The sequence below is a fragment of the Protomyctophum parallelum genome (genome assembly GCF_964188405.1).
Source record: "Protomyctophum parallelum genome assembly, chromosome: 2".
NCBI classification, from domain to species: Eukaryota; Metazoa; Chordata; class Actinopteri; order Myctophiformes; family Myctophidae; genus Protomyctophum; species Protomyctophum parallelum.
The window spans coordinates 40,437,832-40,570,355 of NC_139699.1; the positions used below are offsets into that span (position 1 = coordinate 40,437,832).

Below are 132,524 nucleotides of genomic sequence, written 5' to 3' on the forward strand. Positions count from 1 at the left end.
TCACAGCCTGAAAAGGTTGAGAACAACTGCTCTCAAGATGTATCTTCCAAATACAGGGGTCGTTGCCATACTGGACATTTTTGTCAATTCTATTTTTGTACCATGGACATACAAAATGAGTAGACAAAACATCGAGCTAGCCCTAAATGACCATTAGGTCTATAACTCTGAGAGTGTACAGAATGGAACCATTGTCTTTTCTGAAGAAAACCTGGGGAATGACATTCAGTAATTGGATCTTATAATCAAAATAAGAACGTTATAATGGTGTGAAAGGAAAATCGATTTTTGGGATATAGCATTGGGGAAGGGGCGTTCTCCCACTAAAGTGGCTATTTTGGCCACCTGCCTAACTCCCTAAAACACTAGTTACATTATGCATAGGTGTGGTTTGGGCGTTACAATAATGAAACAAATCACCGTGCCACATGCCATTGCCATTAAGAGATCCAGTATCCGTTGCCCGTTATGCCCAGTGCTATATTGCTTCATAGCCCATGGAAGAGTGACGTGTTACTGCCTTGAAGTCTCACTTGTGCTGCTGCAATGGAATCACGCATAATGCATGGCACAAGTCAAATAACTTATTTGACTAGACAATTATATAAACACAATGGACACAATGAATTGACAGGCACTCACTTCTGCTGATTATAGGAAAATTACAATCACATGAGATGCGTAGGAGAATAAGGAGAGATGAAGCAGCCTGACTCTGCAGACATCTGCGCCGCTCTATACCAAACTAATTTGGTATTATGGCTTATGGGTGCTTTTAAATTCCACTATGCGCCTTCCCAAATGTGTGTATACCAAAATAGCAATTTAGGGGAAAGCGTGCCAACACGCCCATGACCACACCTCTAGGCGCAAATATTGGTGTCGGCATAATGGATAGTGGGTGACACTGGACCAAAATACCATCTAGGGACAGAGCAAGCTCCTATACTCGTAATTTTCGGGCAGCGTCGCGGGTAATGGCAGGGACGAAAATAGAGCCCCTCCAAGTCTGATGTCAGTGTATGGACATATTGATGACCCCTGGTACTAAAGTATAGACCCTTCCTGCCATAAATGCCTCAGTGACTTCATGAGGTTACTGAAGATCTGCTAGCATACAGTATATAATTTAGTGAATGTTCAGATTAATTGTTCAATAACATTTCAAGTGGAAATTCAAAGTTATGTTAACAAGCGATCATTCCAAATTAAGTACGCAGTTGTTCAGGTCCTGTTCATTGCCCGTCAAATTGGCAATAATACAAATGAGCTGTTATCTCAATGACTCATCCAGTCATAACAAATTAGAAACAATGCCAGTCGGGGAGTGACATTCAAAACAAATAACAAGCTGTTTCAAAAATAATATTGTTAATAAATCTTCGTATTCCGTCACGTCTGCTCGAGGCAGCATGCAGCTATTATTAATCATGACCTTTTTTCCCCACACAAATGGCTTTCTTGACTGAAGAGTCGTTAGCTATGACTCACCGTTGGAGTTGACACAAAGTTTATACGTCTTTGACTAGCGAGCGTTCTGTGTGACGAGTAAACAAAAAGAAAAAAATCACACCTGTGTGAACCGAGTGGTGCAACTCCCCTCTCTCTCCCCCCCCCCCCCCCCCCCTTCCTCTCTCTCTCTCTCTCTCTCTCTCATTAGCAGGCAGAAGGCACAGCACTACCCCTCTCTCTGTTTTTGGCGCCCCCTACTGGTATTAATAAGTGACATACATGTATTTTTAATTTTTAATTTAGTTTTTCCTGTTTTAATGTGAATTTTTACTTGTACAACTGTATTGTATTTGTGTGATTCAGGACCCCAGGAAGACTAGAGGCTCTTTCATGTGTCTCTAATGGGGATCCTTTAATAAACATAAACATAAACATACTCGTGCTCATGACCACTGATACATACAGTACATACATACATACATAGGTGTACACGGACATTGCTGGATGTAGGAGTGGTTGCACCACTCAAAAAGACAGAAAGAGACCAGCTGTTTGCATTGATTCTTTTGTTTTTTTTATCTTCCACCATTCTTTACCTTTCGCCCTCAGTTTCCATAGAAGGACTTTTATGGGAGATGTAAACTCTTTGCTGTGACAAGCTAAGGCAGCAGCGAATAATGCTGGGGATAGCTCTTTTACATTTGAAATGTACTTAATTACTCTGTTCATGTCTTGTTGTTCTCGTCTTGTCTTCTGTACTCTGCACCTACAATCTGGTATCCCCCAAATGTAGCACAAACAATGGGGAAATGACATCACCCATCAAAGGACGTAAATATCTGTCTTCTTTCAAAACTGGCCTGAAAAACCACCAACCACTACCCAAACTGAGAGGAAATAGCTGCAACGTCTTGTCAAAACAGCAGAGAGAATTATTGGATCAGATCTCCCTGCCATAGACACAGATCTACACACAGCGCTGTAGGAGCAGTAGGAGAGCACAGAGCATCCTTAAGGATCTACAACATCCTGCTCACCCTCTGTTGGTGTGGAGGGACTGTCTCAGGTTGTGTCCATGGCAACCCTGCAGCATCAGAGTTGGGTGTAACTAGTAACGAAGTAACTAGTTACTGTAACTACACTACTTTGGTCGGTAATGAGCAATATAACCACACTACTCCTCCAAATTGATTAATCACATTACAGTTACTGGTCTGGTCTCTTTGGAAGTTACTACTTGTGTCCTGCTGCTGCTATCACCAGTGTTGTGTTGGAGAATAATGCACACAACTAAGGAGGTGAGTTGAACAGGTATGCGACTTTGCTGTGAGCTTAAAAGGTACACCGGCAACGCACTACACACATTACAAACCGGTGTCAGCAGCAGCAGCACCAACAACACACAAGACAACACAGCCTTACGGCCGCAGGCACACTTTTCGTTACTGTCGTAACAACATGGGAAATATTTGGCTAGAACCTGTGGTACATGTACTTGATTGATTTATTGATTGGTTGATTGATTGAAGTTTTGTTTCATGACAGTACAGTTTGCTGGTACAAAGTCAAGAGAACCACTGCACTAGACTGTTTTGTTCCTTCACTTGTTCAACAACCTGGTATTAAAGAGCATAAAGAAATATCTTGTGCATGTCCTCCTTATTAGGATAGGATTTGTTAAGTGGCAAATTGTGTGACAATGCATCTCAGGGGATTCTATGGCGTAACGCAAAAGTGTAAAAGAGTGTAACTAGTTACTTTCTCCAGGGAGTAATCAAGTAATGTAAAGCATTACTTTTCTCAAAAGTAATGTGTAATATGTAGTGTATTACTTTTTTGAGTAACGGACCAACTCTGCCCAGCATACACCTATGACCTGCCGAATTCCCCACACCTGTCATTTGATTATACAGCCCACTTTTCACAGTCAGTTTGCACCCTTCAGATATTCTCTGAATGGATTTTGGGTTAAAACGGGTATTGCATATATGGTGAGGTATTCCTGATTTTCATTGTTCCCAACTTGCATCGTTCCCAAGTAGGCCGGTGCCCGACAGGCACAGGTGAAGTGGAAAACAAAGCCTTGCGTCCAAGTGTAGACAACATGCACCGAAATCTTAAAGGACAACTTTAGTTTTTTTCAACCAAGGTTCATGTTTTAGGTTGTTATTAGAGAAAGTAAAGATGAGTCTTAATTTTTGGACCAGGAATGTCCGTGTGTATCATGTATCAGTCAAGAGCACGAGTGGTGTGCGCATGCGTGAAATTGGAACACGGGGTAATGCTGCGTGCGTGCATTTATTAATACCAGCAGGGGGTGCCAGAAACAGAGAGAGGGGTAGTGCTGAGAGAGAGAGAGAGAGAGAGAGAGAGGGGAATTGCAACACTCGGTTCACACAGGTGTGATTTTTTTTCCATTTGCTGCTTTCTTTCGTTTTACGGATTTTAGCTCTTTTTGACAGGGGGGCGGGGGCATTCGAGCATGGGGCCAAATATGTATTTTTTTACAACATTTTATGGTGATTTATTCTTGTATTGTTATTATTATTATTTTTTGCGGCTTACGCCTTTTATTGATTTTTGAAGGGACAGACAGACAGTAGGCTGACAGGAAACGGGAGAGAGATGGGGGGATGACATGCAGTAAAGGCCGTGTCGGGTCCGGGAGTCGAACCCGCGGCACACTGCGACTGGATTACCAGTCCGGTGCCCAGACCGTTACGCTACGGCCTGGGCCTATTTTTTTATTATTTACTATAGTCCTAATAAACCCCAGGAAATTACATCTGGCCACAGAAGATCACAGGATCTACTGAATGTGAAGGTAGCCTACTGGGGGAAGGCTTATACTGTGTGTATAGGCTCAATATGTCAGTTTGTCACATTCAGTAGATCCTGTGATCTTTTGTGGCCAGATGTAATTTCTTGGGGTTTATTAGGACTATAGTAAATAATAAAAAACTTAATCGCCATAATATTTTGTAAAGAAATACATATTTAGCCCCATGCTCGAATGCCCCCGCCCCCCTGTCAAAAACTGCTAAAATCCCTAAAACAAAAGAAAGCAGCAAATGAAAGAAAATGAACACTCACCTTTTAGTTTCTCTAATAACAACCTAAAACATGAACCTTGGTTGAAAAAAACTAAAGTTGTCCTTTAAGCAGGAAACAGATCTAACTTACCAGGTGCGTGGTTAAACGTTGTAGGAACAAATTGGAAACAAGGCAACCTTGAGGAGTGCAGTTGTGTTGTGTGGCCCATCGCTTTTCATTTGCAGTGTCTGGTAGTTGGAGCACAGCAGGGAGACAATCGAGCTTTGCTTGGTGTGGGCGGATGCAGGGTGATCAAAGTAGTCAGAGCTGAAAGCCGCAGACAAGAAGAAAAAAATGAGTTGAGGCATAAACTTGTCAGTTTCTTCATAGCAGGTATACTGAATACTGATGTCTCTACATGGAGTTGTTACAGGTGAGAAGATTATCATATCTTCTCACTTATTATTGTGCTGGGTCATAGGTTGGTGGTACATTAGGAATGCAGAAGAGATGGTTGGGGGGATTTAAATACTGGTGTGACAAAGGGACACACACAGATGAGACTTCAACAGTAGAAAATAGTTGATTCTGTTATCTGTAATCTGTTATTGACTATGGCGATGTAATTTACATGCATTCTGCCCCGTCCTCCCTTAAACCACTGGATGCAATCTATCACTCTGCCCTCCGGTTTATAACCGGAGATGGGTTTCTCACTCATCACCGGCGGGCACATTACTTTACTCTTACCGGCTTATCCCTCTGCCTTCATATGCCAGCGGTGAGGGGAGTGATACAAGGAACACAACAGTGATAAACTTGTATTGTTTTGTGTGTATATATATATACACAGCAGCTGACCAATAAGTAGGCCTACAAACTATATTCACAACTCATAATGTCAAACATGGATGAAATGCAGCCACCAAACATGCACAGCTGAGTCACTGGAGTTTATCCAAGTGTAAAAGAAAGTACTGTGGAAAACAGCAACCACTGATGGTTGATCCATGGGGGACATTTTGCATGGTATAGTGTCATCCTTGGCCTTCTTCCCAGCATGCACTGTTGCACAGAAACTTAGGTACTTTTTTATTTGATTTGCACTGATATGCAATTTGCAAGATAATCTCTCAGACAGACAGACAGACAGACAGACAGACAGACAGAGACTTTGAATGGTTGTTGCAAATAAATGTAAAAATTGTGAGTTCAAGTCATTAAAATTTGAAGACAGAGAAATGAGTCACACTGTCTTCAGTCCCTGCTGGTAGAACGTAGAACAGAAGCAGCCAGGCAACCAGTAAACGTCTGGGTTTCCGAGGCTAGGCAACCAGTGGTGGAAAGTAACTACCGGTAAGTACATTTACTTAAGTACAACTTTGAGGTATTTGTACTTTACTTGAGTATGTCAAATGTTCAGTACTTTTACTTACCCCACTACATCTCAGAGGCTAATATTGTACTTTTACTCGACTACAATTATTTGACAACTTTAGTTACTATAGTTACTTTGTCGATTTTCATTATTATTACAAAAGATCAATTAAGCACTTCAGCCCTACACATTTCGGCTATTTTGAAAATAGCGGATCTACAAGCTTACAATGCTTCTCATCGCAACACATTGTGAGCTTGTAGATCTGCTATTTTATAAATATTTTGTGTAAACATGAAATGGGACATTCTGCATAAGACTACTTTCTACTTTTGACATTTTAATGCCAATATTTCTGTACTTTTACTCAAGTACATTTTTAATATCAGACTCTTACTTATAACAGTATTAGTACTAGTACTTTTACTTATAAGTAAAACTGTGAGTACCTACTTTTTCCATGCACCACTGAAGGCAACAGACAACAGTAAGATAATTGAGCATTGGCCCATGGTCTCAGCCGGCAGGATCACTAGAGAGGCAACTGTCTCAAACACATGATTAAAGGATACAATATACATTGTTTATTTAGAATTGCCTTTAATGCCTCATGATTTATCACCTGGCTTTGGGCAGTGGAAGAAGTCATGGTTGCTTCAAATCATGTAGAATCACATTAGCTCGTGGTTGGAGGTGCATGCAGATGAGATGAGGCTGTCTGTGTGCCTGTTATTTCAAATTTAAAAGACAAAAATATTGTTAGGTGTAAACTGTAAACACACTATAGGCATACCATCCATGGTCCAGCATGATTAGCAATAGATTAGTCTATGTCGGCTGCTAAACTATATAGGCTATACTTCAGTGCAGTATTCCTATTTCAACCCATATCCTTAGTTTTCAATTACAACAGGATGATGATGATGATATTATTATTATTATTATTACAAAACATATAGGCTATACAGAAAACGAATTGCCTGTGTTCAGCCATAGTCATCTCTACAATGGCCACATACATTCATTTTCATCCTCAAATAGTTTATCTTCATTAAAAGTCGTTTATGAATTTGGGTTTAGGCCTAAATGTATTCACAGTTTAGGGTAAACCTTTATCTCTAAAAGTAGGAAACAGCAGCTGCATTTGGAAACAATCAAAGCATCTAATCAAAACAATTAACTCAACTGTTTGGTCATACCTGACCATCCCACAGCAACTTATGAATGTATAGGTCAGTTAGGTCTATAAGCATTACGGGAGTAAAAGTATTTTAAAAATACAAATAATAATAACATTCCATTTACTTTTGTAAAACATCGTGATTTTGTCACTACTGCACTGAAAATGTCGCCTTGTTGCAGCCTATATTTCAGTGCCAACAAGTTTTGGCAAATTTGCCCAGCAACTTCAGAATGACTCACCCACGACATCTGTTACGCAGGACAACAATCAATGGATAAGGTGGAGCAAGTAGTCAACGAGTAGCGAAGAGCAGTGAACAGTGAATCACATAAATAGGTGTTTGGAGAGTGTACTCCGAACATTTCTCAGACAGCGGGACTGCAGGAAGGAAGGCGAGGTGCGTCAGAACCATGGACAGCTCCAGAATGTGGGCGACAGTGGTTGTGTGCGCGGTGCTTCTGTCCGTCGTGCTTGGATCAGAGCTTTACGACTCCGAATCAGAACTAGATGTCGACTCCAGAGCCTTGCGAGACTTTTACCCCAAGGATCCAAATCTGACCAATGAAAAGGAGCTGGTAAGATCGTTTTTTCCAGGCATGGTAGGCTTACATCTGTGATTAACGCGACATAGTCCTATTTTTCTGATTATTACTGAGCAAAAATAACTTTTGTTGTTAGTTCATGCCTGCTACACATATTTGCGAATCAATTCTTTATATGTCTCGTTTATCTTTTCAACAGCTTGGAGCTCTCCAAGAAGTTCTTGAAAAGCTGCAGAAAAAACGACTACCACTATGGGAAAAGAAATTCGGGCAAGTTCCTACGGTAAATATTATAGCACTATTAACTATATGAGTCGATGTTATGTTACATTTACAGTAGGCTAACAGCTTTCAAGTTTTTATACCGGGGGAAATGTATTCATTCAATAATAGGCTACTCACTAAAAAGTATAACTAAATGCATGAATGCATAGGCTACTGTCGTTTTTAACTTTACTGGAGTATTTACAGTTTTCAGTATACTTCTACTCCACTAAAACAACTTTATTTACTATAGGCTACATTGTAGATTTTATGTGAGCTTGTAGATCTGCTATTTTCAAAAGATTGATTGACGGACTGATTGTTTGAAATCAAGTCAGTAAGTCAGCTACGAGGATAAAACCAGAAAAACTTGTTTACATGAAATTTCAATTCATCATAACAAGATGAAAAAATGTTTTGTAAATTTGAAAACTTCTGAAATGGGACATTCCTAATATGTACTTATAGTGCCAATACTGTTGTATAATTTTACGCAAGTACATTTTGAATTTGGGAATGTATAGCCTAAATAAATTGGAAAAAATAATCCACTGTTTAACAAATGTAGCATGTGTTGTCATCCTTCTATCAGTGTGACATCGGAGAGCAGTGCGCGATACGGAAGGGCTCGAGGATCGGAAAGAAGTGTGACTGTCCCCGGAGAGCATTCTGTAACTTCTTCCTGCTTAAATGCTTATGAGCTCAACATTATTAACAAGATCTGAATGTGTGGGAGCTGCATGGTTCGAAGGGAAGCGGTGGATACATTAGACAACGGTCATATATTATGTAATATTTATTATATTAATATTTTTTATTATACAACGATAATGCTTTATTGAGAAGCAACAGCTGTGGGGTGGCGCACTTTGAATGACTTTGTCTATGACTTTGTTGATTTGTGTTTTAACTGAATGTTTATGTATAATGACTTTAGTCACAATAAACACTATCACATCTTGTTTCGTAAAGCATTGGAGTGGCTGTGGTAGTTCCTATTAGTCCAAATGTTCCTCTTTAGTTGAAGTTCATTGACATGGTCTCCACTCTGGGTGGAACCCATCGGCCAAATAAAGGGGGGAACGGGTGGACAGCGCCCTCTGCTGTTTGTTTCCTTTGAACGTGTTGGTCTGATTCTAGCCTGACCCAGAGCGAGACATTTCTCGTCTAGAGGGGCGGGTCGCGCCTCAGAAATGCGCGCACCCTGATTGGATCTCATCGATCTGTCCGTCACCCCCGGCCCCTCCTCTCCCCCCTAGTGCAGCGCTACGTCACATCATTTAGAGCGACGCCCACCCGGAAGGGTTGACTCCCACTTTTAGACTTGTTCAGCCCACGGCTTTTTCCAGGCTTTCATCTTTCGCGCAGACGAAATGAAAGCCTGGCTATCGAGGCTAGTCTGATTCTAATTCACCCTTTGTCAAGTCATATGTTTGTTTTGAGTTTTTTTCAAAAATATATGTTTTAGCAAATTCAATAAAGGTGGAGCAGAATATAGTTAATTGGCTATAGCAGTGGTTTTCAACATTTTTCATGTCAAGGTCCATTATTGTCTCCACCAGGCCGAAGGCATGGGGAGAGAGTATGTTTTGCACTCCGTCCGTGTATGTGTGTGTGTGAGCCTGTGTGTCCGTCCGTCCCTGTACAGCTAATCTCCGGCACCATTAACCCGGTCGATGCCACATTTTGCACACACACTCCCTGGATGCCAACGATGAACCTCTGTCCCAAATTTTCCAGAACGGCCTGTTATAGTATTGGAGTTTGGAAGCGCTTGTTGATTAATCACTCAACAGCCCTGCCGTACCACCTGTTTTGAATTTGCACATAATGCAGGAGGAAGCAGGATGTTGTGTTACTTAAAGGGAGCGCGTCCAAACTTCAACACTTTGACACAGGAATTTCTTGACATAAAGTAGCACATAACATGTCTATGGTGGATTTTTATGAAACAAACACTTTGCCGATAGAAAGAGCATCATTCAATCTTTTCGTACAGCTGCAATTTTAGTGAGTTTGACATCATTTGATACAATTAGATAGGACTTTGTCTGTTTAGATGTATGGGCAGTCATTGGCAAATTGAGGCTATTCAAACATGAGTATTCTGAACATTTTGAGCATCTCAGGAAATCTGTCGCACACAGTTTAGAAGATAGAGCCATGTTTGAAGTAGCTGTCTGGTGTGGTCATTTCCGGGTATTTCGCTACGGATAGAGAATGTTTCAGTTCCCACGTTGTTCGCAGCTGTCATATTAGCCAAGAACAGTTGAGATATTCTCCGCTAAATGAAGCGCATGCATATCTTAGCCAGGTCATAGAGTAGAAATCTTTCACAGACTTTCCTACTAGGCTAAGGAATATATCCCACCCTTTTCACATTGTCCTGTTATAGCACCACCAACAGGTGGATTTTTGCAAACACATTTTAGGTATAAATAAAATGCCTCATCAAATTGCCATGAAGAAATGGCACCCTTTTCACATTGGCCTATAGCGCCACCAGGAGGCCACAACCTGACCTGCCATGGTGGAGACCTGTGCCCCGAGGGGCACTTGTTCTTGTTTATTCTGCATTTAAGTTAAATTTGAATGACACCTCTCAGACCAAAAACTTCTTACAAGTCCAAACTCATTTTTCGCTCTCAATTAAGAGTTAAAGATCTACCAACTCTCCAAGTCTCCATCATTTAACTTTAACTATTGGAAGGACGACCTGGAACCCCCTCAAGGACCACTGGTGGTCCCGGGACCAAACACTTGGCTAGCATTATAAATCAGTTTAACCACCTTAACCCTATACATTGGCTTAAAAATAGCCGATCTACAAGTTCACAACGTGTTGCGATGCAAAGTGCTGTGAGCTTGTATATCTGCTGTTTTTTTATTTATTTAATCTGGCACACACTTATTCAGATGGGGGTCCCCAGGGGTACCTGAAAAAGAAGAGTATAGTCAACACAAACTTGACTATACAACAGGTGTCAAAATCATGGATAATTATGTGCTTTGGATCTAATCATTTAAAATGCAGGTTGACTCTCTCTCTGTGTATGTGTGTGTGGAGAGAGAGAGAGAGAGAGAGAGAGAGAGAGAGAGAGAGAGAGAGGGAGACTGGATGGTAAGACTATTATTTGCAATAATAAAAACGTTTGTTAAACACAATAGTTGTATTGTTGTTGTATAATGTATCCAGTCTGCATGGTCTCCATTTAGATTTAATCTCTGCTCCATCGTGTCCCTAATCTTTGATTAATGCAGACACACACAAAAACAAGCTCAAAACAAACGCCAGCAACCCACTTTCCTTTCTGATGTATTACACCAAGGAATACTAATACCAATCCAATGCATAGCTGGAAGGGCACGTGCAACAACATGTAATGTAACACAAAATGTAGCCTACTTAAGGTACAAAGATGTTTACAAATCTTTTGATAATAGCAGATCTACAAGCTCACAATGTGTTACATCGCAACGCATTGTGAGCTTGTAGATCAGCTGAAATGTATATAGGGCTGAAGTGGTTGTAACAATAATCAAAATCTACAAAGTAATTATTAATTAAAGGTTTTTAAATAAATGTAGTGGAAATACTCAAGTAAAGTACAAATACCTCAAAGTACAGTACTTAAGTAAATGTACTTAGTTACTTTCCACCACTGACTGTAAGTGACTTGTGCACTGCAGTGAGTCACTCCACACTCGCTCACTGCTCTTATTACAGCAGTTCAACTCTAATTGTGTTTTGGGTCAAGCAAAGTAGTTTTCAAAGTATCAAATCAATAAAGCAGCAATTACAATTCTCTAAAAGACTTTTAGTGCATGATCTGTCACCAATGCCCTTGAGTTATTATTTGGAGTCTATCCATATCAAGTGAGCCAGAGACTGGAACCCCACTACATATTGTATATAGATAGAGAGAGAGAGAGAGAGAGAGAGAGAGAGAGAGAGAGAGAAAGATGAAGCAGGGACCCCCTATTGTAAACACACAATCCACGTTATGTCTTGCAAAAACCTGCAGGCTAGGATTGTACTACTGTGCATATCTTTTGTGTTTGGTGTTCATGTGGGTGTCACTGTCTGCATATGGGCATGTGCATGAGTGCTCAAGTGCACGCGCGCGTGTGTGTGTGCAATTAGTGTCTGTATGATTAAGAGACATGGACTATAGGGGCATGGAGATAGAATAGAACAAATGAAAACAAATGGAGATCATGTGAAATAAATGAAGATAAAACACTGTCTGGGAGACAAGTGACACCTCGGGTGTCTGAGGATCAAAAGAGTGTGAGACAGAAAGTGAGACAGATGAGACAGAGAAAGTTCTACATTGTCCATTTGTACACTCAATGCCCAACTGAAATGTGATCGAACTTCCTCACTCTGGAGGCCTCAGGGCCGAAACGTCCAATGTTTGTTGCTGCTGGTGGAAAACTTGAAATAATAAAACAGGAATCCTATTGGATATAAAGTGAGTGCTGGTATTCTTTTCTGACTTTTAATAATTAAGTGACAACCCCTTGCATAATGTTTAATTACGAAATGTGCGGTCCAGAGGCGAGGCGAAAAGGTTAAAAGAAAGTAAAAACATTATGCAATTAGCTGATTTACAAGCTCATAACAAGCCGTGATGCAAAGCCATGTGAGCTTGTAGATCTACCGTTTTTTTCACGACGCTGTTGTATGACCAAGTAGCAGTATGTTATCTGCTATGGTGTTGATCCACTGACAACTGGAGAGTACATTGTGCTTCAATATGTTGACAAGCTTCATGGAGATGCTAATTTTCCTTTCCAGCTCAATTTGGCACCTGCCCTTCAGAGCCAAAACTACTAGTAACTGGTGTACCGACCATGGTATTACTGTGCTTAACTGACCAGCCAACTGGCCTGACCTGAACCCCACAGAGAATCTAGGTTGTATTGTGAAGAGGAAGGTGTGAGACATAAGACTGAACAATACAAATTAATTTACGGCTGTTATCAAAGCAAACCTGGGCTTCCATAACACCTCAACAGTGCCACAGACTGATCACCTCCATGCCACACCCCATTTATGAAATAATTTGTTTAAAAGTATCCCAGACCAAGTATTAACTGCATACATTAATATACTTTTCAGATTGTCGACATTTCTCGTTTAAAGATTTTTTTTTGTGGTTTCGTAAAATATTCTAATTCATTGATAGGATTTTTTGATTTTCATGAGCTGTACAACTATACACAACTAATTGAGAATATATGAAAGTTTCACTTTTTGAATTATATTACGGAAGAAAATGAACTTTTACTAAATATTCTAATTCATTGAGATGGACCTGTATATTCAAAGATTTGAGGCACATTCTCCCGATTTATAAAAAATTGCAGATCTACAAGCTTGTAGCGCAGAATTCGGTGCAGCGCTATGAGCTTGTAGATCTGCTATTTTTCAATAGCTAAAGTATAACATGACGCTTAAAAGACCAAAAGGGGTTCCCATCCAGAATGGGTTAACTGCACAAAACCACAAAACAAAACATATTTTCCGTACACTACATTTCGTACTGTAACTCTAATTGTACCAACAATTGCTAATGAGATGCAATGTTGACCTGCTAATGCCCCATCAACGGTTGATGGTTGTGTGGAATAGGGGGAAAGGTGCCCTTTTTCCCACTGAATTGGCCATATTTCCAAAAGGAATTTCCAGTGTCCCAGATATGCAGACATTGGCGAAATAATTCTCCAAAGACTATTACTTGAGAAGAACAAAAAGTACTCCTTAGTTATACAGTACATACTCCTTACAGTTTATATCATGAGCTTGTCATGAATTTGATTTATTTAAGCAAATTATTAAAACATCCACTACTTTAAATTATCTTTATTTACGAAAATATATAGAAACAGGACCAAGAATGCAAACATACAATATCAGGATCAGTGTGGCTTTCTTCAATGCAATAGCTCACTTCACAATCATTCACTTTAGTCATCCCTGAATAACAATAGTCATACACACACACAAAACACGTCGCCTATGAACTGTGTTGAAGGGAACAATCTAAATTAGGATAACCCTACATCTTTGACATTCTATGGAACCAAGCGGTTTTTATTCAAAGACGATCTTTAAAACAAAAGACAGAGGTTGCAGTACTTCTTACTATGTCTAAGGAATTACAAAAAAGGGCATATCTGTGAAGTACACCTCCATGTCACTCTGCAAAGCATATGCTGAATTTAAACACGCAGCTGGGACTTTCAAACTCACTAGAAGATTCCACTGAATTTGAAAGGATGAATTAATACTTTAACACTTTTGATGGAGGACATAAACACCCTCAGTGTGTCATCAATTTATTATGATGTATAGGATGATACAGCAGCCCATTTGTCACGAGAACAGGACTTTAATTTAATTTCATATTAATTAAATTACCTGTTGTTAGACTCAAGCTCTAAATGAAATCAGTTGAGAATGGTCTGACGAAAGTAGATAAGATTGAATCCTACAAAATTACCCTTAACATGGCCTAATGGCCAAATCAGAACATTGCACAGCAGAGATTTAAATGAAGCAATAACAGATTTGATGTTACGAATTCATGACGCTCAAAGCAAAGCCATCAGCATGTGGCTCCATCATCTGTGATCACACGGCTAAGAGCCCATTCTGTATCGTTGTCCTAACAAACACACCACCTCTACATGTTGCAATGGGCTAGGGATGAGACGATATGCAAATTACAGGTAATTTACGAGTGGCAAAATTAGTTGCGATTAAGGATATTTTCATGATAATCAAAATGGCACGTTTGTTTACTACTTGAACACCCAGCATCCTATTCTGGGGAGGAACGTTCGCCAAGCTTATAGATGTGATATTTTTGGCGAATCGATTTGTGTGAAGTGAAATAAGAGCGTACCAAATGTTTAAGTGGTACCAAATTCGCAGCTCAACAAAAGCAAATTCCTAGTGTGTGACGGGGGATAATTTCACTTTAAATTAAAATCTCCACGATACGATTTTTTGTGGGTGATTTTTTAATAATGATAAACAATAATAACGATTATCGTCCCATCCCTACTGAGGTTTCCTTTCCGGGTCCTTGTTGCTACAACGACGCGCCTACCGGATGCTCAACCTGGAACGGGTAACTGAGAGCCGGGGGAAAGCCCTGAGTCCTTGGCTGCTCGTCCAGTAACATCACGTCCTCCACGTCTTTCCCTTTGAACCGCCGCCTGCAGATCTTTACGATCACCTTCCGCCCCTGGAAAGCCTTCAAGGCTTCCTTGGAGGCCATGGCTCTGGCAGCTGGCTCGTCGCGCCCGTACCCCGTACCCAGGTAGACAGTCTGACAGCGCAGCTCACACACCTGGCCCTCCTTCTGCGTGCGGCCCGCGGGTAAGTCCGGAATGTCCTTCAGCGGCACGATCACACAGCTGAGACTCTGCTTGAAGGACTCCACGCAGCTGCGGAGGATCTCAAAATGGTCCAGGTTGGGCCCGAAGCCACCGGCCGACACCAGCTTCCAGGCCACGGCCTTGTATAGGCGGTTGAAGAACGGCTGATGCTCGGCCGCGGCCTGCGGGGGCGGTCCTGATTTCAGAATGACTGTCCCGGTAGTCTTTTTTACACAGTGGTCAGTGTCAGCCCCTGTAAATGGCAATGCAATAGCCGGTAAAGTGGGTGTTTCTGCTTTACAGCAAACCATTTAAAGGGAAAGCACATCGAAAATAAATGATGGGTTGTGTTTTTCAACCCTTTTCATATCAAGGTCCATTATTTCTTCAGCATTTGAGCCACGGACCACCGGTTCATGAGACATATCCTCTCAGACCCAAGACTTATTAGAAGATAATTAGAATATTTTGTTATCATTGGATACGATTTTGTCCACAATTCCATGCTATATTGATGTGGTACCATTAGGATACGATTTTGTCCACAATACCATGCTATATTGATGTGGTACCATTAGGAGAGTCAGAGTGCCTCATTAATGCCAGTGTATTTCTTTTTTTTACCGGTAAATTAATCACTGTGGAGCAGAGCTATGTGCGGACTTCTATCTTTTAAATTGTATCTACCTATTGTCCAGCACCAGTGAGGATGTGCACAACCCACCTGTTTTTAAACCAGCTGGCGGTTCAATCTGTGGCCCTGGACAACCGGGTCTACATATATGCCTATATGGGCACGGGCTGCACACGCAGGTCCGACACACCAAAGGTCCGACATGCGGAAACAGCAGTCGGAATAGTGGTTGAACAATTGCTGTTGATTTCCGGTTTCGTCATCATAACGTGACGGCCTCGTCATCAGGTCCGCGACAAAGCCGCAGTTTCTTTTTAACTATTAAAATACGGCGTATTAAACACATAAAACAAATAGCGGGTTTAGCGTATTAAGCAGAGTTGATCGTTTGATTAAACACTTTAAAGCCCTCAAAGTGTTAATATATTAGCGCTCCTCACTTCACACGGGTGTGATTTTTAACTCTATGGTGTGCATTCAGCACTTTCAGTGACTTTTGTGTCATAGCTCCTTTGGAGTGCACTACAAACCTGTAATTGATATTTACAGAAGTGACCTTTTGTCTATTCTACATATATCTATATACCTGTATAATTATTATCTGCTTAGGCCTAAGGTTTCATGTGGACATACATTTGATTAGGGGGAAGCACTCCAGCGTTGTAGTCATCCGTAATACGGTATTTATTTGTTGTTAAAATTGAAAATCCATTACCAGCCGCAGCACCCCTCTTTCCTTTGGCGATGATTTCATCTCTTGTTGTTCGAACTGGAACATCACAGATAACTATTCCTTCACCCATCTCCTTGATCTTGTCCATTACTGGCATTGGGTATCTGAGGAATTAAGAAAACACCAAACCGCTATAACTACTGTACATCCGTCCATACCTGTAATTGGTTTTACACTACACCAGTGGTTTTCAATTTCAACCCTTTTCATATCACAGTTCATTATATGAGATTTATTCTCTCAGACCCAAGATTTAAGAATATTTTGTTATCACTCGATAAGATTTTGTCCAGAATTCTATGCTGTATTGATGTGGTACCATAGGAGAGATAACAGGCAAACGATCAAAACGACAATTTTTCATTCTCTAATTGTGTAGTCTCTACACAATTAGAGAATGAAGAATTGTCATTTTCTACACTGTAGACGTCTTACAGACGTTTTAACTCTTGAGTGTAAAATGAAACTGGTGGAGCCTTACGGGACCATTTGGTTTCATTTTACCCTCTCAAGAGTTAAATCTGTATCTCTATCTAGTAAGGGTCCATTTGGTTACCAACTTTCCATAATTTAGCTGGGGACCACCAGGAAGTGACCTCCTCAAGGACCACTGGGTTGAGAACCACTGTACTACATGATTTATTGCATGTTCCGCCAATAAACTGTACCTGCAGCCGAGGAAAATGTGATTGGCCCAAACCATGGACAGAGACAACAATCTGTCAAGATCCGGACTGGGGACACCTCTCTCCAAGGTGGGGAAAGCTTCCATGTTTCGCAGGATGAACTCTCTCCTGGCACACCACTGCTTGTTGGTTTCACAGATACCCCGGAAAGAGTCCACCCATGGGACCAGTTCAGGGTTCTGACGCAGGAACTCTGTAACGATGTTCTCAACAGCACCGCTCTCCTCCGCCATCACTATAGTCAACACACAAGTGGTGGAAAATGTGTTGGATTAAGTAGTAGAAGTAAAAGTATCATTACTGTAATGTAGATCCACTGTTACAATTAAGTAGCAGTAGTACAAAAGGTATTGATACAAACATGTACTTGAAGTACCAACATTAGGAAGTAGCCTACTCATTGTGCAGAATGTCCCATTTCACAACTTGTTTTTTTCAAATGTATAAAAATATTTTGTGGCCGAAATGTAAATATGGCTTAAGTAAGTTGTTTGGTAACGACCAAAATCAAAATAAAGTTTTCAAATAATTTTAGTGGAGTAAAAGTACAACATTTGCCTCTGAGATCATGTGAGATGTACTGGAGTAGAAGTAAAAGACTACAGTAAAGTAAAAAAGAAAATACCTCACGGTACCACTGCAGTCAACACACGATGATATGAATTATTACAACACTGTATATTATAGCTCTATATAATATGGTATATGTAATCTAGAAATAAAGTTTTGTCTGACATGCGGCCTTCCGTTAGTCTAATAAGTCTATCAACCACTAAAGCTCAACTCACATTTATATTAAAAAGGGAGATGCGCATATGTTGCGCTATGCTCCAAATGGTTAGTTAAACGTGGTATAAAAGTTTTCGCTTTGAACTTTGTTTACACGTTTCAGACGCGATACAAGGTTCAAGGTAGACGTTAAAGAGATTTATTGTTTATTTTCAACGCTGTTAGCAAGCATATGGTTTTACCCAGAGAGCCGAACCTTGACAACAAACCAGCACACTTTTAACAAGTTGTCGCCGCTAGCTACACAAACACACTTTGTAACAGCGAAATTAAGTCATAAAAGTATATTATGATTTAGTTCACGATACAAAACACACACATATTGTTATCAATGGTTATGTAGACATAGTTTAGCGTCTGACACACTAACCTTTGCAAGGTATTTCCGTTGCAAACTGTAGCTAGCTAGTAGCTAACGTTAGCTACATGACCCAATGACTGGAGGCTGCCTAGTTGGAACTACACTTCCCAAACACACACACGCTAAATGTGGCTAATGGCTATAGCTTCTTCTTCTAGTCCGTACATATAAATCGGTTCTCAAAATGTAATAAACGACTTTAAATAGAGAATATAACTCTGTTATGTTTATGGTTATATCATTGTTGTTATGTCAGCGACAATAACAACATTCTCTCAACTGATATAGTGAGAGTGAGTCTGACACTCTGAGTGACCCGGCCCCGCCCGCCCCTCAATGCTTTCATTCAGTGTTGCCAGGTTTAATATTTTGCGAGAGAAACAAGCAATCAGGGGCCCGTTTCACGAAACGGCACTTTGAACGGGCATAACTCTTGTCTCGTCTGTCTGTATGTGGGGTACGAACTATGGGTACGAACAGCTGCAATACCAATGGGTGACCCAAAGTGGCACTGTTGAGCAGTAACTGCAGCCAGGTGTTGTTGAGCACTTTACAGGAAAAACATGCCCAACGTTACTTGTAATAAACCGACATGGCAACACTTCTGCTTCGATTGCAGCAGACGTCATCACACTGCGACGATACGCGCGGTTTGTTGTTCTGATTATACAGTTATATATAAGGTTCTGAACTGATCTGATCTATGTATCTGATGGATGAATGAATGTCCAAACCAGATCTATAGCAGTTTGTTGTTGTTCTGATCTGATGTATGAATGAATGTCCAAACCAGTTCAGTTTGTTGTGGTTCTGAGTGATCTGATGGGTGAATGAATGTCCAAACCAGATCTATAGCAGTTTCAGCATAACGGCAATCAACGATGATTCATGAGCTTTTGTTGGCATTAAGCGGATACCCTGGGACTATATTCACATGGAACAAGCGAACAGGCTTACAGGTGACGCACGCACTCTCTCTCTCTCTCACTCTCACACTGTCTCTCACACACACACACACACACACACACACACACACACACACACACACACACACAGTTTTATTTTGCTGGGGGGGGGGGGGGGGGCAAACATCTGGGAAACATCTGGGAACCTCCAGTACTAGTTGGACTCCTAATGTGCCATTCATAGTGTCATAGACAGTAAATCAGTGTCAGATATACAGAGAACCTAGCCTAAGATTTAGACTCTCGTAGAGGTATTTTTGAGTGGTGCAACCACTCTCTTACGGAGCTATGTGTGTGGGTGGCTGGGTATGAGCATGAAAACAGCATGGCCGTTTTTCACCTGTGCGCAACCTAACAAACACACATGCACATATTAACTGTATATACTGTACAGGAAGCGGGGCGGCACGCCGGAACCGGGCCGGCACCCTGGGTGCGTTCCTGTGGGTCTGGAACTTCCGTCCCCCCGTCCCCCCCCCCCCCACACACACACACACACACAGAGTTGCACCACTCACTTCACACGGGTGTGAGAACCTGGAGACTTGACAGTCAGTAATTGGACCGTCTTAATGATCAAAATATAAGATAGTGACTATGGTGTGTAAAAGAAAATCTCAAATGTACATACATTTCATATCTGGAATACATTCAATGTGTGTAATGTCACAGCCATTCTAGGGCTAACTTAATAGTATCCCTAACCACATGGGTTTATTGCAATTATTATAACTGACACATATCCCTTCTTCTTCCACAGGTATCAATATTACTGACACGTAGCCCTTCTTCTTCCACAGGTATCAACATTACTGACACGTAGCCCTTCTTCCACAGGTATCATTATTACTGACACGTAGCCCTTCTTCTTCCACAGGTATCAATATAACTGACACATATCCCTTCTTCTTCCACAGGTATCAATATTACTGACACGTAGCCCTTCCACAGGTATCAATATTACTGACACATAGCCCTTCTTCCACAGGTATCCCAAGAACTGCCCTTTCTTCACCCCAGTGAGACCAATGTACTGAACCGCCTCTGTAAACTGGGAAGCGATTACCTTCGCTTTACAGAGTTCATAGAGCAACACACAGGCCATGTCCACCAGCAAGTAAGTAACCCCAGAGTTGGGAGGGGAAAAAAAGTATGACTGTATTTATTTTAAATGTTCCTTTTTTGTTTGAGTGTATAAGCAGTGGCTAATTCACAGAATGAGTACTCTTCTGCAGGCTTTGCATTTCACTGAGTGGATTTTTCTGTGTCTAGATGATGGCCATGAACTGGGAAAAGGGAAATGAAAGAAGTTGACAATTTGCAGTACAGTCAAAAAATAAACAAAAAACAATAACAAGATTGAGAATTAAGATGGATTTAGGTGTTTTTGATAGGGAATGCAAATAAATGAAATGAAAAGGTGTATTTGCCCCTCAAATTAACTTAACTTTTTTTCTAGGAGCATCACACAAACCAGTCTAGTCAGGCTGGACTTAATGGGATTTACCTGCGAGCTTTCTGCACTGGTCTGGATTCCATGCTCCAGCCATACCGACAAGCTCTGCTGGACCTTGAACAGGAGGTAAGATATTTATGACATGGTAACTTGGTGTTTATGGCAGTGGTTTACGAATATTTCCATGTCAAGGAAGGTTCCCCCAAATTGATATGTATTTAGCAGCAGACCCTCATCTTGAAGATATTTTGTGCCAGGGACCTCCATAAGATGAGATTTCTGTCAAATGTTTTGGAAATTATTCAAAATCTTTCAAAAATGAAAAAGTTTAAAGGCTCATCTACAAGCACACTGTGATGCGTTGTGAGGATTGTAGAGTGGCTATTTTTGAATATTTCTTTTGGCTATTTTTGAATATTTTTTAATAGTAATCAAATTGAAATTGTAATGCCTATTACATAACATACGATAATCTTACAACAAAACATTGCCTTTTTTCAGTTCCTCTGCGACCCACACCTGACAATATCCCACGTGAATTATGTACTGGATCAGGTAACAAATCTTTTAATTAATTACTAGTGTTAACTAGTGTTAATTACAAGTGGATACAAAAAAATCGGTTGGAAAAACCTCCACTGGGATCTAAAAAGATTTATTGAATTTGAAACCGATCAATTTGACTAAAACACATTTTATTCTTTGAAGTTCCAGCTGCTCTTTCCCTCTGTGATGGTGGTCGTAGAGACAATCAAATCCCAGAAGGTAAGCATTGTTGAGATGGACTCTTCCCCCGAATCCCCGTTCTACACATTTCACTGTTCATTGGTGGGATAAATATTACCGGGTATGTATTTTGAGGGAAAAGTGCATCTGCTCTTTGTCATGTCTGTCGTAATCAGATCCATGGCTGTCAGATCCTGGAGACGGTGTACAAACACAGTTGTGGAGGCCTTCCCCCTGTGCGCATGGCTTTGGAGAAGTAAGTCACCTTACCGTGGCGGGGGTCTACTTAGCATTAGTTAGTTTAACATTAGAGGTGAAACGATGAATCTATTGACAATCATTAAAGTAATTGAATAATCGGTTTAGTGATGTATCATGCTGGAATGTCCAATGCACTTGTCCAATGCTGATAGCACTTTTTATTTTTATTTTTTACTTTATTGAGTAAATCACATGTACAATTCTTTGTAGCAAATACATTTTCTTTTCATATTTGTATATTCATATACATGTTTCATGTCACTGTTGTTAGCTGACTTTGACCCATTTTTTCCCCTTTTTGCCGATAGCACTTGCCCTAGCCTCGACGACCTTACAGGCATATGCAACGGCTCAACTTATGCAACTTAAATAGCATTTTATGTAGACATCGATATTCCACTGTTAGGTTCTTGATTCTTGATGACTATGCAACTTAAATAGCATTTTATGTAGACATCGATATTCCACTGTTAGGTTCTTGATTCTTGATGACTATGCAACTTAAATAGCATTTTATGTAGACATAGTTTAATTATCAATATTCCACTGTTAGGTTCTTAGCTTAAGTATGATTTTTTGTATTGTATTTGATGTATTACCAACCATGATTTAGTTCTTAAAGTTTCAATGTGTCTTTGTGTTCAGATGACGTGATGGGCATTTACCATCATTTTGTGTTTTAATCCCTTAGTTTACCTTTATTTTAAATCGCGCACACTCAAATCTGTGCACAATCATGATAACATATGAATCTGTTGGCACAATCAATAGATGCACAGATTTGAGTGGGCGGTGCTTCCCTTAATGTTTTCTTCATTATACTTTTGTGACTCCAGCACCTCACTTAACTTTACATTTAGATCACATAGATAAACATATGACAGGTTAACCTTTTTAGGACGGTCGGGAACCCCTTTTGGTGTTTTAACCTTTCAATCCAGTTTTTGCTATGTACAGTTGAGTATATAGCAACATATAATAGGCCTACATGTTTTCTTTTGTAATGTTGAATATATATTTTTCAGAAAAAAGGTCAGGATTTAGAAGGCATTTAAAGAATCTGCCTCAGGTCTAAAAAATGGGTTAAATAATCATTACTTACAGGTAGGCCTACTTTCTATGTATTGTTTGTCCACTGCAGAGTCCTGGCCGTCTGCCATGGTGTGATGTACAAGCAGCTAGCTGCGTGGATGCTGCACGGCCTGCTTCTGGACCAGAGTGAGGAGTTCTTCATCAAGCAGGGTCCCAGTGCAGGAGGCACTGCTAACAACCCAGAGGAGGAGGAGGAGGACCTGGGGATAGGAGGGCTGAGCGGGAAACAGCTCAGGGAACTGCAGGACCTGGTGAGAGAGATCACTGTTGATGTTGTTGACTAAAACCGTGACGAAAAATGGCCGTCGAGTTCGACAACCTTTTTCTTTCCGCAGACAAACTAAATAAAAACCAGGTGGTCCCCAGCTAAATGATGTAGAGTTAGATATTTAACTCTTGGGAGTTTAAGAAGAAATCTCAAAAGAAAATCTCATCAAATGGTGGTCCACTATATTATGACTTTTGTGCAGAGGCTGATTGAGGAGGAGAACATGCTGGCTCCCTCCCTGCAGCAGTTCTCCCTGCGAACAGAGATGCTGCCGTCATACATCCCCGTCCGCGTAGCAGAGAAGATCCTTTTTGTGGGAGAGTCCGTCCAGATGTTTGAGAACCACAACCACAGTCCGTCCAGAGCTGGTAGGGTCCAAGGCGTTTATTGTCCTGTGATTGCAATACAGCGCTACACCACTTGTCACTTCAGGAAAAAAGTACATGTTAAATATGTAAATGAATGTTTAGAAAATTTGTTTAACTACAATAATATAATGTATACGCATACACACACACATTTCTTTTTTAAACCTATCGCATTCCACGGGGGGAACTTCAGTTTTCAGCTTCACCAAGCTGAATGCTGCCCACAGAGGAGCAGTTATGGGTTTAAGCGTCTTGCTCAGCGGCATTTCGACACAATATTTAGAGCTGGAATCGAGTAATAGGCGGGCTCACTAACCATTCAGCTATGGCTGGCTGATATACTGTATGTAGGTACATGCAAATAAATACATCAGTCCCAATAAGTGGTCACAGTAATGCACATCATGTGCCAGATATTTGCTATGATCCGTATTACTTTGAGTCAATGTAACAATGCATCTTTCTGTGGTTAACACTACCCAAGGCTCCATACTGAAGCACCAGGAGGACTTGTTTGCTGCCGAGCTGCACAGACTGAAACAGCAGCCCTTATTCAGCCTGGTGGACTTTGAGAATCTGATCGATGGCATCAGGAGCACCGTGGCAGAGGTGAGAGCATAAAGCAGTGTTTCCCAACCTGTGTGTCGCGGAGCTTTGGTGCTCCGTTTGATGTGTCCAAGTGCTCCGCGTAATTTGACCGAAATTAAGTTATAGTGTTACTTTCTGTCAAATCAGGCGGAACACTAACTCTCCCCCGAAGGCTTCTTATAGTTGCGTCGTTGTTGTCACACGTCCATTAGACGTGCGATAACATCAACACGGAACAATAGACTAACGACCCTCGGCCATTGAAATGTTAATGCTTAGATGCATGCAGAAGAGGCTACATATCGCTCCCTCCAGAAAGACTGGAGCGCGCAGAGCGCAGCCACATGCATGTAGACAGCAAACACATACAGAGTCCTACATGTCCCGACCTAGCCCAAACATTTAGATTCTCGTAGTCCCGACCCAAACACGTAAAGTAAACGTGACGTTGTTGTGATTAAACATAATGTGCCACGAAAAATAGCTGTCCATAGATGTCCAAACATGATCGCCTCGTTCGGCCAACAAAATATATCTCCCTCCCTCCACAGAAGCGCAGTGATTTATTCTTCGTCGTACACGTGTTATGCTTGCATGCTGAATCTGCTGATCTAGAAGCTCACAACGCGTTGCGGACGCAACGCGTTGTGAGCTTGTCGATCAGCTATTTTCAGCACGTGAAAATAAGCAGGCTGTGAGAACTGAGACCCTGCACAATAAAAGCATGCAGCTTTCACAAGTTGGCCCATAATAAAGACAAGGAAAAGGATTAGGTGGCATTTCACATTGCATATGAGCAATTTTTTTAAACTGAGGCACTGTCTCTGTCCTTTTCATTCTCGTTATTTGATGAGTGCTGTCATGTGTGTTTTTATTTTATTATATTACTTTTACGTATATATTTACTTTTACTATAATATATATATTTTAATATATATGTATATTATATACACCCCCCCCCCCCCTAGGTGTTCCCCGAGATTTTTAGGCTATGAAAAGTGTTCCCTGGGACAAAAAAGGTTGGGAAACACTGGCATAAAGGACTAGTTCTGTTCATTGTCTCCATGTTGGTATGCTCAAACCTAAGCTGTAATAATGCTGTAATCCATTAATTTGCAGCATCTGTGGACATTGATGGTGGAGGAGTCAGATCTATTGGGACAGCTAAAGGTTTGAACCAGAGTTCTTATACTGTAGATTTACTTTGGCACTTGATTTCAGTTTAGTTAGTTTGTTTTACAAGTAGTTTTAGGAATTGACTAGTTTTGGGTTAATTTAAGTTTTAAAAGAATTATGAGACATAAATAGCAGGCAGCCCCTGTTCAGTCTGGTGGACTTTGAGAATGTTTTTGTGAAAAAGGTTGGATGAAACGATGCATTTCTTTCTCCCCTTTTTAGTTTTAGTGTTGGTTTGTACTGGAAATAAAGTATTGGGATTGTACCATTTTGTATTTTATGAATAATTTGTTTAGATTGAACCTCCTTCTTTCTTGCAGATAATTAAGGACTTTTACTTACTGGGTCGTGGCGAACTCTACCAGGTGTTTATTGACCATGCTCAGCACATGCTGAAGACCCCACCGACAGCTGTCACAGAACACGGTAGCCTACATTTAGTCATGCTTTTCCTCATTGGTTCCCACAGAAGATTTGGGTTTGCTTGGGATAAATCAAGCAAATACGTTTTTTTTAGCAAACAGATGCCTATAATATTCACACGTTTTGTTCAACAAGATTTTCTCCACAATGGCACAAAGGAAGGAACACAATTATTTCAACCACATGCTAAAATGTGAGCTTTAATGAGCCACACAGATAAAAATTCTATGGGGTAAAAAAAACACTGGCTATCTGATGAGGGAAGATATGGCCCTAACTCATTTCTAGGTTTCAGGACTGAAACCGAATACATTATCACTGTATTCGTTCACCGGTAACGATGACATTTTGTATGAGAAATGCCTTCACTGCGTTTTGTTTTCTACAGATGTAAACGTGGCGTTTCAGCAGGCTGCTCATAAGGTGTTACTGGACGATGACAACCTGCTGCCTCTGCTGCACCTGACTATAGACTACCAAGGCAAAGAGAGTAAAGGTTGGTTAACCGGACTATAGACTCACCAATGCAACTCCTTACAACTGCCATTGGGAATAATGGTTGCAAGTAGTTGCATGTTGCAAGGAGTTGCATGGCGACCCTCTGGTGTGGTTAGGGCTTAAAGTTGATGTGTTCAGTTCGGTTCTTCCAGGAGCTAAATTGACAATATTTAACCATGAGCCTAAATTATACTTCTTTGCTTGGACGTATGTTAATTTTGGCGACAGACTAGTTGTGGTCACAGTGGTTATGCATGTATTCTCAGAGTCAACGGGCACCAGAGATGGAGCCACGCCTCCACAGGACACGTCCCCCCGTGAGGTCCCTCCTACGGGCTGGGCTGCTCTAGGCTTGGCCTACAAGGTCCAATGGCCTCTCCACATCCTCTTCACTCCTGCTGTTCTGGAGAAGTTAGCATTCACATTCTATTTCATCTCTTTGGAAATTGATTTTATATATTTATTTTTGATATTGATTTAGTTTTAAAGTCATAGTACTTGTCATGACTGTTTTTACACTTTGTTGCATGCTGAAAATATCTACAAGCTCAACACGTTGCAGCACAACGCATCGTGAGCTTGTAGATCTATTTTCAGAGCGCTGAATCTGAGCGTAATCAAACATAAAATGACATGTCTTTTAGTTCTACTGGATCTCTTCTCTACTAGTCCCTCCCTAACATTTTAGTCTAGTTTTTATTTGTCGACGCTATTGTCAATTTATCTAGTCTTAGTTATAGTCATGGTTTGTCAGTGAAATAAAAGGTAGTCGAACATTTATCGCCATAGCGTTAGTCAAATAAATGAACACCGCTCTGTTCCATTTGCTTACCTCCTGCTCTCCTGCTCAGGTACAACGTGGTGTTCAGGTATCTGGTCAGTGTGCGGAGGGTGCAGTCAGAGCTGCAGCACTGCTGGGCGCTGCAAATGCAGAGGAAACATCTCAAGTCCAACCAGACGGATGCTGTTAAATGGAGACTGCGCAACCACATGGCTTTCCTGGTGGACAACCTGCAGTACTACTTACAGGTAACCATAGGAGCACACACCGGATATACATACTTGGCGTTGTGAGTGCTGGTGACTTAACAGCCTACATTAGTATCATCAGTAACACAATGTATGTGCAAAGAGATTCTAGATTAGAACAATTCTGTGATTCTTTTAGGATCACCACTAGATGGCGCATCACTCCAAGATGGTGGCAGTGCTTTCTATGTAACACCTCAAGTAAACATGCATGTCCCGCACACAGATGCACACTGACATTCAGAATGAACATAATTATTAATTTCTGCTTTGATCAGTTCATACATGAGTAAATCAATACATGAATCTCAGAATCTCTTTGGTATGTGCATAGACCCCATTATGGGTAGTCCTGGGCCGTGGAGACCACTTCCTTCTGGTCTGTTTTGCATCCAGTCACCCCTCAAACTCAAAGTCACCAGAGCTTCCCCGTATTCCCGTAAGCGTAAGGAGATAATCTTTTGCTGTATCGTCATTTTTTATGTTTGCTGTTCAATCTGTGGAGAAGTGGGGTCGGGGAAACCCCTTTAACAAAAAAAATGTACAAGAGAACAAAAGTGAACAGGTCCTACACCTGTTCACTTTTGGTGTAGTTAAGTGCCTGAATTTCTGAAGTGGACCCTTTGAGACTGAAGCACTAACCAGCCCAATATATATTATTTTGTGTGCCCCAGGTGGATGTGCTGGAATCTCAGTTTTCTCAACTGCTTCAGCAGATCAATTCCACCAGAGACTTTGAGAGCATCAGACTCGCTCACGATCATTTCCTGAGCAACCTGCTAGCCCAGTCCTTCATTCTGCTGAAGCCGGTTAGCATCACAATCCCATTTCAGATTTAGACAGATCTGATATAGTTTTGCCTCCAAGTAATGCATTCAAAATCCTCCCGTCCCCACCCAGGTATTCCATTGTCTAAATGAGATCCTAGAGCTGTGCCACAACTTCTGCTCGCTGGTCAGTCTAAACGTGGCTCCATTAGATGAGAGGGGTACAGCACAACTGGATATCCTGGTGAAGGTGAGGTTGCATTGCTGGTTCACTGGCTATCTTATCCTGATGAAGGCAACACTCTGGTTCTCAAAATCGTCATGTGAACGTCAGGAGGACTAAGTAAAATCCAATTAAGATATGGTTTACTGCACAATTTCATTTGCCATGAAAAAGATTAGTCAAATGTGTGTGCATGTGTGGAAATGTAAATCGATTTAACACAGTCACCGGATAGTTACTGACTCATAATGTAAACCTGTTATTATTGCTGTAATCTCACCAATGCTCTGAAATTATGAATGTGCAATCTTTAATCACATCTCACAATTTAGCACGTCACACCTGACGATTCCACAAATACTTTCTCGAATGCCAACCGTGTATGATGTGTTCACCATTCAGGGTTTCAGCCGCCAGTCCTTCCTGCTCTTCAAAATCCTGTCTGGTGTTCGCAACCACCAGATCAACTCTGACCTGGCCCAGCTGCTGCTCAGGCTGGACTACAACAAGTACTACACCCAGTCAGGAGGTACTCTGGGCAGGTAGGTGGTACTGCAACAAGTATTACACACATTCAGGAGGTACTCTGGGCAGGTAGGTGGTACTGCAACAAGTATTACACACATTCAGGAGGTACTCTGGGCAGGTAGGTGGTACTGCAACAAGTATTACACACATTCAGGAGGTACTCTGGGCAGGTAGGTGGTACTGCAACAAGTATTACACACATTCAGGAGGTACTCTGGGCAGGTAGGTGGTACTGCAACAAGTATTACACACATTCAGGAGGTACTCTGGGCAGGTAGGTGGTACTGCAACAAGTATTACACACATTCAGGTGGTGGAATCCACACACCCCGTAGCCAAAAGGAAAGCTCTCTGTATGTTTTAAATGTGCCCAACTGACAAACATAATCTACCTTTGCTTCATTTCAGCTTTTAAACACCAGTGGATGAAGAGCTCAAACATGCTGTAATTCTGTCAGTGGACGTCATCCTATGATTTTGTCATCAAGATTTCCTGTAACAGTATAAGAATGTCATTCCTAAATCAATTCTCATGTATAAAGTGTATATATTCAAGCCTTGCTCTGTGTGTGCCCTTTTCTACAAGACTAAAATAAACATTGAAATGAGGACAACTGTCACAGTTTTATTCCATAAAAACAAACATGATAAATTATATACAACAGAAGCATGCAGTAGAACTAATACTGGACATCTAACATAATCTGAAGGCCTTTAGGACGGTGTCAAGATTTATGACAAATGGTCATGGCTATACTGTGGTTTACTTTGATAGCCCTGACGTTCCCCGCAGATCAGACTCTGGATCAGCCACTCTGCAGACAGCAGCGGAAGTTTCTGGGACATCACACTCTTCTGGATGGACGGTGGACAGGCACGATCTGTGATCACCAGGTCAAACTTGCCCGTAGGAATATCTGAAGAAACATTTTTTACCAATAAATATATATTCTCATGCAGTGGTTCTCAACATTTTATGGATCAGAACCCACAACCCACCCAATCTGACCGCTTAACACAGCAGGCAGCTTTTGCCTGCTATTCTATTCTGCTAGTCTATTGCGGCTTGGATCAATAAAACAAACATAGTATACTTTTGTATGTATCTGTATTACAATGAGAACTCATTTATCAAGGTTAAGCCATTTAGACCTGAGATCGAATCTAAAAACGCCTTATAATTCCTGTTTGAAAAACTCAAACTCATTAAAAGAAAAAGTATGTTGCAGTGCTATATACTGTGCATTGCAACAACAATCCCCAAAAGGAGTTTCTGTATTTGAAAGCTATAGTTACGTAGTGTATTGTGTTTCCTACCAGGAGCATCCTTGTCTGCTTGGTAATGTTTCACAGAGGACGCTCCACTCAGGGTAAGCAACTGCGACCATAGCTCCGCTGGCTCCTCGAACACCAACAGGACCCGCAGGGCCTTGAATGGGGTTGCACGGGGATGCCTGTTTAAAAAAGAAAAGTTGCACACAGTACCAAGAACTTTATAACATTGATAAAGGGTTTAAGTAAGCAGCCATGCCAGCTGATGTATCGTCTCAGTGAACACAAATATAGTCAATCAAGCAATAGAACATTATAGTAGATGACATCACAGCTTTGATCACAGGTACGAGGTTCAAAGCTATGATATTTAAGTTAATTATATAGGTTATGCTGTACTTCAAGGTTCATCGCAAAATACATATTTTGGGGATCCTTTGCACGAAAAGCTTTTGAGAACCACTGACTTAGAAGGCATTTGTATTATCGGCCTCGGGTCTCAAAGGGTTAAGTGGTTGATAATTTTAACGATGTGACATTCAATATGACAGTCACACAGGCAGGCAATGCAAGGTGTTTCTCTGTTTGCTTTCAAATCCGCAGTGCGCCAATAGCAAATGATTTGCACCGAGCCAATCGTACTGCTCAAACCGACTGCTGTAAAGATCTTAAAAAAGATGATTTGAGGCCTGGGCCGTGGCTCAGCGGTCCAGGCACCTTGGCCGGTAGTCAAAGTCTGTCAGTGTGATCCCGACGGCCTTTACTGCATGTCACCCCCCATCTCTCGCCCCATTTCCTGTCAGCCTACTGTCTGTCCCTCTATAAAAAATATAAAATAAAGGTGAAAGCCACAAAAAAAAACATGTATATATATATATAAATATATATATAAAAGATGATTGGAGGAGCATTGCACCATTCTATTATGAAGATGATTGGAGGATCATCGTACCATTCTACTATGCTGTCGTCGGGGCCAACGCCAGCGGGCAGCAGGTAGTTCCTGTAGTTGAGCAGCTTGTTGTCCTTGCAGCAGTCTCGCACCCACATGTGGGACACACAGGGCACGCCGCTGGCCACACACTGCAAGTACTTACTGGTACGACAGTGCTGGTCGGCGATGAGCAGGCTCTGATATGCTGCCTTGCACTGGAAGGGAACGGCGTTGACAGAGGGATCAGTTCAGTGTCAGAAAAACAATACACATTTTACACCTGAATTTACTTGTCCTCAAACTTGAGCTGATGTAGCAATCATGCCATAGAACCTTACAAAGATGTCAACAGAGTGAAGCCTCATTTTATACTACTCAAAATTAAAAAAAATGTAGTGTCGGATAAATTAATCATGCTAATACACCTGATTTGCATGCCTTGCTTAGATAGAACGTAGTCCGGTTCCACACGGCAGCACCTACCTGCTCTTCGTTGAAGTCCGACAGGATGAATCCTCCTCCAGCCTGCAGCTGGGACTCTGTGTAGCCTCTGTGGTATGGAGCGGTCTCCACGTATTCTAGTGAACGATATACAATGTCAGAAGATCAGTGGTATGGAGCCGTGTCCACATTCTAGTGAACGATATACAATGTCAGAAGATCAGTGGTATGGAGCCATCTCCACGTATTCTAGTGAGCTGCACCAGGTGAATGCTAAATGGAGCACCGCAGTCCGACGTAGTTTACGCATCCTGCCTGGGTCGCGTCCTCCCAATTCTCCCTGAATTTCCATAAACCTTTAGTTTTTTTTTATATCGACAGTGTTCCAAAAATAAATTATCCCGGTGGTTTGACTCGTATGGATTAAGAATCAGCTGACGGCAAGAAATCAGAACTTGGGTACTCTGTATCAAAGAAGCCCCCAGCCTTCAAAACCGCCCTCTTAAATATTGCTTTTCCCAGCCAACTGCACACCCCCATTTTACTATTCCAATGTTTTTATTGATTTTAATCTGTAGACATAAGCTTTTGTTTCGTTTTCTCCTCACCTCACATAAAGCATCTTTGGGTGGGGTGAGGTGGGGCTATATATATATTATAATCACATCAACCCTTCAAGCCAAAGTGTTTCCTTCTTACCTTCGTCATCATCGCTAGTCAGCTTGTTGGACAGCCGGTCACACTCGGAAGACGCGGTCAGCATGAAGGCAAACCCCATGAAAAGAGATGCATTTTGTGGCAGCGGACCGTGGGTCTGTGCCAGCAGGTCAGTGGACTGTCCAGGGATCTCTGGGGCACTATCAGACGTGTTAACCACACCCACACGTTGAGCTGAGGACAGGGAACACACGCGTAAGCTAAAGCAGAAAACCTCAAACAGTAAGAAATCTGGTGGGGATTGAGGGCATTGAGTGAGTCATTTAACATAGTGAGTGGTTCAAAGCCAAGTACACCAGTGTAGAAAAACACATCCATCATCTTGGCACACGTGGACCAACACCAGAAGAATACTAGTAACTGATTAGTAGTTACCAGGTCAGTAGAAAACGGAACCAGCAGCACAGGATGGACACACGCATATATATGGAGGTCAAATGTAATGTCAAAATTACATATATAAAAAAATGTAGTAGTATACCAGTTCATCACACACAAATAAAATGATCAAATCTGGTTACAAACACCTGAATTAAAACGACAAAATGCAAGGTTGGAATATTGTTATATAATAATTTTTAATATAAATAAACTGATTTGAAGACCTGTTAAAATGTATAATGGAGTTCATGGTAGACCTGTTAAAATGTATGGTGGAATTCATGGTTAAAACAAGTCCATTCACAATGTTGCATAATAATGGCATGCATCACTTTTAGCCAAGTACCGTTTTAAAAGGAGCTTAACATTTAAGATGTAGCAAAATGCACTCATTTGGGGCTGCAGGGCTGCAGGCATGTGTTCCTAAATACCAAAGAGCCGCAATGCATGTCGGGAGCAACGGGTCATTTGCGCATGTCAGACTTTTGGTATGTCGGATAAACGTCTGCACCCCCCCATTTGTCAAACATGGCTAGCATGGGAAAACTTTAAAACAGCTGATGTTTTTTAAAGAAAATATACACACTGGAAAATATTTTTAAGATAGAATAAAATAATAAAATCTCATACATCTAAAATCAAGTACATAATTAAAATGCAGCCTTCATTCGAACCAGGCTGGGGTAAACAGTTCAGCTCAGTGTGAAATTAAAAATACAAATAGTGAACTATGCAGGGTACGCCGGTAGCCGACTGGATAGTGCATCGATATTCGATAATATATTTGCACCGTCCCAGGTTGTATACTGGCTGGACAGCTGCAGTTATCTCTCCAGCTGACAGGGTAAGCCAAATTCCAATACCCCAAATCTCGGCCACTCGCTCACTCACACTCAGTCACTCCAGCATGGCGGTCTTACGGTGAAATTGGTGACCTGCTGAAATATGTGACAATTGTGTAGACAATCACATGTGGTATTTAGGCCCACATGTAACATGATGTCAGTTATGTGAAGTCCACAAGATCGTCACCAATTTCACTGTGACACCGCCATGCTGGAGTGACCAGGAGTTTGGGTATTGAATTTGGCTTCAGTCTACTCTTCGGTCTCTATCCTATCTAAATATAGCAAAAAAAGATCACAGTTTAGGTGAGTCAGTCGGAAGGGAAGGCATACCGGCTCTAGAGCCCGGCCCCTTGCGGCCTCTCTTGGCCGGTGTGGTCCTCCTCCCGTCGTCCTCAGAGCTCATGAGCTTCCTCTTCCCAGAAGGCCCCGGGGTACGGGGGCTGCCCAACGAGTTGGAGCTATGGTTGGGAGTGGACTGGCCTCCTGGGGTTCCTGTACGCCTCCTCTTCCCCTCCACCAGGTTGTCTGGAGAAAAAACAAAAATCACAGCATTATAAGCTGGCACGTTCTTAGTCCATTTATACATTTTCTGTTTATTATGGTCTTGAGTGATTTGTAAATATGGTGATAACAATATGCTTTTCATTTGATTAAACAGTGTCTATGGATGTGACCAACTAAAGCAATGGGCAACTAGAGGTTGCTGTTCACCATATATTTTACAATGGCTGAGAGACTAGTGAGGCACAACAAAGGAGTGCCAATCTTGTGAAGTGTCCATGACAAAGAAAATATATGAAGTGGAGAAATCATATAAAAGACTTGAAGGATTGAAGGTGGTAACAGTCCATTTGATCAGTACAATATTTCAGGGGCATATTTAGAATGTGTGCAGGGTTGAATAATGAGTATGTTGAATCTAGTTTGCATCAATATGATCTCTAATGGAGGATTTAGTTGACACAATTAAATAAAATGGCAATAGTATTCATTGTGGGGCAGACAGCCTGTCACAGCCAGATTTGGGAGACCAGCAGCTTTGTTGATGCAAGGAAAGCGGTAAAATTAGACTTTAGTGGTTGTTTTAGACTCAGACTTTGTCCGACGGAGGGACACAGTATAACTCTATGGGGACACAAAAGCGACACAAACAGTAGGACCCGGAAGTATCTCTGGAGGGGGCGCTTACGTCACGGCTAAAATACTCAATACCGCTTGTGCAAGGACACGCTGTGATTGGCCAGTGCACTTTCCTTTTATTTGTTGACGAAATTGTCATTACATTAATTTAGTCATAGTTTTAGTCATCATAGCTTAGTTTTTAATTAGTCTTCTTACCCAGGCTGATGTCAGAAGCCTTGGCCAGTGGAGTGGAGGGCTCGTACTTACCCAGGCTGATGTCAGAAGCCTTGGCCAGGGGAGTGCAGGGCTCTTACTTACCCAGGCTGATGTCAGAAGCCTTGGCCAGGGGAGTGGAGGGCTCTTACTTACCCAGGCTGATGTCAGAAGCCTTGGCCAGGGGAGTGGAGGGCTCTTACTTACCCAGGCTGATGTCAGAAGCCTTGGCCAGGGGAGTGGAGGGCTCTTACTTACCCAGGCTGATGTCAGAAGCCTTGGCCAGGGGAGTGGAGGGCTCGTACGGCCCCAGACTGTGCTGCTCCCTCAGCTTGTTCCCCTGCTCCAAAGACAGGATGATGGTGCTTCTGTTGTGCCACTGTTTGTTCCCCTCCCTCTCCACACAGTAGAACAGCTCGTGGTCCTCAGTCTTGTGGCCCTTCACGGTGCCTACACAGAAACACACAAATCACCAACAATATCCAAGATACACTCAGTGATTCAGTATCTTGGAACGTAAATGACCAACATAACCTTTCATCCTACTCCTCCCGCCCAACACTCCCCGCTGACAGGTGCCGCCCCAGCCCGTAGGAGTACATGCAGAGACTTTACCACTACGCCACCCAAACCAATTTTAAACCAGACACTAGCCACAAACTCGCCAAATTAATATTGTGTTGCTCCTCACCTATGCTGAAGTACTCGCCCTCCAGCAACGCGGTGACCTCCGTCTCCAGGGGAATGGGGTCACACAGGAGGATGTCCTTGCCCAGCACCTCGCACTCGTAGCCATCGTCAAAGCGCAGGCGGAACCTGCCCTCGCCCACGTCTCTGGTGATGCGGCCGGAGTAGAAGTAGTGGTTGGATGACCACTTGGCCACCACACGCAGCCCCACCAGGCTGCTGCGGCCAGCCGAGCCCCCCTCCTCCGGAGAGGAGCGGAGGGAGTCGGACTGGCTGGGGAGCTGGGCGTCCATGGGGCTGTCCGGGAGCCCCGGGGGACTCACCAGGCGGGTGTAGGGCTCGTCCTCGGACGAGGACTGGGGCAGGCCAGGGGTACCGACCCCCCGCATTCCGCTAGTCCCACCTCCCCTTATTTACAGACAACAGAATGGGATGAAAGTTTAACTTCACACTGAAAGCTTTCAAAAAAAGATGTAGACATTAAATGCAGATGGAAATGTAATAGTTTTACTACTACTCAAGAAGAGATGATTAGTGAAAAGAGGGAAAACCCTGAAAGTGTTTTGCAGGGATAGTGTTTTGTCTAAAAAACGAAAAAAGGAATAGTATTGTTTACAAATAGGCCGGTCACAATTAGAGATAATTGTAATAATTCTTTGTATAATCGTCATTATCGTTTCCATGTTAGAAATGTAAATAAAATAAATACATATCAATCAAAAATAGTGGAAATAGCAGTTACCGGTATACAAGTTCAAAACGCATCGTGACGAGTTTTAAACTTGTAGATCTGCCATTTCCACAATTCATGTTTATTTTTTATAAACAACAGTTGACATTAAATATGTCATTTGAATTCATAAATGTTCCAATAAATGTTTATTAAATCGCCAATTGCAATTGTTTGAGCGACACTCAATGGTCTAGTAGTGAAATGTCCTAATGGTGACAGGCCTAGTAAGTACAAAGTGAGGCCCCAGAAAGGACTCACCTGGACGGGGAGGATCGGGACGGAGGTCTACCCCTCCTGGCCCTTCCTCTGCCGGTCTGAGGGACGAGAGCCCCCCGGGACGGCGGGCTTCCAAAACCCCTGTCCTTAGTGACCGCTGACCTTGCCCTTTGCCCCCTGTGACCCCTCTGTTGATGCCCACCCCCCCTCCTGGGGATGCAGACACACAGAGGGCACAAATGGAGCCAGTCAGGTTGCCCAGAGACACTGATCTAGGGTCACGTACACATTCAAAGCCCCCCCACACAGCCCAGACGAGCTATGAGGGGTGCCCTTTTGACCCTAGACGTGTGCCTGGGGGCAACGTGTAACCGAGGCAGGCAGCATTCAGTTAATCAGAGACTATGTATTAAGGAACTGAGATATTAGTAGGGATGGGTATCGTGAGAATCTTTATAATAATCAGAACGACGAGTGGCCCAGGAAATGAAATGCAATGCATTTCTCCCATAGGACTTTCTTTAAGTATTTATTTAACGCATTCTGACTGGGCACCCATTTTGGTGTCAGCATCATGTTATGCTTTAGCTATTTAAAAATAGCAGATCTGAGCTTGTAGGTCTGCTATTTTTGAAAAATCGAATCTGATCTCGGGTCAGAATGGGTTCATCAGGACCAGTGTGTGTCCGGTGGAAACCTCGTATGAATCTGATCTCAGGTCAGAATGGGTTAAAGACGGTTACGCCGCGGACAAAGCCAACTCGGATCGTGACAAATCATGACAATGAACACAATATTTTGGGCCGATCAAATCATTAGAAAGAAGAAAATAAAGGTAGGAGACAACACTATTCGTTTTGTTTTTCTTATTATTATTTGATCGGCCCAAAACATTGTGTTCATTGTCATGATTTGTCACGATCCGAGTTGGCTTTGTCCGCAGCGTAACCGTCTTTATATAAATACTTAAAGAAAATCCTATGGGAGAAATGCATTGCATTTCATTTCCTGGGCCACTCGTCGTTCTGAAAGGGGGAGGGACTGTGACGCTCTATACCGCTCATCGATACTATTACAAGCTCTCCGTTTGGGATAAGGGATCTCTACACCAGTCGTGCTCAAACGTTTTTATGTCAAGGAACCTTACATTTATATGCATTTTTTTTTTAAATTAAATACCAATTGAAGCACCATTTGTCCAGGAGCTAATCTGTATATCAGCTCTGACTAATCAGGAAACGGTACCCATCTCTAGAAGTTAGAAAGTTGTAAAAGAGTGTTCTACGTATCAGCATGCAACCAGTGGACAGAGACCAAGCAGAATAGCAAGAGTGAAAGTTTACCACACACACTATCCTATCATTCAGTAGTTTTCAACCCTTTTCATATAAAAGGTCCATTATTGATTCTGCATTTGAGCCACAGACCACTATTTGATGAGATGTGGCCTCTCAGACCCAAAACGTACGAGTCGTTGGAGAAGATCTTGTCCACAATTCCATGCTGTATTGATGTGGTATCATTATGAGAGATAACAGGCAAATGTTGAGCAAAATAACAATTCTTCAATGGTAATTCTGGTAAATTAAGTAATGCAGATGTTTAACAATCTTAAAATGAACCCCTTCAATGACCACTGGTTGAGAACCACTGCTATAAACGAATCATATAGAGCAGGGGTAACCAACCAGGGGCTCGCGAGCTACCAGTAGCTCGCGGGAACCTTTCAAGTCGATCCCAAAGTGTCAGACTGACGGGCAGAAATACACAGCAGAATGTCGTTCGCAAAAAAAGAGCAGATCTACAAGCTAACAACGTGTAGAGGCTCGATGCTTTTCAGCTTGAAGATCTGTTCCCCTTGCTTCCACCGCACCGCCCTCGGCCCTCCCCCTTTTAGCACTCTGTGCTCATGTGCTGTGACTGTGTCTGTTGTTCCCCTCGCAGGCAGCACACAGAGCAATGAGAGCATCAGAGTGAACGCAGCATGATAGCGTCCCCGACACGTTGAATATTATTATTTGTAAAGTTCGAACGCCAACTTTTAACACTGCACGGCTGCACGCACAAATAAAGAGTGCACTCGGCACTCGCACATGATGGATTATTATCGATCAAAACAATCCTTAGCGTGTTGCACAGCATGAATGATAAGTAATCACCGACCTGGCTGGATAATATCACTATGACAAATTGTCAAAATGTTTAGTGCCGCTGTCAAAACATGACACAGTGAGAGCTGAAGATTCTAACTATTGAACAAGAAAGCCACAGTTTTGAAGGAAGTGGGTCCTAGACAGGGCTTACGTATAGCTCATGCATGGATGCATGGATGATAGACAGACTATCCTGCTGTTCTATCATGTGATATTCGATGCAGGGCAAGATGCTCGATAGTGAATTAAATTGTAACATTCTCCTTGGCTTTGACTGCTTCAGACAGAACATCTGACACACAGCTACGGTAGACTATTAATTTACTAAGCTGTTAACTTACTCGGCTGCCTACCGTTGCTCGTTAATCAGGTCACACAATGGATGGACCACTGATATTTATCCATCCAGGTCGGTGATTTTGTAACACATGCTTTTGTAAGCGACGCTAAGGATTGTTTTGATCGATAATAATCCGTCATGTGCGTGCGCGAGTGCACTCTTTATTTGTGCGTGCAGCCGTGCACAGTGTTTCTCCCACGTTTGGTTAAAAGTTGGCGTTCAAACTTTACAAATATGTGAATATTCATTGAAATGAGAAACAAAATATTGTGCTGTAAAAGCAATTCATGTCCTTTGCATTTTGTTTTATTAAAAAAAAAACTCAAAGAAGTTTATTTGTATTTTTGTCCTAATATTTTTTATTTCTAATACATTTGTCTTAAAGCGCAAATAACATACTTTCTAAAATGGCTTTTAATATTTAATATCATATTGTCTATGTCCCTCAAAGTTATTTCTAATGGTTTTGAGCCTCAATCACCACTGATATAAGTATAACCAGGCCTTGTCATTTCTTTCTGGACTTTGAAAGCAGTTTTAGCTGCAGTACCACAATGTCCTGGGGTGGTGGGGGTGCAGATGCAGATTATTTAATATTTGAGTCATTATAATACTGATGCTAGATAAAACCAGGTTGTTTCCATTCCATGCCAGCTTGGAAAATCGACAATGGTGGACATTGTAAACAAAGTGGAAATGCAAATTTGGAACTGAATACTTAAGAAGAGGAGGAATTATACAAAGTAGGGTGACATTGATGACATCACGATGAGGCCAAAATCAGTTGAGCCGTTCCTGAGAGCAATTTCTATTAAAGCACCTGATATGATATGAAAGCCTGATTGTTCAAAATTGGTTATTTGTGGGGATAGAAAACACATATGGGAGCTCCAAAAACAGAAAAGAAATGGAAAAAGTTGAATTCTATGTTATAGGTCCTTTTTACATTGATAATATAACTTACTATAAGTTTTTATTCTTATTTAAGCTTTAGTCTTTGTGTGGATGTGTGCACATGCATTGAGCCTGTCAGAAATAGCAAAAAACAAGTGTTTTTTCTAACACGTTTTAGTGGTAGATCTTGGCTTACAATTGGGAATAAAATGGGCTCTTGGGCTTGAAAAGGTTGGTTACCACTGATATAGAGCATAGCGGTGGCGGCCATTTTCTGGTTCCATCGTTCCAGACCCCATTCATTTTCCCCATAGACATTTCCAAAAATATTCATAGCAATTATTTTAAGCCTAGAATCAAGCCAACCAGGATCCTGGTGAATCATGCACCAATGGCACCAGAAAATGTCCGCCACTGCTATGCCCTATGCGTGTCAGAGGGCGGTCCTAGGGCGAGGTAGAACCAGGTGGTACAGTACCTGGTCCCTCGGCTGGCCCCTCGGCTGGTGGATGGCATGGCGAAGTCGGCTCTAAGATGGCCGCCGGTGGTGCTGCTGGTGCAAAGTTATTGTAGTTAACGAAATAACGAAAACTAAAATGGAACATTTTCGTTAACGGAACTAAAAACAAACGATAACTAACTCAAACTGTATTGTGCGTTTACAAAACTTACAAACACCAACTGAAATTATAGAGATAATGTCGTTTTTTGGATGGTTCATCTGTAACCGAATACATTTTTAAATGCTATCTTTTGCTAGTTAATACCTACCTTTTTAATCCTGCACCTAACAAACTAAAACCATTAGCATTTTCAAAAATAAAACTAATAATATCCAGCAAATCCACTCTCAAAACTAACTGAATTAGACAAAAATATATTCAAAACGAACAAAAACTGAACTCAAATGAAAACTCCCAAAGTGTTCTAACCTGGTGCTGGTGCCACTGGAGCTGCGCTGCAGACTGGACGTCTTGGATGACGACAGAGAACTGACGTCTGCCAGGTCACCAGAGGTCAGCGAGCTGACCGTACGGCATGGAGACACGTCACTGTCCATCACATGGCAGTCCACCACGGGCTCCTCGCTTTCCTGGACGTCCCACACACCATTTATTTACTTAGTTTCAGTCAGTTGCAATCTTTAGAATTAATTTTAATTTCAGTCGGATAACTCACAAATAGATTTAACCAATATTTATTATAGAATGAATACAAGTGTGCATATAATATTTTATCTTGGCGTTCGGCTCTGCTACATTTTTCTCCCTGCTCGGCACATCATTAAACATTCAAAACAGAGATAGATATACAATATCCCCATGGGGAACAGGAATAGCAGAGCCCACTGGTGGTGCTGGGGTGGCAGTGGGAGCAAATAACACCAGGAACGCATATGCAGAGCAAGGAACACCGGTAGAATTCAGTCTTAGGTTAACTAAATATACTATACTATAATATACTAAATATCACAGTTGATTTTGTCGACAAAGGTTTATTTTGGCAGGCCTTGATGGCGTTGTAATGGTTGATTTTACACTTGGTCGTGAGCTTGTCAATCTGCTATTTTCAGAGCACAACACCTGAGTGCAACCAAACATAAAATGACTTGTCTTTTAGTTCAATATATTCTGTTTAGTTTTAGTCACCATAGCTTAGGTTTTATCTAGTTTTCATAGGTGACAAAGGTTGTCGAACATTTTTCGTTATAGTTTTAGTCGACGAAACCAACATGTCCCACCGTCGCTCCCAAGTGGATTACTCTCCAACATTGGGGTGCACTGTGTGTGTGTGTGTGTGTGTGTGTGTGTGTGTGTGTGTGTGTGTGTGTGTGTCATTACCTCAGTGACCTTACGGTCCACCTCTTTACCGTCCTCGTAGTACACGTCCGTTATGATTCGTGTAACGGTGGTCCGCACTTCCTGGATGGTGCGCACGTGCCTGCGGTGGGCGGGGCCACTTCCTGTTCTTCTGAAGGAAGGCGTCTCTGCTTCACCCTGTCAGTCAAACAGTGTTTAAACGATGCAAAATAAAGCTCCCATATATAATCCTATAGTAAAATTGGCCAATGGGAGGACAGGTCGGCCGGATGGCAGACGAATGACATAGTCGCGCTCATGTCACTATGACTCGGCCGTAACCATATGGAGGAGTTCACAATGCAGGTATGCCCAAATATGGAGTGTGTTGTCTAACAGTCAATGTATCGTCATGGCAGCAAGCACAAATACAATCAGCCTGCTCCATATATGGAGCTTGGCAAGGGCCGTAAAGTGGCCCAAAGTCTAGACAAAAGTCTAGATGAGAGTGCCGCGTAGCAACCCGAACCTCTAGTGTGAAATATCTGCACAAAGTTCTCCATACCCTGCTGCTTGGGGATCGGAAGCCTTGGGCATCAAGGCCAGGCGGCTGTGAGGCTGCCTTCTGACAGCGCTGGAAGAGAGACCCACATAGACCACAGAGGAATCAAAAACACGTGTCATATTTTTGCCAATAGCTTAAAGAAATCGACCTAATCTCGATGTATCCACGTGAACATCAAAAACAACAGCCTTTCTCCTCTCTGCCACTAGGGGAATTCTCAAGGATAACCGCTGGCTGGGTCAGATCAGACGGCAAGTGCCACATCCAGAATGGGACAGACAAGAATTGAGTTTTTGAAACTTGAAGTAAGTTGACTAAAGATCCACAAATATGACAGTCAACTGTTATTCCTTAAAATAATATACACACACACATACACACACACACACACACCGTGTCCGTGCTACAATACCATAGATGTAATATTATTTGTGATGTGTATCACCTGAACGTCATAACGTAGCATCTCTTATTTACCTTGCTGGGTGGACTGAGGATGATGGTGTCGTTGCTGTTATCAAAGCTGGTCTGATGGGACTCTGACCTCTGTCCAACATCCGCCCTGGTCGGAGTGGACTGTTCGAGGCTTCTCACCCCAGCGGCAGCGGCCTGGGGACCAGGTGTTCTGGTCGGAGTGGACTGTTCGAGGCTTCTCACCCCAGCGGCAGCGGCCTGGGGACCAGGTGTTCTGGTCGGAGTGGACTGTTCGAGGCTTCTCACCCCAGCGGCAGCGGCCTGGGGACCAGGTGTTCTGGTCGGAGTGAGGGACTGTTCGAGGCTTCTCACCCCAGCGGCAGCGGCCTGGGGACCAGGTGTTCTGGTCGGAGTGAGGGACGGTTCGAGGCTTCCACACACCTCTCTCCCACCAGCGGCAGCAGCCTGTGAACCCGACGTGGACGGCTCCCTTCGTGGCGCCGGTGACGGCTCCCGATGTGGGCTGGCGAGGACATCCTTCTGGCTGCCGGGAAGGCTGTTGCATCCCAGTGAAGATCTCTGAGAACTGTGGGGGTGAAACCATTCATCCATTATTAAAGGTATATTCAGTGATTTCACTTAATTCAAATATCACTTATTTTTTTGTTTTGTTGTGATAATCCTCTCTACTATAGAGTGTGCTGACCATATAAGGAGTTCCCCCCTGTCCCCAGTTAACCCCTGGGGGTCAAAAAACCTTAGGTTTCGTTTTTGGCTCTCTATCCTGATTGGATGAAAGGCTTAGGTCCCAGCCAAAAACGAAACCTAAGGTTTTTTGAGTGAAATCACTGAATATACCTTTAAGATTGATGGAAAGATTGTGGTTGGTTTATTTTTTTATGTTTATTTATTAGGGAACATTGATTTACAGTATAAACACACATGTGCTTGTCATCCTTACATTGTAGCGTCCCTTTGCTTTTGTTTTTTTAAGACAGACAAGTTATAAATCACCTACATTCAATTCAACAATAAAGCAAGTACAAAACAGGCTAGCAAAAACAGACAAACAATAGACAGACAAATAAAATTTGTATATAAAGTAAACTTAAATAAAATGAACTAAATAAGAAAAGAAAATTTGGTTATTATTAGTTCATCAGAACAGTTCATCGGCTATAGCAAGACACATCAAGCATTCCCTTGTGTTTGTTCGAGGCACTTAACCAGCTATACAGAGACATATGCAGCATTCCCTTGCATTGGTTCAGATTAATAAGCAGCTTTACATAGACCCGTCATGCCTTCCCTTGCAATGGTTCAAAACATCTATATAGAGACACATTAGTTACTTCTCTCCATGGGTAAAATGTTATATATGTCCCGGTGCCTCTGTGCAACTGTTGGTGGTTTGTCCATAATCCAATTGAAAAGGATACATTTTCTAGCGAGAACTAGTAGTGTTCTGGTTTTTGGATTTTCGAGATCCAGTAAATTTCTGTAAGCTAAGCAGTATGAAAATAAACTTTTAAACTTTTGAATATTCTGAAGAAATGGCAGATCTGGTTTAGAGATCAGAGCAAAATAATATCGCAAGACCACATTGGAAACAAGCGTTTGATGTGTTCTCCTTTTTAAGGTTTGAGTTGTATTGTGATTTTGTTCACATTAATAACAAGAACATTGTACCCAGTCTCAGTGTCAATGTGGATGACCCAGTGAGTAATGATTTGCATACTTTTGGCATTGTTGCCCTGATAGCCACAGCAGAAGGATTACTGGAGCCGAGTAAGAGGATCTCTGGGGGGACGTTTGGAGGAGAGCAGGCCGTGGCCACCGCCCTGTTCAGACAGGGCGGTGGCGGTGGCCTGCTCTCCAAGGTCAGCAGAGCAGATGTACAGTGTGAGGCCGGTTGGAGGATGTGAGGTGCCGTGGATGTGGCAGTGTGGGTGTTGGTAGAGGACGGCACAATTACAGTAGATGCTTTATGCCTCATGGCCAAGGATATCAGCAGGTTGGAGAAGCAAGGCCTCTTGGTACTGTCTTTTGGTACTGTCAAAGGAGTAAGGACCAGTGTCATACAGGCTAGAGCAGAGGTGTCGAACTCAACTTGGGGCGAGGGCCGCATTGGTCAAAAGGTCACTTGATGGGGGCCACAACCAGTTGTGCACGCACGCTCGATGTCTCAGTCAGTCACTGCTATAATATCTATCTATCTATCTATCTATCTATCTATCGATCTATCTATATCTATCTATCTATGTATGCTCAGACCCAGCCAGCCAGCAAGCCATACACATAGTGCTCAGACCCAGCCAGCCAGCCAGCCACACACATAGTGGTCAGACCCAGCCAGCCAGCAAGCCACACACATAGTGCTCAGACCCAGCCAGCCACACACATAGCTCCGTAAGGGAGTGGTTGCACCACTCAAAAAATCTTCAAAAAACTGAAGAGGCTACTGGAGATTCGAGAACCTGATTTGGACATGATCTTATGCAGGACAATGTCACTATGACAGAAAGAGAAGATGGGTCTGGCCACATTCATTCACCCCATAATCTCAGTGGAAATTGGGGAATATGTTGACAATAGTCGACAGCTCTGCCGATTAATAATCGATTCATTGAACCCACCCCCCATATTAATCAATATCAGATAAAACTTATAAGATTTTATATTATGCACATGCCATGGTCACATAACCATTATATGTTGAGTGCATGCTTTGATGGTTACAGTTTTATAATCAGTTTTGATGAGTAAACCTTTGTGGAGATCTTCTCAGTTCTCATTGTATGCTAGTTACTGCCATTCAGGATGGAAAATGAAATCCATTTGGATTTGGGGAGAAGTAGTTTCATAAGGGGCTGGTATGAAGTACTTGATATAAAGAGAACATGTTCAGTTCACTAGTCTACAATCTACTCTACACCTGCCTTCATTTCATCTGATTGTCTGTCTGGCAGGCACTTAACAAGCGATCGTTAACTGTGTCTGTTAGAGAGGGGCAGAGAAGAGACGCACAAGACAACGTCACCAGCGGATCACCAGTTTGACACCCCTGGGCTAGAGAGATGGAGTCCACGCAGGAAAGCGTACTCATGCCGCTATTAACAAATGGAAAACTTAAATGCTGTGGAACCGACACAAGATGGTGCTGAAGGAACAGGAGTAGTAGGAAAGGCCTGGTAGATAGGGGGGAGGCCACGAGTACCCATACATGAAACAGAGAGGCGGAAGGCCCATACCTAAAAGAGCTGCACAACGTCATGAAGGAGCTGGAGACACCCTGGTCTTTGCCCGAAGTCCTCATACCCTCACCCTTGGCCCCAGAAGAAGGGAGTCCCTGGGAAGGTCTCCTGGAGAAGGGGGGGGGGGGGTCGCAAAATAATAGTTCAATGAATGAGTATCACAAATTATGAAATACTAAGGTGCATTGGTTTGATTAATCTTCAATTTGTTTTGATAATCACATGTTTTGCATTGATGATTTAGTTATTTTGGGGAGGGTCAAACAATGAGTGAAGATGTGTGGAACATAATTAAGTAGTGTGCACCAGTGGCGGTTGGAAGGTCCCACGGGCCCCAAGGCGAGATTGACAGCCCGCGCCCTACTACTACACAGAGGACCCAAAATGGGAATTATGTGTTGGATAACAGAGAAACAATTAAATCAAAGATATGTTCATACTATTTGACCAAAGATATTACACCGAGATTCCGAGAAGCACAATGAGCAAAAGGTGTTTTATAACATCGGCAAGTTGTGATGAATAATTGTGATTACAATATTCATCAAATGGCCTGCTCCGAACGACCATGGCCCGAATGGGCACTGTGCTAGTCTTGTGAGCATTTAGTTACATCATTTGCATCAGGTTGACACCAAGGTTATTATAGTTAACTATAACTAACGAAAAAACGAAAACTAGAATTAAAAAAACATTTTAGTTAACTGAAACTAAACTGAAACTAAAATAAATTAAAAAACGATAACTAAACTAAAACTGTATTGTGTGTTCACAAAACTAACTAAAACGAACTGAAATGATAGACAAAATGGCATTCGTTATCGTTTTTTTATCAATATTTATATGCCTTACGGACATTTAGAATATAAACCTTTTAAATGAATTCGGTTCTTTTCCTTATTTCCCGAGCCGTTTTTACGGCACTTTTCAGCACCGTAAGGCAGCATGTCACAACGCTTTACGACCCGTGTTTACATTCTGCAGTGCAGCCCCGTGGTCGCTTCAAGTTTTAATGCTGCTGCTTGCATCTCGCAAAAATGGCAAAAGTTGGCAGAAAGAGTGGCCAGACGTCCGGTTTCACGCCGGACAGTCCGGTTTCAGAACCACCTGTCCTCCTCCCAACTCAACCTCTGGCCGGACACATAATTGTCCGGTTTTGTGTGATATACAGTGCTTGTGTCATAAGTTATGACACAAGCACTGTATATCACACAAAACCGGACAATTATGTGATTTTAATACAGAGACAACGTAAATGACAGTTATGACTCATAACTGTCATTTACGTTGTCTCTGTATTAAAATCTCCGCAGAGCTGCTCAGCTCCGCAGCGAGCCAGCCACACTCCCTCTGTCAAAGAAGAGAGAGGAGACGTTGCCATGTCCGCTTAATTATAAGCGACTTTGGCCTTGTTTTATAAAATAGCCTACTAAGCCTAGTCAGGCTTCTTTTGGGCTTGTTTTCATAGACATGGTTGCTTGTTTCTCTTCCAAAACCTGTCAACACTGCCAGTGGGATGGTCTGTTTGTTTTTTGTGGAATGTGTGTTCTCACAATCACTTTAGTATAGTTAATGCAGGGATAAATAAACCAAAAATGCAAAATGAAAAACTACATTTAATGAGCAATATGGCTCGACATCATAAAGAAAGGGAGGCTAAAGCACTGTGAACATAGGCTACTGGCTTCATTCTATGTCCCACATCGATGACCATAAGACTGTATAAAAAACCCCACAAGAAAGAGATTCAACATAAAACATATCTAAACATGAAATAAAATAAATTGATTATAAAAGGAATGACCTTTGTGGTACCCCATCATTTAAAAAGGTTAATTGAATTAGCAAATATATGTTCTCTGTGGACATACTGCTGGAGATGATGGTGGTGAAAATCAGGTGTGTGCAATAGTATAGTAATAATAATAATATCTGGAATTTTATAGCGCTTTTCTAAACACTGTGTGTGTCTGTTTGGGGGGGGGGGGGGGGGGGGGGGGGCTGGGGAGAGAGCCCCGCAAAAGTGTCCTCCTTTCTGAGGTCTTGCAGGTGGCCACCACAGCCCAATATGGGATTTCTTCGAATATGACTGTGTGGGAGATGCAAGCAAGTGCCTTGTGGATGAGGATGGGAAAATATGCGAAGTATGTCATGGTTGATTGTCCAACAGAGACTGAATATATATACTTTTAAATGGTATCTTTTGTTGAGTTTTTATTACACAATACTTGCTCTGATCTTTTTTAATCATATACTTCGTTACAAATAAACCAAAGTACGAAAAAACTAAAACTAAACTAAAACTAAACTAAAACTAAACTAAAACTAAACTAAAACTAAGCATTTTCACAAAATAAAAACTAAACTAAAACTAGCAAACCCGCTCTAAAAACTAACTAAAACTAACTGAATTAGAAAAAAATATGTCAAAACTAACTAAAACTAAACTATAATGAAAAAACCAAAACTATTATAACCTTGGTTGACACCAGAATAAAACAAAGCATTTGCCCTAAAACTAATATATTTACCGACATGTAAGCAGTCTTCCTTCTCATAGCAAAGCTCTAGGGGAAGAAAATAAAAATGTAGTCCTACTTTTATCAAATGACCCAATAACTAATGGTCTCCATGTGAACATTAAAATAAAATGGTATTCGTGTCTCTAATTAAGGTCACCATTAGCAATACAGCAGTGTAGCTCTAATGAGCAGAGAGAGAGAGAGAGAGCTGGGCAGTCTTCAACGCCAATGCACACACCTGGTATGCACGACCTTGTCATATTATAATGGGAGGGGGCGAATAATGTAGTTTCTCATATCTCAAGGGTTTACAAGATTCCAAAAATAACTCCCCAACCCAACCACAGAATGAAAAGTAGGTCACACACACACACACACACACACACACACACACACACACACACACACACACACACACACACACACACACACACACACACACACACACACACACACACACACACACACACACACACACACACACACACACACACACACACACACACACACACACACACACACACACACACACTTTAGTTGAACACAACACTGGTTCCAGTAACATCTATATCAGAAGTTGGCTGCATGTGACAGTAACAGCAAAGCAGTATGAGCCCATCTGGTGCCGGTAGACAGTGTTGTACCCGAACTTGTTCAAAGAACGATCGTTCACAAACTCGTTCATATTTAGGGTGAACGTGAATTGAACGTACTGTATTTCTGTTTGATGAACGTCATTGTGAACGCGTTCATTTCTGGCGTGTGTGAACGTCACTTTTTCACGTTCAACTTCGTTCAAGAGTGAGTGTTTCAATAGAGCACTAAAACACACCCTAAACATGCCTTAATATCTAGCGGAAAACCCACCAATAAGTCCCTATCCGACACAAATTAACTAATCTTTCCCAGCCGTCACTGGAGCACGCTTCTAGCTATTGCATGATGATCATGCACGCTGACAGACAGCAGACACTGTCCCAACTCCTAACACAAACACTGAGGAAACTTGTTGTTGTTTGATTAAACATAATGTGCCACGAAAAATAGCTTCCAATAGCTTAGTTGGTTATTATCGCGTCAAGGAGGTACGTGTCCATAATATCGGCCAACAAAAGACATCTCTCTTCCACAGTGAATGAAGCGCAGTGATGCCTGATTTATTCTTCGTCGTACAATCATGTGTTCCGTGCTGAAAATAGCTGATATACAAGCTCACAACACGTCGCGTCCGGACTCGTGAGCTTGTAGATCAGCTATTTTCAGCATGCGGAGATGCAGGCTCTGAGAACATTCAGAAACTTTTGCCTTCACAATAAAAGCATGCAAAAGCATGCAGCTTTCACAAGTGTGCCCATATAGAGAAGGAAAATAATTAAGAATTCAGTGGCATTTCACATTGCAAAAGAGCAATTTTTTGCAAAATGTAAAAAATATATAAAAACCATAAGGAATTAATTTGGATAATGGTAATGGAGATATTGTAAACGTTGTCACTTTATTAATCCCAAAGTACTTCATTTGGAATAAAGTCTGCGGTTTTATATGGCTATGGGCTGTGGAAATAATAATAATAAAAATTAAAAAAAAGAACGAAAAATAACTATAATAGTAATAGTATTTCATTTTTAAAATTTTGAACTGTGAACTGAACTAGTTCCTAAAAAAAATAACTTTCCCAACACTGCCGGTAGACACAGAGAGCTCCAGACAAAAGCTTTGCAAAAAAAAGAAAAGCCCACAGAAAACACTGCTGCTCTACAACTCCATCCCAGGGGAAACACTGGCTACATTATGCTGGCGAGTGGAAACTAATAATAAGGCACAACAACGAGGTGTGGAAATCACCCGACTCAATCGTGAGTATAAACGCAGCCCTAGTGTGTGTGTGTGTGTGTGTGTGTGTGTGTGTGCATTTACCCCACAGGCGAAGGTGTGACATCATGCTGGTTCTCCTCCTCCACCTCCAGCTGTCTGTGGACCTGTCTCACACGACTGAACACAGACGGACTGCCAAGGACACACAAGAGTACTGCATCAGCATCTCCCTACCTATAATAACTGTGTACAGGCTTAGTTGATGCAACCTTCATAATATCAAGTCAGTGCCGCCAGCTCAGAATACAAGGTTCACTTCATAAATAATGTGTCGTATAGCTGCTTTGTGCAGAGGGATCATAATGAACACGGAAATACCTACACTGTACATGGGCAGACAGGATTCACATGACAATGGACTGTACATGGGCAGACAGGATTCACATGACAATGGACTGTACATGGGCAGACAGGATTCACATGACAATGGACTGTACATGGGCAGACAGGATTCACATGACAATGGACTGTACATGGGCAGACAGGATTCACATGACAATGGACTGTACATGGGCAGACAGGATTCACATGACAATGGACTGTACATGGGCAGACAGGATTCACATGACAATGGACTACTAGACAACACACCGTTATCCCATTTAGAGTTTTAGACCCGAAGCCGATTCCAAAACTACCTTCTAAACCTACAGTATTCAAACATTACAAAATAAATATATGATATAGCAACAACTACTCCGAAAGGGGTTCCCGTCTTGAAAGGTAAAAAACAAAACAAAACAAAAGGAGTTCACATCCTAAATGTTTTTTTTAATTTGACTTGCTTTTGGCTAGAAGCACACTTATCCTTGAAAAACAAGCCAAATCTCCAAATCAATTTGCATTTAGTGAAGCACTTATGTAGAAATGCAAAATACTCCAATATGAAACAACTCCATCTTGAATGCTGCGAGGGCAAAATAAACTCAAAGCCTGATATTCAACATCCATTTTGGAAATGGCAGGAGGAAGGGTAAAAAAAACAAAACAGGCAGTTGTGCATATAGAAATAGCTGCAGGTTACCTGGTTACAGCCTTGGCAACAGCGGTAACCTTGACAACAGATCCTTCCTCGTCTGACAGCGTTGGCTCTGGGAGGAAGATGTTATATTAGTGGAACACTGATCTGATTCTGAAATATTTTAATCGCTCTCGACTCGCTCTCTTTTTCCTACATTAATGACCAATTTTATATTTCGCTTTGGCGTTACAGAAAATAATTTGGAAAATCGAGTAAGAACTAGAAGCTCACAACATGTCACAATGAAACGCATTGTGAACTTTTTTGAGTCAGATATACTGAAGGACATATTTTATTTCGAAACTGCTGTGTAATCAATCACTCTCCTGTCCATTAAATACAATAAAATATATAAATGGTACAGGCTATAATCGCTTATGGCTAATCACGAAGCATTGCTGAATCTATTATTTTTGACACTACTAATTGGAACACACCTTTTGTCCATTTCACTGAAATGGAAAGGTTTTGGACATACAAGGTTTCCACCTGACAACAGACAAATAGGTAAATGATAAACTACTAGAGGTTGCAATGGATGCCATTGTGACACTTTTCAAAGAACATGAAAGCTGGTCATGATCAGGGGTCATCAATGTGTCTGTAAAGCCCAAAATCTCGGCCACTCACTTTTGATCATAAGACCCAATTCATGCGAAGTCTTTTTTTTGTATGTTTGTGGTGTTATTGCGAGTACTGTATGTTTTCTTCTGTCTTTCTGTCCTGAAAAATCAATACGAATTTAAGTTTAAAAAAAAAAAGTGTGGTGAGGTGGTCTTTAAAGGCTCTTTCTGGAAATATTATTGTCCACTCATTTTGTATGCACCCTGGTCATGATGAGCATTTAGTGAAAGGTCCCTACTTTGCAGGCAAAAATGCTCCGAGCTGCCCTCCTCCACCGGAGTCACCAGTTTCATCCGTAGGCTCAGTTTTCCCTTCTCTGCTGTGTCCTCCCCGGAGCTCTCTGCAGTCACCATGTCGCAGGTCACCACTGTAGTCGCCGCTGACACATCACCCACAGCTGCTGGCTTGTCTGGGATATTTAATCAAACAATGAAATGACAAATGAAACATGGGTTTAACACATTGAAACGTTGGCTATTCAAATTGAAACGTTGGCTATTCAAATGAAACATGGGTTTAACACATTGAAACGTTGGCTATTCAAATTGAAACGTTGGCTATTCAAATGAAACATGGGTTTAACACATTGAAACGTTGGCTATCCAAATTAAATATGGGTTTAACACATTGAAACATTGGCTAGGCAAATGAAACATGGGTTTAACACATTGAAACGTTGGCTATTCAAATTGAAACGTTGGCTATTCAAATGAAACATGGGTTTAACACATTGAAACGTTGGCTATCCAAATTAAATATGGGTTTAACACATTGAAACATTGGCTAGGCAAATGAAACATGGGTTTAACACATTGAAACGTTGGCTATTCAAACGTATCAGATGTACTCGCACAGCGAGCTTGTAAATCTGTTATTTTGGGAAAATCTTATGTGAATAATATACACAATCTTCTCTTCTGGGGGTCTCTCCCTGACACAAAACGTTCTCAGATGAGGGTCCGCGGCCGAATATATCAATTTAGGGGTGCTTGGCACTAAATAGAACTACTGATTTAGAAGGCATTTGGCGAATCAGCCTCAGGACTCAATGGGTTAAGGTTTTAGTATTTACAAGGCAAGGCAGACAGAACCGCTGTGGCTATACAAGCGATGAGGATGCCATGAGGCAGAGAGTAGGACTGAGACTTGGAGCCAGAGTCAGAGTGAAGGGAGATGGTAGAATTCCAGCACAGTGTGATACTCCACATCAGGTGACCAGGTTTGTTGCGGTCTACAGGGGAAGGACAACAGAAATTACCAATCTGTGCTGCTGTGTGCTGTAAAACAGAACTCACCAATGGGAGTGCTGCTGTGTCTTGGTGTCTGCTTTAACTGGTTGATCAGAGGGGGCGTGGCATTCACAGCTGGCCCAATCAGCTCCCCTTCTTTAGGAAGGGTGAAGTGGAAGGGGACTTCTGCACAAGGCAATTACGGGACAGTGTCAGTGTCTCAGCAAACTGAAAGTAGCTTTATTATTCTGTTGTGAACCACAACATTGTCATTAACCACCCCATCTTTAAAAAAAAGTAATCAATAGAAGAATCACCAAGATTGATAGTTGCAGCCCTAGTGCTGACCTAACACCTAACCTCACACAAACTCCTCTGGCTTTAAACATTTCTAAATGAGTCTCTATACTGCTATAGTAGTACTTGACCCACTCTCCTCACCTCAGAATGCATCACACTAATCTCCCCTTATGGGGGAAAAAAACCAACTGCAGTGACTGTGAGCACGACAATCTTACCTCCAGAGCTGTCACTGAGGCTCTTGTCTTTGACTCCCTTTGTTTCAGGCCCCTTCCTCTCAGCCTGGGAGAGGCTATTGGGAGCCACCCGTACCCCTTTAGACTGAGCCTGGGAACCGTGGCCGTTGGTGGACACAGACACTTTGCTTCCTGCTGCCTGAGAAGAACCGCTCCTCCTCTGCTGGCTCGATGACAACGCGTCCCCTTTCTCAAGCAGCCCGTGGCTCCTCTCACTCTCCGACACCTCCTCCCTCCCTTCCATCTCCTCCTCCATGGGCTCAGGGGACAGCGCCTGGCTCTGGGAGAGAGCCAGGCCCAGAGCCGAGCTTTCTGGCCCCAGCGTGCTCTCTCCTTCCGCCATCATCCCCTCCTCCTCCTCCTCTTCTTCTTCCTCTTCTCCAGCCTCGTCTCCCAGTCCCTCATCCATCACGTCTCGGTCTAGTGACAGCAGCTGACTGGGAGCAGAAGAGGATGGTCCACGCTTCAGTAGCGACTGAGTGTTTAACGCGCTCCCTGTGACGTTAACAGAAGCCCTGCCTGACGTCTGAGAGAACACAGGCTGGGACATCGAGGTGAGACTGCCGCGCACTGCGGTTGGGGGGGTCCGCTGCACACGGCTGCTGGCCAGAGCGTCTACTTTGTCCGCACGGCTGCCCATCGGGCTCCCGCCACTGGCGCGCTGACTTACATTCACATTTGTTACATTCCTAGCCGTCGGCGTAGATTCCTGCACTTGGGACCTCTGTGACGGAGCACGGCCCTCCATCCCGGCACCTTCGCCACTGTGTTTTAACAAGTCTGAAGCGGAGACGGCTTTGGACGCAGTTTTCGGGGAGGAGGAGACGCCGTTGTGCTCGCTCCTCTGACTGCAGCGCGACATCATCACAGAGTCACTGGTGTCGATGCCGAGTGCTTCGTCCAGACCCTCTATCTGCGTGGCCTGGCTGTCGTCCTGGGACTGCTCCGAGGCCAGCAGGGCCACGGCGCTGCTCTCCGTGTTCACAGTCAACCGCAAGGACAGAGCGGACGGACTCGACTCAACGGAGGACCTCGGCTTCTCGTCACGCAACAATGCCGTCACCGGCTTCCTTTGTGCGTCTCGTGTAGCAACACTGCTGCTCGCAGCTTCCTGGCTCTGTGTTGCGACAAACACATCCTGACACACACACACACACACACACACACACACACACACACACACACACACACACACACACACACACACACACACACACACACACACACACACACACACACACACACACACACACACACACACACACACACACACACACACACACACACACACACACACAAACTTAACGACTAAATCGAGTAAAATTACAGTATTACAAAAACAATGCTGACTACCTTTTTTTCACTGACAAACTATAAAAAACTAAGCTATGATGAGGGATGACTAAAAGTAAGACAATTCATTTGTTGTTTGGTTGTGTGTGCAGGTGTCACGCTCTGAAAATAGCTAATCTACAAGATTTAAAAGAAATCAACCCTGCAGAGCAGATATTAATGAAGCCAAACAAATCTATGATGAGGGTTCTTGCTGTGGCATTAATGGGAAACGTAGTGTATTCTTTAACCACTTAAAACCAGTGGTGTCAAACTCATGTTACGTAATGCAGCAGACTGCGCAAAATGTGACTTAATGAAGCCCACACCAGTTGTTTCATGTCTCAGTCTCTGCTGTAACTAAACAATGTTTCACTAAATCCCTCAACAAATTTTGTTTTAAGATTACATAGTTAACAAGCAATTACTCCCTCTCTCACACACTGTATTTCATAAAAGGCTATTTCCATGCTATCAGCACAGAAAAACTAAATGAAACACAACCACAATTTGCATTATGACCACCAGCTGCATTTAGAACGATAGGATATATTAAAGTTGCCCTTTAACAATCCTAGGGTATGAAGTAATGTTCATACATGAGAGAACTCAGGCTGGGAGGGCAGAGAGAGCGTCTTCTCCAAAACAAAACCGGGCGAATTCTGGGACACCGGAGTGGATGCGGTGGGGCGGGGTTTGGATACAGCAGCGGTTTCCATTGGCCCTTCTGCTTTTGACCCCGATTTGTTGCCTGTGGGCAGTGACGTGTCCATTGGTTCATCAGGACCTGATGAATAATACAAAATTAAAATATTCAACTCTATTCTCCAAATAATCACATCCAGCACTGTCAAAGTCCGCAGTTATTGAAGCTTAAGGTAGAAGGTGAACAGGTTGTTACATACCTCCTTCAGTGGGTGAATTGGGGACAATAAAAGGTGTTTGGCTCAAGAAGTCCTGGGTAGGGGCCACATAGTCAGTAGAACACCTGTGGGGAGGTGGCATCAATGATTAGGATTACTCTAGTCTACTCTAATAATAATAATAACACAACTTTATTTGTATAGCACCTTTCATGACATGAAATGCAGCTCAAAGTGCTTTACAGAGCAATGGAGAAAAAAGGAAAAAAAAGCAAGGCAACGACATTAAAAAACAAGCAGTAATGCAATACAGTGAGGACATGAATAACAAAAAATAAAAGATCAATTAAAAGCAATGTTGTAGAAGTGGGTCTTGAGCTGCATGTGCTTTAAAAATGTCTACAGAGGCTGCCTGACGAAGGTACAGTGGGAGCTTGTTCCATGCTGACGGCCCGTAGAAGCAAAAAGCTGCTTCCCCGTATTTTTTAGTTGCCATTCTTTTAGGCAAAGCGAGCAGGCCAGCAGTGGAAGACCTTAGGGGGCGGTTTGGGACATATTTAGGCAGTCAGTCATGTAAGTAGGAAGGTGCGAGACCATTGAGAGCTTTATACACAAGTAAAATAATTTTAAAATCAATCCTAAAAACAACCGGAAGCCAGTGCAGTGAAGCCAAAACTGTAATACTGTAGTAATATGTTCTCTCATCTTAGTTCTAGTTAAAACTCTGGCTGCTAAATTTTGGACAAGTTGTAATCTGTCAGTTGTTTTCTTAGGCAGTCCTGAAAAAAAGTGCATTGCAGTAATCAAGCCGAGAAAAAGCAAAGGATTAGCGTTTTTGCATCGTCCAAAGACAAATAGGCTCTGATTCGTGCAATATTTCTAAGGTGAAAAAAGGCAATCTTGGTAACATGATTAATGTGTGAATTAAAATTCAATTCAGAATCAATAATGACCCCCAGGTTCTTTACTGTACTGTTACTTTCTACAGTCAGGTTGCCAAGTCTGCTTATTATTGATTATTTCTGCTCACTAGAACCGATTATGAGAACTTCTGTCTTATCCTCATTTAGCTTGAGAAAGTTCTCACTCATCCAACATTTGATGCTAGACAGACAGGTCAACAGCGGGTCTAAAGCACAGGGATCATCTGGAGCCACAGGTGGGTCAAGGGTTGTGGTGGTTTCAAAGAAGGAAACCGGTATAACATGATGTGCAGTGCTTCTCAAACAATGGTCCTTGAGAGGGTTCCAGGTGACCCCCAGCTAAATCTGTGTGTGTGTGTGTGTGTGTGTGTGTGTGTGTGTGTGTGTGTGTGTGTGTGTGTAATCCACGTAGGTCTAGAACTGTTCGCTCCACAGACAAATTCGACACGCGCGTTCCACACCACCGCAGGGGGTGCAGTGCAGTGGCCGGTGTCGAGTCGGTTGGACCCACAGTTGTCCAGAACCACCCCAAAAAGGCCTTTGCCTGGGCTCTGGAAAGGGGCCTGTTCTGACATCATTCCGACGTCTGCATAGTCTCCATATTTGGGCATGCCTGACAAAGAACTCCATATATGGGCATAAAAGGGACACAGACATAATATCTGGGTGGGGCATGAATTTACAACTTGCATCGTTCCAAGTAGGCCAGTGCCCAACAGGCACCGCTGTAGAGGCTCCAATGCATAATATCTGGGTGGAGCATGCATTTCCAAATTGCAACGTTCCAAGTAGGCCAGTGCCCAACAGGCACCGCTGTAGAGGCTCCAACGCATAATATCTGGGTGGAGCATGCATTTCCAAATTGCAACATTCCAAGTAGGCCAGTGCCCAACGGGCACCGCTGTAGAGGCCCTACGGGCACCGCTCTAGTTATGTAAAGTTGGTAACCAACCTTATTAGATCATGTTTAACTCTTGAGTGTAAATAAACCAAATGGACCTGCAAGGGTCTATTTGGTTTAATTTTACACTCTCAAGAGTACAATTATTGCATTACTTAATTTACTACTATTGTCTGCACAATGAGATAATGTAGAATAATTGCCTGTTATCTCAGGTACAGTACAAACATCATTACAGCATGGAATTGTGGAGAAAGTCTTATTATTATAAATAATGGACCTCAATATGAAAATGGTTGAAAGAAAACCATTGTAATAGTGCTCCTGTGGCTTACTGGGAAAGACTCTGCTGCACCAGAGTGCCCTGTCCAGACAGATGCAACAGACTGAGGGTGTGGGCCGGGGTCAGTGGGTGCAGCTCTGACACGGTGCTGTCCACACCAGCACCTGAGAAAGACCAGAGTTAAAGATTAGGAAACCACTGGCCTTCAGTCAACAGAGTTAGTATTAGGAAACCACTGGCCTTCAGTCAACAGAGTTAGTATTGATTAGGAACCCACTGGCCTTCAGTCAACAGAGTTAGTATTAGGAAACCACTGGCCTTCAGTCAACAGAGTTAGTATTGATTAGGAACCCACTGGCCTTCAGTCAACAGAGTTAGTATTGATTAGGAACCCACTGGCCTTCAGTCAACAGAGTTAGTATTGATTAGGAACCCACTGGCCTTCAGTCAACAGAGTTAGTATTGAGGAAACCACTGGCCTTCAGTCAACAGGGTTAGTATTGAGGAAACCACTGGCCTTCAGTCAACAGTTAGTATTGATTAGGAAACCACTGGCCTTCAGTCAACAGAGTTAGTATTGAGGAAACCACTGGCCTTCAGTCAACAGTTAGTATTGATTAGGAAACCACTGGCCTTCAGTCAACAGAGTTAGTATTGCGCTCTTCGCCAACGCTCTAGGTTGCTATGAGACCAATAAAGCCGGAAGTGAAAACTCGTCTCTGTCGTCCTTAATGTAAAACAGATATACAAAAATGCATTTATCTCCGATTAATTTCCCAGATTGCGTATTCAACGGCCCATAACAAAAGATGGTCGCGGTTAAAAAATGTATTTTCCGGGTGAAAGAACAGACCGTTCTCATCCGTCACTCTCTTAAGAGTATATATGAATAGAGACGGCACCGGATTCCTCCTCCCATCCACTTGCATTAAGTTGCTCAAAAGCGCATGAGTCGATTTCACTCCTCCTTCCGGGCAGGAACAGAGTGCATTCTGGGATGGATTGCCCCAATAACATGAATGCGCTTGTCGTTGACTATCATTGTGCCGTTTGCGCACGTTCACGTATGAAACATTCGTTCACGTGTCATGGGCCCAGTAACATGAACGTGCGCAATGATAGTCAACGGGCTCGAGCTGCAATGACAAATTCGGCCACTATGTCCATTTCGCCTCAGGGTTTCCTCCGGGTGCCGTCTCTATTCATATATAGACGAATCCAGGAACGGGTCTCATGGTCGCAGCTTACGTATTTCCTGTAGGCGGACTTGACGTAGCTGCGGGGTTTAAACCCTCACCAGGCGCACCTCTTCTACTATAGTGAACGGCAGAGTGACTGATGTTAGTCTGCCTCAAACATTACTCTTTTACCTGCTTTTTACCAACACTAACATTACAAAGATGCCCAGAACATCAAGATGAACCTGTGTAGTTTATGGCTGCTCCAACAGTAGTGGCAACATAAAAAAATGTCAAAATATCCACCGCGGTGGCTGAGACCAGAGCCATTGAGTAACGGTTGAGACGAAGCAGTGAAAGGTTCTGAAAGATACATAACGTCAGTCTTACCCAATACCCAATCTTTCTGTTTTATGAACACAAGGCTGCTGTATTTTATACCTCATACTAAGCATTTAAAGTATGAGGTATAAAGTACAGCAGCCTTGTGTTCATAAAACAGAAAGATTGGGTATTGGGTAAGACTGACGTTCTGTATCTTTCACTGCTTTGTCTCAACCATTACTCTATGGCTCTGGTCTCAGCCACTGTGGTGGATATTTTGACATTAAGTTTTTTTGTTTTTTTTGTTGCCACCACTGTTGGAGCAGCCATAAACTACACAGGTTCATCCCGATGTTCTGGGCATCTTTGTAATGTTAGCGTTAGTAAAAAGCAGGTAAAGAGTAACGTTTGAGGCAGACTAACATCAGTCACTCTGCCGTTCACTATAGTAGAAGAGGTGCGCCTGGTGAGGGTTTAAACCCCGCAGCAGCTACGTCGAGTCCGCCTACAGGAAATACGTAAGCTGTGACCATGAGACCCGTTCCTGGATTCGTCTATATTCTAAGGTCACTCTACATGGCATTTGTTTACTTCCGGGTCACATCTCGGGACCTGTGGGCCTTCAAAATAAGATTCTTTACTGAAATAACAGTGGCAGAATAATTAATTAATTAATACCTGGCAGTAAATGTGTTAATTAATGTTCATCAGGAGGAGAACACAATTGTTAAGCACATTTTCTCAAACAACACACGAGTAAGAGTATAAAGAACTGAATCAAGATAGATAAGTATAAGAATTAAAGATAAAATATAAGATAATGAGCTGCAGGCCCATCTGCGCTGCGGCTTTCCTCATTATAGAATATAGACTCAAACGATGAGAAGGGATAACTTTTTAAAGCTGCCAAGCAAAAAGAACAACTGGCAAAGCAGCACTGATTAGCTGTGCACAAGGCGCTGCTGCTGTGCTACACCAATGACCCACCTGTCTTATCGGCAGCATCAAACAGGTCCTCCTGTGAAGACAGAACCTCAGAATCCTGATGGTCCTCAGTGGTGTGACGACCCTGGGAGTGAAGCAGAGCCTGGACCCTCATTTCTCTGACCGACTGGAGCAGAGGCTCAGAGGAACTACTGGACGTCACCTCGGATCTGGAGTAAACGCATGTTTTTAAATATTTGTATGCAACTTCAGCTCGTAAAATATGTTTTCCATCCTCACTGAGGAAGCTCTTAGTACTATAGAGCGTCGCAGTCCCGCCCCCTTTCATGACAACGCCAGGCCCAGGAAATGAATCCCAATGCATTTTTCCCATAGACATTTCAAAACGTATTTATTTAAAGACCTTTTAATTAAGCATCGTACGAAGCCAACTCTTGTCGTGACAAATCATGACAACACACACAATATTTTGGAACAAACAAATAATTACAAAGAAGAAAAACAACAAAAAAGTGTTGTAACCTGCCGTTTTTTCTACTTTCTAATTATTTGTTTGGCTCGAAATTTTTTGTTTGTTGTCATGATTTGTCACGACAAGAGTTGGCTTTGTCCGCGGCGTAAACGTCTTTAAATAAATACTTTCTGAAAATCTATGTGGAAAATGAACAGGGATTTCTTTTCTGGGTCTCTCAAGGGGGGCGGGACTGCGACGCTCTATAGCTTTGCTGTATGAAATGTTGCTACAGCTGTGTACATTAGTAAGTGTACATGAAAATATAATGCACTGAAACACACAGAGCACAAAACGACTAACAAAGTTCTGTGTAGTGTACCTTGTTGATTTGTTATCTCGTCTCCCTGAAGCATCGATGCCGACCCTTTGCTCAACTGTTTAGGTACAAAACAGGTGTAAATCACATAGTCTGTGTGCAATCCGTGAACATTGACAAAAACATCTGTACGCTCTCAAGAGTTATGGCGGTCTTAAAATTAATCTAGTCTAGATCATCTCAAAGCTAACTCATGGTCACCTGGCTTGCTGTGCCTCTCACTGTCTGTCTGAGGAACTATAACGTCTCCTTTCACTTCTGGGACGTCCTCCACCTCACCACCGAGACCCTGGCTCTCCGAAAGCTCAAGGAAACCAAACTGAGACGTTCCCTCTGAAAAGCATGGATACAATTTTCAGTGGAATTAAGAAAACAGAAATACCAAGCACACACAGAACACCATCCATTACATTCTGGAAAAAGTAGATCAACTGGAAAAAATGTCTCTCACTGCACATAAAGAATGGATTTTTACCTTCAGACTGAACACAATGCGTTGTGGAATCTGCTCTAGAATCCATACTGCTGTACTCTGCTGCGCCGCTAAGAGCAAAACAGAATCAGAGAACTTCAGTATTTAACCAAATCCTCGCCATCAGGCAGTTTATCTGCTATTAACAAATATGAAAATGGTCACATATAATGTCATGGCTAAAATAGGGACGACAGATTTTTGCAAGTGGTTAGCTCTGTCTGTGGGGTTATCTATATATATATTTAATTAATACAGAGCTTGAAAGTAAATAACAGTAGCTACATTTAACCAATTTTGGAACACTGGGTATTTTGCCAATTTCCTGAGAAATAGCGGTTTTGAACTTTTTTGGACATACATTTCCATCGACAGCGATGAAATGCATCATTCATCACCACTAGCTATCAGAAAACAACTGGAAGCGACATACCTTTTCTTCTTTGGAAGTGGGCAGATGCTTATCACTTGACTTTCCTCCTCGTGTGCTGGACCGACATTAGTTGGCCCTGCAACGGTATGTTGTTTTTTAGTATGTTGGATTGAGATACGATTCAAACAGAAACTCGTACAGGGAAATTAAAAGTGCAGACCTGGTCCAGACTGGCTGCAGCTCTGGGACCTCTCCAGTTGGCTGTCTATCTGAGAGGATCTACTTCCAGCTGGTGATGATATCAGTTCCTAAGAGACAAAAAGGTTAACACAACAACAAATATTGTTCAACAAAATGGAAAAATGCTGTGAATGATAACCTTAATACACATTCCACCTCGTTATGTTTATGAGAGCTGCCTGCTGCCCAATTGTCAGATCAGATGATAGCATAGCATTAGCATGACATGGACGGATGCGAAATATATTTTTGTATTGAAATGCCTTAAAGCTGTACTTGCCAAACTTCATGTAATATGACTGCATAAACTATACAGGATCTCCTCACTGGTCAACAAAAACACCTTGAAGACTTTAACAGGAGCCCTCGTACAAAGTTTCTTCGACTACACTTGCACCTCCTGGTACCAGAGTACCTCTTTAAGGCCCTTAAAACAAGGCTCCATAGTTCCCAAAACAAACTGGTCAGGCTCCTACTTGGCCTCACCCCCCGAACCCACCTCACCCCTGCCCACTTTGACAGGCTGGGATGGCTTAGGGTTGACGACAGAGTACAGCACCTTGCAATGGGTCTGGTCCACAAGATTCGCTACACCACCAAGATACCCATGTACCTGTCTAAATACTTCCTTAATGTCAACGAAGTCCACACCCACAACACCAGAGGGAGTTCAACAAACCATGTGCAACCCAGATTCAGCACAAACAAGGGACTAAATTAATTTCGCTCCTATGCCACCAAATGTGGAACGCCCTACCAACAGTCATTAAGACATGCAAATCACTTGACTCCTTCAAAACTGCTCTCAATGGGCAAAGGTCTACAGACGGCTGCAATTCGAAACTGGCCCGCGTAAAATCTGAATCCCCCACCCACCCCTGTTTCCCCTCACTGTTTATGTTTCTTTTCCCTTTTTACCTCCTATGATGATTTATTTTTGACTATATAGTTGTGTATATTCGTAAATGTTTTGATGAATTGAAAATGGTGTGCCCTATTGTAAACAAGTGTAATGCTTTATGGTGTCGTCCACTAACTGTTAACACTTTTTGTGAGTTGTACTTGAAATGTACTGTAATTCTGCAAACTGTTAATAAATCAATCAATCAAACCATGAATAATTTAAATAAAGTATATGTAAAAAGGAAAAACACAGGACAAGCGGACAAACACACAAGCTCGTTTAGCCCTCCATACACAACAAGCAGAGGAGGAACAGACAACAGAACAGACTATAGAGGCCTAGAAAGAGTACTACTGTACTACACACACTCTTTGATGTCGCCGCGACGCGATCACGTGGTGCATGGGCGTGCTTCATCAACACAACAACGGATTCAACATTGGAAGTGGAACTACAGCAGCATGGAACTAGTTAACACAACAGAAGGAAGGAGTTCTCTCCTCCTATTACCCTAAACCAGGGGTAACCAACCAGGGGTTCGCGAGCTACCAGTAGCTCGCGGGAACCTTTCAAGTCGATCCCGAAGTGTCAGACTGACGGGCAGCCAGCCATCACTGCCAATACACAGCAGATTGAGCAGAATGTCGTTCGCAAAAAAGAGCAGATCTACAAGCTAACAACAATTTACAATTTAGGCATTTAGCAGACGCTCTTAATCCAGAGCGACTTACATTTAAGCAAGAACAAAAGCATGGGAATACATCACATAAAAGCATTTATCATGAAACATGCGTAAGCTAAGAAAGTAACAGTGGAATATCTATATAATGAAACATACACTATACATATAAACTATACATATTTACTACTATGCTATACATGTACTATGGCGTGCTATGACTATATACAATACAATTATAGTGCTGTCTACATAACATGCTATAAGTCTGTGTCAAATGCTATCTAAGCCAACAGAAGTGCTATCTAAGGGGTTAGGGTAAGTGCTATGGGCCATGATGGAGTCTGAAAAGGTGGGTTTTCAGGCTACGGCGGAAGATTGGGAGTGATGCTGCAGTTCTGACTGCAATGGGAAGTGCATTCCACAGTTTTGGAGCCAGAAGGGAGAAGAGTTTGGGACGTGTGGAGCGTTGTCCCGGCGTTTTTAGTGAGGGTACTTCCAGTTTCCCTGCGTTGGCTGATCTGAGTGCGCGGGAGGGTTTACTTTGTAGGGTTCAATCATACTTGCAAGATATGGGGGAGCCATACCTTTGGTTGCTTTGAATGCCAGCATCAGAGTTTTGTATTCTGTGCGGGCAGCGACCCGGGAGCCAGTGGAGGGAGCGGAGCAGGGGGGAGACATGTGAGAATTTTGGCTGGTTGAAGACCAAGCGAGCTGCTGCATTTTGGATCACCTGGAGAGGCTTAAGTGCACATGCTGGTAGGCCAGTAAGGAGGGAGTTACAATAGTCGAGTTTTGACAAGACTGTTGTCTGGATTAGGAGCTGGGCTGATTCCTGGGTGAGGAACGGTCTAATTCGTCGTATGTTATACAACGTGTATACAACGTGTAGAGGCTCGATGCATTTTAGCTTGAAGATCTGTTCCCCTTCCCCTTTTAGCACTCTGTGCTCATGTGCTGTGTCCTGTGTGTCTGTTGAGGCTCGCAGGCAGCACTGAGCGTCAGAGTGAACGCAGCATAGCGTCCCGACACGTTGAATACTAAACGTATTCGTAAAGTTCGAACACCAACTTTTAACCAAACGTGGGAGAAACACTGTGCACGGCTGCACGCACAAATAAAGAGTGCACTCGGCACTCGCGCACGCACATGACGGATTATTATCGATCAAAACAATCCTTAGCGTCGCTTACAAAAGCATGTGTTGCACAGCATGAATGATAAGTAATCACCGACCTGGCTGGATAAATATCACTATGACAAAGTGTCAAAATGTTTAGTGCCGCTGTCAAAACATGACACAGTGAGAGTTGAAGATTCTAACTATTGGAACAAGAAAGCCACAGTTTTGAAGGAAGTGGGTCCTAGACAGGGCTTGACGCTTAGCTCATGGATGCATGGATGATAGACAGACTATCTGTTTTTATCCTGCTGTTCTATCATGGGATATTCGATGCAGGGCAAGATGCTCGATTGTGAATTAAATTGTAACATTCTCCTTGGCTTTGACTACTTCAGACAGAACATCTGACACACAGCTACAGTAGACTATTAATTTACTAAGCTGTTAACTTACTCGGCTGCCTACCGTTGCTCGTTAAGCAGGTCACACAATGGATATGGACCACTGATATTTATCCAGCCAGGTCGGTGATTACTTATCATTCATGCTGTGCAACACATGCTTTTGTAAGCGACGCTAAGGATTGTTTTGATCGATAATAATCCGTCATGTGCGTGCGCGAGTGCACTCTTTATTCGTGCGTGCAGCCGTGCAGTGTTTCTCCGAACACGTTTTAGTGGTAGATCTTGGCTTACAATTGAGAATAAAATGGGCTCTTGGGCTTGAAAAGGTTGGTTACCACTGAACGCTATGAACAGAGCTAGAATGGTGTGGGACTATTGGTCGCCCGAGGGCAAACATTACTTCACTTTCGCATTGTTGTTGTGCTCTGAGCACACAGTAACAAATTGCACATAAATTGATGATTGAATTGAATATTGAATGAATATTCATCGTAAGGAAGACATGCCTGTCCAACGGACAATTCATCTAAAGCCAGATAAATGTGCCTTTTTGCGAAGTTGTGCAATCGATAGCCTACAATTTAGTAGCCCTGGAACATGACTGCCATGATGATTCATGAATCATGGCTAACAATTTAGCAACAGCGAAAACAACATTCCAGATAGTTCTCTTGCAGAAGTTACAACGCCGTAATGACCACACTACTCACCAACACGGGGCTGTGGGATGTGGGCTGCAGGCTGGACAGGCGTCTGGACAGCAGCGCGCGGTAGCTGCTCTCCGGGTCGTCCTGGTCCATGAGGGCGACCACACTATCCGGCTGGGAGTCCTCCACGATCAGACACGGGTTGTCCGGCTGGGGCAGGCTGGAGTCCAGCTCACTTCCGCCGGGATGATCCATGAGGTCTGGTCAGCAGGCAGGGCCACATGAGAACCAAACGGAGCGTGCAGATGAGATAACGGTTGTATTAACGGTCGATGGGGATCGATATCAGTCTGCACGATCAACATGCATTTATCCCCAACCACAACACATCAACTGCCATTGCTTTGCACTTGTGTGCTGTTTAAAGGCTAGTCGGAGCTAGCATGTTAGCTCAACAATGTTGCCCACTTTTCTTTCACACAATGCACTGCATGCTCCGCCCTCCAGATCAACCCGTTTCCAATCGGTTTGTGTACAGAATGTATACGTCTATTAGCATGGTATGTACTCCGTGCATGCAGTACACACTGACTGCAGTGATATGACTGAACTAATCGACTCCTCTCCACTGCATTCTCTCCATCGAACCAACCAGGAATGTTTATCATTATCTTAATATCATAATATCTACTTGTTCACACAGGCCCCAGCCCAAACAAATGGGTGGATGGATCCGCCCACCCGTTTATCATCGCACAAACAGTTTAACATATTGCGCGGCAAAACTGTCTGGAAGGGATTTGATTGGTCTAACAGCAACAAGACGTCACACGTCAGTCAACATGAAACATGACCACGCTGTCTTCTTTTTGGCCCATGACAGTGGAAAGCACATTAAGGGATAATAACAATATATGCCCTGCCCACCGTACAGATTCATCTTAAAATGAATCCCAACTAATCATTTCTGCAGTAGTGCAGCTAAAGAAACATATATAGACTTTAGGAAAATAGGAAATGTTTGTTTTGTGTCTACTTTTATTTAAGATTTTTGGTTGCAAATGCATTCTAATGTTCTCATATTTTAAAAGAAAACCCACACACCACCAGTGTAATAAAAAGCAGCAATATGTTTCAGTGACTGTTTTAGGACCATTGAGTCATGGGCCAATTATCCCAGCCTCCATCCATCTCTATGGAGACAGTGTCTATTTCACATGGTAGTCTAACTACAAAGGCAGTGGTTCTCAAACCTTTTTGGCTCAGGGAACACCTGGCCTGTAAATAGATTTTTCATCCATGGCACTCTTGAATTAGGCCTATAGCACCTACATCTATATAATAGCCTATGGTATGTAAATATGTAAATCTTTCCCCATAAGATACAGCATGTCAGGAAGAAAACTTGAGACAATATCCGTTTCCATTATAGGCCAGATAGAAATTAACATTATACTTGAAGTAGGGCCAACCACTTGAAATCCATGCAGCATCCCTATTCTGGGGGAACTTTCACCAAAAACAACAGATTGAAAAAGAATGCAGCTCAGGTCTGAGGAATTCCACATATTATATTAAGTATTCTGTGGCACGCACCCCTGGAACTTGCGTCACTACATGACACCCTAGGCGTTTTCAAATAATTGTAGTAAATAATATTTTGAATATATTTGCCTCTGAGTGGAGTATAAGTAAAAGTATTGAAATTGGAAAAACTCACTTAAATAAAAATGCCTCAAAATTGTATACTTAAGTAGGCTACTTGAGCAAATCTATTTAGTTAGGCTACTTTACAGCACTGGGCATCAGTGCTGCAACAACTAATAGGACATTTAGAGGACTTTATATTCTTGTATAGCCTAATGTAACATGGAAATCACATATTTTAACAAACAAATTGACAATATGCCCTTAGATCAGGGTTTGTCAAAGTGGGTGCTGTGGCACCCTAGATTTTTTATACATTTGAAATATTTGAAAATAAATGAGACATTCTGCATAAAGGCTCATACATAGTCTGGATTTTCGGTGGTGGGGTGACCACCGAACTACAACATGACGTCACGAGCCGCGGTGAAGAGCAAACCACCGCCACCGCTCCAGCCCTTCTCTCTGTTTTTACTCACCACCGCTCAACGTTATTTCAGCTCCGGTGGTCAGCTCACCACCGGAGCGGTGGTCACCTCACCACCGAAAATCCAGACTATGAATAGGCCTTTACGAGTAGCCTACTTTTACTATACTATACTATAATATAAGTATATTGCCATTAATACCATTAAATACTTTTGTATTCCAGGCTTTTACTTAACAAAGTACAGTATTTCTACATAGCAGTATTGATACTTTTACTTAAAGGACAACTTTAGTTATTTTCAACCAAGGTTCAGGTTGTAGATTGTTATTAGACAAAGTAAAAGGTGAGTGTAAATTTTTCCCCCATTTGCTATGCTTTCTTTCGTTTTAGCGATTTTAGCTATTTTTGACAGGGGGGCATTCGAACACGGGGCTAAATACACAGCAATTTCTTTATTATTATTTACTATAGTCCTACTAGACCCCAGAAAATTACATCTGGCCACAAAAGATCACAGGATCTACTGAATGTGAAGGTAGAGGTGCTAGGGGGATCCCATATACTGTGTGTCGTATTGTAGGCTCAATATGTCAGTTTGTCACATTCAATAGATCCCGTGATCTTTCTTTGCCAGATATAATTTATTGGGGTCTAGTAGGACTATAGTAAATAATAAAATAATAAATCACCATATGTTTTTTTTTTAAAGTACATATTCAGGACCATGTTCGAATGCCTCCACCCCCCTGTTAAAAATAGCTAAAATCGTTTAGTTTTGTTTATTTCAATCAAGTCAACAGTGTAACATAAATCATACATTAAATATTCACACTCTCTTATAGTTGATCGAAAAGGCATAAGCCGAAGCTCAAAGCTTATTAATGCCTATCCTTTGTACATGACATTTTTTCTCTAACATATTTTAAACTCACATAATGAATGATCCCACTATATAATTCTACAATTTTTACATTCGCATTCCTTCCATTGTTCATTAAAACGAACACTCTTTCTTATACCTCCAATCACAGTATTTCTTTCCTACATATATTATCACACATACATGCATGCATGCATATATGTATATATACCGGTATACACCATACACATATATGTGTATTTATACACAGATAAATCCATCACTTATCATATCTGTATTTCTCCAAAAGCCACATCTTGTAGGCTACTTTTCTTATAGAATTAAATTATTGCACTGCTGGACATTAGCTAAAATCGTTAAAACTAACGAAAGCTCAAATGAAAAACAATTAACAAACACTCATCTTTTACGTTCTGTAATAACAACCTAAAACATGAACCTTGGTTGAAAAATAATGCTTTTTCCACCACTGTGATACCTGTGAACAATTCAAAAGTAGTAGGCCTATATCCAAGGTTATAAGCTTTCAACTTCTCAGAAGAGGTGGTGCTTGACCAAAGATTATATGGGTTAAACAAGGCAGGCATGCAAGTGTCCCATGTTTCAGAATGATTAGAGATCTGGAGTCAATTTAAACTAATATTCGTATTGGATAAATTACTTGCGCAAGCAGAGCGAGCAAGTAGGGCTGCGTATGTATGATATGTAGGCCTGCCCTCGGTGGTCGCTGATTGTCTGTTGATGGTGAAGTAATTAAGATATGTTTGGGTGCACCGTGCATGGGTAAAAGGTACTGCGCGATCGGTGCAGTGAGATCAGCGATCGTACTGCGGTCAGCTATGTAGGCGTGTCCTCGGTTGTCCCTTATTGGTTGTTGATGTTGACGTAACTTTATAGGTTTCAATTTGGGAGGGTAAAAGGTACTGCGATCGGCTAGGTCGGTGTTGTTCACAAGGTTACAAGTTGGTATAAGGTCGGTAGAGGGTATGTAAGTGTATGTCGGGATTGTTGTTGTTTTCATCTTTGTCTTTTATAGAGGGGCTGAGAGTACGTTTGTAGAAGTTGACAGTACTTGCGTGCTTTGCTTGCGCACAAGTAGGCCATTTACTTGTGTGCATGGCGCAAGTTGGCAGCTCAATATGCATTTCTAGTTATAATTAATATCAGTTTTGACATCCATGTACCTCGGTGTGGATGCGTGGTTGTGATTGATTGATTGATTGATTGATTGATTGATTGATTGATTGATTGAATATACTGGCAGTTTGCAAAAAAGAGCACAGGGATGTAGGCTACAGCTGCAAGAGCTGCTATAACAGGATTATAAATCCAATACATATATGGCTTAATTGTTTCCATCAGGGTCCTCCGTGGACCCCAATTGTTTGGGGTGCAAGTGCAAGTAAGTGATATCTCTGGGGCTCATCTGCTTGCAGTCAACAAACATCGACCAACACCAACTAGGCCAAGCCTCAGTGAGTAGGCTACTGGAAGAAGCTGTCAACGCCACAACTGTGGTATACGCCAGTAACGCCACCAATAGCCTAGTGATAGCCTATCAGGTATCCTGATCTGCTCTTGACCAAAATAAGATTGACATGAAAGGACACTGAAGATCAAATGGATGCCGGTAGGCGTAGGCCCATAATACACTCACGAAAAACGAATTCAAATCATTCAAGTGCAGGGGACAACCATTATAAGCAACGATCGTTGTTAAAGCCTATTTATTTAGTCGTGCGCAAAACTAAAGTCAAGCTTCCAGCATGCAGTATGGATAAACGTTTTCTATACAGGTAACAGAGCAAGTTGATCCTGGTACGGTAATAGGCTATAGCGTTACGCCCGGGAGGTCGGACTGGCACAGAAATTAAGAAATGCGCAACCACTGCCCAAAATGTCTAATCTCAGCCGACCCTCTTGAGCTATAGGCATGCACGAACACAGAGATAATAGCAATTTACGACAATCGTTGTTATCGGTATAGGCTACTCCAATACACAACATAAACAGCTTCAGCCTACCTTAGCAATTAATATTTTTTTGCTCGTGGATTTTAAATTTTCTCTCCACTGTCCCCTTGGCTGTAGCCTAATTATGACGCGTCCAACATCACTTCTAGCTTGCTTCTGTCTCGCTGAGAGCCAGGGGTGTTGGATAGCTAGCTACACGCATGGCACGTACAGATGCAATGGCATTTTTATGCCAATTAGGCTAGGCTATATATATATATTTATATATATTGTGTGAAATATAGCCTAATCAACGTGTGTGTATGTACGTGTGTGTGTGTGTGTGTGTGTGTGTGTGTGTGTGTGTGTGTGTGTGTGTGTGTGTGAGACGTGTGTGTGTGTGTGTGTGTGTGTGTGTGTGTGTGTGTGTGTGTGTGTGTATGTGTGTGTGTGTGTGTGTGTGTGTGTGTGTGTGCGTTTGTGTGCGTGCGTGTGTGCGTGCGTGCGCGTGCGTGCGTGCGTGTGGTGCGCGCGTATAAAGTGAACATTTAATGCATGCATCCAGTGAATAGAATATCCAGCTGGCAATAGGTCCATATGTGAATATTATTGACCTTCCCTGCTGTCATGATGGATGGAGCTTCGTTCTGCTCCACCATATATTGCGTGAAAACAATAGTGTTTTGAATGCATGTTCCTTGCATTCAAAACACACACTGCTGCTGAATTACTTTCCTGCAACATTGCAGTTGCAGGCAGACTTGGAATAGGAAAAGAGAAGATAGAGAAGAAAGGAACAAGTAAAATAACTGTAATTTCAGCTGAATATAAGGCTTATACTCAGTATAACTGTCCGAGCTGCTCTAGTGGCAAATTGGCAATCCCTTAAAATAACAGGAACTTCAGGAAGTCCTGTCAAATCAAACCTGCAAAGTCCAGTATACATAAGGTCCATGATTTAAAAATAAAATAACAATGGATAAATGACATTATGGAAGGCAAATAGAAACCAATGTCAAATGGCTACCTTCTGCACCTACCCATTATGTCCAGCAGATGCCAGTAGACACTCTCAGACTGCACTGTGAGAGTGGAGAATGCTGACTCATTGGCAGTTGCAGACATGCATGGATTCTATTAGAATAGAATCTGAATCTGATTCTGAATTCTGGAGGATATGATATTTGTTCAATATATTCTACATTGCACAACAATCCCTAAGGGATTTTACTTGGTGGGGTTGCTGCCTTTCTAAAATAGACAAGTTGCAACAAAGAAATCAACAAAGTTCTAAACATGCAGTATACACAGTTAAATTGTGCTTATGGATTGATATACCAACTCCGCCCAGTGATCCATCACAGCGTGCTTCCTCCCAGGTAAACATGCGCCATGTATCAATAATACCACTCCACCAAAGGTGACCAACCTAAAAGAAATAGCTTTCTGGGAACAGAGGGAAGGCAGGGTTCTTTCTCAGCCACCAAAGCAAGCAGGCAGCAAGCATTAGTAGAGTTACATAGGCCTACAGAAACATTTTATACTCAAATGAGACGTGTCAATATCTGGTAACCTTATGTTACACAAAATGTATCCAAAAGTCAAAGATATTGTACAGCTGCATTCTGGGACCTTACCATTAGCTTTTTTGGAAGAAATTGAAATTGAAATTTCTTTTTAGTTTTACTGCCCATATATGATGAATTAAGACACTTATTGTTTTGTGAAATGACAACTATCTATTTTGTTTTAGGAAAGGTATTTTTGTTTTAGCAGATTTCTAACGTAAAGCTTGGGGGAAAAGGCAAAATGTTTTGTTTGTGTGAAAGGGATTTCGAAAAAACAGTTTTCATTGTATTGTACACTTGTGCAATATTGAAGCAATGATTTGTATGGTGTGTCCTATACGTCTATGTGGGCTGGGCACCTCTGGTGCATGACACATACATACAGAATCTCTATCTGTCTGTCTGTCTGTCTGTCTGTCTGTCTGTCTGTCTGTCTGTCTGTCTGTCGGTCGGTCTGTCTGTCTGTCTGTCTGTCTGTCTGTCTGTCTGTCTGGTTAGCTGGTTAGCTGGTTAGCTGGTTAGCTGTTTACACCAGGGGGAAGGGGTATATTGAAAACTACCTTGATCTAAAATCTTATATAGGCTAGGCATTTTTTGTATAGCTGGTTATATCAAACTGTTATTTATCATATAGTATGCTGTTTCCCAGAGGTTGGAATGTACTATAGCTGTGTAATTTTGGATAGAAGTTATTCTCAAAGATTGATAGCCACATTTTCAGTATAAATAAAAATGCCCAAAAATAATCCCAGCATTATTCAGGAAGGATCTTTTAAACATTATTATTATTATTATTGTTATTATCAACAACAGAAAAACACAAAATAATAATACAGAAATACAAAGAGGAGAGCTAAAGAAGAAGAGGCAGATATTATGTTTTATATTTTCTTAGTACAGTTGAAGTGACCAATCAAAAGCTGTAAACATGCTGTCTTCCTTAATCTAGATTCATAACTCCATTTCTAGACCAGTATTTAATATACTATTATAATAGTCCCCCTAAACGTTTAGGCCTCACTCACACTGTTGCAACAAAGAAGAGATAGCAAAACTGTTTCCTAATGTTTGAGGAACCTTCACCTTTTTTTCCAACCATATCTCCATAATGATATCAGTCCTCACAAATGCTCACAAAAGGACGCAACCATTTCAGTTCACTCTCTCTAGAGGCGCTCTGCTAAAAATGTACCTGCCAATGACGTAATCAGCAGAGATGTAAAACCTTATTTCTTATATTGATGCACATGGCTCTCTCCCCCTGTTTTATTTCAAAGAAACAAACATTTCTTAATACAACAGGGTTTTCAATGCTGCCAAGAGAATTGCACCAATGTGAAACAAATAAGGTGTCATGTATGCACAATGCATACATGTAGTGTATACACATGTTGACAGTACAACGAAACCCTCAACAATCTGTTACATAATCTGCAGATCCTAAGCATGCAGGTATATAAAATGGTTTCTTCCCAGCCTCTCAACCTCCCCCTACTTCTGACCTATGTTGGATTAATGCCCAGACTGTACTGATTGCTGCAATGCAGGTTCTTGACCGTTCAGGAAAATGATCTGTTTTGTGTCACTGAATGACAGTCAGTCAGCCCAAAACGTAAATGCCCCAACAGTATATGTTGCACGATGAAGATTAAAACTTCATCGTTGATAACGGGATATTGTGCCAACTTACCCTGCCTATTATAATGCAGTGACTAAGAACTGTCTGCAGCCTGAGATGAAATAAAAAACCACGGCAACACCATTATTCTCTGTCTTCATCACAGTATCCCTGTGAGCGCATTGTTTCAATAAAATAATAAAATACCAAGGAACGAAGTGAATTGTATCCATATGTTATACATAAAGGTGATGACACCAACGAAATGTGATCTTTATCTTTATCATAACCTCACACAAATGTCCTGTTAAAAGTAGCACTGAGTTCATTATACGCTCAATGTCATGCATGTCAACTTGGGAGAATGAATCATTGCCAGGTTTTACAAGGTCTCGTTCAAATGTGTTATGCTTAAATTAGCATTTATTTATTTTTATAATGCCAACTGAAGGTCCTCGTTGTCACTGTCCCTGTTCTTTCACAGATGAAGCATTGTTTGCTTCACAATGGGAACAGAGACGTATCAGCCTGGTTCTGGCTGATATAAAGAGAACCTTTATATGTCTCAGATGTCTCAGCGTCAGCCTTTGCTGTTATGCTAGGGATTACAGATCCTGAATACTATAGGATAGAATAAGGGGGGCTATATGGGGCCCTTTACAAAGAAATATCATGCAGGTAGCTTTTATTTAACATTAATAAGCACTGGCTGGCAAAGAGCATCATGTTTAACGTAACCTATAGTAAGCATAGTGTGACAACCCTGGTGATCAACACGTTTTCTTTCTTAATCTTCATCTTCATCACATGTCCTATGCCTGTCAGCCTCAGCAGTCCCATCATAAAATGAAATATGGTTAACAATAAAAAATTCCATATCCCTCTTTTCCGACCGTCCAATGGTGAGCCGTGACATCATATAGTCACATAAGCCGAGATCCAATCAGGCGTTCGCCTCTCACAGAGCCACCCCCCCTTGTCCTCTCGACTCATCGTGCACCGTCATGGTGCCTGTTGCGGATGCAGTTGTCATGGAGATGGAGAGGGGCTCAGCGTCCGCTAGTGGCACTGTTACCATGGAAATCCCAGTCGCAGCACCTTTCTCGGCGGAACGAGGAGAACCGGAGGAGCAGCACCCTACCTTGGAGGTTCAGCACCCTGGACAGCGCCACACCGAGCAGCCGTTTCAACACGGACACTATCGCATGCTGATAGCGATCGGAGACATATCGACCAGCCACCAACTTGCGTGCGCCAAGAATCAGATCAAACAGGGTGAGTGTGTGTGTGTGTGTGTGTGTGTGTGTGTGTGTGTGTGTGTGTGTGTGTGTGTGTGTGTGTGAGTGATGTGTGTGTGTGTGTGTGTGTGTGTGTGTGTGTGTGTGTGTGTGTGTGTGTGTGTGTGTGTGTGCTAACACATTAACACAAGTCTGTGCATCGCTATATGAGCACTGCATGCATGGCAATAACTTACTATACTTACTATACAAAACTTAAACAAATAAAATCGTCGATACAGTTATTGTCTAAAACTGATGACCCGTTTTCATGGCAGTTAAAAATGAAGTCATATTAGCTAATGTGGTTGAACCAGTTTTTCTCATAGTTTTCTTTTTCATTTGTTTTATGTATTCATTTGCAACACCTATGCATATCTTATATCAGGAAATGTCTCAAGTGTGCATTGTACAGGTTGTAAGAAGGGTATATTATATTATTCATTTGTAAAGCAACAACCAACAACATTTTCCCTCCTGATCCTCCAAAACAATGGAAGACAATTCCGCTATCTTGTACTGATGATGCTATACATACATAGGTTCATTCACCATGGAAATGTGATGGTGGTCTGAGACCTAAGAACAGGAAGGAAATGAATCTATGTTCTCAACAGGGTTCATCGCCATGCTGTCTTGTGGTGGACACTTGGTCAAAATTCAATTTTTTGTGTCATAGATATTCTGACGAAAACCTGGAGAACTGACATTCAGTAATTGGGTCTTATGATCAAAATATGAACATTAATGGTGTGTAAAGCAGAAAAGCTAAACATTTGCCACAGACATGACCATGTCTTTGCCACGGACACATTTGTCCGTATACAGATATATAATGATGACCCCCTGATTCTTAATGATGTGATGTTTTACTAGGTTTGTCTTGCTGGGATATTGATCTGACCGTATGCAATCTGAACAAGGAACTTCAGCTGTTTGAGACCAGACACTCTGCCCAGTTTTCTTCAAAGGTCAAAGGTCAGTCCCAAATAAAACAACAACAACAATCGATGGGGGGAGGGGGCAATCAAACACAAGTGTTTGTTCAAACCACGTGACTTCCATTGGAAAAGCAGGGCCATGAAACACAGACGGACGTGTGTATAGAGGCCTAACGCTGCACTCACATGTGTATTGTCTGTATTTTGTCTGTGTTCCATGGCTGCCTCAATGTATTTCCAATGGAAGTCACATTGGTCAAACCATTTGACTCCCATTGGAAAAGCATTGAGGTGGCCATCAAACACAGACAGAGCACAGAACATGTGTTTGATATGTGTGTATGAGGCATTGCCATCAATTGGGTGGTTCAGTCGTATAACTTTCCCAACATTAAGCTGTGTTCAACAACACAGCCATGCAAAATAACACATATCACAGCTGAGCTAGTGGGATTTCATAATTTGCTGCAGTATTCTTATCTGTATGTTCTGCTCTGCGGCTGTGACTGAGGAAGGACACACAGGAGATCAGATTGTGTTGAGTCTGGTCTTTCAGAGCCAGACAAAGACAGGCCCTGTCCCCTATCTGCTTTAGTCCTCTGAGCTCTACTGTATGTCATCCCGCAGCTACAAAACAACATGCCACCCCTTTCTTTGTAGATGTGGGTTGAGGGAGGCAGCAGGGATGGTGCTTTGGGGGGGGGGGGTAGCCCGTATATTGATCAGGGTCTCATGTGAAGGCCACATGTCAAGCCATGAATCAATGGCTGTAATGTGAGCAAGAACATTAACTGTTGGGTGAAAATAAAATCTGCAGTAAGTAAAGCGAGCCTACCGTGCATTGTATTGTAACGTGGTTCTTACTGGCAGAGGTGTGCTATGCTGTATGCCGCAGGGCGGTGGTGGCTCAGGGGTAGAGGCTGGATGGTAACCGCAAGGTTGCCTGTTCGAACCCGGGCTCCCCCAGAGTTAGTGTTGAAGTGTCCTTGAGCAAGACACTGAACCCCAAATTGCTCCTGATGTGCTGGTTAGTGCCTTGCATGGTTTCCGGTGTATGAATCGGTGTATTAATGTGTGTGTGTGTGTGTGTGTGAATGGGTGAATTGATGCACAATCTATGTAAAGCGCCTGCTATATAAATGCACCTTTTACCATATATGCCTATATGCTCTGTCTGGATCACTGCATTAGTAGTTACAAGAACCAGTTGTGACATCCATGATCCAAAGCCGTTTGTCATCCGGATTCATACACCTGAAAGAATCTGTACAGCTTGGACAAATGAATTCTGGTTCAACTAGAAAAAGAAAAGTAAATACACTTAGATCTCAACCTACAGTCCTCCCACGCATTTCACGAGCTGATTTTTATTAGATCAGTGCATTGTTCTGTTTATGGCACACCAGGGAGAGTAACTATTTAACAATCAATTCTAATCCAATAAAATCCATCTTATTTATAGAGCACAATAATAATGATCCTATTAAACACAAATAGGCCTACATCTCAGGTGGTGATAATCACTCTTGGTCAGTGACAACTAAACTTGTTATCAGAATGTTGTTTTGTTGCGATCATAGGTCACATTTACTATAATGAAAACCTGCATTTCTGTGTGTCACGTTACACCTCCATATATGGTCACGCCTCGTGACATCACGCCTCCATCTCCATATATGGAGCTAACATGTTCTGACATTCCATAATATGTTGATCCTCCCCACCCGTCCTTCCTCTTCGATGTCTCCCTTTTGACGGATACTGTACCTGTCCATTCAAACTCTAGACAGGCCCGCCCAAAGTTATTAGTGCAGCTGCGCCCGGCAGCCGGCGAAAACTTGAGTTTTAGAGACCTGAAACGTAATCAAACCCTGTACACTCAAGACACTGCCACCCTTAGATCTCCATATATGGATCTGACCTGTTCTGATATTCCTTATGTTGATCTGAACTCATCAAACACTGTACACTCAAGACACGCTCTATATATGGCCAGTACAGAATTCATTCCATATGTTCATCTGACCCCCCATGCCAAAGCGCCAGCGCTTGCCCAGCAGTCTGCCGTCACCCAGGTGGATGCATGCACGCTTCTCGCCCTCAGGTGTCTTACTGGTATTTAAAATGCAGAGAATATTTGACATGAGTAACTTCCTCTGGACATTAATATGACTGTGTCGTATTCTATGTCAGGTCTAAGAGGCCTGACAAAACAGTGGGCAATTTGCTGTTTGATGTGAGGACTAATGTTTGATCTTCACAGCTCTGCATAATTTCACATCAAGTTACTGTCTCATTATCCAAATCAAGTGGACGACGATGATGCACACAGTGCCACACACACATTCACATCATGAACCTGTTAACCCAATAGTTTCAATTTGGATTCCGTTCTTGTCTCCTTCCTCCATATTCTTGTAATGCTTCCACATTTTGCCTCTGCTGCATTTCGTCTGTCCTTGTGTCCGCATCATGAATAATGCAACAGTCTTCACTGATGCTTCTCTAACTACTGCCCTGCAGACAGTCATCACCTCTTATATTGACACTTGTCTCGGCTGCCACAGATTAATGTCCTTTATTCCGTTCCTTCCTTTCCACCTCTCCTGTACTGCTGCTCTATTTCGCTCCCCACAAAGTGCGTCACAGGGGAGTAAAGATTTATTAAGCGAAGGAATGGGTGTGCTTTTATGTGTGTGACGATGAGACGTCAGGCTCTGTTGGCACTGTTCGTCACGCCATCATATGACAGAGTATAATTTAGGCATAACATGTTTTTGGGGGGAGGGGGGGGGGGGGCTTTTTGTCTTTATTGATAGGTTGACAGGAAATGGGGAGAGAGATGGAGGGGACTCGAACCCGCGACACGCTGTCATGCTGGATTACCAGCCTAGGTGGCCGGACCGCTAGGCTGGGCCAGGCCATGCATTGACACTTTAATCACATTGATTACTTCTCCTTGCTCATTGATCATCAGACTAAAACGAGGGCATGTAGCCAGAGTGATATGTGATCTGCAGTGATCAAGATCATCTATAGATGATGCCATGGTTACAGAAAATATTTTTATTTTTAGGACAATTTGATCAGCAACTGTGTAGTCTTTCAAAAAAGATATCAACAGCCCAATTTAACAAGTATTGCACAGGCTCACAACAGTATCCAGTTAAACGCTACATACGTAGTTGTTGATAATAGATCAATAATAATAATAGATAATAGATTCAGCTGAGGAAAATAATAGCCAACCAGAGCCCGGGGGAACTCCGGTAAATGAGATACAGTATAAAGCCAGGGTTTAAATGTTTATAAGAGCCAGGGTGAGTTGTTGTGATGCACTAAGCATCCAGCAGGTGGCAGGGTAGAGCCCATGATGCCTTGAAGCAGGTTTACTGTATTGGAATTATGATATCAACTGTGATAATCTGTATGTGGGGAAAGTGAATATAGTCTACAGTCCATAACCATATGAACCCTATAGCATCCCTATTCTGGGGCGAACATTCACCAAACACGCCCTGTTGTGCACTTGTAGATCGACTAGAGATTTCGTGGAGAGGGAAAAAGTGAGCGGACCTAGTGTAGAGCCCTGGAGGACCCCCGTCCCCGGTCAATACTTTTACTCCACTACACCTCAGAGGAAAATATTGTACCTTTACTCCACTACAATTACTGGTATAGTTACTTTGTAGATTAGGATTATTATACATTAACCACTTCAACCCTATACATTTCGGCCATTAAAACATATATAGCTATTTTCAAAGGATCTTTATAGATTTCTTTACTTTTACTTACTTTTATTTGTTTACTTTGAACACGTAGAACATTGTGCATAATGAGTAGGCCTACTTTATACTTTTGGTACTTTAAATATAGCCTAATACGTAGCCTACATTTTGATACAATACTTTTACATTTTTACTTGTAATACTGCACTATAGTGTCTACAAAGGGCACATACCAGCAGGGAATTTGTTGTACTTAAAGTTACAGTACATAAAACGACATTGCTGTAAAAAAAAAAGGGGTTCAAAGGGTCAGCAAATCTTCACAGACAGGGTTGAATATATAGGGTTTAAAAGGCTGTCAACTTGGTGTCCCTGCATGTTGATGAGAAGGCAGATGCTAGTATACAATTTACAATTAAGGCATTTAGCAGACACTCTTAATCCAGAGCGATTTACATTAAGCATGGCAAATAATACATAATTATGATAGTATGTTCATGTTGTTGCATCCCTCTTTTTATATCTGAGGGCAGTAAAGATCAGGAATCGGAGATGGGATCATGAAAAATAAGACAAAGACACAAAGATAGATTGAAGCAAGAGAATGACACTGAAAGTGTGTCTCTAAGGTCAGACTATGAACCTCCATCCCATCACCATTTCACTGAACCTCTGACAGTGAACAGATTCCTAAGGCCATGCTCAAATGGCATAGCCTATATACACTACAGTATAGGCTAGCTAGAACTTAAAAAAGGATAGCATCAAGAGAAAATCTCACAAATCTCACAGCTCCAGTCCTCTCACTCTTACAATGTTATGGAACACAGAACTGGTTGTATGTCTACGGAACTTGATATTTTCACACACCCCTTGTTAAATCTATACCGAAATCCCCCATACATTGCAGTGCAATGCATATAAACAGAAAGATGTTATAACTGCAGCGTCGCACGCACCCTACAGTGAAGGAGTAAAATGTGTCTTTTATGGTGTTGGCTTTATATATTGTGTCTATATTGGTATTGGGTTTATTAAGCCCACCGAGCATTTTATGTCACCACTCAGCTGGAACCGTGTGAGTCAATATGATGAGGTCCAATGACTCTCACTGGAACAGTAAGGTCACTTCATCTCATCACACACGGGCTGCAACTAGGAAATACAATCATTCAAAATGCCTCTTCAAGAGTCTTTAATGCTAAGAGCATCTGTATGAGGTTTAGAATGAATGAATGAATGTATTCAAGGTCCTCTCGGTCCTCTCGGACCTTCCAATAAAATGTACGATACAAAACAAAATTATACTACATTTTTATTTCACTGAGATCACACATTTGGCCGATTTGATCTTCTTCATCCAACCCAACATAACGACCTGTTTCAATACATACAGTACACCGGTTGTGAAAACCCCCTGCTAGAAATGTGTTGCTGGACTTGTGCCTGCCACGCATGCTGTTACTCCTCTGGCTCTGAGGCTAGAATACTAATACAGAGCTGCTGCTGCTGGTGGACTGCACCGTCATCATGGCTGACATGCACTCTCAGGCACACACAGAACACTAGTTTTGTAGTCGAGTCCACCTAAAGCGAGTCCAACTCAAGACCGAGTGTGGGAGGGGGGTCGAGTCCAACTCAAGACCGATTGATTGATTGATTGATTGATTGATTGATTGATTGATTGATAACAAAATTCAAATAATCATAAAAGGTAAAAATAACAAAACTATGTACAGGTTGGGGAACAAAGAAGGGGGTTATAAGGAGGTGGGGTAGTCACTAGACTAAGGTAGTAGGCCTAATGCATACATTACAGCCGGCACACCCTGTCCCTTTCTGCCACACAGCTCTGACCTCCCAGATGGATGGCATAATGTCCTGGACAGCCGGTGTCCTTCAGCCATAAAACCTTGTATTAACATTTTGATTGTCCCTGCCTGCATGAGACCAGTATGCAGCTACACATGCGTATATACAGATATGTAAATGCAGCATATTCATGACTGCACATAATGTTGTACACACACGTGCAGAGAGACAGGACAGAGAGAGACTGCAGGGGAGCAGAGAGACAGGGTATGAGGTAGCTGCTGACATGGGGCTGTCAGTGTTGTGATGAGGAGATGCATGCAGTACTGACAGCAAGTCTAGTACAGGGGATAATGATGCACTGTTCACACTTCCCTCAGACCATTATCTTTTGACCTTTTATCTATATTTTCCACACAAAACTGGACTGAACAAATTAGTTTGCAGCATCTTGACTCGGCTCAAATACCGAATAATGGACCCTGATACTAAAAGGGTTGAAAACCAGTGCTAACCCATCAGCCTCCAGTACACATTCTCCGTACCCTGAGGTTGAGTTCTCCTCTTCCATTGATTCCATTGACGAAGACAGTCTGGCAACATGACAGATCACCTTTCAATCCCAGGAGAGCAGGAGGAGGGGTTCAGTGGTCAGCTATCTGTCGCCCACATTGAGCAATTCATATTCATGGCATGGAACTGCTCGTCGGGCCGATGGCGAATCAACAGCCCTGCTACCACACCCATAATATAGCTTCAGTCGTTAATCCATCCTATATCTGTCCATTCATCCACATATATATATATATAGACTATACATAGATACATAAACAAACATGCACGCAAAAACGTGCACACACACACGCGCGTGCACACGCATGCACGCACGCATGCACGCGCACACACACACACACACACACACACACACACACACACACACACACACACACACACACACACACACACACACACACACACACACACACACACACACACACACACACACACACACACATTCACACACACACACACACACACACACACACACACACACACACACACACAGGAAAAGGCTGACTGGGAGTTCTTGGACTGTGACGGACATAATAGCTGCTTGACTCTGACAGGGAGAGAGATATGATTGATGGCCGTCCAAAGAGCTGAGGTTCCAATATGAAAGATCCTCTTCAGACAAATGCTCTCTCCCCCTTTCTCTCTGACCCTCTCTGTGTGTGTGTGTGTGTGTGTGTGTGTGTGTGTGTGTGTGTGTGTGTGTGTGTGTGTGTCTCTCTCTCTCTCTGTCTGTCTCTCTGTCTTTCTATCTCTCTCTCTGTATCTCTCTTGCTCCATCTTTATTTATGTTGGCCCATCTGTCTTCTGCTCTCTTCCTCTCTCTCTCTCTTGCACACACACACACACACACACACACACACACACACACACACACACACACACACACACACACACACACACACACACACACACACACACACACACACACACACACACACACACACACACACACACACACACACACACACACACACACACACAGATATGCTTGTAAGGGCGGGACGATTCACTTACCTCCCGATTCGATTGGATCTCCATATAGTGTAACCCCCAGCCAAGACGTGGCGCATTGGTTTGGCGAGTGGGACCCTTTATATTGTGATTCTGCAATCCAATAATTGTTGCGTAAACATAAATAAAATAAAATAAATAATGAAAATAATAAACGATTCTGAACTAAAATCGATTGTCAGAGCCAACCAACAGTGACAGAAGCAGAATATTAGGCAATAATTGACAATGTAAACAAAGCATTCCTCTGTTCTACTCTGCTATGACAACTGTATTATTCCCTATATACTGTATTACACGTGTAATATCTATCAATTCTCCTTTCTCTTCAATCTCTAATGTTCTATATGGTTTTCCCTCTCCTGGGTATGCTGACCCTGAGCAGCTATAAATGTGATGTATTTCCATGGATGTTAGCGCATGGCTGGCTTACAATGATCCCTTCTTTAGATCTATTTCCTTCTCACACATCCTCAGTGCAGTCTGCATGGTCATATATGACTTACTGTACTTACAGCACACATCCTCAGTGCAGTCTGCATGGTCATATATGACTTACTTACAGCACACATCCTCAGTGCAGTCTGCATGGTCATATATGACTTACTTACAGCACACATCCTCAGTGCAGTCTGCATGGTCATATATGACTTACTTACAGCACACATCCTCAGTGCAGTCTGCATGGTCATATATGACTTACTTACAGCACACATCCTCAGTGCAGTCTGCATGGTCATATATGACTTACTTACAGCACACATCCTCAGTGCAGTCTGCATGGTCATATATGACTTACTTACAGCACACATCCTCAGTGCAGTCTGCATGGTCATATATGACTTACTTACAGCACACATCCTCAGTGCAGTCTGCATGGTCATATATGACTTACTTACAGCACACATCCTCAGTGCAGTCTGCATGGTCATATATGACTTACTTACAGCACACATCCTCAGTGCAGTCTGCATGGTCATATATGACTTACTTACAGCACACATCCTCAGTGCAGTCTGCATGGTCATATATGACTTACTTACAGCACACATCCTCAGTGCAGTCTGCATGGTCATATATGACTTACTTACAGCACACATCCTCAGTGCAGTCTGCATGGTCATATATGACTTACTTACAGCACACATCCTCAGTGCAGTCTGCATGGTCATATATGACTTACTTACAGCACACATCCTCAGTGCAGTCTGCATGGTCATATATGACTTACTTACAGCACACATCCTCAGTGCAGTCTGCATGGTCACATATATGACTTACTTACAGCACACATCCTCAGTGCAGTCTGCATGGTCACATATATGACTTACTTACAGCACACATCCTCAGTGCAGTCTGCATGGTCACACATGACTTACTTACAGCACACATCCTCAGTGCAGTCTGCATGGTCAAATATATTCGGTTATACCTTTGTACACTCTCAGAGTTAAATAATAACACTGAGGATTAGTATACGGTCTCAGTTTCTGTCAAATATACAATAACTGGATAGGAGGGAATACATCCTAAATGTCTTCAAATCCCAGCCATGGAGATTGTGCTGGTCTGGAATCTGGATAGGGTTTGGGCGACGGTGTCATGCATCCTCAGGACTGATAAATAATTCAGCATGCTGTTATTGATCTGGCTGTGGCGTGTGTTTCGCTGCAGTGGTCACGTGACAACTGAGAGCGACTATAGCTTCCTGTCCCTGTCCCCTTCATCCAAGGGCTGGGTGTGTCCCACAGTGCCACACACACACACACATTTAACAAGATATTCTTGAACATTAGTAGACTATATGCACAATCTTGGGAAACTCAACAAGTATTTCAGGATACAGATCACGGGTACAGGAAGCATCGCCATTTGCCGACTGCCAATTATCACAGACACTTTATTTATAAAGCACCTTTCAAAACAATGTTACATAGTGCTGTACAATGGACAACAATATAGGCCTACTGTAACACAATAAAGTTAAAACAAGGCACATAAGAAAAATCACACCAGTGTGAACCAAGTGGTGCAACTCCCGTCTATTGGTTCTCTGTATCGTTCCAATTTGTATCGTTCCAATTTCTTCTCTGTATCGTTCCAATTTCTTCTCTGTATCGTTCCAATTTCTTCTCTGTATCGTTCCAATTTCTTCTCTGTATCGTTTGCGTCCAGCAGGTGGCAGCCATGTCACATACTTCTCTCGTTCCAATTTCACGCATGCGCACACCACTCATGCTCATGGTTACAGGTACACACACAGGTACACAGGTACACACACAGGTACACAGCTACACGGACATTGCAAGCTGGATGTAGAAGTGGTTGCACCACTTAAAAATACATGAACCTGTGTACTGGTGCCCTACTGAAAGTGACGTTAGACTTCGGTGCTCTAACACAACAAGTGACTCACCATTTTATATCGCCACGGGTAAAGCTTTCCACAATCATGTAGGCTATAGGAGCAACCACTGCAAAGGCCCAGTCACCCTTAGTTTTAAAGGTCCTATACACCATTCATTTCAACCTTTCCCCTATGTGTCGTCTATTGCCACAAATACCCAATTCATCATCATATATGGGATTTTATTGAAATTTGTCTCAGAACAGGCCCAACTGATGTGGTACCAGATATGTCATATCTATTGCCCTACTTGGTATAATTCCTGCCCCTCTGGCCTCTTCAGTTCCAAACTAGAAATGCACTCTGTTGAGCTGCCAACTTGTGCTACATGGCCACACAAGTAGGCCATGTAGGCTATAGCCTACTTGTATAGCACGCCATGAGATACGTTCATGGCGCAATGGCATTAACCAATGTCTACTACAATTGCTGTTCTAAATGTTTTACACCCTTTGCATACAACGTTACGTCACCAAGAATGGTGGCCCCCTATTGGCCTGGTGGAGGACACCAACATACATACATACCCAGCTGATACATATACCCTCTATTGACCTTTATACCAATTTTGAAACATACTTTAGTTATGTCATCAAGAACAGTGGTACCTGACACCGGAATATAGCGCTGGTGGAGGACACCAACATACCCATTGGTCGGTGGACAACACCAACATACATTACCCAGCCCATCGCAGTAGGCTATACTTGCGTACTCTGCGTGGGCAAGCAATTAGCATTTCCTCTTTGTTTACAATGTAAGCCAGTGTTGATTTTCACTCGCTGGACGTGGTAATATCACATCATATAGATATAAGGACTGAAATATAAGTAGTGGTGGCTAAATATTGACACCAGCCACATCAGGACAATGTGGTACTGCAGCTGAAACTGCTTTAGAAGCCAGACAGAAATGACTGGAAAGTTGAACTGGTTATCTCAGAGTGGTGATTTAGGCTCAAACCATTAGAAATACATTTGAGGGACATAAACAATATAATAATTAAATAGTTTTTAAAATGCATGGTGTAGTTCCTTTAAATTTGGTCGCAGGTATGTCCAGAAGGCCTTTGTCAGAGGACCTGAGAGGTCTCACATGGGGCTTTGAGTGTAGTAAGTGATATAAAATTGGGCCAGCCCATGCAATGCTTTATAGGTGATTACAAGGATTTTAAAATCTATTTTTGGACGACTGCACATTGGACGTGCACATAGACGGGCCTGGACTCCTAATAATAATAGTAAATGGGGTATACTGCATAACTGGGTGGGATGCATTCCCAACCTGCACCGTTCCCCATTTGCGTGGTCTGAGTAGGACTGTCCAGTGTGTGTGTGTGTGTGTGTGTGTGTGTGTGTGTGTGTGTACTGTACTGTACTGTACTGTACTGTACTGTACTGTACTGTACTGTACTGTACTGTACTGTACTGTACTGTACTGTACTGTACTGTACTGTACTGTACTGTACTGCGTGCGTGCGTGCGTGCGTGCGTGTGCATGAGAAACAGAGTTATATTACAAGGACTGGAGGAAACAATATAAGAAAGGAGGAACCTCAGAGATATTCAGGGGAGAGATAAGCAGCATGTCTGGACATAAGGGCGTGGTACACTGTGAATGTATGTGGGCTATCTGCAAAGTCAAATCTACATGAGTGAATGTATGTGGGCTATCTGCAAAGTAAAATCTACATGAGTGAATGTATGTGGGCTATCTGCAAAGTCAAATCTACATGAGTGAATTATGTGGGCTATCTGCAATGTAAAATCTACATGAGTGAATGTATGTGGGCTATCTGCAAATGTAAAATCTACATGAGTGAATGTATGTGGGCTATCTGCAAATGTAAAATCTACATGAGTGAATGTATGTGGGCTATCTGCAAAGTCAAATCTACATGAGTGAATGTATGTGGGCTATCTGCAATGTAAAATCTACATGAGTGAATGTATGTGGGCTATCTGCAATGTAAAATCTACATGAGTGAATGTATGTGGGCTATCTGCAAATGTAAAATCTACATGAGTGAATGTATGTGGGCTATCTGCAATGTAGGGGCGGCGGTGGCTCAGGGGTAGAGTGCCTGGATGGGAACCGTAAGGTTGCCAGTTCGAACCCGGGCTCCCCCAGAGTTACTGTCGAAGTGTCCTTGAGCAAGACACTGAACCCCTAATTGCTCCCGATGTGCTAGTTGGTGCCTTGCATGGTTTCCGCTGCCATCGGTGTATGAATGTGTGTGTGAATGGGTGAATGTAATGCACAATCTCTGTAAAGCGCCTTGGATAAAGGCGCTATATAAATGCACCATTTACCATTTACCATTTAGAATATACATGAGTGAATGTATGTGGGCTATCTGCAATATACAATCTACATGAGTGAATGTACTGTATGTGGGATATCTGCAATGTAAAATCTACATGAGTGAATTTATGTGGGCTATCTGCAATGTAAGTGAGTGTATTTGGGCACTCCCACAGTGAAACATTGCAGAAAGGGAAAGTGGAAGAGAGGATAACCTCATCATAACGATGATTGGTCAACATAGGGTAACATTCCAGGGTTAGGGTTCGATTCAGGGTTAGGCTTAGTAATAGTCGGACAACGCGACCAACGCCACGTCGGACAATGGCTTACAACAATGTCTCAGCTCCTGCAGAGTAGAGCCTACTGGCTCCATTAAATGGGCTTGATAAGTAACCTACTGGTTAATATGGGTTGATAACACTCAAATCCTCTAGTACAATTGATACTCAGGATTTCATATAAAAATGGGTCAATTTCTACTCTTACGGTTCCATTTAAACACTCAGTTAAATTAATGCTGAGGATTTTACAGTAATGGGTGGTGGAGACTTTCTGTTTATCATGGGTGATCCTGATTCTTTTGGATAAGTAAGAAATATGTGCTATGACAGCCAAGCACCTTTTTACAACACCAATTTACTATAATGCTAAACTGATCCATGACCATGAGCAGCATGTATTTGGGGAATTGTATTGTCACTTGGGTTTTATCTATAAAGGTTGTGAGCTGTAATAATATACGTATATTGGTTCAATAATTGTTTTTGGATAACAGAAAGGTGACACGAAGGGTTCATTTTCACCATTTTTTTTAAACTTTGTGAATTGTTTTGTCTTCCTGTCTTTTGGAACTATTTTTGTATCAAAGAAAACAGGTTCAGAGGGAGATAGACAGTGATTCTCTTAGTAAAGATAATTAAGTGTCTAGTCTAGACTGTCACTCTACTAACTGGGACACCTAAAGTATCTGATCTACAGTATCTGATTTATCACACACACACGCACGCACGCACGCACGCACGCACGCATAGTGCCCTGTCACCCTGGGGTTAAGAATAAGATTAGGTTACTGTGTTTGTGAGGTTAGGATATGGGTTTAGGCATAGAAGCTCATATAGTTTGGACATCACATTGAGCTGGGTATAGGCATTGGCAGAGCGTTCTATTTCAGTTTGTCTGTCCCTCACAACAGCTGCTGGTTTTGAGTCACAGCTGTTTGAAAAGTCCCTTTTCCAGAACAGATGACCCACTCCCTCCCCATATAATAATAGCAACTATAAGCATAGCAATTAAAAAACATTTATATATTATCCAGTCCATCTTCTTAAGCAAATTGCTAAGAACTTCCCATAAAACAATCCTGGACCAATCTATATGGCTGCTGCTGAACGGAGCAAGGTGCTTGTACTGCCACACTTAGCATCATTATCTTACCAGAATAGAATGTGAATCATTGATAAGGGGTCACCAATCAACCGGTCACACTGTGTGCTCAATGACTGCCCTTCTACAATAAACACCATCCCCCAATAACAGAGGAGGGATAGCAGGTCACTGAAATGGTCCTCCAGGGGATATTTGAAGCATCGTCTTTATGTGATGGGACTGATGGGAGGAGGGCATCCTGGCAGAAGCATTTATCACCAGGCAGATGTGGGAAAAACACGGTTACACTACACAGGAGACACAGACATTATAAATGTTCTTATATGGCTTGTCTTGTGTCGTTGTTTTAAGACCCCTGTTTTGATACAGTAATATGCATAATGGCCATTTGTTGCAACATAATGCAACAGGGTGTTTGTTGTTGCATGATTAAGTAAGCAGCAGAGAGAGAGAGAGAGAGAGAGAGAGAGAGAGAGAGAGAGAGAGAGAGAGAGAGTTAAATGATGTTACACCATATGACACAGCAGGCCTTGTGAGCTAAGGAGCTTTCACACATCAAATCATGTATCTGATCCCATAGCCCGGTTGCTCATACTGTACTGTGATATGCTATATGGTTGTCACTGGCAACCACTAGTGTTGCATGTTAAAGGAGTATAGTTCACCCAAAGTGACTCATTTATTTTCTATCAATAAATTACACACCCCATGAAGACTTTAATTCATGGAGACATATTGTGAGCTTGTAGATCGCAATCTGCTATTTTCAAATGGCTGAAATTATATGAAGTGGTTAATGTATATGTGTTGTAATAATAATTGTAGTGAAGTAAAAGCACAATATTGTCTCTTAGTCTGTAAGATGTATAGTGAAGTAAAAGTAGCCTACTTCATGTTTTATATATATATTCTTCTAGTAGCCTACAGTTGTAATGCTTCTCACCAAACATTTATTTTTAATGCATGCTTAAAAGTCCCTTACTTTATTGTCCCCCAGATGCAAATCCACCTATAAATGTCCCTCTGACTATTTCTCTAGCCACATGACTTCAGAAAGTAGCATATAATTATGTTTGATACGCCTTTTTGCGTTACTGATGTGATAAAGCAAAAGTGAAACAAAACAAACTACCAAAAGCACAAGGGTGCTCTCCTGCGGCCGGCCATGCAGCCTGTGGAGAAATGCAGATCTGTAGTGCTATGAGAGCAGTGTCTTACTCTTTTTTTTTTTTTTTTAAGATATTTTTTTGCGGCTTACGCCTTTTATTGATTTTTTAAGGGACAGAAAGTAGGCTGACAGGAAACGGGAGAGAGATGGGGGGATGACATGCGGTAAAGGCCGTGTCGGGTCCGGGAGTCGAACCCGCGGCACACCGCGACTGGATCACCAGTCCGGTGCCCAGACCGTTACGCTACGGCCTGGGCCCAGTGTCTTACTCTTAAATAGTGTTTGGGGAGGACACTGGCCAGGTGTCTCCCCTTCCACTCATCATCTCTGGCTCCGCCCTCCAATCCAGCACGGCAATGGAAATATGGTTCATGTTCATATATTTACATTCTTACTCTGTGTTCACAAATCAGAAATCACAATGTGCAATACCATATCTCATTACATGAGAATAATGGCCATCTTTAGTAGAAAATGTCCCCCTGTTACAGTGTAAATAATGGATATTGGATATGCATGGAAATAATAATATAAAATATGTTTTTCTGACAGCTGAACATGCCCTCTTTCAGAAAGAAAAGTCCTGTGAAAAATATTTTGTTTTGGAAAAAGTTACTAGGCTGAAATGGCACTGAATGGTACGAACAACCCATTTCCAGTTGTAGGTTCAAGGTTCAAGATTGTACTTTATTGTTACATCTTGTGTACAGGTACATACGAGTAAAACATATGTGTGTGTGTGTGTGTGTGTGTGTGTATGATGTATATATATATATATATATATATTATTTTTTTGATTGGTTATATTTGTAACTGAAGCTGAACAAACATGATGGGGGACATGGCATTTTTATCCCATGATTTGGTACCCAGGACCATCTAGCTGTGAGGCGACAGCACTACTGACTGTGCCACCGTGCTCCTCCATTTTCTCTATTTTATATTAATTTTAATTTCACTCAGATTATTTTTATGTGGTAGGGCATAGAAAAGCTTTAATAGTAGGCCTATAAAATAAGCTTTTTGGAATTAGTATTTTTGCTTATTTTACACAAGATATGCTGTAAGTAAAGAAGATACCTCAAAATTGTACTTATAAGTACAGTAGGGCGAGTAGGCTACAGTAAGGCTACTTGAGTTATAGTTCAATTCATACTTTTTTACAATACACCACTGGTTGCTGCTCTTGCGACCAACCAACCAATCACCGCGCGATCGTCCTCGCGGACTATGGGATTCACAGAGAGTACTGTTTCCATCCGTATCCCACCGCCAAGCAGCATCCATCCATTCCTGCCCCTCCCACTTTCCTCCTGGCTGCCAGCCTCTGGTGGTCCATCAGTAGGCTACAGTACACCGTGCGTTGCTCCGAAGTCCTCTCACACACAACGGTAAGCTAAACGGTTCTCTAGAATATGTTGGCTTCTATTTAATTCGTACCTGTAATGGCGTCCATCTGGCCAAACAAGAAGCAGTCGGCTGCCCTCTCTCTCTCTCTCTCTCTGTCTATGTCTCTCTCGATCTCTGTGCATTACGTTTGCTTTTAAACAGGCAACGACGATCGGTGTGAAGAGAGAGACAGTTTTAGCATGTTATTATGTCACTGCATGCATGCTCATTGCTGGCTGTCGTTGCATGGCATGGGATTTTTTTCTCCAGCCCATGCGAAATGTATAGGTGGATTGAAAATGTATTTAGGGCGAGTATTTGTTTTCTAAATCAGCGATCACGTTGTGTGTTGTATAAATAATACATAGACTAATTGAAATCACCGGAGCATTTAAAAGAGCACAGTCAGTGCATGTGATTGGAATTTGGCCTGCCCTGATGTGTTAATTCACTGCATCCAACTGTGAGAATGCGCATCAGGCGTCTTTTCTTGAAATCCATAATTATCTGCTATAGAAAATGCGAGGAAAGAAATACTGAGGCATATATGTAAGCAAGCATTAACAGAAGGAATACAAACATAAGAGTTACCGTGTCGAGTTGAAGTTAACCTTCGTTGGTGTCTGTGATGGGATGGCTGATGGGTAAGGCGGTGGCCTAGCCTGTGATATAGTCAGAATAGTGCCCTGTCACTGGCTGCCCTAATGGCTCAGTGTAGGCATGTAGTAGGCTACTCAAGTCTTCTTTACAGAAGTTCTTTACTCATTTGACTGTAAAGACCGAACATGGGAATGAGCAGCATCCCCTAACCTCACATGCAGGATACGCTCATTAATTCTGTTAATTCTGTTACAGAAACATATATTCTCATTGATTGATTGATTGATTGATTGATTGATTGATTGATTGATTGATTGATTGGTTTGTTGGTTTGTTTGTTTGTTTGTTTGTTTGTTTGATTGTTTGATTGTTTGATTGATTGATTGATTGAATACTTTATTAACAGTTTGCAAAGACAAGCGCAGTGGTCTAGGGCAGACCACAGTTTGTGAAGAGGATTTTAAACCCAAGAAAGCCTATGGCTTGTTCCCATGGCTGCATGCTCAAATAGGATGTTTTGTATGATTTAGAGTTTCAGACTTATGTAACTTGCTAACAAAACAATCTAGGACTTTCCTATAAAATTGCAAAACCAAGGTGAGGAATTTAGACTTATTAACTTCAACTTTAGGCTATAATAATAATGATAATATTAATAACTAGAAAATACTGAAGAAACAGTGTGTTCTACTGCTCGAGTAGCATGCTATGATGATGATGTATTGACCCACATTACAGGAGGCCGAATAAATAGGCTAATAACAATAATAACTAGAACTGCACTCTGTCGAGTGCATACTTGCTTGTTGCACACTAGTAGGCCATAAATGGCCAACTAGTGCGCAAGCAGAGCGCGCATGTACCAAATTGTGCCTGATCTGCTGGGACCAGAGTACGTGGTGTGTATCATTTAGAGCTAGTGATACATCAAATCTGTGCCCGGATTGCTGGACCAATGATGACGAAATTACCATATTTCTTACATACACACCACGTACTCTGGTCCCAGCAGATCAGGCACAATTTGGTAAATTATTTTTTATTGATTATGTATATAGTATACGTATGACTAGCTCTAAATGATGACGTAAGAAATATATATAGTATATATATAGTATATAGGCATATACTATATATGTATACATATATACTCTATACTCTATACTCTATACTGTATAAAGTGTGTAGTTGTAAGTTGATTAGCGGTATTCTGTGATCGGCCTGGTCCAAAAACCGTGACAGCCGTTCCGCCATTTCAGGACCCCCCCAGAAAAACATCAAATCTGTGCCCGTATTGCTGGACCAATGATGACGAAATGACCATATTTCTTACGTCATCATTTAGAGCTAAATGATGACGTAAGAAATATATATAGTATATATATAGTATATAGGCATATACTATATATGTATACATATATACTCTATACTCTATACTGTATAAAGTGTGTAGTTGTAAGTTGATTAGCGGTATTCTGTGATCGGCCTGGTCCAAAAACCGTGACAGCCGTTCCGCCATTTCAGGACCCCCCCAGAAAAACATCAAATCTGTGCCCGTATTGCTGGACCAATGATGACGAAATGACCATATTTCTTACGTCATCATTTAGAGCTAGTCATACACATACGTGTATGACTAGCTCTAAATGATGACGTAAGAAATACGTGTATGACTAGCTCTAAATGATGACGTAAGAAATATGGTCATTTCGTCATCATTGGTCCAGCAATACGGGCACAGATTTGATGTTTTTCTGGGGGGGTCCTGAAATGGCGGAACGGCTGTCACGACAAATGGACCAGGCCGATCACATTACTTGCGCGCTCTGCTTGCGCAAGTAACTAGAACTGCACTCTGTCGAGTGCATACTTGCTTGTTGCACACTAGTAGGCCATAAATGGCCAACTAGTGCGCAAGCAGAGCGCGCAAGTCCTTTCGACCGCTGTAAACTGTCAAATCTCAGTATCTCTGTGAAGGAACGTTTGAAATGTATAATTTTTAGATGTAACTATTTGCTACCTACCTACTTTATGCATATAAACACCTAGTATTATTAAGTATGATTGAAGTTTCTATCTATATAAGTTTGGGTGAAGAGCTAGTCATACATATACACACCACGTACTCTGGTCCCAGCAGATCAGGCACAACTTGCTATTTTATTTTTACTGATTATGTATATAGTATACGTATGACTAGCTCTAAATGATGACGTAAGAGATATGGTCATTTGTGGTCGTTTGGTCCCAGCAAAGCAGGCATATACTATATAGGCATATACTATATATAGTATATATATAGTATATAGGCATATACTATATACGTATACATATATACTATATAGAGTGTGTAGTTGTAAGTTGATTAGCGGTATACTGTGGTTACTTTGCGCCAAAAACCGTGACAGCTGTCCCGCCATTTGATGTTTATGCAAGAAAACAGCAAATCTGTGCCTGGTTATGTATATAGTATACATATGACTAGCTCTAAATGATGACGTAAGAAATATATATAGTATATATATAGTATATAGGCATATACTATATACGTATACATATACTCTATACTCTATACTGTATAAAGTGTGTAGTTGTAAGTTGATTAGCGGTATACTGTGGTTACTTTGCGCCAAAAACCGTGACAGCTGTCCCGCCATTTGATGTTTATCCCATTCTGACCGGGCACCCATTTTGGTGTTAGCATCATGTTATGCTTTAGCTATTTAAAAATAGCAGATCTACAAGCTCATATCACGCCACCGAGTGGCGCGATACGAGCTTGTAGGTCTGCTATTTTTGAAAAATCGAAGAACGACTGACATTTTTTAGAATCTGATCTCAGGTCAGAATGGGTTCATCAGAACAGTGTGTGTCCGGCGGAAACCTCGTATGAATCTGATCTCAGGTCAGAATGGGTTAAGCAAGAAAACAGCAAATCTGTGCCTGGTTTGCTGGGACCAAACGACCACAAATGACCATATTTCTTACGTCATCATTAAGAGCTAGTCATACATATACACACCACGTACTCTGGTCCCAGCAGATCAGGCACAATTTGCTATTTTATTTTTACTGATTATGTATATAGTATACGTATGACTAGCTCTAAATGATGACGTAAGAAATATATATAGTATATATATAGTATATACTAGGCATATACTATATACGTATACATATATACTCTATACTCTATACTGTATAAAGTGTGTAGTTGTAAGTTGATTAGCGGTATACTGTGGTTACTTTGCGCCAAAAACCGTGACAGCTGTCCCGCCATTTGATGTTTATGCAAGAAAACAGCAAATCTGTGCCTGGTTTGCTGGGACCAAATTACCACAAATGACCATATTTCTTACGTCATCATTAAGAGCTAGTCATACATATACACACCACGTACTCTGGTCCCAGCAGATCAGGCACAATTTGCTATTTTATTTTTTACTGATTATGTATATAGTATACGTATGACTAGCTCTAAATGATGGAGTTAAATGGAGTTAAAGTATAGTATTTACCTCTGAGATGTAGTGGAGTAGACACAAAAGTAATGAAAATTGGAAATACTCAAGTAAAGTAAAAAATACTTCAAAATTGTACTTGAGTAAATGTACTTAGTTACTTTACACCACTGCATACACGTGTCTTAAAATCCCACATGACACAGTAGGCTTGGGTGTGTGATGCTGACATCAGCAGTATAGAATGGGATACTGTATAAGCCTACTGGAAGCTCAGCTACACTGACTGTTCAGTTGTGAGCTTGTAGATCTTATTCTTTATGTTTTATGTAGGATATATTTGTTTTAATAATCAAATAAATCGATTCATTCGATGAAATGTTGCCACCCACATGCAGTGGGCCTGTAGAATGTGTGCTTCTCTGGAGCTTTGCATCATCTCCTTCAGAGAACCACTGCATCCTCGTTAGAGGTAAAATTAAGGACACTTATTGTATTATCATTCAAGTTGGTCTCTTTCTTTTGACATGGCATATTGACGACAGAAACGAAATTGTCAGAGATAATTTCATTGTGTGAAGACTTCACCTTTTCTCCAGGGTCAGATTCTTGTCTTTGTTAGAGACTGGCGCTGTACACGCCTCAGCTCACCATTACAACTCTATAAAGCACCTGACAATAAAAGGGATATGTGAAATTCAAATCATCTCAATGCCACTCTCTAGGACATGGGTTTTCAACATGTGGTCCGTGGACCACTGGTGGTCCATGGAGGTATTGCATGTGGTCCCTGACCATGCATTTAGTAATGTAGGATTTGTTTTAAATGTTCTTTCCACTGTTGAGAAACCGTCAACTAGTGACCTGTGATGAGTCCATCCATGTAGTCATTTACTGAGAAGTTCAAGTTCAAGAAATTCAACAGAAAAAGGGAGTTAGAATCTCAAGAAGGGGGAAGTGCACCGGATTGTCTGGTTGAGTCATTATTATTAGGACATTTTACAAGTAGTAGTCAACGGTTGAGAAACAGTGGGATGCATACACATGGGATGCATAGCAAGTGTTAACTTACAAAAGCACAAATCTTAGCCCATATCCCCAGTTCCCCACCCAACACAATAGTGGTCCCCAGGTTGATTCAAAGTCAGGGTGGTGGTCCCTGGTTCACATTTTCACAATCAGTTGAAAACCCCTGCTCTAGGACATGCACTACCATGTAATACATTTTATTTAATAGCCTCCTCTGCCACTCTCTAGGACATGCACTACCATGTAATACATTTTTATTTAATAGCCTCCTCCTCCCTGTTGCTTTGACTCATGATTCATTCTACTACTGCAATCTCTTCCTTTTGCACTATAGAGCACGTCTGACATAGTTTACTCATCCTACCTGGCTAGCGTTTTTTTCCCTCCTGAATTCACATACTTTTTTATATTGTGTCAAATAAGAACTGTGTTCCAAAATGATAAACAAATGATCCCGGTAGTTTGACTCATATGTATATGAAGAATCAACTGACAGTGAGAAAATATAAAAGTTACTGCTGAGGGGTGCCCACCTGCCCCTGGCAGGTAAATAAAACTTTAGGGCAGGTGGAGTTTGCTTTCATGTTGCGCAAGTGCTCATTTGAGAGTGGACACAATTCCGTCTATAAACGCAACACAAAATATCTGTCTAAACACCTGAATACCTACACCTATGTCTGGAAAACCCTCAATTGTATTTGTATTGTAAATATGATTGGGTAAAAAAATTCACCCACCTTTACTTACTTACTGAAACTGCGATATTCTGAACGTGGCCAAAGCGCTCTGTCTTATGGTCTGTGGAATGTAAAAGAAGAACACTGTTTACCTATAAGCTATAATGTGTTCTTTTCACTGTTGCTATGCTTCCAAAATATAAAATAAGTGTGAACGCATAGTCATATTCATAGCTGTATTGGTATTTTTTTTATCGCACAGCCCCATAAAGTAAAAATGTAGTGCTAATTCAAATTTGACCTATCATTTTATAATGGACGATTTCGTTTTTGTTCAAGTAAGCATGACCTTTGGGCAAGTATACGGGCCCGACAGGCAAGTGCCTCAGGAGGCCGGCTTAGTGTCAACCCCTGTGCTGTTTAATTAGTTACATTTCCACCGGCTGTATCAAATATAAGTGACTGACTATTGTAAACGAAAAACGATACAGAGCCACCTCCCCGACAATATTGCAGAGACAGTGTTTATTTTTGGACCACTATTCTTATATGAGACGATTCTAAGATGATAGGATGGTGGATGAGTAATGTGGTTAAATGATAAAGCAGAAAACAACATTCATTCTAATGTTTGGAGGAAGAGTGCCTCGGTAAGGCCGTGTCCACTGAGGCTTCTTCTGAAAAAAGTTTCTACGTCAAGCCCCACTGCTGCAAAGACTTGTCTAGGTCCGGTTGCAAATTGCAGGTGCTCTTTCATGGTGGTTTTGAAGGGGTAGTAGGAAGTCATAGTGGAGATCTCAAGCATCCAGAAGGGTTGGCCAACATTGAAGTGCTTGGCCCTACTGGTTAGAGCTGGGACGGCTGTGCTAAAGGAAAGAAACCCCATACAGCTGGGGTTTAACATTGAGCACGTCCACATTTTGGGCACACATTTTGGTGCCCAAATTGAAAAAATGCGGAAGTAGATCGTTCTTTCTGGTGCTTCAAAACGCCACTGAGCAACTTCCATCGAAATGAATAGCAGGGGGCCGGGCAGTCCGCCCTCTATCCTTTGTAACTAATGTGCCTAATGCACAATGCCAGGAGCTCTCTCTGGCATTGTGCCCGTGGGCATTTCTCATTCTTAAGAAGTATTTGACATTTACATTGACACTGGTTCATTGAATATCCTGAAAACCAGGCCCATTGCAAGTTGCTGTGCCCTGTCGTCTGCCCTGAGCCATCCCACCCATAAGGAGAGTAGTAAGATTTTTGCAGGCCTTGATGGCGTCGTAATGGCTGATTTTACACTTAGTTGCATGCTGAAAATACCCCCCCTCCTCTTTTTCTTCTAGACCAAATATCTTTGGCAAATATAGCTGATCTACAAGCTCAGAATGCATCATTGCGACGTGCCGTGAGTTGATACAGTAGATCGCTTGTAGACCTGCTATTTTGGGGGAAAGTTCACTCCATGGATGCTAGGCCTCATCACGTGGTTAAAGTAGTTTCAGCTATAAGTACTTTAAACTAACTAAGTACAGTAGTTTCATTTGTAAAAAGTCTACCTGCATGCGAAAGTTTACCAACAGGTTTGATTGGTTCTCATTTCATCCCATCTGTGGCGTGATGTATAGCCACACCTCCAATGTAGCATGAATTAACTGATGGTAATGACTTGACTTGACCATATATATATCCTATGGACTATATCCATATTCATTTACTAATGATGCCAGCTGGGACAGTACTTGCCCTCCAATGACAATACAAATAAGTCATTATCAGTTCTGCTGTCAGACTCATAACGCGTTCGTCATAAGAATAATTATGGGCATAAGTTAAATACGCACATTAGACAGTACCACAATCAAAACCAGTATTGATTCAGTATACAGTTAATTCACCAATATCTTTCATGGAAACAAACAAGAGAAAAAATATTTAGAATATCCAAAAATATTGATTAGATTAAAGGTCCAACAACATGAAATTCAACGTTTCCATTTTTTCCGCCACAAATGCTCAATTTTGAACAATCAGGCTTTCTCATCACATAGGGGCTTTTATGGAAATTGCTCTCAGGAACAGCTCAACTGATTTGGTTGTACGCGTGATGTCATCTGTATCAACCTACTTTGTATAATCCCCCCCCCCCCCCCCCCCCCTTCAGTCTTGGAAACAAGCTTGCAGTATTATAATGACTCAAAGATAAAATTGTTTGCATATCGGTGCCCCCACCACCTGACAGATAATATTGCTTCAGAAGCCAGAAAGAAATGACATGGACTCGTTATATCAGAGTGGTGATTTAGGCTCAAACCATTAGAAATACGTTTGCGGCAACAATACAATATTAAATGTTAAAAAAAGTTTTGAAATGTTGTAGTTCCTTTATTGTAGAATATCAAAATAGCCATGTACATTTTTTAAGGGATTAATATTCAGCTTCAGATTCAGCTTCAGATTCAACTACACTGTCAGGTTAATTTAAAAATGTTCGACCGTCCTCATTCACAATCACCTCAGGCCCCGTTTGTGTCTTCCAGTCAGATGATCCATCCAAGTGTGTTTATAGACTAGCCAGAGAGTTATGCCCTGTGTGTGGAATCACAAAGAGTGATATAAGGGGCGTGGACTATAGTTTATCCACACGCACGCACGCACGCACGCACGCACGCACGCCACACAAACACAAACACACACACACACACACACACACACACACACACACACACACACACACACACACACACACACACACACACACACACACACACACACACACACACACACACACACACACACACACACACACACACACACACACACACACGCACGCACACACACACACACACACACAGCTTACATCTCACATGGCCTCTCAGGTGCCATAAGTAGGTGTAGTAAGTAGGTGACTGACGGGCAGCTATAGAGGGTATGCGCGTGACATCATCATCAAACCAGAAAGTTATGCAGGAACTGCCTTACTGAGTGGAAAAAAACTACTTTCTGGCCTTGACAGCCCATACATCCACACAGAAAATTCCTATCTGATTGCATTAAACAACATTAAACAATCTTAAACTCACTTTGCCTGTTGCTTTGCCACTCGATTTGCCATTCGATGTGCCATTCACTTTAAGCATGCGCATACCCTTTAGTTTATAGGTTGCCCGGTACTCACTAGAACAGTGGTTCTCAAACCATGTTGGCTCAGGGCACTCCTGCTATCTGTTTTATCCACGGCACCCCTGAATAAAGTGAGTGGCAAATCGAGTTTTTGCCACTCAGTAGGTGTTCCCGCATAACTTTCGGGTATGATGATGATGTCACGCACATACCCTCTATTGTAGCACCTAGCTTACATTCATGTCATACGACATACATTATGTCATTATGTCCTCCAAAGATACACAAAGAAAACTTTTCATTGAGCCCCAGCAAACCCCCAGCAAAAATAAAAATAAAGCAATACCACAATGTAGTTTAACTACAGTTAAACTACGCGACACATTGTGAGCTTATCAGCTATTTTATAGCTGATCATTATATAAAGTATAAAATAGGGGTAACCGCAACGCTCGTCCCAAAATACGCAGTTTTACTGAGTTAAAGGTTAGGAATAGTTTTAGGGTTATATAGTCATAGTTTTACTGAGGTTACGTTTAGGAATTATGTTAGGTCTAGGCATACAGTATATTGCAGGTTACGTTTAGGAAGGTTCGGTTATGGCATAGTCTTACTCAGGTTACGTTTAGGAATAAGGTTAGGTTATGGCATAGTTTTACTGAGGTTACGTTAAGGAATAAAGTTAGGTTATAGCATAGTTTTACTGAGGTTACGTTAAGGAATAAGGTTAGGTTTAGGCATAGTTTTACTGAGGTTACGTTAAGGAATAAGGTTCGGTTATGGCATAGCTTTACTGAGGTTGGAATAAGGTTAGGATTTTACTGAGGTTACGTTAAGGAATAAGGTTAGGTTTACACCTGGGAAAAACCTGGGAAAAACCTGAATCCATCCTCTTCGGATCAAATAGTAAACTCAGCAAGGCAGATGGCTTCTTGGTTAGAGTGGGTGACAATATTATCACACGAAAAGATGAAATTACCTACCTAGGTTCCATCCTGGAGGCCAATCTTTCCGGTGATAAAATGGCCACCAACGTAATAAAAAAAGTCAATCAAAGAACAAGATTCCTTTACAGGATCTCCTCACTGGTCAGCAAAAACACCTTGAAGACCTTAACAGGAGCCCTCGTACAAGGTTTCTTTGACTATGCATCCACCTCTTGGTACCACAGCACCTCAAAGGCCCTTAAAACAAGGCTCCAGACCTCCCAAAACAAACTGGTCAGGCTCCTACTTGGCCTCACCCCCCGAACCCACCTCACCCCTGCCCACTTTGACAGGCTGGGATGGCTTAGGGTCGACGACAGAGTACAGCATCTTGCAATGGGTCTGGTCCACAAGATTCGATACACCACCAAGATACCCATGTACCTGTCTAAATACTTCCTTAATGTAAACGAAGTCCACACCCACAACACCAGAGGGAGTGCAACAAACCATGTACAACCCAGATTCGGCACAAACAAGGGACTAAATTCTTTTCGCTCCTATGCCACCAAAATGTGGAACGCCCTACCAACAGTCATTAAGACATGTGAATCCCTTGACTCCTTCAAAACCGCTCTCAAAGGGCACCTACGGATGGCTGCAATTCGAAACTGGCCTCTGTAAAATCTGAATCCCCCCCCCCCCCCCCCCCATTTTCCCTCACTGTATATTGTATCTTTCCCTCACTGTATATTGTATCTTTTCCCTTTTTTGCTTCCCATATGATGAATTCCTGTTCTGTACTTTAGCTACATAGAAATGTCTATTTGTATGTCTCTAAATGTCTGTATGTCTTTAAATGTTTTGATGAATTGAACAATGTGGACCCTGTTGTAAACAAGTGTAATGCTTAATTGGGTCGTCCACTCACAGTTGACAGTCTTTGTATTGAGTTTGTGCTTAAAATGTACTGTAAATTCTACAAACTGTTAATAAATATTTCAATCAATCAATCAATATGGCATAGTTTTACTCAGGTTACGTTTAGGAATAAGGTTAGGTTTAGGCATAGTTTTACTTTAAGATTAGCAATACCTGGTATTGACTGTACCGAGGTCGCCTGATTTGACCCGGGGTGAGCGTGTTTTGGGGCAGGCGTTCTTGTATTCAAGTAAAAGTAGTACCTAATAATTTACTTAAGTGCAGTACTTGAGTACTTAGTGTACTGTTTTACTTTCCACCATGGGCTCTCTTCCTGTGCATTGTATTACTCCTTAAAGCCATGAACACACACTCAGTCTTCAACAGCTCTGTTTCATTTCAAAGGGCTGTGTGTGTCTTTTGTTGAACGCTTCGTGTTGTACAGCAGTGAAACTAGGCAAAGAGAACATGCTCTCAAAGAATGTGCTTATTGGCAAGTATAAGGCTTTATTGTTTCTAAGGATTGTACCGGTGGGCTGCCATGGTAAAGGTAACTTTCCTCTTCTCCCCCGGATTTGAACCCTGTTTCCTGCGCAACCTTTTACCATTGAGATAGAGCCTGACCTGCTTGCTCTATGAATACATTGTATCTTGACCATCATGTCAGAATTCACGTCAGATCCCGTGTCTAGGTGAGACATGACCTTTGACATGATGATAGTCGACGTTACTGTTGAATATAGTTTGTTTATAGTTTATTGGAAGCTGCTGGTTTCCATTATTTCAATATTTTGTGAAAATGAACTTTAGAATAAATTAATTTTAGATAAGTAAATGTAAACCAGTACCTGATTAATAAATTACTCAATATACTTTGGGGGATAGTTGCCAGCCCCTTTAAATCACAAGAATAAATATGTAGGCCTATTTATTATGGACCTACTTATTATGTATATATTTATATGGAAACTTTTGGCCAGGCACCTTGGCCGGCAGCCTGAGTCTGGCAGTGTGCTGCGGGTTCGACTCCCGATCCCGACGGCCTTTACTGCATGTCACTCCCCCGTCTCTCTCCCCCATTTATATAAAAAATATAAAATAAAGGCGAAAGCCACAAAGAAAAAACACCAAAAAAAAAAAGGGTGTAGGGTGTAGGAGAGGCTGCTCCACTGAACTCTAGTCTACACACACTGTAGTACCGCCTGTCCCCAGTCCAGCCCTGTGTCTCAGTAGCATTGTTGTTGTGTCAAATGTGCATGTGAAACCATGGATTGATGATTGTTGGTGTTGTGGGAACCCTATAGGATCTCGTGTGGCCAAATCCAGAGGTGCCGTATAGAATACTTTGATAATATTTGGGGAATTTATCCATATCACTTCATTTTAAACACTTAAATACATATATACTTAGTAAGATGGACCACCGAACCTCCTCGCCAGAAATAGCCGATCTACAAGCTCACAATGCGTCACGTTGTGAGCTTGTAGATCAGCTATCTTTGGTGAATGTTGGGGTTCAAGTGGTAAAAACTTATTTTCAAACTGTCGTAATGGAAACCACTATTCTCTCAAGTTGTCCTCGTGAGTCGACTCGTGACACATCTTCGGAGAAAAGATTTACATATTTACTTACCATAATATGACATAAAATGTAAGGTTCTATAAAGTGATTGATTTATTTATAGATTGGTTGATTGATTGATTGAATACTTTATTAACAGTTTGCAAAGACAAGCAGTTCAATACGTGTTTTTAGATTTAGACCCAAGAAAGCACTATGGCTTGGAAACAATTCATCAAAACATTTAATGACAGAGACAAGAATGTTTGAGAACCAGTGAACCAGTGAAATATGGACTTGCCTCTAAATCTCATGTCGTACAGTATTATTAACAGTACAGTACAGTACAGTACAGTACAGTACAGTACAGTACAGTACAGTACAGTACAGTACAGTACAGTACAGTACAGTACAGTACAGTACAGTACAGTACAGTGTATTAACACATAACACCTATTAACGTCTCTATTGTTATCTCTGCCAGGCTAGACAGCCTAAAGGCAGATATTATGTTTTCGGCCCCTGTCTGCCCTTGTGTCTGTTTGTGGTGTAGGGCTGTATACAGTTGTACCGGTGGACACGCACGCACGCACGCACGCACGCACGCACGCACGCACGCACGCACGCACGCACGCACGCACGCACGCACGCACGCACGCACGCACGCACGCACGCACGCACGCACACACACACATCACACACACACACACACACACACACACACACACACACACACACACACACACACACACACACACACACACACACACACACACACACCACACACACACACACACACACACACAAACACGTTTTTCAATCATACTGCAACAAAATACAGTAGAGTAGATCAGTGCAAGATGGAATGGAAGCACCTGGAACATATTGCCAGGAAGATAATATTAATCTGTTGTGGGAATTATCAGAGGATAAAAGATTCAAGACTAATTATTTGAGGTTATTGTTTTGTAGAGGCTATTTTTTATCACATAACAAACAGGATGGCACATGCTTGGATTATGCCAACATTGTGCCTCTGAAACACTGAGGCCTGACTTGCCAAATGCATCACACAGTGAAGCATAAATGATTCATGTCTGTCTTCAGAAATGTATAGCGGTTGCTTGAGGTTCTGTAGCATGAGATATAATTAATTTACATTTCGCCACATATTTCCATTATTTTTCTATAAGTCCGCTGTGCCTTTCTTTGAGTGACGTCGGCTATGTAATGTTATTACATAGCATATTATTCTCTGACATGAAGGAAATGAAGGTCGTAGGAGAGACATTTCCTGATTCTCCTTTTGATTGTGCAACACAGACATGCTGTTTTATCTGTACTACTCTCAAGCGACGTCAATTCACTCAATTTGACGAAACCTTTGGCATGGGGACAGTTCTCTGGATGATGTCATGGCACTTAGAGGGTACTAAAAGAGATGAGAAATATGATTGTAGTTCCATAATTTGAGGCACATGGCTATCTGGTCACCCTTCCTGTCATAAGGTAGAGATACCAATGTGGAATGTAAATATTGGCATTTGCTGTTATATTGTTACTCCTAATTCCCCTGTGCAACAATTTCCACTCTATTTACTTGCTTGGCAGCTGAACAAATTTAAACTGTTAACCTATTTCAGAAGACACTGTGACATCAAGAGTACAACTTGTACAGTACGTCTCTAAACCATTCCGTGGTGGCTTTATTCAGCCCTACTACTACTATGCAATTGCATATGCCTCTGATATAAGTTTAGACATTTTGTGTGAACAAAGTGGCTTATCGTTCCCGGGCTCTCTCAGCTGACACATTTTCTCACAGAGAGATGCTGTGAAAGCTATTAGAATGTCAAACATCACCGTTGGCAGTTGCCTTGTTGCATCTGCCCTATTAGCGTATGTAAGGGACATCTAATGAGCTTACACAATGCAACCTCTGGGTGTTAAGGAATGTAATTTAGGGGTCAGTTCTGGTCATTTATTTTCATCATTCCTTCAATAGCGAAGAGTAAGGGAAAGAAAACGGACTGCTGTATCCTCTGTCTCAAATGTTTGAGTTGGGGATGGGCTCGTGAGCTCATTTGTGCTAAATGTAGATTCCAGGGCGTAACACCTGCATGCTTGTTATGTTACTGCTGCCGTGGCACTTGTCGTAACCTCCCGTGTTCTGTGCTACGTGCATTCTATCCTGCAGCACGCGGGTCCACGCTCTCTCTCTCCCACTCCCCTCCCTCTCAGAAATGCTGCAATGCGTCTCCCTCAGCCAAAGACTGGGTCAGTGTAACTCGACTAGCGGCAGTACAGCCATATAAGCATCCCCATGGCAACAGTCAAAATGCTGAGGGGTTTTTTGCGTTATTGTTGTGAATGATCGTGTTGGAACAGAGTGCATTCATATCGGGATAAAACTCATTGCAGGACATTCGCTATATAGAGAAATAAGACTCAAATTGAGCTAGCAGAGTGAGGGGGCGGGGTGAGATAAGCCTCTCACACAGTGTAATTGTTGTTTGTCGAATGCTAGAAGACAGGTTGTTTGCAGTGGTGGAAAAAGTACTCACATTTTGTACTTGAGTATCAAGTATCAATACTGTGTTGTAGAAATGTGTTGCAAGTAAAGGTCCGGAATTCAAAATGTACTTGAATAAAAGTACAAAAGCATTTGAGCTTGTAGATCGGCTATTTTCAAATGGCTGAAGGGCCGAAGTGGTTACTGTATGTTTTCTAATAATAATTAAAATCTACAAAATTACTAGTAACTAAAGCTATCAAATAAAAAATTGGAGGAAAAGTACAATATTTGGATCTGAGATGTAGTGGAGTAGAAGTACAAATATTGGAAATTGGAAATACTCAAGTAAAGTACAAATACTTTCCACCCCTGGTTAACAGCCATGTGTCTGTGCATCATTGCTTTCTGTGAATTGGCATTTCTAAAGCCAGCATCACACACATCCGTGTCAGGCGTGCCATACGTGCCAGCTTCCCTGTTCACTGTCATTATACGGGAGAAAAGAGGCGGAGCATTGAAGCATGTGAAGTCCAACCTCTGTGAAGCATCGGGTTCAACTCTTATGAATGGACCAGCCAATAGGACAGAACATGAATGAACCCTGACCGTGTGCCAGCCAATAGGACAGAAGATGAATGAACCCTGACCGCGTGCCAGCCAATATGACAGAAGATGAATGAACCCTGACTGCGTGCCAGCCAATTGGACAGAAGCGCTGCTGTATGTTGGCTGCACTTGTCAGCCATTTAGCTTGTGGTTTTCTTTTCTTGAGCCAGCACTCCAACGCTACAACTAAGTGCATAGTGTGCGCTGTCACAATGTTTTAATTTTACAACATGTACATACTAAAAATAGCACTACGCCCAAGCAGTGGTGAAAACAGCATTCACATTTTGTAATTAAGTAAAAGTATCAATACTGCATTATAGAAGTACTATATAGTTACAAGTTAAAGTTCGGAATAAAACATTTACTCGAGTAAAAGTACAAACAGTAGTGGAGTAGAAGTAAAAGTAGGCTACTCAAAATTGGAAATACTCCAGTAAAGTAAAGATAAACAACTCATAATTGTACTTAAATACAGTACTTGAGTAAATGTACTTGGTTACTTTACACAACTGCACCCAAGTCAAAAGCAGCACTCCTGCCGTCACTGCCTATAGCTCCGCAAGATAACATGGGAAATGGATGCGTCTGTGTTGACTATGACATGTGCATCTGACGCTAATTAAACTTTAAAGAGACCTCTGCCAAGAATGCCACTGCCATAGACATCCTTTCCCAGACATGTTAGCGAATACATAGGTTAGGTTAGGACTACAGTACCATGTTTCATTTATGTGTTGCCCTGTGGAAATGTAATTATTTTTCAATCATGGATTATGGGACTGCACAAACTGTTGCCTGCATCGTAACAAGGGGTCCAAACGTGAAGGTACATTGTGTTAAAACTACAAAGGACTACGGTTTGTGGTTCTCCTCCTATCTGCACCGAACATGACATCATTGATGTTTGATTATGTTGTTAATTTGTTATGTGTGTGTCTTCCACACAGGCCAGCGGATCCTGCAGTACCAGAGTGATGTGCTAGAGACCGTGGTACTGGTGAACCCATCAGAAGAGACCATCACATCAGAGGTAAATCACACCAGAGATAACCATATGTTCTGATTTGTGCAGGAGCGTTTGGAGCTGTTTATCAGTCACCAAAAGTGAATGTCAAGCATTTATTTTGAGGGGCGCTGTTTTTTTGGGTTCCGCCCGCGACATCATGTGTGTGGCCAATTTTGGCCATGCAAGTCTATGGACCTTTATGACGAATTTTGTTCCGTACAAACTTTCAGCCAGTGCCGGCTCCAGGCAGAAATCAGCAGGGGGGCATATTTTCTTCCAATGGGGGTACTTTATTTTTCAAATCCCCCTATGTAAAACAAATACTCGTCTATACAATTAGCACAGTGATGCGTTGAAAAAGGCTACAAGTAGGCTAAAATTATGCAGCAGCAACAACAAACAAATAAATACAATTATGTTGAACATTATGTCTTGCATATATTACCCTGTATTTCTATTAACTATTCAATTACTTTGAACATTTTTATATTTATAATAATCATGACAAACTTATAGATTTAACATTTGTAAATATTTAATTATACATTAAAATATTGGTAGGGTAGGGTACTACTGGCCAATATGGATTGCATTGCCCCCCAATGCACCCCTGTAAAGCCGCCACTGCTTTCAGGCCTAGTCAATGGCAAATGAAGTCACAAGACGTCTTTGTGTGACCTCGAGTCTCGAGGTCGTGTGCACGCATCCGCCTCGTTGACAGCAGACTGCTGGGCGAGCGCTGGCGCTTTGGCATGGGGGTCAGATCAACATGGAATGAATTATGTACTGGCCATATAAGGAGCATGTCTTGAGTGTACAGGGTTTGTTGAGGTCAGATCCACATATGGAATGTCAGAACAGCTACGTAGGTCAGCCCCATATATGGAGATCTAAGGGTGGTAGCGGGGACATTCTCTTGAGTGTACAGTGTTTGATGAGGGCCAGGTCTTAATTTTCCTGTTGAGAAGTAGAACTCTAGTTTTCGCCGGCTGCCGGGCGCGGCTGCACTAATAACTTTGGGCCAGGCCCATCTAGAGTTTGAATGGACAGGTATCAGTCAAAAGGGAGACATCGAAGAGGGAGGATGGATGGGGAAGGATGGATGTCAGAACAGGTTCTGACATATATCCATATATGGAGATCTAAGGGTTTGAGTTTTGAGGTCAGATGTGGAGTTGCTTCCAATATTGATGACATCAGGGATCTCCATATATGGGCTTAATTGCGACAGCAGATCGCATTTACTATGACATCAGATGTCATAGCGATGTCACGAGACCTGGGCACCATATATGGAGGCTTTCCCATGTATGGGGATTTTGAGTGACACACTGACTGACTGACGGGAATTGCACGTTTTCATATGATATAGTAAATGCGACCTGCAGTCGCAATAAATAAAAGGTGCCCCTCACTTCACACGAGTGTGATTTCTTTTGTGCATTAAAAAGTGAGTTGCGAGCCCTCTCTTTCTTTCAAGCATTTTTACAAAACCACGTGAAGTTCTCGAATCTTATGTCATATTACGCAACGTAAATATTCAAATCTTTCCCCCTAAGACACAGTATGTCATGGAGGAATATTTCCATTAGCACAGACTGAAAATAACTTTATACTTGACGTTTAACTACTTGAACACCAGCATCCATATTCTGGGGGGAACATTCACCAAAAATAGCACATCTGCTAGATCTGTCTGAAGAGAGTTGGGGTAGATTGAAGAAGAACTCATCACTCACCACTATGCTTTTCTAAAGCATAGTGGTCTAAGTGGTTGGTTCCTACCTAAATAAATAACTGAAAATGACGCTGACGGCGCTGACGGACACAGATGCACTAGTTACATTAGTGTTAGAGCTTTGTAACATGATGGGTAATTATTTGTATATGCAGGTGTGATTTATTGGCGTGGGTGTACATAGGCTATAGCTGTTGGGATTTATATTTAAGTGTATGATGAAGGAGGAATATGCATTCAACAGGGTACTGTAGATATGCGCAATAAGGATGTTTCACATCATAATAATAACTTTTACAGGCACATTTGTATACATACCGACAGACTGTCGAGGTTCACAGCGACAACCACAAACGGCTATAGCTTATGTCCAAAACGGTAGAGAAATGAGAGAGTTACCATGTGGGGGTCCCCGGGGAGTCCCCGGGGGGGTCCGTGGAACATCCTCTCCCCCAGGAACGCGCCCAGTTGGGGGCGGCCGATTCCGACGAGCCGCACCATGTCCGAGACTCAAAAAGAAATTTGCCACGGACAAGGTCAAGTCTTTCCCATGGACACATTTGACATTTGTCCGTGTGCAGGCATATTGATGACCCATGCTGACTCAACTGTAAATTGATTGCTTTTTATGACCAGCCGTTGTTTGTTTCTTGTCCTGTCCTCCATACAGGTCAGTTCTCTGGTCACTGACAAGGCGAGGCACAAGTTACTAGTGCTAAGCGGCCAGAGCTCTGAACAAGGTGGTGACTTAGTCCTGCAAGGTGGAGCATTCACTTGGAAACACCTTTATGACACTGTCTTCCATCCTCAAGTAAGCCACAGTAACAAATGATTTCTGTATATGTAAACATTCACTCACTTACAGATAGGGCTGCATTTGCATGATTCAACTTAGAGATTGGCCTAATATGTTATACTAATTTACAAATATATATTAAAAAAGGTTATGTATTATGATTTATCAGGAGAAACCAACCAAGTATATCTTAAATCAGACATTAAGCACACCCACATGGAATGATTCCCTGTTGCAGGGTTCCTATAGTTTCCCCCAAGGGCCCAGTTATGTCTAGGGTGACATGCTGAGTGCCACGGAAATGTGATTTTATTAGTTCAAATAGATGTAGAAGACCTATTTGACAGTTGCAGAAACACAATTGCCTTCCTTGATGCATTAACGAGTGTCAACGAGCTGGACACAGACACACCTCTCCTCTGCAGTAAAGTGACTGAAGTTTCATTTCTCTCCAAAAGCCCTTGATATATGATGAAATATGATTAAGGATCACCGTGGTTATGGTAAACTAAGCTCAAATTTAATATCGCACACACCATGCCTGTAACTTTCACCAGCCCCCCCCCCCCCCCCCCCCCAGCCTAGTCAACTAATAGTCGTCTATAGATAATCCTAGTCGAATCCTAGTCAACTATAAAAATCCTTAGTCGGGGGCAGCCCTACTTACAGGATACTTCTGTCTGCCGTCTGTTTCATATATTTTTGTTTTTGTGTTATACAAAAGTAGAAAAAACTAGCTGAGACTAAACAATAACCACATTGGAATCCATTGAGAACATTAAGGTTCTTATTTTTTCACCCGACAGTGACCTTATGAGGATTTCATGAACATCTTTCTTACTGTGCCTGTGTCCCCGTGCAGGTAACTGAGATCCTATCCAGGGCATCTTTAGACCAGCGTCCCCGGCTAACGCTTTCCTGTCTGGGGGACGGAGGCTGGAGCTCCCTGAGTCACAGCGAGGACCAGCAGCCACTCCAGAACCTCCTGGAATACCGTCTGAACCCCGACTCAATACTCCCTAACATGGAGGGAGTCAAAGAGTTCACGGATTACGTCTCAGAGACGGTGGACATTCCGTCGTCCTTTGACCTTCTGGAGGCCCCTACTTCTGGCGGTTTTCTGAAGCTGTCCAAACCTTGCTGCTACATCTTCCCCGGTGGTAGGGGTGACTCTGCTCTGTTCGCCGTGAATGGATTCAACATCCTAGTGGACGGTGGGTCCGAGCGAAAGTCCTGCTTCTGGAAACTGGTGCGACACCTGGACAGGATAGACGCTGTCCTGCTTACCCACATCGGGGCAGACAACCTCCCTGGCATCAACGGGTTGTTCCAGAGGAAGATTGCTGAACGGGAGGAGGAGCAGTCCCAGGGGTCCAATGCCTACGGTGACTGGACGAAGAACCTCATTTCCCCCGAGCTCGGGGTTGTGTTCTTCAATGTCCCCGAGAAGCTACGGATGCCAGAGTCCACACTGAAAGTGAAGCGAAGCATAGAAGAGGCATCCCTAACCTTGCAGTACCTCAGCAAACTTGGCATCACGCCAGAGCCTCTTCACAGGGTAGTCAGTAACACCATTGAACCCATCACACTTTTCCATAAACTTGGGGTCGGAAAATTAGATATGTATGTTCTTAACCCTGTTAAAGAAAGCAAAGAGATGCAATTTCTAATGCAGAAATGGTCTGGGAACAGCAAAGCCAAGACGGGAATAACGATGTCCAATGGAAAAGAAGGAGAGATATCCGTCCCTTATTTGACATCAGTTACAGCCCTCATTGTTTGGATTCCTCACAGTCGCACGGAGAAGATAGTGAGGGTGTTATTCCCGGGAAATGCACCGCAGAACAAAATCTTTGAAGGGCTTGAGAAGCTGAGGCACTTGGACTTCTTGCGATACCCAGTGGCCACCCAGAAAGACATCTCCTCTGGAGCACCGCCTCCTATCATAAAACAAACAAAGATGAGATCAAGAACCGACAGCAAAGAGAGCCTCAAATCTTCACCTAAACCGCACTCTAAAACGAGCAAGAAAGAGACCACTGGGCAGGAAGATGAGTCTAAAGGTGATTTGATTAAAGAGAACAAAATAGAAAAGAAAGAAGAGAAGAAACCCAAGATCGAAAGTGCAAAAGCCACCAAACAGCAGAAAAACAGTGAGGTGGCGCCTGCAGCGGCCAAACTAGAGAAGAAGAAAGTGTCCAAAGACAAAAATGCCAAGAAGGAAAAAACGCCCAAGATGGATGAGAAGAAGGACAAAGAGAAGAAAGAAATCAAGAAAGAGAAACGTGAAGTAAAGAAAGAGGATGTTAAAAAAGATGAAAAAGGCAAAGCTAAGGAGGATAAAAAGAAGGATCCAAACAAACCAGAGCTGAGGAAAATCACCAAACCCGACATGAAGCCACTCACCCCTGAGGTGAGGAAAACGCTGCACAAGGCCAAGGCTCAGGCCAAACCCAAGACGGACAAAAACAAACCGGCAAAAGAGCAGGTGGATCAGAAAAGGCCAGTCCCAAAGAAGGCCCATGAAGAGGCAGCAGCCGCAGCCCTGGCAGACAGGTCCATTGTGTCATCTCCAGAGGATCTCACAGAGGACTTTGAGGCTTTGAAACAACAGGGGCTCAGCAAGCCTAGGAGCGAGCCCATTCAAAATGATGTGATTTCTGGGCATCCAGGTTACGCAGATACTAAGCTTCCTTCCATGATTCACCCTGAGAGAAAGATCACATCCACTCACCCTGAGGTCAAGTCTCCCTTGGCTAAATCCCCAATTAAACTAGAAAGTGACCGCAAGGATAAGGCTGTATCAGAACAGGTTATGGATGTGAAAAGAAAGGAAGGAAGTAGTCATTTTGACAGGAAGCATGAAGAGAAAATGGAGAAATTTGACCAATACTCCCCCAAATTCGACAAAAAACACAAATCTAAAAAGAGTGACAGCTCAGAGGAGGAAGACGAAGTCATTGAAAAAGCTGATCTAGAGGGAACGGAAGACGACGAGGAGTTGAAATACAGACCACAGGAGACTAAAAAGGAGAAATCTGACACCAAGCCAGCTGAACACAAACCGCCCTCTGGCTCAGCAGCTGCAGCGCCGTCTGTCTCCGAACAGTTCTCCTTCATCCAGGATGAGACCATCCCTGGTTATTCTGAGACCGAGCAGACCATCTCCGATGAGGAGATCCACGAAGAGACAGAGGACAGGATCCCGCAGCTACACTATGACGTGGGCTCCTATGACATCTCTGTCCCCGATGTCCCGGGCTCCTTTGACTCCATGCATGGTATAAAAGGGATGAGGCCCTCGGCTGTAACGCACATGGCTGATGTCAAACCCAGAGGTTTCACTGGAGGTCATGACCCCGTGCTTGCAGCGTATCCCACCATCATTGCTGCTCCTCTGGCAGAAGAAGAGCACATCTCCTCAGCCACCTCTATCACAGAGTATGACAAGCTATCTTCGTTTGCCACTTCCATGGCAGAAGACCAGTCCATGACGTCTGTGACAGCACAAGAGACCGGGAGAAGTTCTCTGCTGCTGGACCCGGTGAACAGCATCCCCTCCCGTACCGAGGCTACACATGGGAAGGATTACCTCCACTCTGCGGGGACCATCTCTCCCACTTCCTCCCTGGAGGAGGACAAATGCTTCAAGTCTCCTCCATCTGAGGAGTACCAGCCCATCGTCCCCGAGATGAAAACCGGTAAAAAGACCAAACCCGTCCACGAAGAAGAAGACGACGAAGAAGACGAAGACGAGGACCAGACTCCTAATGTTGACATCCCACTGGGAAAACTACAAGAGGGCTATGAACTTGCTGCCTCCATGATGCGTCAGGGAAAAGATACATTTCCCCCTGCCACCATATCTTCTCTTCCCTTCCCTCCCACACAATATTCTGCTACACAGGCGGAAAAACACGAAAAACAAGCTCTGTTTGGGTTTGAGTCCTGTTCAATGCCGGAAAGTGAGGAAAGATGTCTAAGTCCAGATGACAGCACCATGAAGCTGGCATCGCCCACACAGTCTGCTCCTACTAGCAGTGCATACTCTCCCACTAAGGAAAGGTCCTGCAAGACAGAGCAAAAAGATAATTCAACCATCAAGCTGAAACCTGATACACATACGACCGCTGGCCAGGAAACATTTGAAGAATCTGATGAGGAAGAGGATGAGGAGGAAGACGATTATTATGTGAAAACAGATCTAAAGCCCACCATTAAGGCAAAGCTTATGGAACAGAAAGAGGGGTGCTTCCTGGATGATGATTACAATGGCCAAAAGTCTCCTAAGGAAGATAAAGACAAAGAAATGTCTATCCAGGATATACAAACCAAAGCGTCAGATGTCACTCAGGTCTCTAGTAGCACACACGGGAAACCCAGAACCCAAATGATGTATTCAGATGAGGAAGATGATGATGACGAACCTGATTTCCAAAGCAGTGTAGGATCTAAGCCCCTAGCAGAAGATAATAAAATAGACTCTAAAGACAATGGCAAGCAGAAAACAGAAAATGTAGAATTCAAAGATGCAGAGAAAAGTGTTCAATTCAGCCTCTATAATTTCCCAGAGAGGGAAGGCCAAGAAAGGGTACCAGGGAGAGACATGAGACAAGACACTCCTTATGTACATGGCAAGACATTTTCTTACAGTGACATTTATGACAGTAAAATGAGCTCTGTGGACTCGGATTCTTATAAGCTGCACTCGGATAAGATGGGAAAAGATGGTGCAAAGAGCCAAACGGATTCCCAGAAATGTGACTCCATGTCTCCGTTGACAGTCAAAGAAGGTAAGATGGCAGAGAAAGAGGAATTTGCCAGCTCTTATGGCAAAGATTTCTCCACCTCGTCGTCGTGGACCACCTCTGCTACATCTCCTTATGACAGCGCCAAGAAAGAAAGGGAGGCGTTTGAATACAGCAGAGAGAGCCGGTTCCCTTCCGTGGCCGACAGGCCAGAGGCCTCATCCACTACCTTGTCATCGGGCCACACTGATAACAAGGTGTCCTCTCCATATTCCTCAATGGCTGCTTTTGATCGAGGCAAACCAGCTGCCACAAGTTTCCAGGAGAGAGGATTGGAGGTTGATATGCGAAAACTAACAGCAAGGGATGAGGAAGACTATGATGATGATGTTGTTGTTGATGACGACGACGACGACGACGACGACGACGATGATGATGATGAAGATGATGAGGATGATGTGGAAGGTGCCACTGATGAAAAAGGGGACAAAGACAAATCTGAGAAGGAAGTAAAAAGTACATTCAGTGAAATATTTGATCCTAACAAGCCTGAATTCATGATTTCTATGGCTGGTTATGGTTACAACAGCCAGGGGAAAATTCCACTCTGTGAAACAATTGATTCTAACAAGCCTGAATTCATGATTTCTATGGCTGGCTATGGTTACAACAGCCAGGGGAAAATTCCACTCTGTGAAACAATTGATTCTAACAAGCCTGAATTCATGATTTCTATGGCTGGCTATGGTTATAACAGCCAGGGGAAACCAAGTACCACAAAAAGCAGCTGCTGTCCAGATACAAAGGCTCAAGGGGAGATGAAAGACGGCTCATCCTCATTATACAGCTGGAAGCCCACAGCCACCGACATATCCGGCAAGAGCAGTTCTACTGTGCCTCCTTACAATGTAGGAGAAAAAGAAAAGGAGGCATTCCATTACAGCACAGATACACGGTTACCGTCCACAGCTGATAAGTCAGAGACCTCACATATCTCTGAATACTCATATGGAAGCGGAGCGAGAGGCTCTTTTCATTCCAGTCAAATCACAGACAAAGGCAAAGACGAGTTCTCGACAGAGGACAGATATTACCAGAGCGAGAGGGCTGATTCTGAGTTTGAGAAACAGAAGAAAACGCTGGACACAAGCTTCCAGTACACCACCACAGCTACGCCAGCTTACTCCTCTTCTTCTGCCTACAGCTATTCCTCCTCGACCTCAGGCTCTCTCTCCACCAGTCGTCAGTTTGGAGAGGAACTGGAGACCCCTGCCACTGCAGAGCCACTCTTTGAATACTCTTCCTTTAAAGAGGAACACTCTCTAGCCATGGACTCTCCTTTCTCCAGCTCCGGAGGGGTAAAGGATGAATATCTGGAAGTGTCTGAGAAACAGATCACCACACCAGCTGCCCCCGCCACCACCAAAGCTGAGTCTACCTCCAGTTTAGCCACCTCCCGCTTCTCACCCAGCAGTCCCTTCGAGGAGGTCAAGCCTTTTTCGCCACTCTCTTCTGCCTTCTTGACTACGGACAAGAAGGGTCAGATGGATACCTCATGTGGAGCGATTGATAAAGGCCCTAAGTCAGACTGCTTCTACAAGCCAGCATGGTCAGAAGGTTCTAAGCTGGAGACGCCCAGTGCTTTAGGGGCACAGCTGGCCAAGGACAAAGAGTCTGCCAATGCAGCTCTCATTGGTGTCACCTCCTCGCCACGGCCAGACGTAGTGGCCAAGCATTACTTTGAGGAGACAGATAGCAGTGAAGAAGAGGACGACGATGAAGGTTACATGCGAGAACTTACCCAGAGGTCTCCATCCAGTGCTCTGACCAGTAGTCTCTCGCCTGACAAACCTGGCGCTCCCGCAGTCAGCAGCAAGGCAGACAGCACGCTCTCGAACATTCTTAGTGCTTACATACCGTCGTCTCTCCAGCCTAGCAAGCCAGAAACTGCCAATGGCCTCACGGATGGCAGTGCGAGGTCTCCTATTCCTCCAAGTAGTGCAGCCACAGGCCCAGCCAAGACCGAAAGGGAGGGACCTGGTTTCAGGAGCGCCTATTTATGGGACGTACCCAAGCCCCAGATGGGGATGGTTCCCGGGGACTCGCCTCCTCATTACCGCCACGACGAGGAGTTCGAAGAAGAATGTGAAACTGAACCCGAGCGTCCTGCCCGTCCTCTATCTCTGTCTTCCACCGATCAGTCATTCCGCGCCCCCTTCTTTACAGAGGAATGTAGCCAAGGAGGGAGAGATGATGATGATGATGATGACGACGACAGTGACCAGGCCGTTACTGCACAAGCTGCCTCCTCTTACCCCAGCCGCTCCTCCCCGGGTTATTCCTCCTCCGAGTACAGGCAGCGCAAAGGGGATCTGTCTCCCTCCTTCATCAACCCTTGCATACAACAAGTGTCCAGTGACGAGGACGACGAGCAGCAGGCGTGCCGGAGTGACCAGTCACAGGAGGGCGATGAGCACGACCTGTCGGTGAAGAGGAGAGCCCATAAACAGCCCGCCCAGCCTCCGCTGGTGCAGGGCTCTCTTAGCCACCCAGCGGGGCTCCGTCTTGCCACCGAGGATACTCCACCGACCTCTGTCAGTGAGTCTCTGGGCTCTCAGTCGGACTCAGACTCGGACGAGGATGCCGACTATATGCCCGTAGATAAATCCTCCGCTATGGGAGGAGGCAGCCATCGTTCTTCCTCCGGGAGGAGCCACGATCCTCCCCCTGCGCCACTCATGGACCCCTGCCCGCAACCCCCTCACCCGGACGTCTGCATGGTGGACCCCGACTCCCTGGCCAACGAGCACACACGGGTGCTGGAGGGTCCCATGAAGAAAGAGCCAAAAACCAAAGGCCTGAAGAAGGCCTCTGGTAAGCCCAAATCAGGGTCCCCGGCTCGACGCAAGCGCTCTCCCATGCCACTCAAGCAGATGCCATCCCCACGCAGCGCTTCGCTGAAGAGGAAGGATGCAGACAAGAGCTCCAGGATGTCTCGTCTGTCGGACGGACAAGGTTCAAAAGAGGATGACCTCTCCAGGTCCAGCTTCAACCCCAGCAGAGGGCTGACCAATGGCGTGAAGACCAGCTCTGGTAAGCATGACATACATACATTTAATTTCAATGTTCATTTTGTTGAGTAAAACGATGGCGAAAAATATTCGTCATAATCGTACTGTATAAATCAGGCAATACGACTCCATCACTGCTCGCCAAAATGTATTTTAGTCGACTAATATGACTAATATGAATATATCCTTGAATCTTCAAGGAATAGTATAATAATAATAATAATAATAATAATAATAATTCAAATTTGAAATGTAAACATCTTAAGAATTAACTGGTGGGATGTACCGATGTATCGGCCACATATCGGTATCCGCCGATATTTGCTCTAATCATTAACCGGTGGCAGTAGCCAATATTTATCTGTTATTGATAAGCATACATTTTGCATTGGCTATGTTGGTGTGTTGGTTAGCTGCAGCCTCCCAAGCTGTAGATTCTATTTTGGTGTGTTGGTTATCTGCAGCCTCCCAAGCTGTAGATTCTATTTTGGTGTGTTGGTTATCTGCAGCCTCCCAAGCTGTAGATTCTATTTTGGTGTGTTGGTTATCTGCAGCCTCCCAAGCTGTAGATTCTATTTTGGTGTGTTGGTTATCTGCAGCCTCCCAAGCTGTAGATTCTATTTAGGTGTGTTGGTTAGCTGCAGCCTCCCAAGCTGTAGATTCTATTTTGGTGTGTTGGTTATCTGCAGCCTCCCAAGCTGTAGATTCTATTTTGGTGTGTTGGTTATCTGCAGCCTCCCAAGCTGTAGATTCTGAACATTTATTTCTTGTAGAGGAAAGAGAAGATGCTGTTGCAGCTCTGCCAGTTTAAACCTTTTATTCAGGTGCTAGTATAAATAGTACTGTCTGACGTTTTGATCTTGTGATCTTCCTCAGAGTCCTGAACAAAAGCTAAATAAACATATAGCGGTATCGGCCAAGTATTTCCATATCGGTGCATCCCACTGCTTGTACAGAATGGGGTTTGGTGATACTATGGCCTCTTCTCTCCTCTCTCTCACCTGTAGGCTCTCAGAAGTCTGGCTCAACAACTCCCTCGGGTCTTCCCATCTATGTGGACTTGGCCTACATACCCAACCACTGCAGTGCCAAGAACGTGGACCAGGAGTTCTTCAAGCGCATTCGCTCTGCATACTACGTGGTGAGCGGGAACGACACGGGCAGCACTGAACCCAGCCGAGCAGTCCTGGATGCCCTGCTGGAAGGCAAGGCTCAGTGGGGGTCCAACCTGCAGGTAAACATTTCCCCATCTTTTATTTTATTTATTTTTTCAATTCAATTCAATTCAATTCAATTCAATTCAATTCAATTCAATTCAATTCAATTCAATTCAATTCAATTCAATTCAATTCAATTCAATTCAATTCAATTCAATTCAATTCTTGGCATGACAAAACATTTGCATTGCCAAAGCAAGGAGGAGGTAGCCTACAGCATTGTGTAAACAGAGCTATGTTACATTGCACCCATATATTCACAAGTTATAGGGCATAGTAGTGGGCATGGTTTTCTTTAACAACGGAAAAATCGGCCATTCAATCTTCCCATAGACATTTACAAAAATAGAATCAAACGTTTTATGGTCATGAATCACCAGGATCCTGGAAGGCTTAAAATAATTGATATAAATATTTGTGTATATCTCTATGGGAAAAATGAATGGCAGATGTTTCAGTGGCGTCCAAAAAAATTACATCTATCCCTATATATATACACAGAGTATAAATAATATATGACCTTATAAGGTTTTTGAAACAAATAGCTGTAATCTCTTGCAGTAATTTTGGAACAAAAGCCTCAGATTTAAAATAGGTTTAAAGGTAGCAGCTCTGTTTACATGTGCAGTAGGTCTAGAGGTCTACTCTGTTTTTCATGTTAAATGTGTACTATGTACTGTATGGTACTAAAAGGTATATGTTTTGTGAAGCCATTTATCTTTCCACCTGGTTTTCCACCCATTCTGATCTAAAAGCATTTTCTTATACTCCTCAGACTTGGTTCTTTTATTGCTTTTCAAGCCATTTTCAGCAGTATAAGACCCAGAAGCTGAAGAGGCCACACGTGGGGAAGGAGTCTTTGAAGAAAACAAACACTTTTAATTAAATTAGGAAGACAAAATGCAGGGATACAGGAAGACAACAGGCAGTCAGCCATCTGAAATAACAGGAAAGAATAGAGCAGGCTTATGAAAAGTAAATAAAAATCGGACAACTGGGCTTTTATATACTAAAGAGCTAACAGAACAAAGAATAATACAATGAACAATTAACTCATTAACTGCCTGGAGTTTGCAGTCCTTGCCAGTGTTTTTGAGTGTTTTTACAAATCTTTCACAGCCTCTTTTCTTTTTTTGTATGTATTACTTTTCCCTTTGATATCTCCTTCCTCAGGTAACACTGATCCCCACCCATGACACCGAGGTGACCCGTGAGTGGTACCAGCAGACACACGAGAAACAGCAGGAACTGAACATCATGGTCCTGGCCTCCAGCAGCACCGTGGTCATGCAGGACGAGTCCTTCCCCGCCTGCAAGATAGAGTTCTAAAGAGTAGAGGTCTTCTCACACACCCCTGTCACCGTGACAGGACATCCAGCATCGCTGCTGTAGATCTGTTTTTAATTGCTCTTTTCTATAGCCTGATACCGCAAGTCTGTCTCCGCTTTGGTCTCTGACTCGGGTGTCAGTGTGTTTGGTCTAAAGCTGAGACAGATTTGGCTAGCAGTCTACTCTAAAACTTTTCTAGATTTTGTTTTATATTCACAGAACAGCTATCACAACCATTTGTATTACAACAATGGTGCTTTTCTGGTCACAGAAACATCCTTCACTTCAGTATGGGATTATATGACTATCCTGGGAGAATGGATATTCTGTATAAAACATTGTTTCTAACCCTTTAGCAGAATAATTTCTGTATCTATCGTCCGACACTCTGTCTACTGTTTTCTGAGGTGGCATCAGTCAGGAAAAAAAAGCTACATTTTGATTATTGGTTCACTATGATAGGTCATATACTCTACTAAATAGCCTAAATTAAAAGCACAAATTTGCCATCTGTTTTTACTTTCAGGCCAGTGACGTATTACATTGTTTTTTCCCCCTGATGCCCAGAAGCCTTTATATGATACAATTTGATCACATTAAGTATGCTATTGCTATAAGTTATGATCAGCTAAATATGGTGATTCAGACGGTTTACTCTGTTGTAGGATGATGTTACTTGATGGAAATAGCAGATCTACAAGCTCTTTTTTTGTTTTTGTTTTTGTGAGCGACACATCATACGACAAAGTAAATAAATAAATCTGGCTTTATTCAGACCTTATCTCTGTACCAGTCATCTAAAACAATGCTTAGTCCTGTTGTTGAACTTTGTGCCTACTACTGACATAGTGATACCCATAGGTAATGTTCCAAGTAGATTCCCATGTATCTTTCAGTAGCCATATTTGCTGTCACTTTTTAGGGTAGCTCATATTCAACAAGTTGTGTTCATGCGTAATGCTCTATCCATAACTATCTCAAAGTAAAACTCCACTAAGAATCGTTCAGTGTCCGTAGTCTGTAGCTGTATTTTTCAATATAGTTACTGCAGGGGACTTTTTATGTGGTGAAGGATGGAACACAGGTTTGCATTAAAGATTTAGTGACAAGACAAACAAAACAAATAAACAAACAAACAAACAAAAAAAGATATTGATTATAACCACTCATATCATTACATATATAGAACACGTCGTGCGTAGTACACAAAGACTGGTTGTGAGCTGTTTTGGGCTTTTTATTTGGTAAACTTCATAATTATAAAAGCTGTAATAGAACTTAAGAATGTAATTCCACTACAGCAATAGAGACATGTGGCAAGTGTGAGGAGACAGATCAGGCCGGTGTTCGTTTGGCTCTAAAGGTGTGAAGGTCGTTTTAGATTATATTGATGAACACGATGTAGGGTGGATTGGTGTGATAGGTGGTAGAGGTACATGTGCCTTTCTGTCTTGGTGTATGGAAGGTGATGTGTATAACCATTAACCACATACATATATAGAAAATGTATTGTGCCAGAGTCATATATATATAGTCTACTGTATATCCAGGTACACCTATGGTGAACTGGTGTGACCATCAGTACTCTTTGCACATAATATGCATATAATAAAATGTCACTTTTTTGGCACCAGTTCAGTGTTTCAGTCATGGGGTCTTACTATAATACCCTGTAGCTTTTATTTCTCAAAAAGCACAAGTTACAAAACATCCAATATAACCCAACGGGCCAATAGTCCAATCTAAAACATTTACATACCTGCCAGTATCAAATCAAATCAAAATATCGTGATTATTGTTTGCCATTACTTATATATTTATAGTGAAATGCAAGTTTAATTTTATTATTATTATTACCATTATTATTATTATTATTATTATTATTATTATTATTTAAAGATAAGTTTTCAACATGTCTGCTTTATTTCAATAGAGACAGTGAAAATAGAGACAGGAAAGCTATGAGAGAGAGGGGGTGACATGCAGTGACAAAGCTATGAGAGAGAGGGGGTGACATGCAGTGACAAAGCTATGAGAGAGAGGGGGTGACATGCAGTGACAAAGCTATGAGAGAGAGGGGGTGACATGCAGTGAAAAAGCTATGAGAGAGAGGGGGTGACATGCAGTGACAAAGCTATGAGAGAGGGGGTGACATGCAGTGACAAAGCTATGAGAGAGAGGGGGTGACATGCAGTGACAAAGCTATGAGAGAGAGGGGGTGACATGCAGTGACAAAGCTATGAGAGAGAGGGGGTGACATGCAGTGAAAAAGCTATGAGAGAGAGGGGGTGACATGCAGTGACAAAGCTATGAGAGAGAGGGGGTGACATGCAGTGACAAAGCTATGAGAGAGAGGGGGTGACATGCAGTGACAAAGCTATGAGAGAGAGGGGGTGACATGCAGTGAAAAAGCTATGAGAGAGAGGGGGTGACATGCAGTGACAAAGCTATGAGAGAGAGGGGGTGACATGCAGTGACAAAGCTATGAGAGAGAGGGGGTGACATGCAGTGAAAAAGCTATGAGAGAGAGGGGGTGACATGCAGTGAAAAAGCTATGAGAGAGAGGGGGTGACATGCAGTGAAAAAGCTATGAGAGAGAGGGGGTGACATGCAGTGACAAAGCTATGAGAGAGAGGGGGTGACATGCAGTGACAAAGCTATGAGAGAGAGGGGGTGACATGCAGTGACAAAGCTATGAGAGAGAGGGGGTGACATGCAGTGACAAAGCTATGAGAGAGAGGGGGTGACATGCAGTGAAAAAGCTATGAGAGAGAGGGGGTGACATGCAGTGAAAGTTTGTGACAAGTTTTACCTCTCTTTCGCTCTTGCTTGTGCAGCAGCAGAAAAAGGCCACTGTAGAGCCAAAAAACAGCAACTAGTGACGACAGGCAGTTTCAGGAAGTAACATTAGAGTGCTTTTGCTATTCTGATATTGAGCCTGTCCTTTTTCTGCTTCTACACTTTTTACTTATTGTTTAGTTGATGTTATTGTTTAGTTTACGTCATAAAAAATAAATAAAAATAAACATTTATATGGATTAGTGGGTTTTAAGATGTTTATCTTTGGGACCAGAATCCACAGTCCACAGGATATCCCATCATATCAACTCTATGTTTTATTTCTTTATTTTTTGTTAGGCTACAGTATTTTATTTGGTGTTTTCATTATCAATGTTTTTCATCTGAACTCAAATGGTTCTTATGAAAAGTTCTCCCTATTATCATAATATTACGTGTCTTCTAATTTGATATTGATGCTTTTATATTTTTGACGTCTTTTGTGTATTGGAATAGATTTTTAACAACGCTCAATTACAACTTTCTAGAAACATAAAATACAGGACCAACAAACCAATCTTCAGCAATCTAAAACTCAAAACATTTTGCTGCATATTATTGTGTTTCTTCAACACTTTTAAATGCTATACGCCTGTAAATAACAGCACTAAGATTTAACAGCAGAAAGACTTGCACATGTTTCCGGTAAAAACATGCTTTTGAATGCTGCAATGTTTTGTTCTATGCTCCTTGTTCAAATGTACAAAAAGCATGATGAGGTTTGGGGCTGGACTCGGCGTGGTTGTGTCTGATTGTAATGTGAAGAAGCAGATAACCTTTATGTTCTCAGTGGACTATACTTTCCATATCTTTGTTTCCTTGGCTACTGTGTGCATTTCACATGACACATTCTGAATCCTCTGTCACTGGTATTGAGAACAGTTTATTTACCCGCAGACTACAACACGTCACAGCGTTTAAATCCGTCTGCACAGCTTAACTGTTAATCTAACCACCATAACTGTGTTCTTTATGTATGAAGTACAAGGCAATTATGGCAGTCAATGTTTCACAAATAAATGAACACTGACATATGTCTGTAGGAGGAAGATTATAATAACCAAGTGAGCTGAAAGGAATTTTGAGATGATGAAGTATTATAGTGTCATCATTGATGGATTAATTGGATTTGGTAAAACAGGATCAGCTTTTATTTTTCTTAGAGAGCAGGAGTGCATATTAGACAGCTACAGTGTATTGACACTGGTCACTAATGCTTCATTCTAAAGGCTAGTGATATTATTATTATTATTATTATTATTATTGAACCAAACTGTGAGCTAGAGGAACCCTGTTTGCTCCTTCAGTACATTTTTACGTAGAGAAAATAAATATTTACATCCAATCTTCCCCAGACACAACGATACAAAAACAGAAAAACAGCATCTTTTTTTTTGTATTGTGTGACAAAAGATCAAATTAATCGTATTAGTTAAAACACCTCTGAATGCCGATTACAATAAAGACTGTTGGTTTCCAGTGAGCCCTGCTTGTATGTGCATGTGTAATTTTGAGTCCTACTGTATTGTAATAGTTAATGAGAAACTTCAATAGAAATGCTAAAAAAAAAGTGTGGTATTGAGAAGGCACATGTTGTAACCTAAGCAGTGCTAACGCCACAAAGAAAGCCTTGTGATCCCTTCCTCCTTTTTGCTTCACGGCTCTGCTTTCTCTCTTGTTTTAGGCGCAATATTATTCTCCATCTTTAAAGCTTGAAAAATAGAATTCAAATTTATTGTAAAATGGTAAAGTGTGGTTAACACCAATAAAACACATTTATTGAGAAACATGATTTTTGCCTTTTTGTTTGGCCTAAGTAAGTAAGATTTAGCTCACTGCATGCCATTATCATTTGATGCATTTTTTAAAAGCATATTATTACCCATACTGTCATAGGTGTCCAGTCTCCACAAATCTCCTGATGTATTGATTGTGTGTGTGTGTGTGTGTGTGTGTGTGTGTGCGCGTGCGTGCGTGTGCGTGCGAGCAAGTGGGGAGTGTGCGTGTGCGTGCGAGCAAGTGGGAGTCAAGCGCTGGCACCTTGGTTACATGATCACCAGAGGGCAGTACATTACCTATTCAATCATGACTGATGAGCCACCACCTGCATCTCCACTCCACCCAGTATAAAATTCTCTGTTCACCCTCTCCCCTTTGATAATGAATAGCCAGTTTTGAGTGTTTGTGTAAACACAAACATTGCGTAAAAACAAACATTGAAGAAGAAGGTGAGGACGCAAATTCTAATTGGCCGGAATGAGATGATGTATGATGAATCTGTACCATGATAAGATTGCCACTCACTTCACACGGGTGTGATTTTTATAAGACACTTTTATTTGCAGTTTGACAATTACAATGAAACCATATGACGTGACGTGAGCTCAGCTGCAGTTCCTGCCACATGAAGGCCTTTGTTTCTTCAGTGAGTCTTGGTGAGACACAGCCATCGCTGTGGAACCTCATGGATAGTCCTCTCAACCGAGTCATCATAGGGAATGTGTCATGTGTTGTGTCCAGTCTGTATTATGGTGTCATGACCAGGGACACTCTGGAAGTGGACCCTGCTGTTGGGTTGTAGCACCACCAGCTGATGTCCTCTCTGCCATTTGAAGAAGAGGCGTCTGGAGCCTCCGTCTGGCAGGCACGCCTTGTGGTCCCTCATCAGGTCACGACTCACCAACCGACAGTGGTTCCCAGAATGCAGCGTAGCATACAGGAGGAAGGGGTGTCGTAGAAATTTAGATGTAAACATTTAATAATACCCCTTTATAAAGAGTATCTCCTCCTGTGGTTCTGTTTGTTTTACTCTTGTTACTGTCCCATTTGTTGAACTGGCTCAAGTCTTGAGGCTATGTTGGGGGTTGGCTGTTGTGGGAGTGAAAGCTATAAAGGCTGTGACCCTATGTTACTCTGGGAGTCAGACTGGGGTTTCCATGCATGAACTGTGAACTCATGTAAGTCTTGTCTCCTTACTCGAGTAAAATCCTTATACTTCCAAACTCTGAATTCTTGTGTTGCCTCATTATTATAATTGTCCTTTTGAGCATGTGTCCTACAGCCTAAACAGGGGTCATCCAAATGTTGTCAGTGAAGAAGCAGTGTGCCTTCTTCTTGATGAGCCTCATGTTTTGTCGGTCCCAGGACCGGGAGGGCCGAAGCATGTGCTTCTTTCCCAGAACCAACACGACCTGACCCTGATGCTCCAACTCTGACACCACCGTTAACAACGTCTCTGCGAGCCTGCCATTGCGCGTGATATTGGCCACGTTCAGCCCATCCACGACCACGTCATATGACAATAAATACTATAATAGTCTAGGACCCCGCCGCAGTGGTGAGTACTTATAATGCACAGATATCTGGATTGTATGAACTTAACCGAGATGTCTAGATCCCTGTATAATGGGTTGTGAGGTCAAATATCCTGACTCGTACGGAAGTCCATGGAGTCTCCTTTTGGTGAGAGATGGTGGTTGAATGCGGATATAGCCTTGAGGAGTCGCACCTGGCGAGGAGGATAGTAAATACTGCTTGCATCTGCACTCAAGGGTTTGATGACGATGCCAGTCGTCTTCATCTAGGAGTTCTACATTGGCATGATGTCGGCACTAAATGTCTGTCGTCTCCATATATGGAGCTCTAGGTCAGCCTGGGTTTTTGATGTCAGACTTGGCTATATTAGTAAAGGGCAGTCCATACTGTCTCCGACCACCGAACTTTTTGTCGGAAAGATCAGACTTGAATCTTTTCTCCGAAGTAGAGTTCGGAGAGTCACAACATATGGGAGTGCAGCTTTCAGAACAAAAATTTGGAGGAATGCGTTTCAGAAGTTGCGAGTGACGTCATGTTGTAGTTGTACCGGAGCTTTCCGACGAAAAGTTTGATGGTCGGAGACAGTATGGACTGCCCTTGAGATATAAGATATCTCCATACAGTAGGCCTACCAATATTCAGTGGGCAACCTATCGAATACTCATATGACGCAAAGGAGTGAAAGTCTTCGTTGCAAGTACCTTGTAATAACCAAGAGTAGCCTACTAATGTATAGTACTAACCTAATTGTTTGCATGTTACCATGTCAAATGTCTGATACAGCTGGCAAATAAACAATAGGAGGCCTTGAGTTTAAAAAAGACCTGACCATGGAGCCTTGGTAAGGTGTGTGATAACAACACAGCTAAATAACACTAAAAGAAGAGGAGCGTTGTTTCATCGCATACTATTTGTCACTGATAATTTGTCCTATACTCTGGCACTAGTTGTTGCCGATGGGACGGCCAGGGATTAAGGTTCAGATGTGTGCTCAAGAACTGATGTCCAAAACGTTTCCATGTTCGTAATACATTATAATTTATTCTCTGTCCAAAGTCCTACTTTGTGCATACAAAATACATAAACATGAACTGCCACATGCATGCAGACCACCAGCCTAACAAACACAGATGTCCCGATCAAGCTTTTTTCCTCCCGATCCGATTCGATCATTTGATTTTGGGTATCAAACAAAATAACTTAAAAATGAAATGCGTGCAGGAGGAATTAACAATGGAAATATAATAACACTCTTTAGAAATGGATGGGGGGGGGGGGGGAAGGTGTCCCTCTATTTTTAATTCCATGGTCTGTGTCGCCCTCAAGTGGCCAAAATCAAAATGGGGTTAGATTGACTGTCCTATTGGTGACATAGCACTACCCGTCACTGGGGATTGTTGGCTGATGAATGAATATCAACATCCTAATACATCCTAATGTGATTTGTGAGGTGTGATAATCACACCTTTCCAAGGTCCTAAGGATGAGTACAAAATTAATATCAACATCTTAAAACCAAAATGTTGAATTGTGGGTTTGAGCTTGCCCTTTTGATGTAAATCAAAAGGGGGGGGGGGGGGGGGGGTAACTACCTGTCAGTGGGGAGTGTTGGCTGGGAGGAGTAGGACTAAGGCCCTATACGTAATAATACTGGCCAAAACATCATTCCAATAAAACAAAACAAACACGTGAAAAACTATATACAATCAAGAGACAAGCAGGAACTGGTACAGGCTTTTCCCTGGCTGGCAGTTCTCCCCTGTTGTCTCTTACCTAGCCTCAAGTGAGACTGAACTGCCTCCACCTGCAGCAATCCTGCTCTTAAACAGGTAGGGCAAACCATCCTCTAATGAAGTAAGTGGTCATTAGTTAACTCGCTCGCCACACGGCTAACTATATAATTATGAGTAATAGCTTGCACCGAAATGTGGAACGCCCTACCAACAGTCATTAAGACATGCAAATCCCTTGACTCCTTCAAAACCGCTCTTAAATATTAAAGGGCACCTATAGACGGCTGCAATTCGAAACTGGCCCCCGTAAAATCTGAATGCCCCACCCACCCCTTTTCCCCTTCACTGTATATGTTTTTTCCCCCTTTTTACCTCCTCTATGATGATTTCCTGTTTTTGGCCAAGGACTGTCTAAAGAGGACAAGAAGCGAAGACCGTAAGGGCGCCGCCATGTTGATCACATGGTGCTCCATGGAAGGAAAGAAACATGGAGCACCATGTGATCAACATGGCGGCGCCCTTACGGTCTTCGCTTCTTGTCCTCTTTAGACAGTCCTTGTTTTTGGCTATAGAGCGTCACAGTCCCTCCCCCTTTCAGAACAACGAGTGGCCCAGGAAATGAATCGCAATGCATTTTGACCATAGGCATTTCTTAAATTATTTATTTAAAGACCTTTTAAGCGTCGTACGAAGCCAACTCTTGTCGTGACAAATCATGACAACACACACAATATTTTGGACCAAACAACGAAACAACGAACAACAACGAAAAAAAACGGCAGGTTACAACACTTTTTTTGTTGTTTTTCTTCTTTGTAATTATTTGTTTGGTCCAAAATATTGTGTGTGTTGTCATGATTTGTCACGACAAGAGTTGGCTTCGTACGACGCTTAAAAGGTCTTTAAATAAATAATTTAAGAAATGCCTATGGTCAAAATGCATTGCGATTCATTTCCTGGGCCACTCGTTGTTCTGAAAGGGGGAGGGACTGCGACGCTCTATAGTAGTGTATATTTGTACGTCTCTAAATGTTATGATGAATTGAACATGGTGGACCCTATTGTAAACAAGTGTAATGCTTTATGGTGTCGTCCAAAGTTTTGTATTGAGTTGTGCTTCCTACTGTAATTCTCCAATCTGTTAATAAATACTTCAATCAATAAATCAAACAAAGTTGTAACTGACATTTTGTGTTTGTTTACATGGCTGTCAGGCTGGCAGGTGCTCTGAGAGAGCTCACGGTCACTAACACACCGCTGAAGAGTCGAGCAGCCGTGTAAATAAGATAGTATACAGAACACAAGCAGGGTCTTGGGATACTGTTGATATTGTGTTTCATTTAATTTTATTAAACACAAAAAAACACGACATGACAAATAACTACTTCAAACACCACATCCCAAGCAACGGGTTACAATAAGGAACCGATAAGGAGTGTGTGCGTGCGTGCGTATGTGTGTGCATGCGCGTGCATGCACGTGTGTGTGTGTGTGTGTGTGTGTGTGTGTGTTTACTTGTATATCTGCGTATATCTGAGATAGACGCCACAGGATAAGACACATACATGTAGACGTTACTACAGTACATTATACACAGTAATACTTGTGCACACTACACAGTATGATGATGCTTTACATGAGTTACTAACATAAGATCAGACCAGTGGGAGGACACCAGGCTAACCAGCTCATTTTGGTCCAGAACCAGGGTTGCCAAGTGCGCTTATTTCTCGCAACTTTTGACTTGTTTATTTTCCAAGAGTTTTCCAGAGTTTCCCAGTCTTAGGTTGCGGCTTTTGGGGCTTGTTTTAAAACTTCCGTGGCTTGAATCGTCTGGTGCCTCTACTTATTAAGCCCTAGCTAAAGTACGTGTGTACCGTAATAGTAAAATAGTACAAAACATTCATTATAATAGACATACATAGTATTTTAATGGATTCTCTTTTGGGGTGGAATTCTTTGAAAACCTTTTGAAATAATAATAATTCAAAACAAAACGTAGTAAACAAAGAAATAAATAAATTGGTATTTACTGACAACCCATGAAAATTGGTCGACGACCCACATATGGGTGCCGACACACGGTTTAAGAAACAGTGGTTTAGTTCTTCCAACCCAAACCCGGACTAAGACATTTCACATCTTTACCAAGTTCCAGCCTTGTTTAATCTAACCTAGAGCAGAACTGGAACCTACCAATGACCCCCCCCCCCCCCAAACACACTTCCAGCCCGATCTCACCCAAACACGTACAGTGAAATAACACAGATTGGCAATTCCGTACATACACTACTAGAAAACCCCCAAATCTGTACATATTACGCTGCTACTGTTTTGACTCCCTGAACCCCCTCCTCAAGCTCTCTCTGTGTCTCTCTCTCTCTCTCTCTCTCTCTCAGACCCCCAGGCTTTTGTTGAGGCGGTTGAGGGCATCTCCGACGATGTCCAGCTCGTGCCGCAGGTCCTCCACCATGTTGGTGATGCTGCTGGTGTCCTTCAGAACGTCCACACTCTGGGTGTACGGGTTGTAACGCACCGTGAACGGCCGGCGGATGGTCTTGGCGAACTCCCTGACAGAGAGAGAGAGAGAGAGAGAGAGAGAGAGAGAGACGTGAAATCCATGCAGTGTTGAGTTCCTCAACTGAAACGGAAACTAAATAAAATCCAGTGGTGGAAAGTAACTTAAAGTACATTTACTTAAAGTGCTGTACTAAAGTACAATTTTGAGGTATTTGTACTAGTAATTGCAATTTCCAATGCTGTACCTCTACTCCACTACATCTCAGAGACAAATATTACGTCACTACAATTATTTGACAACTTTAGTTGCAATTTAGATTTAGATTATTGTTAGAAAACATTCTTTAACCACTTCAGCCCTTGATACATCTCAGCCATTTGAACATAGCCGATGCAATCCGACGCATTGTGAGCTTATAGAGCTGCCATTTTCAAAAGATTGTCATACATTTGAAAACGTCCCGCTCTAGGGTTCTGGTGATCTACTCACACTGACCTCATCTTGACCTTGGCCTCCTCGAAGCTGTCAGACACAAAGTAGACGTCCTGGAAGGTGGTGATGATGCACTCCTGGTTGCACGTCACCGCCGGGTCGAATGCTCGGATGTGGGCGTTCCCTGAGAGGGCGTGCTGGGAGAGACAGACAGACAGACAGACAGACAGACAGACAGACAGACAGA

The 132,524-nt window shown here is 42.3% G+C and overlaps 6 protein-coding genes across 9 annotated transcripts in view; 3 read left to right on the forward strand and 3 right to left on the reverse strand.

Moving 5' to 3' along the window:
- The first annotated feature begins 7,433 nt into the window (after positions 1 to 7,433).
- cart3 (cocaine- and amphetamine-regulated transcript 3) lies at positions 7,434 to 8,864 on the forward strand. The gene is made up of 3 exons (XM_083759455.1): positions 7,434 to 7,621; positions 7,788 to 7,871; positions 8,445 to 8,864. The coding sequence occupies exons 1-3, from the start codon at positions 7,457 to 7,459 to the stop codon at positions 8,550 to 8,552; spliced, it is 357 nt and encodes a 118-aa protein (XP_083615581.1). The 5' UTR covers positions 7,434 to 7,456; the 3' UTR covers positions 8,553 to 8,864.
- Positions 8,865 to 13,714: 4,850 nt separating this feature from the next.
- Positions 13,715 to 18,739, reverse strand: cdkn2aip (CDKN2A interacting protein). Its single transcript, XM_083757926.1, has 4 exons — positions 18,457 to 18,739; positions 17,280 to 17,532; positions 16,594 to 16,715; positions 13,715 to 15,497 (listed from the first exon to the last, which is right to left on the reverse strand). The coding sequence occupies exons 2-4, from the start codon at positions 17,528 to 17,530 to the stop codon at positions 14,956 to 14,958; spliced, it is 915 nt and encodes a 304-aa protein (XP_083614052.1). The 5' UTR covers positions 17,531 to 17,532; positions 18,457 to 18,739; the 3' UTR covers positions 13,715 to 14,955.
- Positions 18,740 to 19,098: 359 nt separating this feature from the next.
- Positions 19,099 to 29,419, forward strand: tubgcp4 (tubulin gamma complex component 4). 2 transcript variants are annotated; one of them, XM_083760082.1, is made up of 18 exons: positions 19,099 to 19,406; positions 20,401 to 20,529; positions 20,872 to 20,994; positions 21,370 to 21,423; positions 21,577 to 21,633; positions 21,771 to 21,850; positions 22,997 to 23,198; positions 23,418 to 23,583; positions 24,068 to 24,192; positions 25,291 to 25,341; positions 25,668 to 25,773; positions 26,159 to 26,266; positions 26,535 to 26,679; positions 27,120 to 27,297; positions 27,972 to 28,106; positions 28,198 to 28,314; positions 28,690 to 28,829; positions 29,224 to 29,419. In XM_083760082.1, the coding sequence occupies exons 1-18, from the start codon at positions 19,329 to 19,331 to the stop codon at positions 29,228 to 29,230; spliced, it is 2,001 nt and encodes a 666-aa protein (XP_083616208.1). In that variant the 5' UTR covers positions 19,099 to 19,328; the 3' UTR covers positions 29,231 to 29,419. The 2 variants fall into 2 exon arrangements, with proteins under 2 accessions (XP_083616208.1, XP_083616209.1); XM_083760083.1 differs by lacking the exon at positions 28,198 to 28,314.
- Positions 29,420 to 29,425: 6 nt separating this feature from the next.
- On the reverse strand, positions 29,426 to 66,589 carry tp53bp1 (tumor protein p53 binding protein, 1). 3 transcript variants are annotated; one of them, XM_083760080.1, is made up of 29 exons: positions 66,090 to 66,589; positions 62,250 to 62,337; positions 62,090 to 62,165; positions 61,660 to 61,727; positions 61,386 to 61,517; positions 61,188 to 61,242; positions 60,397 to 60,563; positions 57,960 to 58,071; positions 55,843 to 55,925; positions 55,537 to 55,724; positions 53,588 to 54,743; positions 53,136 to 53,255; positions 52,079 to 52,249; positions 51,220 to 51,286; positions 50,238 to 50,327; positions 45,796 to 45,906; positions 42,608 to 43,130; positions 42,131 to 42,199; positions 41,608 to 41,763; positions 40,699 to 40,859; positions 40,245 to 40,316; positions 35,435 to 35,838; positions 35,002 to 35,193; positions 33,739 to 33,933; positions 32,162 to 32,353; positions 31,505 to 31,599; positions 31,040 to 31,236; positions 30,133 to 30,269; positions 29,426 to 29,732 (listed from the first exon to the last, which is right to left on the reverse strand). In XM_083760080.1, exons 1-29 carry the CDS (start codon positions 66,279 to 66,281, stop codon positions 29,548 to 29,550), a joined length of 5,454 nt encoding a protein of 1,817 aa, XP_083616206.1. In that variant the 5' UTR covers positions 66,282 to 66,589; the 3' UTR covers positions 29,426 to 29,547. The 3 variants fall into 3 exon arrangements, with proteins under 3 accessions (XP_083616206.1, XP_083616205.1, XP_083616207.1); XM_083760079.1 differs by having other exon boundaries at positions 40,245 to 40,319; XM_083760081.1 differs by lacking the exon at positions 45,796 to 45,906 and having other exon boundaries at positions 40,245 to 40,319.
- An 8,563-nt stretch (positions 66,590 to 75,152) lies between these two features.
- Positions 75,153 to 121,438, forward strand: map1aa (microtubule-associated protein 1Aa; the record flags this gene model as incomplete). The annotated part of the gene is made up of 7 exons (XM_083759293.1): positions 75,153 to 75,396; positions 76,275 to 76,376; positions 108,481 to 108,563; positions 110,948 to 111,088; positions 111,936 to 118,914; positions 119,900 to 120,126; positions 121,283 to 121,438. 7 exons carry the CDS (start codon positions 75,153 to 75,155, stop codon positions 121,436 to 121,438), a joined length of 7,932 nt encoding a protein of 2,643 aa, XP_083615419.1.
- Positions 121,439 to 131,719: 10,281 nt separating this feature from the next.
- The window catches only part of LOC310877580 (tryptophan 5-hydroxylase 1-like), a gene marked incomplete at both ends in the record, with an annotated part of 16,656 nt that continues 15,851 nt past the window's right edge, over positions 131,720 to 132,524 (reverse strand). The window contains 2 exons of the mRNA XM_083791508.1: positions 131,720 to 131,894; positions 132,341 to 132,474. Coding sequence (XP_083647634.1) covers positions 131,720 to 131,894; positions 132,341 to 132,474 — 309 coding nt within the window. The remainder of the gene's footprint in view (positions 131,895 to 132,340; positions 132,475 to 132,524) is intronic.

Coding starts and splice junctions, on each gene's coding strand:
- cart3 (XM_083759455.1), top strand. CDS start 7,457: ATGGACAGCTCCAGAATGTGGGCGACAGTGGTTGTGTGCGCGGTGCTT. Junction 7,622..7,787: donor TGACCAATGAAAAGGAGCTG/GTAAGATCGTTT, acceptor TCTTTTCAACAG/CTTGGAGCTCTCCAAGAAGT. Junction 7,872..8,444: donor AATTCGGGCAAGTTCCTACG/GTAAATATTATA, acceptor TCCTTCTATCAG/TGTGACATCGGAGAGCAGTG.
- cdkn2aip (XM_083757926.1), bottom strand. CDS start 17,530: ATGGCGGAGGAGAGCGGTGCTGTTGAGAACATCGTTACAGAGTTCCTG. Junction 16,716..17,279: donor CACATTTTCCTCGGCTGCAG/GTACAGTTTATT, acceptor TTAATTCCTCAG/ATACCCAATGCCAGTAATGG. Junction 15,498..16,593: donor AAAGAGGGGTGCTGCGGCTG/GTAATGGATTTT, acceptor TGCCATTTACAG/GGGCTGACACTGACCACTGT.
- tubgcp4 (XM_083760082.1), top strand. CDS start 19,329: ATGATTCATGAGCTTTTGTTGGCATTAAGCGGATACCCTGGGACTATA. Junction 23,584..24,067: donor CCACAGTCCGTCCAGAGCTG/GTAGGGTCCAAG, acceptor ACACTACCCAAG/GCTCCATACTGAAGCACCAG. Junction 28,107..28,197: donor CCTTCATTCTGCTGAAGCCG/GTTAGCATCACA, acceptor GTCCCCACCCAG/GTATTCCATTGTCTAAATGA.
- tp53bp1 (XM_083760079.1), bottom strand. CDS start 66,281: ATGGATCATCCCGGCGGAAGTGAGCTGGACTCCAGCCTGCCCCAGCCG. Junction 55,926..57,959: donor GTGCAGCAGAGTCTTTCCCA/GTAAGCCACAGG, acceptor ACCTCCCCACAG/GTGTTCTACTGACTATGTGG. Junction 52,250..53,135: donor ACACAGCAGCACTCCCATTG/GTGAGTTCTGTT, acceptor TAAATATCCCAG/ACAAGCCAGCAGCTGTGGGT.